We start from the raw sequence: 144179 nt of genomic DNA on the forward strand, positions 1-144179 counted from the left end.
CTGAAGCCTTAGTAATTTAGTTAGTTTAAATTCTCTGATGCCAAGGAACATTTGAATAATTGTATTGAACAAGTTTGCTTTCGATTTGAAGCTGTGACATCGATTGATTGTTTTGGTATTTAATTGGTTATTTAAAATTTGAAGTGTTAAATTTTAGGCCTTACATGATCCTAGGGTGCTGCTCTAGGGTTTGTGTGGCCGTATCATGTGCCCAACTCAGGTGCTGGGTTTGGGGCGTGACAGTAATCCACTCACATCTACTTCGAATCCTCTTGCAGATGCATATGGGATCAGATATCACAAGGATCTGTTGTTTGTTTCTACTTTGGCATGCCTTTTAATTAAGATTCCATCTTATCTATTCTTATCGTAGATGTTTGCGTGCAAATTGTCCGTGGAATCTACAATAAGAACCCAATAGTTGATGCTTAGAACTTTAGGGAGTCCTTGCATGAAACTCCATCTATATTTTAGAAAGGGCACATCATGTAACGGCAAGGAAGTAGACAAATCCCTTTGTGATGGTTAATTTGTCAGCCATGCATATGTTACATATTTAGGTACCTTGGCTTCTTTAGTTGATGCGATTGAATAGAACACATGGCCCATCCCATTCATTCAGCCACATGGAAAAGTACGCCTGAAATGGATGCCAAATTGGATTTTTGTGCGCCGTATGACCACCGTGGGGCGTGCCGCCACAGTGGGAAGGATTAAAGTAATTGCAACGGTCTCGCGTCAACCTTCCCGGACTTAACTCCGGATCGATATGAGCAGCATCTTTTACCCTGGCACAACACTGCGAGGTACCACGTACATTGCCTGGACCCTTCAGTGATTTCTTATCTATAAATTTTATATTTGGGAAGCAAAGAATAAACTAAATGTATATGTACGTGGCAGCATGGAGGCGGTTGTAACGTGTGTACGTGGTTTAGCTGCGCACGTGGAGACTCTCCCTTCACAAATTTACTTCCAAGATACTTCAATTTTTTTTTTTGGAAACATTCCAGGATACTTCAGTTGATTACTCTCCTGGCATCGTACCCTACCTAAAAGATTTATATTTCCATTGCACGGTAGGTTCAAGTGAGTGCATCAAAAATTTCTCCAACGAAACACTTGCCGAATTTAAAGAGAAATGCTGCAGGAGAGGTCAAATCATGCACGTGAATAGGGCACATGGTCCGTGTCAGCGGGACTGCTCGTTCCAATGGCAAGATATTCGTGAACGGTGCACCACATTTTGGAGTCTTCCAGACTGAATGGAACGTAAATAAAAGAAGTTACAAACGCTGCACTGCCGTTGCAAGAAAAGCAACAGAGGCTGCTAAACTTCAAACATCAAAACCAGATTGCGGTCCTACAGCCAGTAGTCCAAACATCAAAACCCCATAGCTGATCATAGTCATGCATCTTGAAAGCACGCCACAGTAGCATCATGGTGCAAAACGGTGTATCAACTCGTACTTGGGTCGCCAAACTGGAATAAAAGAAACATGCCTTGATGATGTTCATGATGCTATGCTCCTACTACTGCATACACACCACAGCATTCAAGTTGATTAATCCACTGGCCTCCATGCTACAGGAGATCAAACAATTTTTTCACGTTGTTCTGGCCTGGGATTTGGTCCTTCGTCGCCTTAAAAGGAAGTTTAACTCATGAGCATACAAAGAATAATGGTATCAGCATTAAAGAAGCTTATCGAAGACCTTGGTAAGCAATTTCACGGCTGGGTATATGCGACTATGGCGATGGCGAACAACCGAATACCCAGGCTTTTTTGTTTGGTTCACGTTCTTGTCTTTTGGCTAATTCCATGTTTGAGGGATAAGTTTTGTTACATGGCCACCTCATCTCCTCATCTCGAAAAGAGAATGAATCCAATCCTTACCAAGGCCAGACCCGCCTTTAGATGTAGAACAACCACCTTTCTTTCATCTTGGTCTTGTAAATAATCTATCTATAAATAAAACCTGGGTGGGCATTCAGACCCTCCCTTGACATCAAAAAACAAGAACTTATAAGTCATCAAGCTTGGACATCCCCATCAGCAGCCCCACCCACAGATATGTTTGTCCTTTGGGCCGGCTAATGGCCCACCGGTAGGTGCTAAATTCATGTCAAGGAGAAGCTACCACACAAGTGCTTGTACGTAGCACCAAGTGGAAACAAGCCCAAGTATGTTTGCAATCATACAAATATAGATGTGTTGCGGCCAATCGCCTCGTCGATGCTGGGAGACCCCAGAGGTGGAGCCTCCGGAAGATTCTGAAAGAGAGGACGGTGTGCGCGGCCGCTTCTCCTTCCTTGTCCGTTCCAACCGGGAAGGAGAGGGCCGCTGGGACCGTCGGTCGTCGCACCGTGGTCGTCCCTCCTCCTCTCCGTGGGAGCGCTGTTGGGAGCGCTCGCATGGAGGCGACAGGGGTCGGCGCGGCCGTCGGCGGCTGCTCCTGGAAGGCATAGGTCAGGCCGCCGGTTGCTGCTGGAGGCTTTTGACTGCGTCGGTCAGTACGGTCATCTGCCGTACGATGGCCGCGATCTGGGCCTCCGTGGTCACTGCAGGGCGCGGAGAGCTAGGCTCCGCCGCCGGTGGTGGCGGGGAGGCCTCTTCCCGGCGGGAAGAGTGCCTGGCCGACCCAGTGACTCTCGATCGTTGAGCTCTTGTCTTTGTCATACTGCCCCCCTTCCTGGCGCGCCAATCTGTTGCGGCCAATCGCCTCGTCGCCCGATCGCCGGGAAGCGTGCACCTGCAAAAGGAAGTCCGCGCTGACCGGAGGCGGCTCCGGCGGGGACCCTCCGACGGTCAAGTCAGAGAGGTGACTGGGCAACAGTGAAATGCAGACAGAGAGCTCTGAGAAAGAGAGAGAGAGAGAGAGAGAGAGGAGCGAGCCTGCGGACGTGGGAGAGACGGGCGGATCGATCCTTTGCACTGTTGCCTTCCCCGGTATATATAGTGGAGCTAGGTATGGCGCCGTCATTAATGGCGCGGACAAGTGAGGAACTGTCAACTCACTGTGGACTGTCAGAGTCGCCGTGGGGATGTCACATCGTCGCGGGGGCTGTCAAATCACCAAGGTTGACAATGCCTCTGGCAGGACAATGCCCCTGGCAGGACAATGCCCCAAAATGGCCGTGCCGCATATTGCTGTCAGAGCTGACAAGGCCTGGCGGCTGTACGGCGGTTGGAAGAGTCAGCCGACCCTAGGTCGGCAGCCAGCAGAGTGGCATCGAGTTCCTCCGGTCGGTCGGCGAGCTTTCCGTAAGTCGGCCATCAGGCTTCTGAGTCCAGTCGGTCGGGAGGAGATACGTCCGACATACCCTCGGTCGGCGATGGACCGTTAAATGGCCGGTAGTGGCGTCCGTCAGTCGGGCGCTCCCGGCCGTCGGTCGGAACGGCCGACTGACCGGACCGACCGACCGACGGCCGGGAGCGCCCGACTGACGGACGCCACTACCGGCCATTTAACGGTCCATCGCCGACCGAGGGTATGTCGGACGTATCTCCTCCCGACCGACTGGACTCAGAAGCCTGATGGCCGACTTACGGAAAGCTCGCCGACCGACCGGAGGAACCCGACGCCACTCTGCTGGCTGCCGACCTAGGGTCGGCTGACTCTTCCAACCGCCGTACAGCCGCCAGGCCTTGTCAGCTCTGACAGCAATATGCGGCACGGCCATTTTGGGGCATTGTCCTGCCAGGGGCATTGTCCTGCCAGAGGCATTGTCAACCTTGGTGATTTGACAGCCCCCGCGGCGATGTGACATCCCCACGGCGACTCTGACAGTCCACAGTGAGTTGACAGTTCCTCACTTGTCCGCGCCATTAATGACGGCGCCATACCTAGCTCCACTATATATACCGGGGAAGGCAACAGTGCAAAGGATCGATCCGCCCGTCTCTCCCATGTCCGCAGGCTCGCTCCTCTCTCCCTCTCTCTCTCTCTCTTTCTCAGAGCTCTCTGTCTGCATTTCACTGTTGCCCAGTCACCTCTCTGACTTGACCGTCGGAGGGTCCCCGCCGGAGCCGCCTCCGGTCAGCGCGGACTTCCTTTTGCAGGTGCACGCTTCCCGGCGATCGGACGACGAGGCGATTGGCCGCAACAAGATGCACTCCATCTGGATGCTTATCAAGCATCATCAAGACCATGTACACGTTCACCGAGTATCCTGCAACTTGAAATTGCAGTAAGCTAAGGTTTTGGTCTCAATGGGTAATTTGCGTGCCGAAGTCCAACGTCCGGGTGTTCGCAAAGGAGCATGGAGTGAAGAAGAGGACAGGCTTCTGAGGAAGTGCATTGAGAAATATGGAGAAGGGAAGTGGCGCCATGTTCCACAAATGGCAGGTAAGCGATTCCTTATAAGTAGCGGAGTCCTTTGTCGACATTCTTGAACTCATTGTGCTTTTGTGGATTTGAAGGCCTCAGAAGGTGCCGAAAGCGCTGCCGACTGCGTTGGTTGAACTATCTCCGCCGTAGGATCAACAGGGCGACATTTGCCGAGGAAGAAACAGATCTTATCGTTAAGCTTCATAAGCTCTTGGGCAACAGGTAACAACAGACCATGAAGATTGCCTTGGTTACAGTGACCATGTATTTGTTTTCTCTTGAGAGGTTCCAAAAGTTTCGCTTCTTTGACCTTGCTATTCCTTACCTGAATATATATATATATATATATATATATATATATATATATATATATATATAGTTTTGTACAGCTGTTAGCTCTTATAGTTGGCACCCCTCTCCTTAGAATTATTATTTCCGTGGGTATATAAAGTTCAAATCCTTGTACCGGTACATTACCATCATATTACTTCAACTGAAAAAAAAAACACTTATAAAATTATTGGAAAATATTGATGTGACAAGACAATTTATAAAGTTAACTACAATCAGATGAATAATAAGAATGAAAAAAATGTTAATAAAATATATCATTAATGAATACGAAATGCTTCATATCACTGGGCAATATAAAGTTCATGGAGCTAATGTGGCAAAAGAGCATTGGTTTGATTCAAAGGGCATGTTAATGCAGTACCATGTTGGATTGAGAAAAATTTTGTTCCATTGATAACAAAATTCTAGTGTTCTTCTTCATGAATGGAAGGGACCATCAACCACAAGAGAAGGGAAAAATGGAGTGAATACTATATGAATCCCTCCACCCACCAGAAGGGGGGGAGAGAGAGAGAGATGGATTACTATCTTATGGTATAAAAGTAACAAATATTATCCAAGCATAGTGAAATTATAAGAGCATAGTAACAGCCAGTGAGGTTTCAATCTGCATCATTCTAAGTCCCATTATTTTCCAAAGACAGAGAGAGTATTATTTAATGAAATTATAGTAGATCCATCAGAAATTTATAATGAATATAATATATAAGAATTTGCCAGTATAACTTTATTGTCATGATAATATTGTTCCTTTTTCTAGAAATATATGATATATGTAACTCATAAAGGTCCAAATTTTGCATGTTTGTAAAGGTGCACTGTAAGGGTAAAGATGGATAGGATATTATTTGTCTGAATCTATTTCCACAACCAAATCTACTTTGATATGGACGGAAACTAAATTTGCGCTGCTATTCATATCTACATTAATTTATATTTATCAAAAAAAAAAGAAAAGATGGTCCCGATGACAAATAGTGGATGGGTATTTGCAGGAATTTTCAAGATATGAAAGGAACCTTGATGAAGTACAAAATAGAGCATATTTCATCATATGCTGAGCGTAACTATCAAAGAATGTAAGCTCACGTTCCATGAGTCTTGTTTGCTTCATAGACCACAGTTAGAAATCCTTAAGTTCCAAACAAGTAGGCTGACAAAGCATGAATTCAGATTTAGACTTGAGCGCAAGACCTTTCTGTTGTTGAATAATTTTACTATATTCCTTTTGTAGCAGCATTTACGTCACCTTTTAAAAATGGAATCTATGTACACAGGAAGTCTTTTGGGCCAACAGAAAATAAGTGATAATATCAACACATTTTCAGTCTATTTTTTTCGTACGTACAATTGTATCTTTGATTCGCTAGATTTCATTCTTAAATCATTCCACTTCCTCCAAATGCGATGGGGGTATGCAACCACTATTTTCTAGCACTATTTGCTACGTAGATATGTTCGTGTAGTACCATACTTTTCTTGAATCTCGTGTCCTGGAAAGGACCCTTTCAATTTAATCATCACACTTGAACACAAACACTTCAACTAATGAGATCTAAATTCGGTAAATCAGGTGGTCGTTAATTGTGGGGAGGCTTCCAGGCAGGACAGCAAATGACATCAAGAACTACTGGAACACTCACCTGGGCAAGAAGGTAGAAGTTGAAAATAAGAAGGCGCAGCCCCGTGCTGATGCCCGAGTAATTAAGCCACGACCATGGAGAGTACCATTGCAGTGGATTTGGTCAAGGGATCAGCAATCATTTGGAAGCCAGCACCAGCAAAAAGAGCTTGGCATACCAGAACTACCGACAACCTTAGGAAATGATGAAGCTTGGCTGAATAGTATAATTAATGGAGATGGAGAAAACAGTGCAATGCCAGACATTGGAAATGTGAACACAATGAACCTGCAGAATGGATTTGGAATAGGAGAGCTTGAGGAAAATAGAGATGGCGCACTATTCATGGAAGGAGTCCTGGGAGGGACGACTTGCTTTGGACCGCTACCTCTCCGATCTAAATCATATTTTGCATTTAGCACATTACACTGCATAATTTAGATTATCTGATAATCTGAATTATCTATAATTTAGATAGATTATCAGTAATATTTATTACTGTATTCAGTACACAAAAATAATATTGTAGAAAAATTACTGAAAACTTTGACCGATATATTTGATATGATAATCAAGTAGTTACTGATAATCTAACATCAAATTTTTAAAATATTTTTAAATCAAATTATTAATTTAATATTTTTAAATTTTTTATTTAATTTTTTTAATAATAAAAATATTATATGAAAAAAATTATTATTATTAATACTTATTATTATTATTATAAAAATTATTATTTTTAATTTTTTTTTCCTTCCCCCGCACGCCACGCCCCGACCCCACTCCCCCCTGCCCCCTCCGACACTGCACCCCAGCCCTCCAACCACCCGCGCTGCCCTAGCCATCGCACCCCGGCCCCCGGACCGCCCGTCGCACTGCCACCCCTCCTCGGCCCCCCAACCGCCCGCGCTGCCCTAGCCACCGCATCCCGACCCCCCGACCGCCCGTCGCGCTGCTACCCCTCTTTGGCCCCTCGGCCTCCCAGCCACCTACACTGTCCTGGCCACTGCATCTTGGCCGCCCGTCGCACTGCCACCCCTCTCCGGCCCCTCAGCCGTCCATGCTGCCCTAGCCACTGCTCCCTACCCTCTAACCATTCGTCGCACTACCTTCAGTGAGGGTCACGAAGACAGCGTAGGAGGCTGCAGGGCCGTCAGAGGAGAAGTTGAGGGGGTTAGGGGGAGGCATGAGTGGCACCGTGCAGAGAAGGAAGGAAAGGAATGCCATTTCGTTAAAAAATTTTATTACATGATTACCTTTTGAAAAGTAATCTGGATAGCCACTTCTCTTCTTGATAATCCAGATTACCTCATAAAAGATAATCTAAATTATCAATCCAAAAAGCATATCAAATGCGGTAATCAACAAGATCTTTTTAAATTATCAGTAATCTAGATAGATGGTCAGTCATCAGATGTAATCTAATTTTATACATTAAATATAGATCAAAAATAGAGTTTTGAAAAATAATTAAATTAGTATCAGAAGATATGCAGTTATTGATTGCTTTTGTACTTTTTTTTGTTTTTGGTAAAAATTGTTTTTGTGCTTGCAACTTGAAGGAAGCATGCCTCCTCACTCGAAAGGTAGAGGTCTCACCTTATGTCCGTGTAAATTGTCGTGAAGCTCTTAAAAGAACTGGTATTGGTTTACTTAAGATCAAGAAGAAGGCTTGAATATAGCATAGGTATACGCAAGGGCAAGATTCTATTTACGCGTATTTCTGGAAAGGAAAGGAACCCATAAATTACAACTTCATACTAACAAAATCGAAACTTCAATGGGATACATATTATATATATATATATAATGTCAAAGTCAAATTTCTCCCTAGAAATTCTCCTATATATTATTGGACCATGTGCATTTGCACGTGCAGTGTTACTAAAATATGCCTGCAATTTGTTTTGATCTAGACATTTTTATTCTTTTTCCTTTTTTACAAAATGAAGTCAGTCCTACCCTATCATTTATGCTAATGATAAAGAGACCTATTAGTACAATAATGGAAGCATATCGAGCCCCTCAATTAGCCTCTCCTTGTCCTGTTTTTTAAGAAAAAAACAAAAAGATCTATTGCATATGATGCTTATCTGCTTAGCCTAAATGCAACACATCTACTTATACTTAGGTGGTATTTTATGATCCAAATGAGATCGCTACAAGTGATCTCAAACCGCTAGTAATCCTCATTTTAGGGTAATGTGATCCCCGATGATATAAGATCATCGCATTTGGCATGCTATATTTCAATGGTCAAAATTCTTTAGTTATCCATCAATAATCTGTTTGATAGATCATGAAAATTCAAGATCATTGATCATATAATACAAAATCTATCCCTTCCATATATGTTACAACTATTAAATAGGATTCTTAAATAAATCATTAAAAAAATACATATGGATGGCCAACAGAACCATACAATTTATATGCCAAATTGTTTGAATGGAATAATTATAATTTTGACAGCAAAATTATTAACCCTATAAAAATGTATGAATTGTTACTATAGGATTAATGATTTCATTTATACTTATATTAGATTATTATTTTAATAATTATATTTATTTTGATTAGAAAATATCTTGTGACAATTTCACTTAACAATTTTATAGGGAACAGATGATGAGAAAATTATAAGGAGATGAAGAGAGTGATTAACATACCGAACTCCTTAGAAAGATTCTCCTAGTTTTCGCTATGTCAATATCAACAAAGCTGGAGAAGATTGGTTCATAGACACGTGGCACTAAAGAAGACCTAAGTGTATAACAAAGGCCATTAGTAACATGGACTAATATTATATTAGCAATTACTTATTTATCAAATAGCAGTATATTTTACAACAAACGTGTAGGTATGTGCATGTCTCCTTGTTGAATATTTCGAAATGGCCCAAACCGGGGGCTCGTTGCCAGGGAGAATTGTCGCAGAGTCCCGTTAATGTCGAATGTCTTTGACAGGTGGACCTTCGCTATTGATGTTTCTGTGGCCTATTAGATAGAAATATCATGACCATTGTCGTAATAATAGCCTTTAGATGCTTCGTGGGTAGCTGCTCGAATGAGGATGCTTGTTTTTTTTTTTTTTTTTTAAAAAGAAAAAACTATCTTGGGTATTGTTAAAACTATTACCAAATTTACGGGGTGTTTGGTTCATAACCGAAATCGGAATGGCTTGAAATCAAAATCGGAAAGACCAAATCCTCCAAAGTGTTTGGTTTGTGATCAAAATCGAAATAAAAATTTAAATCCATAGAGAAGAATAAAGATTGAATTCTATATAGATTGAGCCACTCCTATTCCATCTTGAAATTGGAATCGAAATCGAAATAAAACTCCTCCTAACCAAACGGTTAGAATGAAAAACATCCATTCTGATTCCAGACCCCCACTCCCTCCAACCAAATACTTCCTAGAGAGTGTTTGGTTCGTAACCAAAATCGGAATGAAAATGAGAATCGGAATGGCTTGAAATCGAAATCGAATGGCCAAATTCTTCGAATCGTTTGGTTCGTAACCGAAATCGGAATCGAAATTGAAATAAAAATTTGAATTCATAGAAAAGATTAGAGATTGACTTCTATATAGATTGAGTCATTCCCATTCTATCTTGAAATTGAAATCGAAATAAAACTCCTCCCAACCATTTAGAGTCACCCATTCCGATTTCGATTCCAATTTCAGACCTCTACTTCCTCCAACTAAACACCCCCTTAGTTTAACAACAACCATTTGATCCGGTAATTAGTATTGGATGCTTCTATGTCAAACAAGCAAAGGAACCAATCCCATGAAATTCTTATAGGCCGTACGAGTTTGACCAGATGGTGGCCATCACCGCTCACAAGGGCCGACAGGAATTATACTCTACAAGAGAGAGAGACTTAATAGTTTTAATCCAAGGTAGATAAGTGGTGGAGAGAGAGAGAAAGAGAGAGAGAGAGAGGAAAACCGAAGGAGAAGAAGAGGCAACATGTTGGAAAAGGGAGGGAAGTGTCACCATTCATCTAGTTTTTGGGAGGCCAGAAGAAGTGATAGCCAGACCTCAACGAAAAGTCCATAATGGAAACTTGCAGGGTCCGGAGATGAGGGCACACCATATGAGAAGCATCCAGCACCCCATTCCTCAAACTCAACACAACCACCATCAGTATCCATGCCATCCCTTTTCAGGTATCAATTTGAATTTTGAAGATGAAGGATCTAAGGAAGAATTAATAGTGCAACGGAGAGATGAAGAAATGATGATCTCTAGAGAGCACGTAAAGAGAAGAAGAGAGAGAGAGAAGGCGAGGAAAAATATATTGTTGGTGAATTATAAACCAACGTATATGACATTGCAGTAGTTGCTATTGTTAGTTGCATTGGTTAGAACTTGAATTCCCATACAAGGATTTAGAGATTGAATGCTTTTGTATTTGCAAAATGGATGGAAGCTTTCTTTTTTATCACAAAGAAGAAAAGGTCTCAACAAAAATCCAGATATGCTTGCGCATAATCACAATATTTATTTCCTCGGATAGGCTTGACACGTATTGTACATTTTACTTGTATTAATGCACTTGTAGCATTTTCCAAAACCTAACCCAACATGGATGGACTTCCCCCCCCAAAAAAATAATAAAATAATAAAATAATAATAATAATAATAATAATAATAAAGAAAAAGGCTAGACTGATTATGCAAAAAAAGAAAGGATGTGCTTAATAAACCAGATGGCTCATATGCACCTTATATGAATATGTCTAACAAAATCAGAAAACAAAACATCTCTAAATTAAACAAAAACACTCTCATATGGCATTCATATAACACCATAATGATCAGCAACAAAAGAGTTTCCAATTAGCTGCACTATTTATTTTCCTATAGACATTATTAGTAATAAATAAGATGTGGTTCACCACTAGCTTCCAAATATCAAACAACAGTAGATGTTCAGTAGCAGATCTAGCCTGCTGTATAATAATATGAATGGCCTTTAGAGATAGAAATGAAAGAACCTACTTGACTCAGCAGTAATAGTAGCTTCTATCATAAAAAGGTCAACATCCATTCAAGTTATGGAAATGCAGATATAAGACAACCAATTCAAATTATTCTGTGTTGCCCTTTAGCCTGAAGTCAGATCTGGCTTCCCCAATTTATTATTTATGCTCAACCAATAAATTTTTCAGTTGTAGTTTACATATCTTGCGAATTAAGGAGCTCAACTGAGCTTGGCTAAGCCTATTTGTAGTGCCGGCCATCCCTGAGAGCTTTGTTGTAGGTTGGGGCCTTCAATCATCGGCCCAAAGCAATAGCATTTTCACCTCCTGCAATTGTGGGTAGCATTCCCACCAAATATAGCATGAAAATATCCTATAGACAAAATGATCTAGGATGCTGATTAGTACACATAAAAAGTTAATCAAGCCCATAAAATTCGGGGCTTGAACCTCATCACACAGGTACCCCTTCACGTATCTCATCAATTCCTTTCAGTTACATAACTTCCCTGCTGCGGCATGGTAGAACGAGCTACTCATGTACACAAAAGCAGCATATCACAATATTAAAATAAATAACTAATTCATATTTATAAATATTTTATGTTTATACAATTATATATCTATTTCTGTTAAATTATGCAATTATAGCAAAATACTATCCAAATTTATTAATTATTCACATGTTGAACAATAAATATTACTCCCATAAAAACATTACTAACCTTTTTGCTATGTTAACGATTCCTGTTCAATCAGATTATCTGATTAATGTGATTCAACTTCATAATTAATGGCATCTGAATTTCGCTTAACATAGGATAGAACTGGATTGGGTTTGAGTAAAACTGACAACCGAAGGCTCGACTGGGTTGGGTTAAAGTTGGAAGATACAAAGACTGTCTGGGTTCCGGATTTTACCTTCAATCACACGCAGACGCAGTCCATCTGAAGTGCAATCTTCTTCTTGCTCCTGTTAAGAGAACAAAAGGGAGTAAATGGCACAACCCAATTTAAAATCAATTGCCGGGCAGGTTTGCGTGGTGTCTGAGTCCTTTTTTCTTTTTTTTTTCTTCCTTTTCTGTTCTCGGATGGTGGACACCAACCCAGTGAATTTGACCACTTGTATGGCATGGAGCATTTCTCCCTGCTGCATCACTCGTAAACTAAAACCGTGTTTAGACGGCGAGAACCGTTATCCGCGACAGCCTATGGTCAGCGAAAGTTTCCCACTACTAAGACCTTTTAGAGGGAGCCGATTGGGCCCGCTTCCGTCCGTTCGTAAACTCTCTAGATAGAAAATTCCCACGGACCGCAACATTGCCACTGGAATAATCAAGAATTAAAAATAATAGCATTACTGTTGATCTAAAATCTAGGGCGGATAATACCAACCAGCTAAGGCTGCTTGGTATCCCTCTCAACTTAGAAGAGGTCCAATGTTTGAACCCTGATTGTGGCATCCACACCATGTATATATTTGTTTTAAAGAACAAAGCTAGTGGAACTTACATGTTTTTATTTTCCCATATGTTATTGCATGAGACCCAGAATTGGTCGCAGAAGTAATTTTATCTTAGCTTATTATGAAAATGCACTTTCAAAGCCTATTTGGCATTGAAGAAAAAATAAGTGGAGAACAAGAACAACTTGAACTAAGACATAATCATTGTTTGTTCATGTATGTGAAAATAAATTATTTACAATATATCTATTAACAAGTGACAAAATCTTAATGCCAAGACCTAGACTGGATTATATTGTTTGATGGGAGCATAGGATGCACAGGTTGCATGTAGTTGCACGACGAGAACCGCATTCATAGCAGGGAAGCATTAATCATAGAAAAATAATATAAGCAGCACAACATATCATAGACTCATCTCTCTCTCTCTCTCTCTCTCTCTCTCTCTCTCTCTGATAAGACCGAGGAATCATATTAGTCTAGTCTGAATACATTCAATAAAGTCGGAAAACAAAATATCTTCAGGCAGGGCTGAGTAGCCAATCCACAAATGATCTCCAGAATGTTGACAATGCGTTGTTTCAATACTTGGGGCCCAAGTTTGCATCAGGTAGTTTGCCTTTTCTAAGAGCCCCCATGTGGATCTTGTATGAACATCTTCACCCTCACCCTATCCTCATCCTAATAGGCCCACTCTAGATATTCTCATTGGAGAAATTCTTTGTACACCGCCCTCATTATAGAAAATCCAATATGAAGCGCACCGCTTCGTCTTATTAGGCCACATAGCTATCATTTTTCAACGCACATTTGATACTCATAATTCTATTTTTTCATTTAAAATTTTGGATGACAAAAATATCTTTTTTTTCGAAAAAAATTATGACATCCTGTACAGATATTATGACATTCTGGATTGAAATTATGACTTTTTGTACAGGATGTCATAAGTTTTTCACAGGATGTCATAAAGAAGAAAGGACATTTTCATCATTTAAAAAAATTAAATTCCAATCCAATCTATAGATTAGCCCCTTAAGACCTAAATCCCATCCAATCCATAGATTAGCCCCTTAAGACCTTACAAACCAAGACTTTAAGTCCGTAGGATCAAACCGGATCCTAGACCCAAACAGAATCCCGTGCAGCCTCTGTCCGATAACTGAGTCAGCTCACCTACGACTGAGTTGGCTCAAAATGACACTGAGTTGACTCACTAGCGTGCCGGCCTGAAACTCCCGAAATGCAGCTTTCTATCTGGTGCATCCTCTGAGACATAGTTAATCCAAACTGAGAATGGATTAACTCACCTGCAATTTAGTCGACTCAGTCTCAATCTGAGTTGACGAACCTGCAGAAACACTGCTACCTGCTGAAACTTCTGCTGGCTTGCTCCCTTGGCCTCTTTTCACCTATTCCTAAGACTTGAAAGCACCACACTTGAGCTCGCAATTTTCATCTTGGTGCTCCCAAGTCCTTGTGAACTCAGTCCTGTCCAGTAAACCCATCAGTCCCACATAATATCGAAAGCTATCTCGCGAAAGTACCTTCATAAGTGCATCAACTGGATTTTTCTTGGTGTGAACCTCACCATCTCCATCTCGCCATCCTCTACGAACTCTCTAATCCGATGGTATCTGATGTCGATGTGCTTCGTCCTTACATGATAAACAGAATTCTGTGCTAACAACAAAATACTCTGACTGTCACAATACATCCTGATTGCATCCTATGGGAAGCTCATCTCCAGTGCCAAACCCTTCAGCCATCGGACCTCCTTCACTGCCTCTATGATGCCAATATACTCCTCTTCGATGGTGGACAAGGCCGTAATGGGCTGTAAGCAAGATCTCCATAAGACAGGCCTTCGATATAGATTGAACATAAAATCTGTCATCGAATGCCGAATGTCCATATCTCCACCCAAATCTGTATCTACAAACCCCTCTATCTACCTCCGAGCCTCTTTGGACATGTCGGAGTATCCCTCAACACCTCCTCGTTAACCATAGCAGATGCCAACTCCAACTAAACCCGTCAAGTACCTGAAGATATCCTTCAGTGCTCGTCAGTGCTTCCTGCTAGACTGTGCCATAAATCTACTCATCTGACTCACCGCATAAGCTAAATCCGACCTACAATACACCATGGAGTACATAATGCTCCCCACACCAGAGGCATATGGAATTCTCTCCATCTCCTGAGCCTGTACTTCAGTCTGTGGCGACATGATTTTCGAGAGTCTGTAGTGCCTGACAAGTGGCAACTCCGTCAGTTTGGCATCCTTCGTCCCAAATCTCTCCAAGACCTTTTTGAAGCCTTTTTGAGATAAATGTAGCAGCCCCTTGATTCTATCTCTGATGATCTCCATACCTAGGATCTTCCTCGCAGGCCCCAAGTCTTTTATCTCAAACTCCTGAGAGAAAGCTGCCTTCAACTCCTGCACAACTTTCTTACTCTTGTATGCTATCAGCATATCATCTACATACATGAGTAAATACATCCTACATCCATCCTTCAGAGATCTAACATACACATATGGATCATAATCATATCTGTAAAGACCAATGCTCCTTATATAAATGTCAAATCGCTTGTACCACTGTTTCAAAGACTGCTTCAATCTGTACAGCGATTTCTTCAACAAACAAATATCTCCCTCTGACCCAGACTCTCTAAACCCCTGTGGCTGCTCCATATAAATGCTCTCCTCCAAATTTTCATAGAGAAACGCCGTCTTAACATCCATTTGCTCCAGCTCCAGATCCTGAGTAGCAACTATACTCAAAAGCATCTTGATGGATGTATGCCTGACAACTGAAGAAAAAAATCTCTAAATAATCAATACCTTCTCTCTGTATATATCCTTTGGCCACAAGCCTAGCCTTGTACCTCACTCCACCTTACTCTAAAGGTACCTCCTTTCTGGTGAAAATCCGTTTGGAGCCAATGGATCGAGCATCTTCCAGTAGATCCACCAACTGCCACGTCCGATCCTTTCTGAGAGACTCCATCTCCTCCATCATGACCTGCATCCATGACTCCTGATCCAAACTCTTCATGGCCTCCTCAAAGGTCTCTGGATCTCCATTGATAGTGATGAAGGCATAAGAAATGATCTCATCAATGCTATATCGCACCGGCTTATGAACAGTGCATTTCGACTTGTACAGTGCCACTCCTCTTGCGCTATCCTGCAATTCTGCTGCCTGTGGCTATCTCTACACCTCCTCCTGGACAGATTGCTCTCCTCGTCGATCCTCCACAGATGTGTAACCATGCCTGCCCGTCTCCACCTCAAACTGAACACGATCCGAGGTTGATATTGATGGCAAATCACCTGTATACGAGTTCTGCCCAATGCTGTCCTGTGCTGACTTTTCAACTTCAGCCGCACCTCCCGACTTTTTCAAGATGCTCTTTTCATCAAAAACCACAAACCAAGACCTTAAGTCCCTAGGATCAAACCTGATCCTAGATCCAAATAGAATCATTGTCATTGAAATTTTTCAATGACGAAAATGTCCTTCTCTCTTTATGACATCCTATGAAAAAACTATGACATCCTGTGCAGAAAGTCATAATATCGGCATAAAATATCATAATTTTTTTCGAAAAAAAAAAGATATTTCCGTCATCCAAAATTTCAAATCAAAAAGTAAAACTGCAGAAATTAAATGGATATTAAATATGCATTAGAAAGTAGTGGCTATGTAGTCCAATCAGATGAGGTGGTACACTCCTCGTCAGATTTTCTACACCGCAGACAGTGTGCCAAGAATTTCCCATTCTCATTGATATCTTGGGCCTCATCTGATCCAAGCTTAGCCTTATCACATAACTTTCTATACTATGGTGGAGGGTCTCTTATTTCCCCTACAAAACCAAACAAATCAAGGTCTTGATCATGGATCGAGGACCCGATCAGTACCATCATACTGAACATCTTGGTTCAGAATGGTGACTGCCTGGGTTTTGGAACAAGTACAGCACCCACCACCCTGAAACACATAGAACCAGACCACATCCTTGTTATCGGCTGGTATTGACTCGTACCAAGTGGGATGGGAAGCAGCATCAACCAGTCCATACCAGAAAGACATCCGTCCCTATAGGGGATGGAAGAAATAGAGGAAAAACGAAGGACAAAAAACAACAGCAAAGGGAGGGGGGGCGGGGAAAAGAACAAGTGGAAGAACAAAACTTAACGTAAACCTAGTTTATAACCTAAACAAACATAAAAGATCCTCAATAACTATAAAAGAAATCATAACGAAGAACAAAACAAAAGAATAGAAAAATTAAAAATACAGGTCCTAGTATGCATAGAGATGCCTACACATCCCAAGTACTGGTAGTCTGCTACGGTACCATTACAGTAATCTATCGACCCGGTTGGTGTTGATGGTACTCGGGAGAAAATCTCCAACTCCTTCCGCGAACTTCAAACAAACTTAGCTTAGGCCTTGCCCTCATCTTTTCTATGCTTATAAACAAATCTAAGCCCCTCCATTTGTTAAGGCCTCCTCTGTTCCTTCATTTTACATGCTCATACAGCTTAAGAAAGAAGTAAATACCACTAGTACTAGGGTCAGTAGAATTTAAAAGCATTAACGTGTCTGGTTGTTCATGAACATTTTTTGTTTAAAAAAAAAAAAATCATTGTGACAAAAGAAATGAATAATTTTCAATTTTAATAAAGATTAGAAAGCAAATACTTTCAGTTATTTCGGAACAGTGCTACCATCATGACAACGACAATGCTAGGATATCAACCAATTATCAGATAAAGAGTGGTACTACATAGAGTTTTCTAAACGCATAATATTCCAATTCAGCTGTACACTTATGCATTCAGACAGCATTGATTTCTGGTCAGGCCAGGGTCTAATTGAACCACTTGCAACCCAAACCAGACTAGTAAATGCGTGTGTATGTGGAACACTACTAATGAATAACTAATGCATATGCTTGGGCATATAAATGTCTTGCTAATTTGTATGAAAATATGGCTGTTATTCATGTGCTAAAAAACCAAGTACACATGCATATTCACATCTACATATATACCATGTCTATGTAGGTGCCTAAATGGATCATGATAATATGCATTTCATACAGAAAAGGTGAGCATATCTCAGTTTCAAATCATGCAAACCACTTTTCCTTGATCCCTTCGTACTAGCAAAAGTATATGCATGCAACTAAGAAATCAAACAAATGCATAAGTATTTCAAATAAGTGTCATGAAGGATTACATTAAATCCTAAAGCATTGAAGGAATATCAGAAGTACCATCAAGAATGTGATCGTGAGAGCAAATTTTACTGAAAAAAAAGAAACAGATCTAACAGAGTGGCAGTAGTTACTAGATGCATAAACAAGAGACCAAAAAGATACTCTACCCATAACCAATGATGAAGATCTCAATAGGTGACAACTGCCTCCCCACAAGCCACTGCACAATACAACAATCAAATTAGATCTTCAATTCAGACTCAGCATGCAATATATCAAAATCCATCACTTCCTCAACCCTATTTTATAAGTGGTTTACATAACTGTGAATGCATTGTAGTAAAAGAAAAAAAAAATTACTGCTTCCAAAAGGAGAAGGTTAAGAACCTACCTGAGCCCATACCAAGCTATTTGTCCAGCTGTCAGCTGAATAAATTTTTTTTGAGGTACATCTAACTGCAGGACTGCTACAGTTTGAATTATGGACAAACTATTAAGATGTATATTGCTTTCAATAGGAAAGCAGCACAAAAAATTAAACCTCTATCTGGTGGAACTCATTTAATTCAAGCAGTTACAAGAGATCCAAAAAAATAAGGTCACATAGCCTAGGAAACCTTAAACACATACAAGGATCCTTGTTTCTTAGAACTTAAGAGAGGGCAGATGTGTAAAAACTAAACAAGGGACGAATAGTAGCAGAGGGCAATATACAAGGAAAAGTAACACTTTTGAAATAAACAATCACTGTTCCACTGAGTGCTTCAACAAAAACCACAATATAGGAAAATTCATTGCAAAATGCTAAATGAGATTGAATATAAAATTAAAAAATCAAGGAGATCAGCTTAAGATCTGCTACTTACGTAGTAATCATCCACAAGGAATTTATCATGTGCGACCAACTAACAAAATTACAAAAAACACCGAGCCCAAAAAATTTTGCCATAATATAATTAATATAATAGAATAAACAATTAACACCTCCCATGCCAGTTCCAAGCTGGATGAGAGAAGTGGACGGTTGATATTAGGTTGACAGCCAATTGTATGTTAAAAAATATGAAATGGCTCCAAATTTGACACGCCTAATAAATACTAGGGCATTCCCTGTTATATGCGACACACGACAACCTGACTTGGTTGTGGTGAGAAGTGGACAAGGGTCGGCTTGATTGTTGCCCATAAACATAGTATCACAGCATAACCAAGTTGTAGGGACAAACCAATAAGGGTTATTTGGGGTGAGAGAGAATTATTCTAAACACATGCCCACACGGGTCCTCACACTTATGATTTAACAATTACAAATACATATTTTGAAAAGACAGATGAGCATTTAATAATCCTTAAGAGCAGATCAAATTTGTCATAAATAGATTACATTTTCATTAAGAGAAGAGAAAGATCAATATGTGAGAATTGTAAAGTGATACAAGTGAGAGAGTTTAGCCACACTATCAATTACTATTTTAGATGTGTATTGTGTATACTAAATGTGAGAAGAAAGGAAAAGAAACTAATAAACATCCAAAGATAAGATGGTAGGATTTAGAAGGGAAAATGTTATAACTTTTAGAAATTATTAGAAGAAAAAAATTGGAATTTAAGGATTGAAATGAACAAAATGAGACCAAATGACCAACTATATTAAGAGGGTAGCTAAGATATTTTACAAGAGACAAAGGAGAAGAAGTATATATAAAGAAACTAGATGGTGGAATATTGAGATACAAGAGACAATTATAACAAAACAAAAACAATGGCAAAAAAAAAGGGTCAAATATTTCATAAAACATAAGAAAGCTAGTAAAGATACAAAAATATAGCAAGGCTAAATATAAAGCAAATGATAATTTATATGATAGGTAGGATTCAAAAGAATGTGAGAATGAAAACTAAAGATTTTGATCAAGTTAAATGGAATAAAAGTGAGCATAATAGAATATTGATGAAAAATGAGAAAATTAAAGAAAGATAGAAGCAAAATTTTGAAAAAAAAAAATTAAATGAGGGTTCTACTAAAGAAATCTTTATTGAAAAAGTGCAATCACCCAGAAGTCAAAGACTCTATTCATACAATTCATAAAAGCAAAACAGACATAGCTTTGAAAAGAATGCAAAAAAGGTGAGGCATTAGTGGCAGATGAAATATCTATTTGAGGTTTGGAAGATTATAGGATATATTGGGTTAAATTGGCTTTCTAGTCTATTTAGTGAAATTATGAAAACTAAGAAAATGCTAGATGATTAAAGGAGAAATATTGTAGTACCTGTCTACAAGAATATAGATGTACAAAACTATTCTGATTACCATGAATTAAGCTTATGAGTCTCTCTATAAAATTATGAGAAAGGAATTGAACAAATAATAAGGCAAATAATAACTATTTCAGTTAACCAACTTGGATTTATGCCTGAAAGATCCCCAATGAAGGCTATCTTTTCACTTAGACAGTTAGTAGAAAACATATAAGAGAAAAGGAAAATCCATATAGTCTTCATTGGTTTAGAGAAAGCTTACAATAATGGTGCCAAGAAAAGTAATTTAGTGGGATTTAAAATGGAATGGTGTACAAAGGTATGTTGAAATAATTGGGGACATGTATATTAGGATAATAGCAAGTGTTAGAAGTTGCTATAGCACAACAAGTATTTATAGTCACAACAGATTTTTGCATCAAGGATCAGCACTAAGTCCATATCTTTATGTATTGATTACGAATCAACTTGCATCTAATTTCCAGAAAGATGTACCATTGTGTACGTTATTTGAACATGATACGTCATTTGCATAAAATATCAATAAAGATTGATGAAAAGGAGATACCATAGATGGACCGATTTCATTATTTAGATCTATTATATAATAATAGAACTAGAAATGATTGAATGAAATAGAGGTACGTAGCTGGAATATTATGTGATAGGTGCATCTTCGGGACATAAAGGAGCAAAGAAAATACATGAAAGCAAATTGAATGTGACAGAAATGAGAATGATAAGATGGTTGTGTAGTAAAAGTAGGAAGGATAGATTAAGAAATAAATAAATTAGAGGAGTTTTAGGAGCTACATAGATTAAAGACATGGTATGGACATGGACAATGACAATCTAAGAAGGCTCCTGTAAGGAGAGAGATTTTAATTTGTAGTGAAGGTTGTAAGAAAGGAAAATCAAGACCAAAATTTATATGGATAAAGGTTATGAGGAAGGATACAGAAAAACTTGGACTAACATCAGAGGTGACATTAACAAATGAGGATCCATAAAACTAATACCAAATATTTTGGAAAAGGCTAGACGATTATGATTATGGGTATGAGATTATCAAGCTATAATACAACTCAAAGTAAAATAACATAAAGAAATTCAAGAGGATGTGGACAATATATAAAGCAAATAATGTTTCAGAACTTAACCTTCAATTTTCCACAACATTAATCTCTTTTGCCTAGCCCCTTAGCTTTCAGAACTAAACCTTCAATCCTCCATAATCTCTTACATTCTTATCTTGTTCATTTTCCAATTGCTGTTTTCCACAAGTGATAGGTATAGGGACTTATCAGTCAGAAAGCAATAGTACAGGGGAAAGATAACAAAAGAAGAAAAATGAATATCCAAGGCTCGAACCCCACATGTGGATGTGAAGGTAGTTATCTTGGAATCTTCATATTCACAAAAAAGGCTTCACCAGCGCAGCTATGTATATGGGCATATAAGTATTTTGAACGTATGCTAGTAATCAAAGCTAGTGAGTTTGCATACGTTTATTGCAGAAAAATAATAATTAAATGATAAATTACATATGAACCTAGGAATATTTTACTATTGATTATGGCAGAAATGACATAGTTAACCATAAAAAGAAGCGAAAAGTCACATTAAAAAGTTAAAACCTAAGAACCTAAGTCAAGGACATTATTGTCTTATAACTAAATTTTCAGTTCCGCACAAGTAAATTCAATTCTTGTATATATTAAGTCTATTTAGTTAAAGATAGCAAAAATTTGACAAGATAGCAGACTCTGTCAGATTTGCTTTATAGAATACCTGGATAGTCTCTTTCTAAATTGGGACCTCATTCTGAAGTATCCTACAAAATCAGAGCACATAGGGGCATTGGTGCATGACCTATTCTAGATATAAGTAAAAGTCAGAAAGTAGCATAATGAAAGTTAATACTTAAGTACATCAGTTACAAGCAATTCATCGAGATTAAAATCACCCCAAATAGTTTCATTATATAATATATGACTTCCTCTGTGTGTGCAAATAATAATGACTTGTCTTCTAAACACTTGTTAACTTGCTAGAGATTGACTCCATAAATACTTCTAATCCTTTCAGGAGAAGACAAACTACCTGGTATTCTGGTTTGACTCATGAGTTTCTTTCTTTTGTTAAACTTGGTTCCAAATTCTCTATCCTTCCTAGTTCCTTTTAATCCTCGAGTCAATAAGAGGATCTCAATGCTCACGAGAAGATTCCCTGATGAACAAAATCATCAAATAACTTCCATAGTTATGGAAGAAAGGTCTTAATTCAATGCGCCATAATAAACTATTGTATGTTTAAGCATTTCACAGACAGCTACACAGTAAGGGTAGAATCATATCAGGATTTATCCATTTTATGCAACAGAGTAAATGAATGAACAGAACCATATCTTCTTTTATCATAGACAAGGTAGATGAAAATATATTACTGAATACCAAAGCTGCAATGTTGATACATGTCTTTGCTAATTAGAAAGCATTACATGTTTGTCCTTGCATAGATGAGCTTCTTGTCTCTTTCTATGGATATAAAATGAAATATTGAAATGAAACAATAAAAAAAATGGTTTTTTACTTACATAAAATTTCTTGGTTAGGATTTTTCTTATGAAATAGAACGAAATATGCTCAGATTTTTTTTTTGCCTATATGGAATATCAAAATAAAGTAGAATAACATGTTTAGATGGGTTTTTTCCTTTTCATAGATGGTTATAAAGTTATAAGAACTAAATAGAATGAAATATGCTTATACAGGACTTTTCTTTCAAATATAGATTATTAATGTGAAAGAGAAGAAAATATACTAAGAGACAAGTTAAATTAAATGCAAAAATTAGAGTATATATGAGAAAATTACAAAAAATAGAGGAAACTATAGGGGAATTATAAAAAGTTGAAAAAAGTGTAACACATTTAATAAATTAAGCTCCAATGATCATGATCCAAGATGATGAAAATAAAAATAGAAAGAGGTGAAATAAATTTTCTTATTTTTATTTTTAAATTTTTAAATTTTAAATATTCCTAACTTCTTTTAGCCAGATATCTAAAACCTCAATTGAAACTGGCAAAATTGCCCAAACAAAATTCTACCCAAGGGACCCAAACTGAACCACCATTTAAAACCTTGGTTGAGGAGATGACGTCTTATGCTTTTAGACTTCTAAGTTGAATAATAACTTATAATGCCACTAAAGAAACTCAAAACATTATTTATCATAATGTTTTGGAAATAACAGATGTTAGTTGGTGGAAGCATGTAAACATTCAAATACCTATAAAACATGGTAGCATGCCTTGCCAGAATGACACACACGGCAGCAATGCATATGTTTCTATATCCAAAAGCAATGAAAACAATTGTAGATTTAAACTTTTAATAAAAGAAAATATGTTCAAGCTGATTTCTAACTTCTGCAACATGTCAAGTAAAAGATTAATGCCTATAATAATATCATCGGTCATTGAGAAGTAAACAAACAGGTGCACACCTGCATACGAGTATTTAGATATACATATTGATATACATGTAAATAATCTATATATACACACATTATTTCGGATAAAATGCAATAATTCAGCACAGGCAAGGGCAGACTAAAGTTGCAACTTCAAATAAATCCCACCTTCCCAAATACCATTTTGTTACATGAGACAGCAGTGTTTACTGGGATAATGCAGATATGATCATATCATGCAACATATTCTAGTATTTGTCCATAATACAACTCCCCTAACCAGAACCTAGCTCCCCCCGCCCCCAAACAAAAGATAAAAATAATAAATAATAAAACTGCATGTTACCATGTTATATATGCTTCTTTTTTTTTTTTTTTTCATTCTGAGCACCCAAAATCTCATCCATTGGCCCCAAACCCAGCAATGCTCCATATTTTCACATCTAGTTACTCAAACCAAAAACCCTATGAGGTATGAGCATAAAAACCTCTATATCACAACATGCAGAACAAATAATATCATGTGCTTTAATAAGTGCAGAACTTTCAATAGTTCACTTAAATAATGTGTTTATGCATTTGAATATTAGATTTAATTTCATAAACCTCTCAAAATCCTCCCAAAGTCTACATCCCTTTTTTGACCAGCACTAAGAAAATCATTTAAGTGGCATCAAGATGTCAGATAGCTAAACAAAATGTCTCATTTGTTTAAAATTTTTAGTGCATATCATAACAAAAAATGAGCCAATGTTAATACTAAAATAAGGTAATCAGCGCAAATAGGATTTCCTTGTGTTGACGAGTTGCAATAAAAATAAACTCACACAAACTCATATTAGTGGATTATGTTATAAATTGGGGTCATTTCCATCCTTAGATACATGGTAACTTCGCAATCTAAAAAAAAAAAAAAAAACTGCAAATATATGTAGGCCATGCTAGGAATTGCTTTGAAGCTTTTGGAAGTAGAGCTTTCGAGAAGTAGAGCTTTCATAAAAAATTGTTTACTGTTTGGTACCATATTTATAAAATACTTTGAAACTATATATGTTTGATAATTAAAATAAGAAAGTGCTTTTAGTATGATAAAATGACGATAAAAGATATTACATATTATTGTATAGTAGAGAATAATACAATATAATATTATATATTAAAATATTACCATATTATATAATATTATTATCATATAATGTAATACATCTTAATAAAATAATAAAATATTATATTTTATATAATAATCTAATCTAATAATGGATTATAAAATAATAGATTAATTATATTATTGTTAAAATATTATTATATTTGATTGCATTATTATTATAATATAATAATACTATAACATATTATATTATATGTTTATAATATAAATATTATCATATTTTAAAATATTATTATATTGTATAATATTATTATCATATGATGTAATAATATAATATAATATAGTTTAATATAATATAATTATATAATATTATTATTAAATATTATTATATTAGATTATATTTTTATTATATAATAATACTATAATAGATTGTATTATATGTTTATAATATATCATAATATTAATTTATTATTATATTATATTTATAGTATAATAATAATGATATGATATGATATAAGACGTAATTATGAGATTTGTAGATGGGCATTTATGTCATTAAAAAAAATTATTTAAATCAAAACAGCTTCCCAATATTGGTCAAAAAGTATTTTTGGAGAAAAGCTCCAAAATGAAGCTTTTCTCAAATAGACCTTTTCGGCTTTCTAACAAAGCCAAAATGACTTTTCGATTATTTATCGAACACCATTGAATCATCAAAAAGTACTTTTGGAGAATCAGAAAGTGCTTTCTGACACTCCAAGCTTTGCCAAACAGGGCCATAATAAAATTTAACTATTATCAATATGCATGGTTAAATTTTGAGTAGAATTATAAGACTTTGGTATTAAGCCAAAGCATGGACCTTCACTATGAGATAATTCACCAAAGCAATTGAAAAAACAAACACAACACTATAGTGGTCAGAGACTAGTTAAACAAGAATAATAATCGTACAACACTATCAAATTAGAAATCTCATAATCAAGACACATACCAAGCTTCCTAACAATATAATAAGTAACACAAAGATAGTAAAATCTATTTGACTAACATTCCTCTCCCTTTTAAGCAACAATGGTACCTAAAGAAATCTGCCACAATTTACAGAAAAGAAACATCATAAAGGTAAGGATAGGTAGGTTCCACGAAAGTTTCTCCACAGTGTATCTGAAAAATCCTACCAAAAAAAGGACCCATAAGAAAACAAACATATAACTTTTTACCTTTGAAGAGAACTAAATTCAAGTATCAAACAAGGGGATAAAAGAGTTCCATATCCATTATTGCAAAGGCAAGGAACAAGGATACAATGCACTAGTTATGGAGAGGTGGAACATCAGCCAGCCATACAACTCGTAAAGTAAGAATTGTTAAACAGTTGAATTTCGGCTGACAAGTACTCACCTGTGCTTAATTTAGCCCTACTTTAATTAGTTGGTAGCTGAAAAATTATAGGTATCAAGCAAGCCAATGGCTGCATCATTAAGGGACAAAATACCTCAATTTAAGGAATCAGAGGTGTATGGCTTATTTTTCCAGCCAAACAGCAGAACCAATAGCCCTTTTACCCAAAGTACATGGAGGGAGAAAAGAAAGAGAGGGGGGGTGAGGAAGGAAGAAGTCAGCTGTCTTACTGGCTAAACCATTGGTCTCTTCATCTCTCCCTTCCTATTTGTTGATTTCATCTTAAATCTTCTATTGCAACCATTGGATTTTGGGAGAAGCACTAGCATCCAATGAAGTGTCTACTTCTTGATTCACATAATTAATTCAGCCTGAAGTTTGAGAATTTGCCTCTGGAAGGCGAGATCCCCAACCTAACCATGAATTGTGGACTTGCTGCTATATGACAAATTTAAACCTTAATCAGATCTGTAAATTATCATCGATCTACATCAGCTACACACCAAGGGGAAAAAGATAAGTAGAGAAGTAGACAAGGGACCAAGATTGGCGGAACCGGTACCGATGGCCGGATCGGCCGGCCGGCGGTACGGTACGGCACGCCTCTGTTCCATTCCGAACCGAGGCGAACCGACGAAGGAAAACACGGACGAACTGGGGAAGAAAAAGAGAGAGGGAGAGAAATAGAGTGAGAGAGGAAGGGAGGAAGAAAAAGAGGGAGGAGAATCTGCCGGAGGGGCCGTCGGAGGGCAATCGTGACCGTCGGACGGCGGAAAGAGCTCCCGCGGCTCCGCGCGGGGAACAGAGGCGATCCGCTCCTGTTTCTCGGGGCTTTTTTTTAAAAAAGCCTTTTCAAAGTGAAGTCGGCAAAATCCTTAGTGAAGCCGGCAAAATCCATGCCGACTTCACTTTGAAAAGGCTTTTTTAAAAAAAAGCCCCGAGAAACAGGGACGGATCGCCCCTGTTCCCCGCGCGGAGCCGCGGGAGCCCTTTCCGCCGTCCGACGGCCACGGGTGACCTCCGGCGGCCCCTCCGACGGATTTTCCTCCCTCTTTTTCTTCCTCCTTCCCTCTCTCTCTCTATTTCTCTCTCTTTCTCTCTTTTTCTTCCCCGGCACCAGCATGTGCCGTTTTGCATGTCGGAACCGTCTCGGTTCTCCGCCGGGACGGTTCGGCACGTCCCGTACCGGGTGGTTCGACCCGGTACGACATTCCTTGCAAGGGACCAAGCACTGTAATTCTGCACACCAAGGGGAAAAAGATAAGTAAAGAAGTATACAAGGGACCAAGCACTAAATTTTTTTTGCAAGGCTTTAGCGCAATCTCACTGATTGGGCCATAGAGTCCCAAGGCTTGGTTTGGAAGAAGTTCTAGACCAACTACGATCATCACAAACTTAATAAACTGATGTTCAGGGTACTGATTTTAATCAACTCTGCATTCAACTTTATGTGGATCTTGCATGTAGGATTCCTCTTTATATTGAAATTCTTATTTGGCATCAATATTGCATCAGAGCATGTAAATTTGGCATCAGGGCTCGTAGACCCAGAAGTTTCAAATAGAATATGATGATAAATTCATGGAAAAATGTTCCTTGATTTGTTTCTAACATGTGTCAGGAATGCAAAGTAGCTTTCACTAACTATCCACTACACGTCTCTAATTTAGCTCATGAAAAGCACATAACCTGAATCCTTTACCTATGCAAGGACTATTTGATTTTTTTTTTTCTTATTATTCTTTAATCCTCTCAACTTCTACCTTAAAATCCATATTAGAACAAAAATTAAAACTCGGTTTCCTTTATTAGGCCATCATTTAACAAATATTCATTGAATAGTTTGACTTATCTTCCAATATAAATTGTTATGACAGAGACTTCACCATCCACAAACTGCAATCATGCTTCGCATGACCTATCATCCTCCACTAGAAACCACTCTCAAGTCAAAATAGCAAAAGCAATTCTTTCCTACTGGTCTTTATTCTCCCAGTCACTTGGAGCAGTACTGATCAAGGCAGACTTCAAGTCGAAATTGGAGTGGTTACTAGAACCCCAACCACCTTGAAACAAACTCCTTTGACCAGTCAAAGGACACCATCATCTAAAATTGCTGAGAGCACCTTCCCCTCTACAGCCAACATCGAAGCTTATCTAAATGATACAGTGAATAGTTATAGAGTCTCAAAACAACTAGGAAGGATCAGGCTCAAAAAACTAGTAATAACATCTTCACTGCACCCATTCCTCAAGCAAGACTACCACACCTCTGAACAATTGTTACTGTAACAGAGATCTCAGCATAGGCAAATATACTTTGAAACGCCACCAGCCACTACTTAATATTGTTCTGCCCTTCCAGATAAGTATATTAGTAGTAAATACCTGTACAAAACAATGCAATCTCCAAGCCATATTTCCACAACAAAAACACAAAAAATAAGCTTAAAATGCTACATTTCTCCCATAGGACTGTCAGACATTTGAAATAAGCAACCTGAGGATTTAAACTTTGCCTCATTATTTGACTAACTTATGAATCATTTCCCAAACTTTACATGATTCACAAAGATAGCACTTGCTAATATTTTGGAAAACAAAATCACACCCACAAATTACTACATTCAGAATCAGGAAAAATAACACCTTTAAAAATACGATCAAAGGCAATTAAGTATCCATCCCAAGCATAAACCATAGAGGCTTTTTTAGAATGATATGTACAATAATTAGGTGGCTGAAGCTGACTTAAATCAATAAAAATACAAGCAAAGACAACATAGAGGATGTACCAGAATAAGGGAATCAAAGAACTAAGAAGATTACCACGGAAGAGTTGCAGAGACCGACAGATGAATAAACAATCAAAAGCCCAAGCATAGACAATGAAGAATACAAGCTCAGATCGCTTCCACGAGCTATTGCTTATCTCCTCTCTTCTACAACTGTTGTGACAAAGGATTGAAATGTTTCAAGCTCACATTAGTTTATCGACATATATTTTCCTGATGGTCCAAGAAAATAATATGATAACAATAATCCAATTTTCCAATGTAATTAAAATAATTTTATGTGAAAATTTAATCATTAGGCAGAACATGTTAGCCACTTAGCCAATCAAGGTTCAGAAAAATGGTTTTCAATTTTGGCCTGGCCAAGCTAGTTTGCTTGAGAATAATGAAAAATAAAATATCAAAAGAAAAGAGTGTTTTTAAAGAACAAGCAAAATTGATTAGGTATACTTTTATGGTAACTTGTATTATTTGTTTGTATGTTTGGGGCCTTTGGGTCAAGCATTTTGGAAATATCATGCCAGCAAAATAAGAAATATATATTTTTATGAAAAATGAGCAGATATGGTTAACATCATTTTAGAATACAAATTACCATTTTATTAATTGATGATAATCTAGGCAGGCCTATGTCAAACTTTTACTTTTCCTCGGAAACTCTTTAGAATCCAACACCTTCATACCTCCAAATCTCCCTATAAGTAACAAGAGTTCATTTTTAATATTAACAAATGCTGTTTGATTCATGGAGATGAAGATTTTGAGAAATATTGGCTCGAGTTGCCCATGCATACGCTATTTGACCCATATGTAAGTGTTGGCCAAGAATTTGAAAAAGAAACATGATTCAAATTAACTCTGACCAAAACAAGTTTCAATTGCTGATAGTGATGCTAACAAGTGTTGCCAAGATGGACATTTTTATTGACTTAAATTTAACACTCGGTCCTAAGATTACTTTGGGCCAAAAAATTGACCAGCTGGTCATCAATTTATAGTTGAGGCTATCAGCAAATATATTGTTAAATTACAATTTAAATGTTGAATTAAAATAATAATATATATAAATATTACCTCACAAAAAAAGAATATAGTAAAAAATGACAATCACTTTCACTTGGGCTTGAGTCAGGTAGATTTCAATATTAGGGTCAAGAGTCAACTTCAGGTCAAGCATCTTGACCTGAATTTTCACCAAGAAGGTTTAAAGTTAAATTTTAAACCCAGATGGGTTAATTCTAGGGAAAGAGAATGGGAAACAAGGATTCAACATCCTCCATCCACGACAGTCTCAAAATTCCAGCACACTATGCGTGTACAGCATGTGAACTCCCATTAGATCATCCATCTGATTCGATTTCCTGCATTAGAAATAAAAACCCTCCACTAATTGAGGGAAAATAAATAAAACCACACCTTAGATCATGTAATAAGTCCAAATTAACAATACATGCACGAGGGGAATGTTTCTCTGGCGTTATATACAAAGAATACCTTAATGATCAAACGCAGAAGCTTAAACATAGAATAAGAAGGCAGGAAGGGAATCAACATTCATCAAGGTTCAAGATTTATCAAGATTCCAGATTCAAGATTTTCAAGAAAGAGGGTGGGAATGTACCGGGAGGTTGTAGCGGTGGCACAAGGTGTCCGGTGGTAGATGTGCCCTCGCTGGGTTTGGAGGCTGCCGGAGATGCTGCATACTCCGCCGGGCACAGGGAGGCCAGCGGTGGGCGGCGATCAGGGGAGAACGGGTGGACGTGGACGGGCGGTGGAAGCCGGAGCGGATAAGCGGTGGCGGAGAGGAAGAAAGGAGGAGACAACGGGTGGAAGTAGCCGGGTTCGGTGAGCGGAGACGACGAAGGGAAAGATCAGAGAAGTGCGTCGCGCGGTGAGAGGGTCGGACGGGGGTTTTATATGGGAGTCCGCGATCTTGGACTTTATGAGATACCGGTCACCATGAAGCGTCAAACAAGACCTTGCTTGGACCCAAGCAACTGAGATCGTGCCATCGTGGGATGCCGTAATCCTCAAAAGAAAAAAAAATGGACGGCCGTGATTTCGTCGATCTCGATTAACATAGGATGGAATAGGGCTTTGAATTTTTTATAAATATAACGGCGAAGCACCGTAACTGTTATTTTTTGAACAGTATGAGAAGCATCCACGTAGCGTGGGTTCTTCGAACCGGCGCGCGAGAGCTACGCGTCGAGAGGTCACGTTGCATGCTCGACAGCGTCCACTTTGAACTTTTCACTGGAACAGAGGCTTCGGACCACATTGTTGTACGTACGCCCACGGTACATACCTATAGAAGCGCGTTTTATTTTAGGCCGGACCCAAGTTGAGGCAGACTGAACCGGCCACTTGGGCTGCTAAGTATTTGCCTGATAGGTGCGGCTGGGGAGAAAGACTCCTGATGGAAAGTATCTTCCTTCTCGCGTTCGATGAAGATTGAGAGTCTATGATTTGTCGGAGCTTTAGATCTCAGCTATCAATAGATCTTCTTCTAAACATATCAACCTAATTCCCAATTAAATCGCTGGTAAAATCCGTATGATTTTTTTGATTTTCTATCAAGTATTTCCAATAAGCCACCTTCCATTTGCACATGAAAAGTGAACCAAATACCTCATTAGAGATGACGTATGACTTTAAATCTTCTTTTTCTTTCTTTTTTTTTTTAGGTTCAATGTGATCATCGTCGTCTTGTTTGAAGTCAGTGGGTTGCCGAATTTTCATGATCAAGATCTTCCTTGTTCTTTTCTTCTTTCTTCTTCTATCAGATTGGCTGTCGTTGTTGAGGGTCGCTATTATTGCCATCTACCGCTAGGTTGTCATGACTGCAATTGCTGGAGATCACCATCGAGGGTCGCTGCTATGGGGATGGCCGGTCCAAAGCCCTTCCCCCAATTTTTTCATGAAGAAGAAAAAGAGAGAGAGGGAAAAAAAAAGAATATTTTGACTCTCTTTGTTTTCCACTTTCTTTCTCTCTCCTCTTTATCTATTTTTTTCTCTCCACTTTCTCTTTTTCTCTCTCTAGATATCCTGTGAATTAATGAAAGATCCAGATACTTAGATAAACCTAAATCAACTAATTGACCCTACAAGGGATACTAGACCTATTGTACTACAGCTATCTACTATAATTTTTTTACTGTCTATGATTTTTATATTCAAATTTGATTATATAGAGAAGTAACTGTAATAAGAATATATCGAGCAGAATATCTTATTTTTGAATTTGTAGATCGAGAAATAGATCGATATTTATTGTATTTGAGTCTAAGATTGACAAAGATAAAAAACATTCTATGTGATCACCTGTATGTATATATGTATATATATTTTTATATTATATATGATGGTTTTTGAATTTGTACCAAATGACTATTGTTTGTCATATGATTGCTGATACGAATATAGTAAATATATGATCTTTATTGCATTTATGTATCACATAATAATTGCTGAGAATGAGATGTCAACTATTTTGTATGATTTGATTATTATGTAAAAAATTTTGAACTAGCCATGATATGGATTATCAATCAGATTGAATCATGATGCTTTAGATTGCTAATCATGGATCAAATCATGACAACCTAATTTGGTACCATATGCCGAAGCATGGATACCTTAGTTTGCCACCAAGATCCAAAGCGCAGATATCTTGATTTACTACTACGAGCTGAAGTACGGATATTATGATTTGACAGTCATAGATTGAAGCATGATCATAGTTAGTCTAAAATCGAAAATATTTGTTCATGGGTTTAGATTTTGCTAATGAAACATGGATAATAATAGGTGTGGCAATTGGGTCAAATCGGATCGGATTGGATATCGGTCAAGTCAAAAAATTATCAACCCAAACATGATCTGTTTATTAAATAGATCAAAAATTCAAATCTGAACTCTGTCTGTTTATTAAACAGATAATCCGATCTAACCCGTTTAATCTGTTTATTAAACAAATTAAATTAGGTTAAATACGTTAAACAGGTTAAACAGGTTGGATTAAATGGATCAAAAATAAGTTAAGTAGGTTTTAAACAGATCAAACAGATTAAACAAATTAGATTAAATAGATCAGAAATAGGTTAAATAGATTAAATAGATTATCTGACTCAATTCAATCTAAATATTAAATGAATTAAATGGATTAAACAGGTCAGATATTTAAAATCCAAATCCGATCCAAATATTAAACGGATCGATCTATTTATGATCCAAGTCTGTTTAGTCTCAACCAAACATGTTTATGACTGATCGGGTTATATTTTGGCAGTCCTAGATAATAAGTTATATGAAACTGTTGATAATATTTGTGATAGATTTATGATGATACAAAATATATGTTATATACATATATAATGATTTAGGATATACTAGATGTTTAATATGAGATTTTATAATTTATGTTTTCATTTTGATATTATTAATTACTATTTTTGAATGATAATTGTTGTGGAGAGAGGTGGACTCTTTAGTCCCACATCAACTATTCAGTCAGGCACCTCACCTTATAAGACTTTGAAACCCTCCAGTCTCTTATGAGGTGCCTTTTGGCCCGCAAAGCGACCCATAAGGACAAAATCGTACGGGGATCCTACGGGGACGTTCAAAGTGGACAATACCTCACATACTGGGTGGGGCCATCTTACGTCCGACATGGGCTATGGGCGCATCTCGAGAGCCGATCCGACCTTATGAGCCTGGCTGACCGGACCGCAACACTAGTGGCCCATACAGGCCTCTCCATAACAGGTTCGGTCCTCTGACTGAGGGGACCACTGTTGCGGAGGGGGAGCGGACTCTTTAGTCCCACATCGGCTATTCAATCAGGCCACCTCACCTTATAAGGCTTCGAAACCCTCCAGCCCCTTGTGAGGTGCCTTTTGGCCTGCAAAGTGGCCCATGGGGACAAAACCGTGTAGGGATCCTATGGAGACATCCAAAGCATACAATACCTCATATGCTGGATGGGGCCACCTTTCGTCTGACACAGACTATGAATGCATCCCGAGAGTCGGTCTGACTTTAATGTATGGGGATTCTTACTCGACTATGAAGCTCATGCCATCTTTTTGTTTTTTTTCTTTCAAAATCATAGAATGCTTAGTATCGGATGGATCAAGCTTGGATTTTGAGTGTTGGAATTGTAGAATTAATTTTTTTGATACTAAATGGATACTTGAATTTTGTAAACTTTGATATTCGATAATGATGGATTTATTTAGTTAAATCTTATGATTAATATAATTATTCTAATATTATTTATAATTTTATAATTTTATAGATTTTATATAATCTCTATACCGCTTTAAGATTTATGTAGTCGTATTATATGATCAACCTAAGTGATGAGTTTGTCTTGTGGCAATACTTCAATCTTTTCTAATAAAATAATAGGTGGGTAAACCTCCCGTGTTTCTATAAAAAAAAGTCTCTAGTATTGCAATAGCCGAAAGCGGTTCCAAGAAAAATACGCAAAGAAGAAGAATCGCACTTTCATCGGAGAGAGGAGTAAATTTTCATTGCAATGGTGATTACACGTCACTATTGTAACAAAACCAATCAACAGTCAGGAAAGAGTGAAATACTGGAGGGTAGTATGGGGTATTATTCATGGAAATCGATGAAATATATGGCAATCAATAAAATGTAAAGGCTTTCATTGGTTTGTTACAAATTTGACATAGGGGTTGTTTGGCCAAGCTTTTGGGAGGAAAAAACTGCTTATTTTTCAAAAAAATACTTATTTTAAAAAAAATAGGATGTTTGGCCAAGGTTATTTTAAAAAATAATTTAGTTCTGAGTGGTAGCAGATGCATTTTTCTGCTATAAAGAGGAAGCAGAAAATTGGAGCTTCTTCTTGAAAACAGAAGTAGAAAATTAATTTTTTCAAAACAAAAATATCCTTACTCAAAATCATTATTTTCCATAACCACCCCTATTTATTTTCATGTATGAGTTATTCTCCTTCTTTTTTGGGATAAATTTTTCATATTTAGTGAATGATGTATTTTGATACGTGTATATTATCATATAAGAATTATATAAAATGTTTAATATGTATTATCTTTGATTCAATTATATTTATATTGATTAAAATTTTTAATATATTTTTTTTATTTTTTTTATTTTTTATATTTTAATTAAATAAAAATAAAAAATTTAATTAAAATTAACCATAATAAATATTTAAAATTATTTATCTATTTAAATAATATTAATTGTAAAGTAAATCTATACATATTCTTTTTGTAATTTGACAGTCAAATTTTTTTTTAAAAAAAAATTTGTCAAATACAAATTACTTCTCAAATATTGATAAAAATATTTATTAAATAATTTTATTAAATATAAATTATTTTTTTCTCACCGTATTTTTTTTTGAAATTTTATTTAAAAAATAGTCATCTCAAAATAAATTAATTTTTATAATTTGATCAAACATGTCGATAATATCATCATTGCAACGAATATTTTTTTTTTCGGAGAGAGAAAGGAGAGCGCTACTGTAGCTCTCCGTTTATACTCTTAGGATTTTCGCCTCCAGATGGTGAATTCATCTACTACTGTTTGGAAGGGAGAAATCAAAGCAACAGTTTCCTACATTCCAACACCGCCCGCCCCCGGCGCCCCCCCCCCCCAACCGGAACGAAGCTTGTCGTGTCGCACTCAAAAAAAAAAAAAGAAAAAAAACCATGCCTCCGGAGAGGACATGGTTGATCATTTCCGCTTTATTAGCTTTAAAATCAGGAAAAGGCTTAATTAAGGACCCTAGTTTTCAAAACATAGAAAAATCCCTGGACCCCCACAACTGGCTTGCAACGGACGTTATGTCAGCTATGGCGTGGATGGAATGCCCAAGGGCCAAGGCACTCCATATTCCATTCTGCGCGTGGTAAAGTAGCATTCGAGGCATGGAATCCAAGCAAAGCACCAATTAAGTTACAGAACTACGACAATCTACAACAATAAATGGCGCCTTCAAGTAAACTAGCGTATAATCATTTTTGAGACGAGATCAACTCATCACCTATTCTTGCTTCAGTTCTACTCGTGGGCATACATTTCAGATATCGATGTTCAGCTCAACGTCCTGATTGAGACGCTCTGACACCACTTTTTGGGCAAGGTGAGTTAGTTGCTCTCCACATATACATACATTACCCTCTTCGTTTACTAGAATATTTGGTCTCTTTATTTTGAATATATACAATTATCATTTTTTCAAGAGAATTATAGACAATTACCATCAAAACAAATTGACTATAGACAAACAGCGAAGCAATCGTTGATTTAAGAGCACACTAAATATCTCTCCCCTAGGAAAGACTTAATTATTTTTGAAACAAGGACCTCGTAATTTTGGGCGATTCTTTTACCACCAAAGAGTACGAACTCTATCTCCTTTTTTTTAGATTTTTGTTTCTTTGTTTTAGTGGATAAGCGACTTCATCTGATTTGTCATAGTGTGGTATGTTACACTAATGCTTTTTCTTCTTTCTTTTTATAAGAAAATTTATATTGGCTCCTCGCTTCCTTGCCTTTAAAATGTGTGGAGCGATGATAATCGCCGAGTTGATCGCTTAATCGCAGAGCAAGTTCTGTGAAGCTGTTTTCTGGATGTTTTCAGTCAAAAAAAAAAAAAAAGGAAGAAGCTGTTTTCTGGATGTAAATTCCGAGAAGTCATTTGAAGTTTCCACTACAAGGAAAGCCAGGCATAGGCCTTATATTTTCCTGATCTAAGCTCCGGCCCGCATAGGCCTTATATCAAACGCATTATTTAAGAAGTTTGAAAACTTTCATTAAAGTTTCAAGTCCTCCAGTGATAGGCGTCAATTCCTGCATCCTCCACTTTCCCCATTGTGGAGAGAGGGAGAAGCACCACAACTCAACGGCACCAAGTATGGATCTTGGACTGTACATGGCAGTGACACAGGGAAACGTTCGGGGTTTGAGAGAAATGGTCGAAAAGGACGAGAAGATTCTCCAGTCTTCAACTCCCCAAGGCAACACAGCACTCCATCTGGTAGCAAAATTAGGACGCAGAGATTTGGCCGCGGAGATCCTAGAGAAACGCAGTAGCCTCATCATCGTCGAAAACGCCGAGGGCGACACCCCCTTGCATATTGCAGCAAGGGCTGGGCACCTGGAAATCGTGTCGTTGCTGATCGATTATGCCTCCAAATGGCCAGCCGATATAAGGTTGGCATTGGAGCCATTAAGGTTGGCCAATGGAAGAGGTAACACCGCGTTGCATGAGGCAGTGAAGCACCGGAACATTGAGGTCGCGTTGAAGCTGTTGGGTGCTGATCCACCGGCTGGCCATATTCTCAACTCTATGAAGGAGTCGCCTCTCCACATTGCAGCGAGGGAGGGGTTGGTGAGCATTGTAAACGAGATTTTGCAGCAACCATGGGTAGAAACCATGGAGGAGATGGAGCTGGAGGCTGGGACGGGGTCACCTCTGCACCAGGCCGTGCTCGGTGGCCATGATAGTAAGTTCTTATTGCTTTGCTCCGAACACACACACATATATATATATATATCCTTCATTGACGCCTTCACCAACTACATAATTTTATGCATTCTGGGGTCTTTGGCCACATGTTTGATCGGTGGACTGTCCTTTTTACAACTAAACTACGTACATTAATTCCTGACAGGCATTGTGGAGACGTTGTTGAGCAAACGGAGCGACTTACTCGAAGTTACGGATAGCTACGGGGATAATGCTCTTCATTATGCTGCGCAAAAGGACAATGCCAAGATCGTAGAGATGCTGCTGAAGGAAAAACCTTCGCTCGTCTATGCCATAAACTCTATGAAGAGGTCTCCCCTGCACACAGCCGCCGACTATGGTTCTACTCACGCAATCAAAGAGCTGTTGAAATGTTGTCCGGTCACAATAGAGCAGGTTGATTCTGAGGGCATGAATGCTCTTCATGTTGCCGTCATGAGCGGAAGGTTCAACGCACTGAAGTGCCTATTGAAGACCATGGCGTTTGATGAGATAATCAACCAAGGTGACAAAGACGGGAACACTCCTCTTCATCTGGCTGCAAAGCATTCTAGGATACAGTCGTCTATCTTGCTCATGAAAGACAAAAGAGTGGATCCAAGCATCAAGAATAATGATGGACTCACTGCAAGAAATTTGGTTGAATCTCTGGAAAGGCTGGACACATATGAGGTAGGGATCCGAGGCCCAGACCCTTTTCTTTTGTGTGCGTGCGTGTGTGTGTTTGTGTGTGAAGTTTGAAAAAAAGGGTCCATTTCCAATTTGTCAATTTCTGCAATCAGATTATTATATTAAAAATATTAAATATTTTTTTAATAATCTTAATTAGATATCTCTTTTGAAAGGTTGAGCAAATGTTCTAACCTACAGGGGACTCCAAAAAATTAATCAAAAGATGAGATATTATTCATTTTAATCTATAGATCTCACGATTTTATCTTTTAAAATGTATCTTACGTGGAAAAAAAAATTTTCTCCTTATAAGCATGAGTCCTCATTGACTCACAATCGATATTGGACTATTGGTGTCCTTTATATTATTAGAACCACAACAGAATTCTCCAATCAAAGAGGACTCCGATATGTATATCTCCTCACCATTGTTATGGATAAGGACTTAGTCTGTGATGTAAAATATTATTCGCTCTGATCTATAGGCTTCACAATTTTATCTTTTAAAAGATGCCTCACGTGGAAAAGATTTTTTCCTCCTTATAAGCGTAAGTTCTCCCTTGACTCAGAACCAATATGGAACTATTGATACCCTCCATATTATTAGAATCACAATAAATATAATGATAGAAGAAAGATAATTATAAACTAATTATTGCCAGATCTCCAGCTTTACAATTTAGATTTTAGTTAAATTATTCTAAATGCAAAAACTTTAGCAACTACATTTAATACATGTGTATGCTGAATTAACCTAGCATGTTTGGCATCTGTAACGATAAGCTAACTAAAAGCAACATACCTTCACAAACTACCGTAAGTTAATTAAGATCACGTTTTGAGATGCGTTAAGATACCATATATGTTCATATCACGGGAACACAAGCATATATCCATGTCATAGCTAATCAAAAATATATTTTTTTCCTTTCTGTGAAATGCAAACCTATGGGTCAAATTGGATTCACCACATCATAATAGTAAATCCTTGAGAGTTCTAATTATAGAACATCTTTTACAATCCGTGTACATAGCCAATACTTTTTATTGTCATGCTACTTTAATCCACACCCAATTTACCGAGGACGATGTTTGAAAAAAAGAAAAAGGGAGACTTTTCTAGATTCTTCCATTGCCTATCAAAATTTATGATTTTCTTCAACTTGGACTGGGAAGAGTCCATTGCATATGAAGGCATAATGATCTGTACTTCTGCGATTCAGCAGCAAAGATTGCTGCGAACGCACTCCCCATTGAACTTGCACCCACTAAAGTTTTTTTTTTTTGGGCTGAAGGGAGGTGCGAAGACCACCCGGAATTTATTCAAACGATGAAAAGATACAGTGAATGTCAGAGTTGCTGCTAATAAGGCGACTTAGACATTGCACCGACTAAACATTAGACTACATATATTTTCATTTCATGTTTCCATAGTACTAAATTGTTGATATCATGGTAACCTTTTTAAGGAAAAAAAAAAAAAAAAAGAACTCAAAAAGATAATAGCCTAACTTTAATCAATACTGAACCGTTGCACTTCAACCAGTTGTACATTTGGAAGAAATTGAAGAAGCACGAAGCAAAAGTACACAAGAAACAATGGAATGACACCGTAAGCATGTCTCATCCCCTCAGAAAGAAGATGTCAAAGGCCGATGAGCACTACAAATTAAGTATAGAGACCTATACTTTGGTGGCCGCACTCATCGCAACTGTCACCTTCGCTGCCACCTTCACCATTCCGGGAGGTTTCCATCAAACATACGGTTTCGCCATACTTGGGAATCAGGCAGCCTTCAAGGTCTTCGTGATCTCCAACACTGTGGCCATGTGTAGCTCCATTGTGGTTGTGTTCTGCTTCATATGGGCATGGAAGGACCCAGTTCGGTTCAAACTCAATCAGCTGGCTTGGGGCCATAGGCTCACTGTGGTTGCATGCTTGGCGATGATCGTGACGTTGATGTCAGCAGTGTACCTGGTGGTCCATGAGGAGAGCCTTTGGTTGGCTATTGTGGTGATGTTCATTGGTTGCAGCGCTCCAATACTTGTTCTGGCCATACTGGGCAAAGATGTTCTCTTCATCCCACTGTGAGGAGATTTGATTGCTTTTGATGCAGGGGAGTTTGTAGAGATCATTGTATTGTAGTATTTTGATGGGAGCCTCATGAACTTGGGGTCGACGTTCCTTCCTGCCTGTTTTTGGGCTTGCTGGGCCTAGGGTTGCTCCCGTTCCTGTGATCTGTTGGACTGGTTCCGAGGCCCACTGTAGTTACAATTTTCTGTGAAAACATCGAGAGTGTCTTTTGTATGGTCATGAATCTATATATATAATTCTTTGTAACTTTATTTGTCCTTTGAAGGTTGTTTTTGAATCATACCCAGCCTACAATATGTATTTAAGCATCTAAACTGGTAGTAGTTGTTGAAAATTTGGATCATCTCTTTTATTTGATTGGGACCTTCATGATTTGGTGTCAGGTATCCACGCGTTTGTTGTAAATTCTGAATCAGAAATTTACCATTAGTGAGCATGCACGATGCATGGAAGAGTCTTTAATGTTATGATTTGTTGATTACGATTTTTTTGGGTTGTCAAATCTTTGACTCACCAAGACAATACTGCGCTCCTCGGATGGCTAGGCCACAAACATTTTGTCCAGGAAAATCCTCAAATCATGTGAAAACCTAACAAAAATGCGGTGGGGGAGACCCCATTGCAACATTGCGTCAAGGGCGGAGTACGTCGAGATAGTGAAGTTGCTGGCCGGTTATACCATGAATTGGCCAGCTGACTTCGAGATAGTGGTGCATATGACAAACCTCGAGAGGGAGACACCACTGCGCATTGCAGCGAGGGAGGGATTGGCGATTGTTTTTCGAAGGATTGTGAGAAGGAGATGGAGCCACCTCGACCTTGCACTGGACCGTGATCGGCGAGTCGGTCGTTGCAAATGATATATGTTGATACCAACTTGCTTCATAATGCTAATATCATGCATCCATGATCACATAGTTTTCATGCAGATGAACAAAAAAAAATGATTGTATGATCCTTCCATGTGCATCTGCCTTTTAGAGTTTGTTCGGATGAATAGACCAAAAATCCCATAAGATTCATGAGGTGAACTAGTTTAATTAGAAAAAAATGGCTTTGGACTAGCTTTATATTTCAAAAGAGAAATTCTTTGTGCACTGTGGGCGGTGCAAAACGCAGGCACCGTCCGTGGTGATTGGCTCACATGCGGGGCCGGCATACAGCGTGTGAAAAAAAAATTTTCTTTCGATCCCGTATGTGAACCAATCACTGTGGATGGTGCGTACAGTTCTGCACTGCCTGCGGTGCATAAAGAATTTCTCATTTCAAAATACCCACGAGCCTTTAGAGTAGGCCGGCCCGAATTCTATAAGGAGAAAAACAGGCTAAGGTGTTTGTTTCTCTCTATAGGATTTGGACCGGTCCATTCTAAAAACTTTAAGTTTAAGATATCTAATAATATAAGTTTAGTTTAGATTAATTTTTTCTAGCAGCTCAAATCATGAATCTTATAGAATTTGAAGCTCAATCATTCGAATAGATCTAAATCTTAATTTTTTTTATTTTTAATGAAATACATTAAATCCAATTCCACCATATCATATTTGATATGATGCAATAGATTTGGTAGAAAAAAAATTATACAAATTTATATTTTTTTTAAAAAAAAAATTAAGACATACATGCCAACATGAGTCAAAACATAGACCCCCCCCCCATACGTGTGCAACTTTTTTTTTTTTTTTTTTTTTGGGGGGGGGCAGGTTTGCAACTTATGAAGTGTATGAAATTTGATGCTAATAAATAATCACATTTTCTATTCATATTGGTCATCAGTCACATTTTTTGTTTCAATAGGTGGGAAAGTTAGATGTTAAAAAAAAACCTTCTAGAGTATTACCAACAAAAGAACCTTCTAGAAATTAGCTTGATTAAACTTGGTTTGGGTTTTTCTAATGTGTGTCAACTTTGAATTCAGACCTGATGTGATTGGGTTGGATTGGCTATAAGATTTGTTTTATAGATATATTGGGTTATGTGTGTGTGTGTGTGTGTGTTTGTGTGTACGGTCGACATCAAGTTATCAACCAATTGCAACCTTAGTGATTGACCGCTCCACTCCCGAAGGGAGGACATACGAAGAATAAGAAAAATGCAACGTTATTAATTGCAGCTGCAAACAGATACTTTATGCCACGAATTGGGGCAGCGATCCACCGTATTGCTTAAAAGATAAAAAATATATTTTTTATAAGCAGGAACAGCCGACCAACAAAAATTAAAAATTATTTAAATGATTAAATTAAAAATTTTATATAATATATAAATTAAATTAATATAACTAGTAAAATTATAAGATTATAAATTAGATTATAATTATATTCTTAAATATCTAAAAATAATTTTGAAATGGGCCAACAAAAATTAGCACATTTTTTTTTCTATGAGATTCAGAGCAGTCCCCTTCAAAATTATCTTGAGTATTTATACATATAAACCTAGCTTATCATGTCTGTGATTTTATTGATTGTACTGATTAAATCCATAAATTCTATAAAATTTTCAGTTCAATCATATAAATAAATTCTAAACATAAAAATAATTCTTACATAAAAAAAACATCAATTATCTGTTAATTTATTTTATAGATAAAAAATGTAATATTTAGATAATTTATATCTTCTTGCCCTCTCCCTTTCCCCTTTTCCGGTACTCAGTATTCGTTTATGCTCCCACAATTAACTCTGCCAGAGTAATAACTCAGAAATATGGATCACGAATGTTATAGAGCTGAAAGCAACACCCCAACTATTAAGCACCATGGATGTAGGATTTAAGATAGAAAGTGAAGAACAAAAGAGGCCCCCTTTTATATCCGGACATTGTTTGTTTTCAAACCGCCCACAGATTAAACTCTCGTTTATTGATTCTATTTTTTAATTGGATGCCAGCATGAGAAATGTTTTCCCCAGAAGCAACGTCAGACGCGGATTTCTTTGAAGAACAATCAAGAAGATTCGCCTCAAAGCAAATTGACATAAAATTGGGATTGGTGAACGCTCGAATGAACCGACGCTGAAGTACCGTTGAAGCCGACGAACCACCGTGGAACACCACGCTTAGCGCCCAAAAACTTTTGTTTACAATGGGGGCCACCATCAAGCACGTGGTTCTGCATCTACTGAAGGGGAATGAATGGTGTCAATTTTTATAAAAGGTTTTAGGTTAATTAAAATATATATATATATATATATATAGAAGGTTTCACAAGTTTTGTTAGGTATATGCAGGGATTCAAGCTAGGTTGCGGTTGATCCGAACCTGCCATTCTAAGACTACAAGCAAGTCGGGGATGAGGGATAGGCACAACCTAGTCAGATTCATATTTAATAAAATCAAAAAAAATTGAATTCAAACCCAGTCCAATTCTCTTTAGGTTGGATCGGATGAGATTTAACACTCATGTTCAATCCATCAGATTTTTCCTAGTCACATGGGGTCAAAAATAATCCAAACACAAATTATTTTAAACATATATATTGATTAGTTAATTATATTATGAATGTATTATGCAATACAATGATAGATAGTAACATGTAAACATTATCAAAAATATGTTTTGTATAAGATTTGATTGATAACATGATTATAATATAACAATATAAATTATTGACACTACATCATGAAGAGAAGGCTAATGTCTTATATCCAAAAAGAGTTTTGAGTATGGTTAGGAATTTAAGATCCAAATCTACTTTATATTGAGAATAGGTCATGCTCTTGAATCCGAGTCTAGTCCAAATAATTTTGATTTAGGTTGGACTGGAATAATTTTGGACTTGTTTCGGATAGGAAGGGGGTTATAATCCACTAGCAGTCGTATGCCCTCTCAATCTACTTCTTCAATAGGACTGGGTTGAGATTTTTTATAAACTTGAGCTGAACTACGGTTGACCTTTAACTCAATCCAAACTAAATCAATTTAATTTATAAATAAAAACTAGTAATTAATTTATATATTTATTTTCAATTCACATACTATATTATATATTTATATATATATATATATATATAATTAATTTAGTCTTGTCAAGTGATGCATGTGTATCATCGAAATTGGTGAACTGTTGAGGCCTTGATCTAACAAACATCAATCCAGCATATTCCAAACATTTTTCTTATCTTAAAAATTCCTATTCATTCTGCCGTCACTTGACTCAAGTGATACCATCCAGCCTAAACTAATTGACATAAATTTAGCTCAAGATGAAATTTGATTAGTGTTTGTTTTTCTTTGTTTTTTGTTTTTTTGTTTACAGGTTCGCGTTTGTTTTTAACCTGATCCAGATTACAATTGTTAGGGTCCTAAGAAAAAGAGACTCTTGTTTAATTTGAAGGACTGGACCCTGGTTAGTTCCAAATCCATCTTCTAGGTGGGTTTTGCATCGCTTTCAATTTTTTTTTTTTTTTCCTAAAACTATCATTCTAGTCAATTTTTTCTGGTCTTCCTAGCATTACAGCACAACAGGTAAAACGTTCTAGCTAAAGAAAACATTGCTAAGCATGACTTTTCATCAGTAATGCATTAAATAATGCTTTTGTTTTCGCAATAAGATAATTAATTAAAAATACACAAACATATTATTTCTGTCCAAAGAAAAAAAGAAAGACTAAGAAAATTATATGACTCGAATTATAGTCACTCAAATCAAGTCATCTTCTCAAGTTGGATCAGTCATAAATTGATAATTTGGGTTATTCAAAACTTGCACTTTGTAGCGAGGCCCCTTTGAGCCCGGGGCAAACAAGGCATTAGAAAGAGTCTTGGGGAATATAATGCTTAAAGGGACTCAGGCTGGTCGAGCTGCCGGGACTCGAGTTAAGAATTAATCCAGCTCGCACACCTGCCCCGAGGCTAACTGTAGATTGGCAATGAACTTGAGCCATCTGATATCTGCTGTGTGTGTATATATTATGGACTCGTTTGGTTGTTGGAAAGTGAAGGAAGAAAGATATAATTTCTAAGAAGCAGAAAGAGAGTTTTTGTTTGATTGAAATTTTAAAAAGAGAGAGTAGAAAAAGTTATTTTCATGAAAAGTTATTTTTTATATTTTATAAAAAATAAAAATTTGTAAGAAAGATGGATGTTGGCACTTTCCATAGGATGGGAAGTGATGGTATTTTTCTTTTCTAAAATATTCTTCTGAGATCAATGGTCAAGATTTTTCAAAATATCAATAGATGGTTAAGATAAAATATTGAATAGTGATATAATATTATATTAGTATTATCTTAATATTTATATGAATATAATATTAATATTATAATATTTATTATATTTTAATATTATTTTAATATTTACACTAATATAATATTTTTTATTAATATAATATTTATATTAATATATTGATATTTATATTAATACAATATTATATTTATATCTATATTAATAAATTTATTATATTAAATATGAATATTATATTAATATATTTGTATTATATTAATATAATAAATTATTATGATCTTATGTTATATTATAATATATCAATATTATATTTATATTAATATTAATATAATATTTATATTTATATAAAATTTAAGAAGAAAAATATATGATTTTATATCTACTAGAGATATAATAGATATTTTTTATAATTTTTTCTAACAAAATAGATGTTTAACCAAACATAAGTACCCTATAATAAGTCACTTTTTCGCGACAATCAAACATACTAAAATATTATTTTCAAAAAATATTTTTTTTTAAAAATAATTTTTTAAAAAATAATTTTTTTAAAAAAAATTCTTGCAAATCAAATAAATCCTATGTGTTAGCTTTCTCAAAGCATATAATAATGTCATGAGCTCGTATATCTGCGCAACGGATCTAAATATTTTTGGACCAAGCAGTTTCAGGCCATTTGGGGTTCAGGCACGACCCCAAAATTTTTTTTGGGTATTTTCTAGGCTGGGCTCGGGCAGGAGGATGTCCCAACCTAGGTGGCATGAACCAAAATTAGCCATAGCTTATTCGTGGTGATAGATCAGGCCAAGCGTCTAATATCTGTTCCGGAGATCCACTAATGACCCCAGCAGGATGGTCCATTTTTATATCCTCTCATAGCTCATGGAAAATAAATTCAACATTAAAAGAATTAGTTGATAGAATGATCTGCACCGATATGCTAAATTCTAGCTCAATCACAAAATAGCAAGCGATTACTTGGATCGAACATCTATGACAAAAAGGAATGTTGTAAATGAAGTGTATTCAACCATAATGCAACCAAAACCGTGCTCCAGCCAACTTTTCTAATTTCATGAAGAAAACCCTTAGTCCAGTGGATATATCAGCATAGCCATATTTGTATCTATTTATGTTTGACAAATATAGACATGGATATGCATTTTAACCAGATGTAAAAACTTACATTCATATCTATTTAAATGGAAACAAATACATATTGGATAATAAAAATATGGATATCAACACAACGATAAGATGGATAGTTAAAATTTTATGATCTTAAATCAAAGATATCATCAAATGGAACATAAATTAAACTAGTAACAAGTTTACATATTTATTTATTCTCTTAAAAATTCATGAATGCGACTAAATAGGATCACAGGTAGATACAGATATTCAAGTATGAATAAGATAATTGTTTATCCATATTTGCATTTGTTTTTGTTTAAGAACGTAGATATGAATACATATATTAATAAGATACTCAAATTTATATCCATATTCAGATTGATCCACATGAATTTTAATCAATCTATTTTTATCACTACTTTCATCGTAACTTTTGTAATCATATATCTCTACTAGAATTTTTTTAAGCTAATGGCTACTTATGCCACCTATCGCAGAACACTAGATTTCATAATTTTACTGAAGTATATTAACCGTTTTTTGTTCCAATCCTCGGAGTTGAGAACCAAAAACAAGCAAACTTTCTAAAAATGAGCACGATCTCCTCACTATTTGTTTTGCATCTTTCTAGTTGAATCATAAAACAATCAGAAACCTCACAGACCCGATGTTGTAGATTCATCGGCATCCCAATTTGCTATTTATCTTGTAACGGAGATAGTATCAAAATTGACCAAAGTAGTTCGCAATTGAGTTCAGGCATAAAGTATATTATTTATGATTGAAAACATGCTAAAAATGACCTAATTAAATAAAATAAAGCCATCATATCATATAATCCAATCATAAACCCTTTCTAAAAATTTAAAAAAGCTAATGTTAAAAATAATATTATCCTTTAGAATATAGAATATAAAAACCAGATTAAACAGTAGCACAGTATATATTGTACGATATGATATAGCCATTCCTACCATCCTAATTTGAAAGCTAGATCATAAACCTGCAACGGTGTGTAGATTCAGCAACCAGACTAATACTTCTAGGCCTAAATATACTTCCTTTTTAGACGTTGGACAAGTGAAATCATCAGTCCCGAATCTTTACAAGCGCACAGCAATCCGAATATGCCAATAATGGCACTAATCAGTAGTCAGATATGGCTTCGGACGCCACCCCACATATGTGCCATCTCACCGTGCCACCAATCATCTTAGTTACAGTATATAAATTCTCAACATAAAGAACACAAAATTTTTGACATTATGATTTGGAGTAGTGATGGGCCGGAAACAAGTGTTGACGAGCATTAATTCCAACAACTTGGCGAAGATCAGAAGGAGAGGGCGACGAGGATGGCCTGGCGGCAGCGGGCCTGGGCCTGGTCGAGTCGCTGGGCGAGCGTCTCTTCCTTGAAGGCCGCCTTCACCATCTCCAGGTCCATCTCCATGAGCTTGAGCACCCGGTAGAGCTCCGTCACCAGCCGCTCCTCCACCTCGCCGCCGGCCACCAGTACCTCCGCCTCCTCCCGCGCCCGCTCCGCCACGATCCCCCCAACCTTTGCCAGCATCTCCGCCGACCCGTACTGCCGCCGACCCATCAGTCCCTCCAATTTCTCCAAAAAATCCGCGATCATCCAGCCCTTGGGCTTCTCCGTTTTGATCTCCTTCGTCCGCTTCCACCCGATCTCGAAGTTGGGCGGTTCCGGCCGCTCGATCTTCGCCGCCCGGCGCCCGTCCCGGAGGATCGCCGACTTCACCCGTTTCTCGACCTCGAAGGAAGTGGTGGCGGCCGCGGGCGGTGGCTCGGGGATCGAGTCGTTCTCTTCTAGAGTGGGGTTAGGGTTACCGCTGGGATTTGAATTGGAAGAGCAGCGAGGGATGGCGACAGTGGCGGGAGATTTTTGGCGGGAGGGGAGGGAATGGAAAGGGCGGGGGTTTGGGAGGGGGAGGAAGCGAAGCGCGGAAGCCATGGCTGGGGATTAGAGGGAGCGGTTGAGTGGAGAACTGGAGTCTGGAGATAAGGCGGGGTTGCGATAATTTTCTTTTTATTTTTGGAGAAAAAAATTCCAGTTGTAGTTACCGAAGGTGAAGCTAAGCGTATTGCTCTTGGCAGCAAATTGGCAACTAGTTGCAGCTGGGTGATTTTCCCCTGACAGTGATTTCGATAATTCCTTCGAACGATCTAGTTTTAGATTTTCGTCTCAATGGGAGCAGTACATGATTCGGATTTTTCTTTCGTCTAAAAGCACTTGGTATAGTTTCTTATCCGTACACAACTCCCAGGCTGATAAGGTGGTTAATATTTGACCCTCAATAGCACTTTTCTTGCATAGCCTGTTATTATTGTGTACACGACTTTTTTGCTGGGGATATGCGCCATTGTTACTTGTTCCTTTGATATGTAGCACTTTGGCCATGCACGCAAGGTCGCAAGCCCACAAAGTACACAGTGAACCCAACATGCTAGCATGTATGAGCTGCCAGAGTGTGGCAGTTTTATTCTATAGTTTCCTCATGAGTACACAATTCCATGAGGTATATGCTGAAGATATTACTCGACCATTTGCACTATCTTTAATTAAATGCAGGAGAACTGATTTTGGGCCAAGAGACACCCTTTGGCTTTTAAGTTATTCATATGCAAGATATCAAGTATTCCATAATTCTCCTCACCAAACCAAAAAAAAAAAAAAGTATGCCCCCCGTTCCATATTTTTATTTATTGAATAGATTTGTTGATGAATTCTTATTCGAGAACTTGATTCTGTATCAAAACAAGTAGGTTTGACTATTGGAATGGGGGAATCAATATGGTTGGAGATAAATCATCCAATACATACCTACCCAAATAAACTTTAGATGGGACTTCCACAACAAAACACTTTACATGGGGTTGGTCAATACATGATAGATGAACATCAACCACCAAACAATTCCAAAATCACTCTCCATTGCAAATGCTAAGCATAAATGCCAACTTGAAGGTCAAAGCATTTGTGTACTGATTTTATATCAATCTCGAAGATGTTGCGGGATATTTTATTTTTTAATTTTTTTTTGGATATATTTATTTAAGATTGGTGTGAACAACCTATTTTAGTGGCGCCAAAAACACAGTGTCTTAATCTAATGGTCAAAAAAGAAAGGTAAAGCCATCTTTTGCAGAATAGAGGGCAAATTCATATGATTATTGTAACACATAGAAGTTACGTCCAGGTTTAGAGGATATTTGGTTGGAAAGAGTGGAGGTCTGAAATTAAAATCGGAATGGATGACTCCCATTTCAATTGTTTTGTTGGAAGGAATTCCATTCCAATTTCGATTCCAAGGTGAAATGAAAATGTCTTAATTTATATAGAACTCAATCTTTATTCTTCTCTATGAATTCAAATTTCTATTCAAATTTCGATTTCGATTTCGATTCTGATCACGAATCAAACGTTTCAGAGGATTTGACCATTTCGATTCCGATTCCAAGTCATTCTGATTCTCATTTTCATTTCAATTTCGATTACGAATCAAACATCTCCTTAAACTATCTTTATTGGCTTTAAATTCTCATCTGGATTAGAAAATTCCTATGGTGTTCGATTTGACCCTCTTCCATCCTCGTAGGCCGGAGAACTCATCGTATAGACTGGATTCCCTTAAACAAGGGGTGCATGTGCTTAAGGGTTAGGCCTAACTTAAGATTTATTTTTGGATGACAAAAATGACACGGGATTCTGACCTTTATAGCAAACTTTACGGATATAATTTTTGATATATGATGTTTTAAAGTGGGACCCAAATATGCACCCATTGATTAAAGTGAGAAAGGAAAAATGTCATTGTCAGCCCCCTTTCTATTCTTCCACTCTTCAATTATTTCATGGGACAACCCACCCTTTTATGGTTTCGCGGCCTACCCTCAAGGACTAGTTCTCATTGTTTTATTGATCATATAGGTGCCGCCAAAACATACCGTAAAAAGTTGGCAGCTGGAAATTTATGCTTCCCCCTTTGTGCCCACAGAGAGGAAAGTCTCTAAAGAAGCACATGAACTGACATAATAATAGAGGTTGGTACGGGTGAGATGGAAACCTGCAATTTTGCGGACACACTCTACCTGTTAACGACAGAGAGCCCAAGACGGCCATAATCCGCGCTCCCGCATAGAGTAAAGATTCTTCTCATTGAGATAACTATAGTTATTGTCATACAAGTAAATAGTAACAAACCCAAAAATGAAGAGATGTTCATTGAGACTTTTCAAAAAAGATACGTTCGTTGAGGCTAGGGATGACAACGGGCTCCAATTTTATTTTTTTGATTAGCCAAAATATCTCTTTCTAAAAATGGGTAGAATTAAGTTAAATAGGTTAAAGCAGATTTTAAACAAATTAGATTATAAATAAATTGAATGAGTTGGATTAAATATATTTAGATGAGTTTGGTTAGTGTTAAATAGGTTAAAGCAGGTCTCAGGCAGATTGATTAATAAAAGCAAGCTAAAATAGTTAAACAGGTGAGAGATTCAAATCTGAATCAATTTCATAAACAGGTCCAGATAGATTGACTGATAAGCTCGGTCTGTTTACACCAAACCTTGAACCCTTTTTTTTTTTTTTTTGGAGATCTCAACCAATTTCAAACAAATAAGTTGCAAAGTGGATCATAAATTTGCATCCCTAATTCCGGCATAAGATCTTCCATCATTTAAATGGATTTCTGCAAGCACACTCATCTCTGGAGGATCCGTCTCCCTACTCTCCTTACTTTGAGGGTGTTGATATGGACGGGCTAAAGTGGGCCAAGATTTGCATATATGGCTTCCTCTCCCCGTCATGCCGATGCGTCATTTGTTTTTGGGTCCTTCAAGTTGATTCCTTCCAAAAATAGCACAAGAGACCAAATGGAGTGCTTGCTACCACGGAACTATCAACGACCCTAAATGGTTGAAAGAAAAGAAATCCAAGGTACACAAATTCCAGCCACTTCGTAAGCACTATAATTAATTTAACGGCACTCTCGAGCATGGTTACCATATTTGATGGCATGTTGTGAGAATGCCTTCATCTAGATTATCCTACGGTTGACACTTGGTCAATGTCTTGTTTTTTTTTTTTTTAAGTCTACGTGCCAAAGTCTAGGCTTCCACTGTGATCGGTATGGAGCTTTAAATCTCGGCCTGATGCAGGATCAAAACCAACCTTCTAAACCCGTGAGTCATTTTGGATTGATCATTGAAGCTCGGGTATGGCCCATTAATATCTGGTATGTTTGATGAACCAAAATTTTAATATGAAAATATGATAGGTAGTGGTTTTTGTTCCAACTTCAAGTCCTTCAATGAAATTTGTAACATCTTAGCAAAAATAAAATAAAATAAAATAAAATAAAATGAGTTAGAAATATTTATCCTCATCAAGATTATTGGTAGAGGAGTAAAAGAACAAGAAAGACTTGGTCTGACTCTAAAAGATCCTGATCCACGCCGGGCACACCCTTCTCCTCCTTCGGGAGCGGCTAGGGTTTCAAAAGAGGGTCAAGAGTCGGCTAGGATTTCGGAGAGGAAGACAAAAAGAAACAGGAGAAGCGACAGGATCCAAAGGATTCCAAACTCTTTTATTCTATCGGGTTCGGGTTATGGATTTAGCCATCAAACCCAACAACCTGCTTCGACAAGCCTAAAAAATATCCTCTTGAATTTCATTTCACATTTCATTTAGAAACATTTACATTTCATTTTACATTTGTATTTCATCCCTGAAAAATGCCATTTCTATTTAATTAGAGTTACATTTCATTTCGAAAATATTGTATTTACATTACTTGTAACTACATATAAAAAGAATCGGAAACAGAGATTCAAGAGATGCAAAGAAAAATATTCAGATTCTCTCCAAAACTTTTTTTTCTCCAATCTGAACTCCCTTCCCAATCTGACCTCTCCTTTTCCTGTTAATCTCCTCCTTCATCTCAATTCTATCTTCAAATTTACACATACATCTCACTGAATTCCTCTAGGAAAGTCAGGATATTACAAAATTTGGTATCAGAGCTCAGATCTGAACCTTGGACCTGTGGCAAGACGACCTGAAAACAGTAGTGAAGCTTGCTTGATACTGTAATCGGCCATCTGTGGTGCTGCACAGTCCAAGTTAGAGATCGGCAGCAGAATTTTCATTCAATCAAGTAAGACACTCAACATCAGGTAACACTCTCAAAATTGATTAGATCTATTTTCAGAATAGATTGTGATGAATGTATTAGGGTCTACAAGAGTGATTATTGTTTCAATAAGTTAGGAACAGCAATCTGACCTCATGAAATCATCATTGGTCACTCTGAATTGAATTGCTGTAGTTAGGATTTATAAAAATTTTTAATCTCTGTCAAACAGTTTCAAAACAGATTTTAAAATTTTTTTTTGAAGTGTAGTAAAAAATGGTAGAATGAATCAGATTAAAAGATATCTGTGAAAACCTACGAGCACTGGAAGAAAGAATGCAAACATTTACCACAGACTGCCACAACCATATTGAGAATAGATTACAACAAATATCTGAGGAATACAATACAAAGTTGGGTGTGTTTGCAAGATAGTTAGATAAAATACAGATTGAGGAAAGACAGAGATATGAAGCTTTACAAATTAAAGTTGCAAGGAGGTATGAAATTATGGTGCAGGAACAAAATCGCAGGCATGAGCAGTTGCTGAAGCTAATTTTGCCGCAACCATCAGTTTTTCAACCCACTCCTTCATTCACTGCAAACAACAATCCATCAGCCCTAAGATATGGAAGAACAAACAGTTCGGAGCCACCTGACTATAGCTCATCAGCAGTAGTAGCTAAAATTAGAGGTAAAGAAATACTACCCACACCTTATCAACCATTGGATAGGATGGGTGATATTCAAAATAGGACCCCACTTCACCTACCTTATCCAAAGTTGGAATTTCCTACCTTTAATGGTGAAGAACCCAGAGAATGGAGCAGTAAGAGTAAACAATATTTTAAAATATATCAGATTCCAGTAGTTCAGTGGGTGAAAATTGCTACAATGTATTTCATAGGAAAGGCACATAGATAGAAGGAAGAGTACTTAATTGATAAACCAAATTTGGTTGGAAAGAATTGGTGGAAGCAGTGAACAGAAGATTTGATAGTGAAAAAATGAAACAGTTGATCAAAAAATTTAATAAATTGGTGCAGATAAGTACTATGGAGAAGTATCGAGAAAAGTTTGAGGATATGAGAGCTAAGATGATATAATATAATCCAGTATTAACCGAAAGGTATTTTATAGAAAGCTATATCAGTGAGTTGAAGGAAGAATTGATACTCTATATTGATTTATCTCATCCTACAACTTTAGAAGAGGTGTACAAACAAGCTAAGTTATATGAACAGGCTTTGTTAATGATGTGAAAAAGGAACAAAATGATTTACAAAATACCCACAACTAAGGCAGCAGAATATTTTCACACTAAACTAGCAGTACAGAAGGAAAACACAAAATCTCAAACCTTCAGAAATCAGAAATTATTTCAGAAGGATAATAAACAATAGTGGGAACAAAGAAGAGTAGCTGGCTTGTGCTTCAAATATGGAGAAAAATATCATCCGGAGCATCAGTGTTCACTGAAGATGAATCAATCTGTTAATACCACAATAGAAGCGATGAAATATTTGATGAACAGCTATTGCAAGAAGAGGAGGAAGAAAAGATAGAGGAAGAGACCATGACAGAAGAAAAAAAAGATAAAGACATAGAAATAGCTGCATATGCCTTAATGGGACAAAACCAAAATGAAACTATTAAGATTCAAGGAGAAGCTGGTCATAAAATTCTAGTCATTCTAATTGACACAGGAAGTACTCACAGCTTTATTGATTACCAAGTGGCTAATGAAGTGAAGGCTACAATTACTGCAGCAAATCTATTAGTGGTAACAGTGGCAAATGGACACAAAGTGTTGAGTAAGCTCAAATATGTCAATTTTAAATAGACTATGCAGGGAGAACAGTATCAGACAGATTTAAGGGTGATTAGATTAGATGGATCTAGCATAATTCTGAGAATTGATTGGCTAAGAACCTATGGTAAAATAGCCTTCGATTATTTGGATAATGCTGTTATTTTTATTAAAGAAGGAAAACATATGACATTGAAAGGTATTACAGAAGGATCTAAATTAAAGACTACTAAGGCCAAACTTCAAATGATCATTGCTATACAGTGGTACAGATCTGGACTTAAAGGAGACTGTTGTGTAGTTGGACAACTGAAAAATTTTGATTGAAAAAGAACAGAGGCAGAGATACCTGATTTAGTCAATAAAGTATTAAAATAGTACATTGATGTGTTTCAAGAGCCTAAAAGATTGCCACCCAGTAGGCCACAAGATCACAAAATACCTTTGTTATCGGGCACTAATCCAGTTAATATCAGACCATACAGATATACATATGAACAGAAAAATGAGATTGAAAGACAAATATAGAAAATGCTTAAAACTACTATTATTCAGCCTAGTACCAGTCCACATGCTTCACCTATATTATTGGTAAAGAAAAAAGATAACAGCTAGAGATTTTGTGTGGATTATAAGCAACTCAATAAGGTAACAGTGAAGGATAATATTCTATACCTTTAATTGATGATCTTTTGGATGAACTTGAAGGATCTTAATATTTCTCTAAAATAGATTTGAGATCAGGTTACCATCAAATCAGAATGAACCCAGAAGATGTATATAAGACAGCTTTTGGAACTCACATGGGCCATTATGAATTTTTAATGATGCCCTTCGGATTAACTAATGCACCAGCCACATTTCAAGCTACCATGAATGAGGTGTTCTCTCCTTATCTTAGAAAGTTTGTGCTAGTATTTTTTGATGATATTCTGGTATACAGCAAAACCTTAGAGGAGCATGTGGAACATCTCATTGAAGTATTGACTATATTAAGAAAGAATCAGTTATATGCAAAAAGATCTAAATATTTTTTTGGACAGCAACAAGTGGAATATCTGGGGCATATAATTTTCAAAGAAGGTGTAGCAATTGACCCTGAGAAGGTGATAGCCATGCAAAGGTGGCCTAAACCATCTACATTGAAAGATTTAAGAGAATTTTTGGGGCTCATAGGATACTATAGAAGGTTTATAAAAGGATATGGATCTATTAGCAAACCTTTAACAGAGCTACTTAAAAAAGATAATTTTTATTGGGATGAAACCACACAAAAGGCATTTGCAAAGTTAAAAGAGGTAATGTCTATGGCACCAGTTCTAGCTATGCCGAATTATTTCTTACCTTTCACTTTGGAGGTAGATGCCAGTGGATATTGAATTGGAGTAGTCCTCACACAACAAGAAAGACCTGTAGCTTACCTCAGTAAAGGACTAAGTGAGAGGAACAGAGCACTTTCTACCTATGAAAAAGAATTCATAACTATTTTGCTGGTTGTAGAAAAATGGAAGCACTACATTAGTTCCCGACCTTTCATCATTAAAACAGATTATCAAAGTTTAAAATACTTATTAGAACAGAAAGTAACTACTGCAGCACAGCAAAAAGATATGATAAAGCTTATGGGGTTGGATTATGTGATACAATATAAGAAGGGAAAAAAAAATTTAGCTGCAGATGTATTATCGAGATGGAGAATTGAAGAAAAAAGGATGCAAGCTATTACAGCAGTGGTACCTACATAGAGTTTGAAAATAGTTAACAGTTATGAAGGAGATCAACAAACTCAGCAAATTATAGCAGAAGTACTCATAGAACCAGAATCACATACTAAATATATTTATAAATAAAGAGTGCTTAAGTACAAAGGGAGAATTTACATTGGGAAAACAGGGGAGTTGAGACAGAAGCTCCTAGAACTTATGCATGCTTCAGCTTTAGGAGGGCACTCAGGAATGAACCATAGAATTAAGCAATTATTTTATTGGCCAGAAATGAAACAGCAAGTGGAGAAACTAGTAAAAGAATATAAAATTTGTATTAAAAATAAAATTGATGGAACTCCATATGCAGGGCTACTACAACCTCTGTAAATTCCCACACAAGTCTGGCAAGAAATCAGTATGGATTTTATTGAGTCATTACTAAAATTAGAAAGTAAAGATACTATATTAGTAGTGGTGGATCAGTTAACTAAATATTCACATTTTATTCCTTTGACTCATCCCTATACAGCACAGAATGTAACAAGATCATTCTTAGACACAGTATACAAGTTACATGGGATGCCACAAAGTATTATATCAGTCAGAGATAAGATCTTCATCAGTCAGATATGGCAACACTTATTCAAATTAATGAGGGTCAAGCTACATCTAAATACTGCCTATCACCCATAGATTGATGGACAAACAGAGAGAGTAAACCGATTCTTAGAAATATATTTAAGATGCATATGCTTTCACAGTCCTCATAGATGGCTTAAGTGGCTATCCCTGATTAAGTGGTGGTATAATACCAACTATCACCCTCCCTAGGGATGACACCTTATCAAGCTCTGTATGGACATCCATCTCCTATATATCGATAGTCAACATGGACATGCAACAGTAAGGTACAGTGGCAGATTGGAATAGAGAAAAAACTAAGATGATACAGATCTTAAGAGACAGACTTAAAGAAGCATAAAATCGCATGAAACAGAATGCAGATAAGAGAAGAATAGACAAAGAATATCAAGTAGGAAAAATTATATATCTCAAACTCCAACTCTACCGGCAGACTACAGTAGTCATGCGCAAAAATTTGAAACTTACCTCACAGTATTATGGACCATTCAAAATACTAAAAAAAATTGGTCTTGTGGCTTATGAGCTTAATCTGCCCGAGGGATTCAAAATACACCCTGTATTTTATGTATCTCTACTCAAATGGGGAATTCAGAAATCTGAGCAAGCAACACCAACAGTACTTCTCACAGGAGAAGAAGGACAACTGTTAGTCCAACCAGAAAAAAATTTTAGACAGAAAAATGATCCACAAGGGAAACAGAGCAGGTACCAAAGTACTGATCAAATGGAGCAATCTCGGTGAAGAAGAAGCTACATGGGAAGACTACTGGTCACTCAAGAACCAGTTCCCTCAGTTTGATCCTTGAGGACAAGGATCCTCTGAAGAAGAGGGGAATGTAACATCTTAGCAAAAATAAAATAAAATAAAATAAAATAAAATAAAATGAGTTAGAAATACTCATTCTCATCAGGATTGCTGGTAGAGGAGCAAAAGAACCAGAAAGACTTGGTCTGACTCTAGGAGATCCCGATCCACGCCGGATACACCCTTCTCCTTCCTCGGGAGCATCTAGGGTTTCAAAAGAGGGTCAAGAGTCGGCTAGGGTTTCGGAGAGGAAGACAAAAAGAAACAGGAGAAGCGACAGGATCCAGAGTATTCCGAACCCTTTTATTTTGTCAGGTTTAGGTTATGGATTCAGCCATCAAACCGAACAATCCGCTCCGACAAGCCTCAAAAATATTTTTACGAATTTCATTTCACATTTCATTTAGGAACATTTGCATTTCATTTCATATTTGTATTTCATTTCTGAAAAATACCATCTCCATTTAATTAGAGTTGTATTTTATTTTGAAAACATTGCATTTACATTACCTGTAACTATATATAAAAGGGAGCTGTAACAGAGATTCAAGGGATGCAAAGAAAAATATTCAAATTTCCTTTAAAACTTTTTTTTTCTTCGATCTGAACTCCTTTTCCAATCTGATCTCTCCTTTCCCCATTAATCTCCTCCTTCATCTTAATTCTATCTTCCAATTTACACATACATCTCACTGAATTTTTCTGGGAAAACCGGGATATTATAAAATTTTAGAGTAATCTCAGTATTTGAACCCTAGACACCCCCTGGAGAGCAAGGCGAGGAGTGATGTGCTACTCAACTATGCCAAAAGTTGCTATAAATCCTTGACTGAAATTATCTCCACTACCCCTTGCACAATCCAAAGCCCATATATTATTGCACATATGATAGTCTCTAGCAATCCATGCCCTTGCTTTTTGGGTCGTGCTTGTCAAGGGCTTCGTGGCTTCACTGACAGGACAGGACCTCTGCTTCCTGTTTACAAACCAATGAACTATATTGCTGTGGGTTGGAGGTCTGTTGTGGGCTGCCTTGGATGAACTTGGGTCAAGCTCTAATGAAAAGTGGAACAAGCTCTGAATGAGAATGTATGAGGTTCGATACGTCCATCATTGGATGATTTGATTGCATCCATAATGTTGGATAACTAGTTTGCCAAAACATTGTTGGATCAAGGCCGTTCGTTTCAAAATATGTTTAATTTATTCCATTATGACCTTCATCTTTGCCATTAATGGATCTCAAGGAAGCTATATAGTGTGCTGTTATGTGTTATAGTTGTAGTAGAAAATAAACTTCGTGACATGGCACAATCATAATCATCCAGCTCAGGATCTATGCGGTGATCTAGACATATTTGCAGATTCTCCAAGGCATTTTGGTTGGAGATCTCTAATCAACCTGAAAGCTAAGATCAGCAAATCAACTGACCTCCAAACCTAAAGCTGACGATCAGCCATCTTGAGCTGAGTAGAATCTTCTCATAACAGAGGTAGCTCAACTTTTTTGCCTAAATGAGCATGAGATTCTAGCAATTCCATCATATGCCAAATGATTACAGCATGCCTTTAGATTGTTACACCATATCAGCAGAGTATCACAATATGACCCTGAATTTTTTAGGACAATTCACAAGAAATTCGAGACCTTGGCTATAAATAAGTCTACAGATCTTTTATGAAATATACTACTAAATATTCAACTATTGAATGGTTCTATCGCTCAACTATTTTTTTCTTCTCATCTCCAGTGAAAAAAATTCTCTCACTTAACTATTAAAGAGTCTGGCAGGAGTCAATTCAGCGGGTTCTTTGATCTCCTCCTATCATCTTATAAATCCATGGAAGTGACGATTGTTGTTCCGAAATCCAAAGCAGTGGAAAAGATTGAGTATAAGGTCATATACAAGCCCTTCACTTAAAATCTTCATAAAGGTACCGTTGAACATTATTAGCAAACATGCAAACCTGCCCACGATCCCACAAAAGAGCGCCAAAGGAAAGGTAGATTGCCTTCATCAGATCACAGGAAATCATGGCTACAGAATGAGGTCATGCGGTCCATTTGTAAGAGGGTGTCATCATACCCAAAAAGTCAAGTGTCCAAGAATCGCCAAATGCATCTCCATCCATCCATATACCCGTGGTCTCACTGATACACTACTTCTCCCTCCCTCTTCTCTGACCTTGACACCGCATACATAAATGAAATGTCCGCACAGAAACTTCCAAGCGACACTGTCTTCCCTCCCTCCATGCGGACATATCTTCACCTGATAAACTTTGTGCGGCCCCTGCACATACCCAACAATCCTCCCTCCATACCAGCCTCACCTTTTTTTTTCTTTTGGCAGAAACCAGCCTCACCCTTTGATCACCGTGAGCAATTAATCCTACAGACTAGATTATCCACCCAAGTACGCTGCGTCGGATGCTTCGCTGGAGAAGTGAAACGTTGACGCCTCGGACTCCTCTCTTCCTTCGACCGTCCATTTTCAGCTCCCATAGAAATGATTATGCGAACGTACGATTTACCGTTAGATCATCTACGTAATCCAAGAAAGCTTGACCTCTATTTTGTTCTCCCGCATAAGAAGTAACGTACAATCATCCCTAACATGGTTTGCTCTACGCCGCTCCATCCTTAATTGTTGTTAGACCGGGGACACGAGCCCAACCATTTACTTCTTCTAACGTTAATCCACCCCACCAACCAGACGCGACGGTTCGCTAATTTGTCCTTGTGCACGGCTAGGTTTACTTAAAAGGCTTCCGGAGGGATAACGTAAGCCTCCCTTTTCTCTTCGGCTCCCTCTTTAAAACTCGAACTTACCGGTTTTTTACCGTCCGTCAAAACCCTTGACTTGGGGAAGAAGAGGAGGACAAAATAATCGTATAATTATATTTTAATATTTATTATTTAGGTATTAACCCTTTCTTCTCCTAACTTAATCTCCTTTTGTCTTCTTATCTTCTATTTTATTTTCTTTTTTCTTTTCGCCTTTTCTTTAACTCTAATCCAGCAGGGGAGGTGAAACCGTGAAAGATAAAAAAGGAAACAAGAAGGCGAGGAAAAGAACAGAAAACAAAGCGAGAGAGACGTAAACGGCGAGTCATCATTTCATTATCTGATCACAAGCGATTCCTCTCCCCCTTCCCCCATCTCGCTCTTCTCTTCTCGAATAAAAAATTCTCGCCTTTCCCCCATTCCGCCTGTTTTCCGACGACCGGAGGCGCAAGAATTGATCTTTGTTCTCCCTTTCTTTGGGTTTTCGATCGAATTTGTTGGGCACCGTCCAGAAGCTTCGAATTTTACACGCAGAATTCCTTTCTGGTGTCGGAATCTGTTTTGGATTGAAAGATTTTATTTTGGTTTTGATCCGGCGTTGTTTCTGGGGTTTTGGGAAGGGATTTCGAGGGGCGGGCTTGTGATGGAGAAGTTGGTCACCTAGAGGAAGGATTTGGGCTGTTTTTGTTTGATAAGTTCGAAAGAAACAGCCTGGGGTTATGATCGGAGGCCACCGGATCGGAGAAGCTAGGGTTCTTGGTCTAGTTCTTGGGTTCTTTCTCTCGGCTTTTTGGAGGGGTTCGGGGGTGGGGGATGAGGAACGATGTGCAGAGGCCTCAGGGAGGTGCCGTGCCGAGGAACGGGCGGAGCAACAACGGCTTCTTCTCGCTCCGCTCCTTGTCGAACTATATAAGGATCGTGTCCTCGGGCGCCTCGACGGTTGCATCCACCGTCCGATCGGCCGGCGCGTCCGTTGCGTCCTCGATTGCGGACCGCGATGATGATGCAGGACGTGATCAGGTACTCATGGCGGTCCCTTCTCCTCTTTAAAGAATTTGATCTTTTGCTTCTTTGATGGACACCGCTGAAATTTAACTGAAATTTAAAGTTTCCCCTTTTCTCTACCTGTAGCTTTATTGCATATTGAATGAGTTTCCAGAAAAGAGTCATCTTGATCGCATACTTTATTGTGTATGTGATTATTGAAGTAGAAATTATTACTGGAATGATTTAAGTATGCCTTTTTTAAGGGGCTCAGTTGTTCAAATATGAGGAATTGATGACTGCATGCATGAGCCAGGTTTTTATTGTATAGTAGCTAGATTAAATTTTGATGATTGGATAAATATCTACATCTTTTTCTTGGAAAATGATAAACTTTTGGCCAGACATTGTATCTTCTGAGCGTTTTGCGGATAGCACAGGTTCTTTCTCATGTCTATTTGGCAACTTCGAATTTAGAATTTTTTCTGATGTCCTTGCTCTACGTGGTTATGTCGATTCTCATGCTTGTCGTCGCATCTAGTTGTCGTGACATGGAATTTCGTAACGATAGTTGATTTCTTGCTGTTACAGAAGCACATGCAGCAACAAGACTTCTTTATGAAAATTTTTCGAAGAATAAATACAATGCAGTGGATAAGAAATTTAACTTTTTCAGGATCATGAGCTGCAAAAATCTAAATAACTCATGAAGCTCTTTTATTTATCTTTTGATAGAATATTCTTTTAGCTTTTAAAAATACCATTTTGTGATGGTTTTCTTTTCGTTTTGATGTGATAACTTATTTCTGCATACTTGCTTAGCTTTGTAGTTCAGGTTTAGTAAACCATCTGAAGCTTTTTCTTGTAGTTTCTTCAATGTATGTCTTGAACTAATACCCTATATTTGAGAGGTACAACACTAGTTCATCCATATTTTCATTCACAATTTTTGTCATTGGTGAAAAGGTGCACTGGGCTGGATTCGACAAATTAGAATGCGAGAGTGATGTCCTGCGGCAGGTTCTGTTGCTGGCTTATAAGTCTGGTTTTCAGGTTTGGGATGTTGAGCAGGCAGATGATGTAAGGCAGCTAGTTTCCAGACATGATGGGCCTGTTTCATTTCTGCAAATGCTAAAGAAGTCAATTTCAACAAAGGGCTCTGAAGATAAATTTGCAGATGTGCGTCCATTGCTGGTTGTTGCTGGAGATGGATCATTTTCTGGAAGTGGAAATAATCTTGATGGGTTTGGCTCCTCTTTGAATGGAAGTCCTGGTGGTTGTCAGGAGCTGGGAAATGAGTATCCATTACCAACATTTGTCCACTTTTATTCATTAAGGACACATGATTATGTGCATGTCTTGAAGTTCAGGACAGCTGTTTACTCAGTAAGGTGCAGTCCTCGAGTTGTTGCTGTTTTGCAAGCCTCCCAGGTATGCATGACACTTTACATGAACTTCCTTTTTCTACATAGTTACGTATGCAAAAATTGCATTAAGAAAAGAAACTGTGTTACAGATACATTGTTTTGATGCTGCAACTCTGGAGAGAGAATATACAATTCTTACTTATCCTATAGTTTCTGGGATTCCTGGCTCTGGAGGCATAGGGTATGGACCACTTGCTGTGGGTTCTAGGTGGCTGGCCTATAGTGGAAGTCCAGTTGCAGTTTCAAATACCGGCCGTGTCAGTCCACAACATTTGAGTCCTGGTACGGCTATGTCAACATCTCCTGCAAATGGGAGTCTGGTGGCACACTATGCAAAAGAATCAAGTAAGCAACTTGCTGCTAGCATAGTGACACTTGGAGATATGGGATATAAGAAGCTATCCAAGTACTGCTCGGAACTTCTGCCTGATAGCAATGGTTCTGTTAAACATGGGAGCTCTGGCCCAAAAATTAATGGTGCCATTAACGGGCATTTGCTGGACATAAAAAGTGCTGGAATGGTATGCAATTCTCCACCGATGTTTCTGAGTCTTGATACCTGAGATTCTTTTCTATTTCTTGTTTCCCCCAAGTTCAGTTAAGGGATTAAAAATTAACTATGTTGGACTTGCTATATTCCTCGTGTCCTTGAACAGAAGATTTACCATCTAACATATACAATCATGAACTCTCTTCTGACAGTTTAAGAAAAACATGTATTATGTCTTTTTATATAGTCACTGTTCTGAATTTTGATGGTTGGATTTACTTAACATTTGCAGGTCATTGTTAGAGATATTGTTTCTAAGTCAGTTGTGGTTCAGTTTAGAGCACATGGAAGTCCTATTTCTGCATTATGCTTTGATCCTAGTGGCACATTATTAGTGACAGCTTCCATTCATGGTCACAACATTAATGTTTTCCGCATAATGCCTTCTCTACATGGAAGTTCATCAGCATCTGATGCAAATGGGACATACATTCATCTTTACAGGTTGCAACGTGGCATCACAAATGCGGTAGATAATACGTACAATTTGTTTTGCATTTTCCTTGAAATGCATCTGCTGACTTCTAACTAGAAATTTTTGTTGCATACATCAGGTTATACAAGACATAAGTTTTAGTGATGACAGCCAATGGATAATGATCAGTTCCTCAAGAGGAACCAGTCATTTATTTGCATTATCTCCTTTTGAAGGGACTGGAAACCTTCAGTCCACCGAGAGCAATATGATGAGTATCAGTTGCGGAACTGATCTAACAACTAAGGCATCAGTTCGCTGGCATCATGGATCTTCTTTAATGAAGCTTAATCAGCAGAGTCTTTTTCCATCTGGTCCTCCAATCACGTTATCAGTTGTAAGCAGAATAAGGAATGGGAGTAATGGATGGAAAGGTGCCGTCACTGGTGCTGCTGCAGCTGCCACAGGCAGGATCAGTCCCCTTTCTGGGGCTATTGCTTCAGTTTTTCATAATTGCAAGGGTTGTGGTCCATATCCTGATAACAGTTCATCAAGGACAAAATATTACTTGCTTGTTTTCTCACCTTCTGGCTCTATCATACAGTATGTGCTGCGTCACTGCAATGGAGAGGATTCTGGCATTGATCTATCAGTGTTAAGCACTGTTTCTTATGAACCATCACCAGAAACTGATGCGAGGTTAGTTGTCGAGGCACTTCAGAAATGGGATGTTTGTCACAAGCGAAACAGAAGAGATCGCGGTGACTATGTTGATATATATGGTGATCATGGAAATGGAGAAAACACTAAACTTTTCCAGAAAGGGACAAAGAAAGGAACCAGTATCTATCCTGCTGATAGTGCTACAGACATGAAAGTAAAACTCAGTGCAGAAGAAAATTATCACTTGTATATATCTGAGGTTGAGTTGCAGATGCATGCTGACCGTATTCCATTATGGGCGAAGTCTGAGGTACTTGCACATATTCTTTGTTGTAACATGCTTTGTTCTTTTGATTGATTTTGATCTTTATATAAGAATCTATGTTTCCATTGTTTCACTGGTTTAATTTTACTTTCCAGATATGCTTTCAAGTAATGACGGATGAAAATATCAAAGCAGACAATAGTAATACATCATCTGGAGAAATTGAGATAGAAAGGATTCCAACCCGCACAATCGAAGCTAGGTCAAAAGATCTTATACCAGTGTTTGACTATATCCGAACACCCAGATTCCAGCAATCAAGGTGCATTATGACCCCATATATGTGCATGTCATGAATTGCATTTGATGCTCTCTTATATTTATCTGTATTGCCATTTATGATTTTTTGCACCACAGTGTTTAGATGAAAATGTATGTTTGGAAGACCCATATTTGAATATAAGTATTGAGAAATGTTTATAACACATTCTATTTTGGAGACTGGTCTTGGATGTGTCTCAACTGCATTGTAGAATCTCTGTAACTATTTGCAAAAACCAATTTTATGATATGTTTATGTTATTTGTAATTTATACATGACGAATTCTTGTGTCTTTTGAACCTATAAGTTGCTATGTTTTTCTAGCGAAGGAGATTGGGAAGAAGATTGGTATGTTTCTCTGGTGGAGGAGACTGTTAAAGAGAGAAGTTTACCATGGTATCAGAAAATCTGTTGGCAACTTGGAAACCTACATTAGTTTGTGGTTCAAGCTTCCACAGTTAAGAAGCTACCCTCCAAAGTCTGCTGAGACTTTGAGGAATTTAGAGGGAAACACACAGTTTAACACTATAGCTAGTGCATTATCTGCAAGCAGTGAAATGTAAGTGAAAGCCAAGTTTTGAACATAATGCCAACATTAGTGCCTCATGACTCTCTCTTTCTCTCTCTCTCTCACAGAGTAAAGGGGATAATTTGGCTTGTGATAGTTTTCAAGTAGATTCATAAGACCATGTGCTTGATTGCATACTAACTTGACACGTTAGCAAAAGCTTGAACTATTCTCTGGATGGAGTTATCCTCCTTCTTACGAGTCCTGACTTGTTCACAGTTAACTTGAGGAGCACATAGTAGTTAAGCTGCAATCATGCAGTAACCTTTAACAGGTAGCAGTATCCAGATATATTATATTACAATTGGTTATAGAACTTGTGTTTATGCATGTGAGTATGTGCTCATGTGCATCTGTTGTTTTCAATTGTCACACAAATACCTCATTTTGACTGTTCTTTAATTTTTCTTCTCTTTTTTTAGTTCCCATGGTTTTTCATAGGAACTTTTTCCCCTCTATTAACTAGGCAATTAGTCAACACTTCTAATCCCAAGGTCAAATATATATCAGACGGCTTCTGTCAGTGGAGATTGAAACCTGAGAAATATCATGGTTTTCATTTGCTTTCATTGTAAAAGTACTTTTTTTTCTTTGAATTTTCTTTGTTATTATGTTTAGGCAAGTTAATTTAGTGCAATCATCATTTCATTGTTTTCCTTAGATATGATTTAAATTTTAGGGATTTGAGAATTATTTGCACAACTCTCAAGTCACTTCACCATTGATTATGTGGTTTGCACCCCTTCATTCTCTCAAGATGTTGAACTGTGGAATATGTGGCTTGCATCTGTTGTTTGTTCATGTTTTTGTTTGATATTATTGTTCTGTAGCTGTTCTTTTTTCGTGAAGTTAATGCTCAGTATGAATTGGCCACCAAAGCAGAAAAATAGCATGGTGAAAATAAATAGAATGATTCTGGAGTGGTTAAAAATTGTGAGTAGTGGTTATCGCTGCTAAAGTAGTCATGGGCGATGATGTCTGAGAGTAACTTGGATAAGCCTTTTTTTTTTTTCCTGCTATTTTGAAGTTTTGGACTTTGCCTATACATGAAAGTGGACCAAAGGCTTCCTAATCCATTTCAAGTGGACAGGTTTTACTTTGCCATTACTTTCTACTATATGTAGCAGCAACGCATTGGGTCATCTCCAGGAACAATGTGATTATAGACGTGGTTTTTTGATGGAGATAATTAAGGTTTGCAACCACCTGGATATTGAGAAAGTGGTAGTATAATTTCTATTTTGCTTCTTGAAGGAGGAAATATCTCCACATGTTATTTGGAGGAAATGAACCCGAAGGCCCAACTTCATTTGAGTCCATATGTTACAGTTTTGCTGGTAGCTTCTTCAGGGATCTTGGACCTACTAACATCGGTGGGGTGGGTAGATGATGTTGGGTAACATTATGGACATGTTCTTATTTGAGTTTAGCAAAGGTATGTTGAACCGGTACCGTCGGCTGTATTGGCCGGCCGGCGGTACGGTTTGGTACAGTTTCGTACCGTACCGAACCGACGAAGGCAAGCGGATCCGAACTGGAAGAAAAAAAGAGAGAAAGAGAGAGAAAGAGGAAGAAAGAAAAAGAGGGAGGGGAAGGAGCCGGCGGGGCCGTCGGACGGCCTCCGACTGGCCGCCGTGGTCGCCGGAGGGTGCAGTCCACGCGCGCGGCGCCGCGGGCGTGAAACAGGGGCGTCGCCCTTGTTTCGCAAATTTTTTAAAAAAACCTAGTTTTAAGTGAAGCCGGCAAATAGTTTGCCGGCTTCACGATTTTTGTATTTTCTTTTAAAAATCTCTTAAGTCGGCAACTAGGTTGCCAACTTCATAAGTTTAAAAAAAAAAAAAAATCGAAACAGATGGTCGTCTGTTTCGAAAAAGAAGAAGGCAGCTCCGCCCGCTCGACCATCCTCAGACCATCGGCGTCGGCTCGCCGGCCACCGGGGCCCTCGCGACGGAGGCGCCGTCCGTCCGGTAGGTCCCTCGCCCCCTTTCTGAGCGCTCTCTCTTTTTCTCGCTCTCTTGAAAGTTCTATCGGGCGATACGGGGCTCGGAAGCCCTTCAGCGGCCGCAGCCGGCCACCTCCGGCCTCCGGCGGCTCCCACCTCCCTCCCTTTCCTCTTCTCTTTCTCGCTGGTCCGGTACGATACGGGGTGTACCGGTCGGTTCGGCACGGTATGAAAAATCTTGGAGTTTAGTAAGCATGTCTCTAGATGGTTCTCTCTTTATTTGATGAAATAGAGATACTAAATGGTGCTATCATTCAATGTTTTAAATTCGATGGGGCAGGATGTCATGAATTAGATGCCTTACTGTCCTGTCTTGATTGAGCATCTTGTTAGGTGCCCTCTGAGTCTCCCTTACCCCTTCTTCTTTCCTTTATTTTTTTCTTTGTTTTTTTTTCTTCCTTCTTTCCTTCCTTTCCATCCTTTTCTTCTTCCTTCATTTCCTTTCTTCTCTTCTTTTTCTTTCTTTTCCATTTTCTCCCTTCCTTTCTTTCTTCTCTTTTTCTTATTTTTCTTTCTTTTTTTTCTTATTTTTTCCTTTCTTTTCTTCTTCCTTCCTTTCTTTTATTTTTTTACTTTCTTTCATTTTCTTTTTTTTTTCCTTTTTCTCTTTCTTCTTCTTTCTCTGCATGAATGAGTTTCGAAGCCCCACCCAGTCCTAGTCTTTTTATCTTAAAGGAAAAATGTTGGAATGGCCGGGAACTCCCATTTTGCAAGGACTTAAAACCTTGCCAGCATTCTCTTTCTCTCTCTCTCTCTGTGTGGCGTGCGCGCATGCACGTGCATCTTTTTCTCCTGTAACACTTTCGATTATCTGGTGGGCTGACTTGTTGCAGTAAGTGGCTAATTTGTTTTTAATCTTCGTTCTATTGTGCAAATTGTCCTTGTACTTTTTATGTTACATGTAACCATATGGAAAGACATCTTAAGAAACCCAGCCTTAGCCTCTGAATGTACTTTTATAGATATTGTAGTTCCATCCAGGATGGCAATATCTCAAATCTCATTCTCATGATTTGTTGTCTAACTGAAATGTCGGTTTTCTTTCATCCTCCATGGAGTTAACGGGAATGAATACTAAATCATCTTTTTATGGCATTTGGTGTGATTGTCAGGTTGCACCTTTGAAGTTACTATTTTCAGTTATGACTTATGAGGCTCTCGTTGACTTCCTAGCAGCTCTGCCAAATGTTAACTTTTCTCTTCTGATGTATGCATGTATTATCATGTGGAGTTTTTTTTGTTTTTGGCTTCTGCTCTAAAATTTGCTTTCTGTCATAAGCGTTGTCCGGATCTTTGTTTCATTTTTCTGAGTAAGCCTTCATGTTTACATCTTGAAACCCTTTCTAATTCTTGCATCTATATTCTTAGCTACAAACTTCTATTCTGCTACTTAGAATTTTATCCCTTGTCCTTGATTTATGGCAAATGCTTTTGAAATGAACAGAAATGGCCCACTTCTGCGTCAAAAATCTGGACTGTCAGAAGGAAGGCTCTCAAGCAGAAGCAGCTGTAGTTCGCTAGAGTGCATGTCTGAAAATGCTGCATTGACTGAGCTTCCAAATGGCACTGATGAGAATGGTTGGAGTCGATCCTCAGCAGAAGCTAATGAGGGCTTTGTAAATAACCATATGGATAGCCCAGTCTTGAAAAGTCATCTCGAGTTTGTAAATGACAGTGAGGGCCTGAACATGGAGGCCCAGCTCGAGTCTGTAAATAACAAAGAGAACTTGAAGACAGAGACTCAATTCAGTGATTATGATAATGACTTTGTCTAAGGTAAATATTTTGACTGTCTTAGCGTTTTCTGACTTGAAGTATTTAAGTTGCCTGTGGTAGCTTGATTTAGCTAAACATTGGAAGTGAAGAGCATGGAGTTACCATTTGATGTTCAAATTGATGTCAACTTTTAACGTATTATTAAGATTTTTTTTCTTGGTACTCTCTCTCTATATCCATGTCACACACACACACACACAAGCACACACACACACACACACACACATTTGTATATATGTATGTATATGTATATATGTCATATATATGTGTCTATATGTATATACACCATCAAGTCAAAAGCTTCATGGGCTATATTTAACTTGCATGTGATGTGATAACTATCATTCTTGTTCTAGACTTAAGATTAGCTGCTGGTCTAATGAATTCTTAGGTGATATTTCATTGCAAAGTTTTGCCTAACTAGCGCAGTGTTGATTCCCTTGTGCAGGGGTAGGTGAGATCATTGCCTGGCATTGCCATTATAGCCTTCACTTTGCTTTTATTTTACCTTCTTGATTTGTTCTAGTAATGGCCTGCACATACTTCATACCCTTATGGACATGCCAAGATGACTATCATCATGAACAGTCACTCTTGTTATTTAGTGTTTTTGGCCAAACCATTATGTCCTCATTCTTTTATACATGCGTACATACGTATATAAATGCATACATGCATGCATTCATGCATGAATACATACATGCATACATACATATATGAATATGCATGCATACATATATATATTTATAATCACATATGTATGCATATATATGTATATTTATAATCAAGATTTTGAGTCCTCGCACCATTTGTAAGTTTTACTCCTTCCAACATCATAGGAGTCTTTGTGCCTGAACTTTGATCTGGCAAACTTTGAAATTCAGATTTTAGTTGCCATTTTCCTGAGGTGATCCCATTGATCGTTTATTCTGTGTGTCAGAGTTCATACATATTTTGGTTGTACCAGGCTCCTTGATGGACCTTGAAGAAACACTTCTCCCCTTGGTTGACTTGTTTCTCTTAGGGTTTGTGGGGTATTGCTTAAAAAAATGGTATTTTTGTGACTTTTTTTTTAAAAAAAGATGCACCTTTTAAAAATCCAGCATTTGGTAACTTCATCTAAATAATGCTTTTACATGAGGAAAAGGCCAGACAAAATGCATTTAGGCTAGAAAGCCTGGCTTCTAGCTTCTCCTCAAAGGAGAAGCAACATCAAACACACTGTATATTCTTTTTGTTGGTCCTTTGTGTCTGACTTGAGGGATAATGCTTTCATTTTCATTGGACCCAGAAAAAGTATAAACTAAGCATAAGCTTGCTTCCTGTTCCAAGTGTTGAAACACATGTTTTACAGTAATTAGATGCTCCTCTCTGCACTCAAGAAATGGTATCAGTTCTGTTTTTCCTCTTTTCCTGAGATGGATGCCTATGTTCAAACTCGAAACTTTTGTCTGTTTCTGCAAGAGATTGCTGCTCTTAACTTGCTCTGGGTTACCAAAATAATATTCCTACTTCACATTGATCTCTATATAATGATCTTTAATACAATTATACCAGCTCATGTGCATTATCAACGTGCACATTGCTGTCTTTATAATGATCTTTAATACAACTATACCAGCCCATGTGGAATATCGATGTGCATTTTGGTGATTGCATGATTCTTTTGGGGGAACATCAGTTGTCTCAAATTGTAGTGCCTCTCTATATTGTAAATGTTCTAATTCGCATAGCATCTTTATTCTGTGTTGTGTTCAACAGGTCACTGGTTTCAGAGGCTTATGGAACGCTTAGATCTTTCTCAGGTGTGTAGCAGCTATTCTTTTATTCTACCCCGGGATATTAACTTGTGTTTATATACATATATACCTGTGGCAATGTAAAGCAAAGTGAGAGGGGTTCCTGTGAAGTGGAAGCATTTGATGTTGTGAAGTTGGAATTCCATTTCTCCGCGCATTTGTAAATAACAAAATTTCTTGATTACATTTCCAATAAGCATCTGTAATGTGTAAATATTGACAATGGATGGAACTATCGTTTTAGTACCTATAGGAATATAGACTAATGCATATCGTGATCTAAGTGCCTTTACCTAAGTTTTTTCCCCCTTTTTCTTTGGTCTTAGATTTCTGAGGTAAAGGAGTTGATTGTTAAGGGTCTTCCGGTGCTTGTCATCATTATGCAGTTTGTCCGTGATTTTTATCCAAGATTTTGGTCACCTTGTTATGTCATATCCATGATAATTTGATTGGGTTGCAGCGCCATCACGCGTAACCGGTAACAAAAACAGATTTTGGCAGCAGCATGGGGGCCAGTGGCCTTGGGCTGTAGAGGGGGATTTTATTTTATTTTATTTTAATTCTCCCGAGCATTGGAAATGGTTGGCGCTTGAATTATAATTGCTTGGGAGAAGACTTGAAGTTGGAGCCTCCAATTTTCTCTGGTTTTAAATGGAGTGATATAATCACAATGACAACCCTCAGTTCATGGCACATTTTAATTGAGAAATTGAAAGATTGCTTTATTGTATTACAGCGTAAACCGTTAAAAAGATCTGTGTATGACGGCATCAGCTTGCCCTAAATACAAGAAGGTCGATCGTGTTTCGTACCATTTGAGTCTGAACGTTCTAGACAAGCCCCTGGAGTACCAAAGCTGGCTCAACCAATGGTTCGGATTGGAAAGGAATAGGAGGTGGTTGTCATTGATAAAAATTGGAGAATAATATGTATGCGGTTGCAACATCTCAAAGGTGAATTGGTGGTGGAATCCTTTTTCCAGCAAGATGGGTGGTAACTTTAGTTGTGGAGAATGAATTCAGATCCTTGCAGAGTGAATTATCTTCCGGTCACCGAGTGAGGTTTTTTTTCTAGAAGAAAAAAGAATCGAATAAATAGATGCTGAAGAGGAGAAATGCTGAATGCCGATAAGGTTTCCCTCCTCGACCTTGTCACCCGTGCCCAAATCTGTCTCTTCTTCGTCTCACCAGTCTACCCGACGTCGTCGCCCTTCCGCCCTCCAAACCCGGCAAAGAGTACAGCATGCTCGGCGAAAGCGATGAGCTCGGAAGCAATGCAATGTGGAAGCATCAGGAAGGTCGTCCTACCCTTGCCGAGTTGGCATTTTGTTGATGCGGCGGTGGCTCGTGGGCGAAGACAGTGACATCAAATTCTACAGGGACGTTCCGCGGCATCGTAGGATATTCGGGAAAGCTTGTGATGTATCAGAAGTTGGACTAATCGGGAAGCCTTCTGACCCACTGATTATTACCAAACTATCATACAAATTGGGTTTCACAAACATGCATCTACTCAGCCACCTAACCTAGGACTCCTGTCCAACTATCCAAGCCCAAGAGAGAATTTACTACTAGAGTGCTGCTTCCCAGCACCGCTCAATTTCTTCACCAGATGAGGTTCGGGTTCCATGAACTACCAACCAATTAACGCATGGTGGAGACCAAAATGAGGAATGGGGAGATGCTGTAAAGTTTTTCGTCCTTTTTTTTTGGGGGTGGGGTAGGGGGGGGCGCGGGGGAGGGGGGTAATGCAGCCTATGTATGGACGTCATCTAGATATCTAACCAGCTACATTGTTGATTTTTTTTTTTCCTGAATATGAGGCAACTCAAAAGAGAGGAAGAAGCTTACTATTGTGGTGAAGCATTTACTGCAACAATGTTCCCGTCATAAATCCATCTGACGGTGACCTTTGATTAGAGAAAAGCTTTTATTTTTAAAAAGGTTGTTTTATTATTTCGTACAACTCGGAAAGCAAGATCTCCACAGCTTAGGATATACACGGCTTAGGTTGTTTTGTTTTTAAAATGGTTGTTTTGTCCTGTTCCTCTTTACATGCACCAAGAATCTTGCGGTGGGCTTTCTCACGTGTTCGCTTCTAAGGATGATAATGGGTAGAATTTGGATCGGATAGTATACTATCCATCTTCAAATCCGAACTTAATATCCTATATCCAAACCCTATCCGATACCCAATCGGATAAAAAAAGAGATACCCATCCCCATACTCAACGGGTTCAGGGATATCCGTGGATAACCCATTTTCCCATACCCAATCCATACTCACCCCATACCCAATCCATACCCATCCATTTTATATCCAAAAAAAAAGTAAAATAATTTTATGCATATTATCAATCAAAAATAGAATTACCAATTATATATATATACATACATACATACGCACATACACACTTCTAACACACATACATGTATACATATATGCATGCATACATATACATACATACATATATATAATTATATATATATATATATAAAGAGAGAGAGATCATATATATATATATATATATATATGTGTATATGTGTGTGTATATATGTATATATAGGTATATATATATATATGTATGTATATATATATATGTATATATATATATATATATATGTATATATATGTATATATATATATATATATATATATATATATATATATATATATATATATATATATATATGTATATATTTGGATATGTATATATATATATATGTGTATATATATATATATATTTGAATATGGGTTTGGATATTATCCATGTTCATAGGTTCGGTTCGAATTCGGATAGAAAATAGTACTATCTATATTCTATCCATATCTGTATTATAATTTTTAAATTTTATTTAAATTTATATTTAAATTCAGTTAAATTTTATTTTTTTAGTTTGATCGGATTCAAATAAAATATATATCCATCGGGTGGGATTAATTTTACCATCCCTGTCCGCTTCTTTGACTCGTTCCCAGACCCTGCCTCCCGTCCTCCCGTGCTACCCTCTCTCTCTCTCTCTCGCTTCCCGTTTCTGGGGTTTGCCGCTTGGCGAAATCCCCAGCCTGACATGCCCGATTCGTCGTTCCCTGGGTCCATTTGACACGGTGGCGACAGCGGCGGTGCCTCCGCCTTCCACCATGGCGGCGTCGACTGCCCCCGTGGTGGACTCGAGAAGGGACGAGCTCGTCGATCTGATTCAGAGGTTCGTGGAATCGCTCGCCGAGGTGTCCGAACGCCTCCCCTTCCATATTGATCGCCAGGTTCTTGGTCCCTGATGTGTCCCTCTTTTTTTTTTTTCCAATTTGCGTTCTTGGGTCGGTATGATCTCCGTAGTCGGGTGTGTTCTTGTTTGATTGCTTGGGAAGCTTGTTATTCCTTTGCTTGGGGATTGTGGATTGGACTCATTGATTATTTATGATTTGTGCTTGAATTATGACTGTTTCTTGAAACTAGATGCTCTTGACCTGACTTTCTTGTTGATGATAGCTGCGGATAATGTTAGGCGTCCAGACTGGAGATGATTGGTAAAGATGGAGATGCCTTGGTTTAGCATATTATATCAAATGATACATGGAATATGTGTTCTTGATAGGCGGCGGTTGACTTTTTTCCATGGACTTCTACGCGACTTCTACGCTTTGTATTTATTAGAAAGATTGTGTAACATGTTAGTTAAATTATTATGTTTATGTCTTCATGACTCGGATGAAGTAATGAGGAGAGTGGTTAATTTTGATGGATTTGTTCTAAATTTTTCTTTAATGATTGTACGAGCATTTGGTAGGTATAATGCTCTGTTTGATCTCTGTTTGGGATTGAAGAAATGCAAAATGCCTTTTTTTTTTTTTGTGAATTTCAGATATATTGATATTTTTCAAATGTGTGCTGAATTAGTTTTACCACAGAAAAAGACCGATTTGCTCATTGTGTTGCACATAAACATGTCTCTCATTGAACTAATGTTATTGTCCGGGGAAGGTTAATTAGTTGGAAGAGTGTAATTATTTGTTGTTCATTACTTGTCTCAGAAGTTTTGTTCTACCAGGACTCTTGCTGCTCTTGTCATTGCAATTGTCTTTGCTTGGAAGCTTTTGAGATCTCCTTCCAACCATCAAAGAAGGCGACGCAAATGGCCAGGACCATTGCCTGCTCATGCTAATGCAAGCTCACGTACGAACATGATGGTGCAATCTTCTGAAGTTTGTACATCTTCTGGGGACTTAAAAGTGAAAGATGTAGTTGGTGAATTTTTCCAGCCAACGAAGGTACTATTGTTCACTTTTTCTCCTTAAAACTATAACACTTAAATTGATCGACTTAGAAATGGGTTCTTCCTCCTCCATTTTGCAGCCGACCCTCAGTCAATCAGTAAGGCAAAAACTAGGTGAGGGAAGGAAGGTAATTTAATTTTTTTTCTCTCAGCCCCATCTCTCTCTCTCTCTCTCTCTCTCTCTTCTCTCTCTCTCACCTAATAAAATCACATGCATGTGAAAACACATCCACGTGCTGACCCAAAAATTCAAAATTAAGACCTACATATGTACCATTTAATTAATGACATTTCTCAGAATTACTAAGATCTTGATCGGGGTCCTTTTATTTTGTCAAATGAAGCTTGCTTTAGTGTCATGTTAGAAGGTCTACATAAAATTGTGTTTGCAATGAGATTTAAGGATTATTATCTATCTATTATAATCATTGGCAGCATTCTTTTGTCATATGCAGAAGACATAAGGTTTTCATTATGTATCTTTCTTTGCCATTTTCTAATCGATGTTCGTAAATTGGCTAAATCTATACAGATGACTTTGAGTTTGATCTTGACAGATTGAGTCTAAGCACACTGTATATGAAAACGACCATTGATCCAAGATTTACTTTATGCAAATACAGGGTTTCGACTTTCTGTTGATTTTTGAAGGTTTTTGAGAAAAAAAATTGACTATTAAGCAAACAACTAGTTTACCGGCACAGTTTGACCATGCTCTCCCTTTACATGTAAACATTCTGTATTTACGGGGCTGTGTTTCTTTTAAGATTTTAAAATGAAGGTAAGGTCTCACATGCATGAGAGAAAGAAATCAAGCTAGTTGTTGGTGGTGTAAGTAGTAGGTTCAACACAAAGAAATTAAGAAATCATAATGTCTATTTCTTAATTATAAGAGCTAATCCAATAACTATCAGCGCAGCTTGTTGGCACCCCTCTCCTAAGGCCTTGCCCTTGGAGGAGGTCTACAGTTCAACCCTATTGGTGGCATGTTACCAGTATTTTGCTCAAAAGAAATTCAAAGAGCTAAACAAAGGTTTTTAAGCTACATTTAAAGAAAGAATTGTTCTATTATACAATAACATTTGTTTCTGAAGGATGATGATCTACAATTAGACCAACATTGTCATCCATTGATATCCATTAGTCATTTTGCTAGCATATAGGATTTAATTTCCTTATGCAGGAGCATTTGTTCTCCAATAATAACTGCATCCAATCTGCTAATGCATAAAGACTTGAATGATGACCACGGAAATTCCTATTTGTAATGAATCTGACCAGGGTTATTTTAGCTTGACCATTACTAATAACCTCTCTAATTCTTATATTGGATACCCATGTTTGCTTCTTTGATTCTAAATCAAGTATCCTAATTTTGTCTAGATGTATTATTTGCAGCGTCAGGCATAACAGTACATTTGAGTTAATCCCTAGGTGCAATGGAACTTCAAGATTGTTTTTCTCTAGTCTTGTACCTTAAATGAAAAATCATCTTGTGAAGCTATTAGGGCAATTTGTATTCAAACAGAAATCCACCCAACTTGGCTCTGATTAAACCCTTTACCTATTGGCAATTTCAGACCAAACTTTGTTGTTCTAATATTTTGGGTCTGGGTCTTGCAAAATTGAACTCAATTTGGTTCCAATGGTTCAAATGGTAATTGTGGTCCGTCAATTTGTTATCTGCATGACAGTTAAAATGGATTTTCTTTTCTTGAATGCAACAACAGAATTTTAAGTACACAATTTTGCTGCACAATCCTAAAGTTAGGCTTGTTAGAAATACATCTGAGGTTGCTCATGCTGAACTCATCTCAGCTAATTTGCTATCCAAGCCTTAAGGGATTACATTTGGATGCCAAACATGTTGACATGCCATGTACTTGCTTCCTTTATGGCTGAAAATGGATCAGATATCAGTATGTCCATATCTATATTTGTTTTATTTGACGAATATGGATACGGATATTAGTTGGATGCAAAAAATTATATTCATAATTGTTTTAAGTGGATACGGATACAAATTGAATACTTGAAGTATGGATACAAATGCAGATATAAGTAGGATAATTAAATCTTATGAGCACATAATCAAAGATATTACTAAGTGGATATTAAATAAAATTAGTAGTATGTTAATGTGGTTATATATTTTATGTAAAAGTTCTCGAGTGATATATAAATTTAAATAGGATTATAAATAAAATCGAATATTTGGATACAGATCGGATAGTTGTCTGTCTATATCTATATCCATTTTTTTTTATAGATATAGATACGGATATGGATATTAGTCAGATGCTTAAATTTGTATCTATATCCGGATAGATTCGGATACAAAAACGGATTTGAATGAATATTATCCAGTTCACTTTCACCTCTAGCTTCCTTATCTAGTCATTTTCCTAAGGCCACTTTATTCCTTTCACTGGAACAACTATATATAAACAATTTGAAGAAACAAGAATCATGGCCTTGTTAAAGTATCAGCATTGAAATTACATAATATTCCATGCAATTGGTGAGAGGTATAAGAAGGAACTCAGTGCCCTTACAATTTGATACATACATTCCAAACTACTTGTTCAACTTGTAATAATTATCTATCTGCTAATTCTAAATTCCCTTTGACAATCGATAGTTGATCATACCAAATTAAATATGCAGATACACAATTCAATGGTTTAAAGCTACTTTGGAAAAATAAATCCTTATGGTAGTAAAAAGAAAAACTAGTTGTAGAAATTCTATGCTAAAAGGAAACAAACTTCTTAGTATCAACTCGATCTACACCAATTATGGCTCCCTGTTGGTATTAAAAATGTGAGGACAGATAATACCACTCTGATTCTACTTTTAAACATTGATCAGGCTTCTGATTATGCAATATTAACCCTCGTGCTTTTCATTTCCATCTTACGGTACAAAATTTTGATTCCCATGCACTGGAAGGATGATTAACATTATTATTAGGCCAATTGGAGCTTTTTGGGCATTACCAATGAGGCTTTAATCACCACAGATCATCAAATATTGGGAAGCAGGGTTGCTAACCTGGGTTGCAATTATTTGTTCTTCTAGCTATGAACAGAACATTGCCAGTCTAAGCCCAAAGCTCAGATGGAAAAGGTGGAAAATTGATGTTAGTTTGAGGGCTAGTTCTGAAAGGAAGATTAGACTATCCAACAAATCCAAATATTAGATGCATTAAAGAAAACCTTGGTTTAATGCCGGAATTTGCCCTTAACAGGAATCTTTGGCAAATAAAGATTCATAAAGCAAATGCTGGGAATAAGGCTTGATGACTATAGTTATGCTTATGGTAATATAGGTGTCACAAGAATAAGTGAGACAATTTAGCTATGTGACAAAAATGATTTATAAAAGTCAAAATGGACCAGGAGTTAGAATTTTTTAATCATGTAGGCAATTAGATTGCCTTTTTCCCAATGAGACAAATTCCCAAGATTCAACAGTAACACATGGATCTCTTACAGTTATATTGTCATTTTATGTTTCTTGTTTTTTCTTTTGCATTGTGTTAAAGACATTTCACATTTGCGTCATTCATTGTTCAAATCGAAGTTATAATCCTTGGACACAGTTCAGTTGCTTTGCAAGTAGGGTTAATATGATCATGAAGTTTGAAATGTAATATGACATGCATTTTTTTCCTCTAATTGGAGAGAAGGTAAAGGTTCTGAAAATTGGATTGTCATCTAAGAATGAGAATCCATTCTTTTACCTTTTATGTAGAGAATGATTCTGATTGCACTATATTGAACCATGTCCACTACAATTTGATGCTATGGAATGCATTTGATGCATAAATATCTGATAGTTCTTTAAGCTTTATTAATTTCCAACTCATAGACAAAGCTGGTCGTGTTAAAAGGTAATTTTTCTTTATTGATCCTCATAATTCCACTATGGTACCTATCTTTTTATTAGCAACAAATAGATGGTTCATGTATCAGTCTTGGCCATGTCACAGATTTCTTGATGACACCAACAATGGCATCTGAATTATTTTAGCTATTGGAAAATCTCTCTTTTTAGCTTTATGGTGCAACTTGGAAAGTTCTTACAGTATTATGTGTCAGAGATTCAGTTTCTCTTTTTACTATAAGGCAACCTAATATTTCCTCAATAACCTTGTTTGCTTGATCACTTCTAGAGTTGTCTGCAGCCCTATACCTTCTCCAAATAGTTAGAAATATAATGTGCATTTGATTTCTTTATTTGTCATTTTTGGAGCTCACTATTTTTAGTAGTAGTCTGACCAAAAACTAACATAAGGATCACTGAATTTTCAATTAGCTTAAGTTTGATGAATGGAGTTTGTATCATTGGTAAAATTAGTATATATGGGATATCATCATCTTCTCAGCTCTCAGAATTTGTTGATGTTAGGTCACATGCCGCTTGCTGGGTGTAATTCTTGAGGAGACTAGTCCAGAGGAACTCCAGGTGGTTAAGGAACAACTGTTTGTTTCTATTTCATCATAGATTGAAAAAAAATTAATGATGTTTCCTTGTGGACAGAAGCATGCAACTGTTAGGTCTTCTGTGCTAGAAGTACTGTTAGAGATCACAAAATACTGTGATCTTTATCTCATGGAAAGGATTCTTGATGATGAAAGTGAGGTGTGTGCATTTTATTTACATTCTTCTATATTTAAAGATTCAAAATATGTTTATAAAAATTCTTCATTTTGTGCAGAACAATATTCTTTTTGCAAATTTTAGTGCTTCTAGATGTGTGCCCTAAGTATGAATGGAATAATTTAAGAAGTTATAGTTGTCATTGAAAATTATATGCTACCCTTTTGGTCATGCACATTAGACTTTGTAAAATAACCATAAATGCCTACCAGTAAAAATGTTGGTTTTGTTCTTCACATGATACAATGGTGCAGGAAAGGGTACTGTCAGCTTTGAAGGATGCTGGAGTATTCATGTCTGGTGGTCTGATGAGTGATAAGGTACGATATCTTTTCTAGTTAATGGTGTTGCTAATAGAAACTCTTTTTTTTTTTAATTTTTTTTATTGAAGTGGAATTATGGGCGTATTAGTTTCTTCTATATTATGATTCTTTTAATGCACTATTTTATCTTTTTAGTTATAGCTCTTTGTATCATCTTTATAAATGGCTAAATGTTATGATTGGATTGTCTTATGGAATATGTCTTGTTACCTTCTTTTAGGTGTTGATCTATCTTGTGCATTTATATCCAAAGCTGGCATATCTTCTCTTTTAGCATGCAGTTATTTCTAGAGTCATACATATTCTTCTTAAGTTTGATTTAAAAAACATATCAAGAGTGAGGTTGCTGAGTAGTCTTCTGTTGCTATAGCATAAATATTTAGTATACTTGAGCAACACCATAGTTGTTGCCTTGTATATATCATGCACGTAAATGTAAGTTTGCATGCTCGTAGTTGATGCAGATCACAGAATTCGTTGTTCTAAAAGTTAACATATGCATTTAGATGGATGAAATTACACTTTTAGAAAACTAACATTGTTTCCAAGGTTTCCAGTATCGGTAACAAGTGTACATGTACCTTACGTGTATGGTATGGACCGATATGGTAAACATCTTATTGGTATATGGTACACTTCTTGGTGCCAGCATAGCAAGATGGACGCGAAATACCATGTGTTGCAATGGTACAGCATGGGGGGCATTGTGGTATAGGTTCCGATTGGTGCAATTGATATGGCTGTTAGGGACCAGAGCAATGCTTAGATCCTTTATTAAATCTTTCTTTGCATTGCTGAAGATTTTAACATGTCAATGCCATCAATATTTGCATCAAATACAGTTTTAACCTGATTCTACAAAGATCTTGATTTGAGCCAAGGAAAATCTTGGATTTGATCCCTTAATTTAAAATTACCTGACCAACTTAGCATCTTGTAATTCCAGAACTTGTTACCAATTTAAAGAGATTCGGATATATATCTTGAATCCACATGTATAGACGCTGAGCATTTACTTCTTTGCTTTAACTATATAAATGCTTCACATCATATGAAACCATAAGTCGAGGGAATAGGAAGAATAACATGGAGTGATCTGACTTTAAATAAGGCACCTATAATATGCTTCAACCTTGCAACTGCTAGAAATTGTACCAGGGAATATGTCTGTGCTTTTCTGAGGTACAAAATAATGATCATGGTATGTGAGCAGCCAGGGAGCTGCAGAGGAAGGTGGGAAAGGCATATGATGGCAGTGGGAAGAAGTGGAAGAGGGGAAAGAGAGTCCGCAGGGGAGAGGAAAGGAGGGGTAAAAACCTGGAGTTTGTAGTTGCCTCTCATGTTTGTGGGTTCCTGCTGCCTAACATCTGTTGCTGAAGAGCACCTGTTGTTGTTGTGACTGAAAACCAGTCACCATTTGTTTGCCATAGAAGACCACTCACCTTGTTGCGGGCTCTCAGCCTATCAAGATGTTAGAGTTAGGTGGTCATTGTTGAAGATTTATTATCTATACTAGTACTGGATCGTTGCCATATGACCATTGAAGGCAGAGTCTGTACTTAAAAGTTGTTTGAGTCATATCATAACCATAATCACGTAGTGTTTTCTCATCCATTTAGTAGCTTGGCTTCATGAATCCTTTTTTCTCCATCAAGGCTGCTGCTGATGTTATTGCAGCTAAATTATAGCGTCAAGCATGTTGTTGAAGTGAATACATGCGCATTCCCTTGTTTTAATTCCTTGTGCCACTTTCGAATACAAGCAGCCTAAAATTTTTATTTATTCCATTGAGTCACTCCAGGCTTCTAGCCCAACAGTGCATAATCTTATTCTATATAAGTTCTTGTTACATTTATATTAATTTCCTCATGTTTTATTCTTTAGTCTTACTAATTTTCTCTTTAAGTTAAGTTAGTTTGAAAATGATAAAAGGGTAATAGCATGGACCAAAAAATTGGGCAATATTTGTGTTGTTTCCCTGTACTTTCCTTGCTGGTTCATGGGAAAGACTGGACTGTAGATGCCCATAACTGGTAACCCAGTCTGCTGATTGTGGATGTACCCTGGTCTGTATTCCATCAATTCAAGCTGTTTGCTGCTTTAAAACTTGTTAAGTCTTAGATCTTATTCTTTGTATATTAAAATAGTTCTTTTAAGCAACATGTATTTTTTTTTTTCAATCTTTTGTTTTAGCATTGAAGAAAAAACAGGAGAGAGGAGGGATGGGTGAAGAATTTAGAAAAAAAGGATTTTATTTAAGTCAATATATGCTTTTTCTACACTAGTGCAATTTAAAAAAAAAAAGAAAAAGATTTTCATGTCTAACACCTTTACATGCATAACCATAATGAAACCAACTCACTGGACTTGCCATATTCATGAGGACAGTATTGTTGATTGCTAGATATATTTTTTTAAAAAAAAATTCATATATTTCCTACTGTTTTTCTTATATATTTTCTGACACTTCTTGTTTTCTTAGTCTCTTTGGCATTTTATTATTTCTTATTGATTGTTAATTGCTAATGTATTGAAAGTCAGTTAATAGAGTTGCTGCTTGATGGTATTGATCAGTTTTATTTCGATACCACGTACAGATCATGGCCAAAACAGCCATTATCAGTTTTATAACCCCTGAACTGTGTGGCCCTTATGTTTCTAATACTGGCAGATTGCTGTTTAGTGTGTTTCTGCTATTAAGTAAATATTTGCTATTATTTGATGCTCCCATAATATCTAATAAGGCTCTCTCATACTATGTGGGTTTCATATGGACCTGCTATTTGAAATCTTGGTTGTATCTGCTGCTGCTAATTAGATGTCAGATCCACAGGTTCTCTTTTGCAGCACTGAGAATGGGCGCTCATCTTTTGTGCGACAACTAGAATCTGATTGGCATATTGATTCAAATCCTGAGGTCATATTGCACTTGGCTGTAAGTGACTCGTGTAACAATTTAAGCCTCCAGAGTGTGGATGTGTTCCTTTCTCAAATACCTGCACAGGCTTGTTCAGTATTGAATGAAAATATTGAATTTCATTAGTTATGTGGATACATGTGCAATATGGCACAAGTTTTGCTTCTTTCTGAAAAATCAAGTATAAATTATGAAAACAATTACATAAATTTACTTATGCTGCTTGTTTAGAAAAAGTTACTTGGAATTTTGACTGTCAATGAGACACTAAATCTGGAAGAATGGAACTAGAATCCCTGCCATCACGATGCACCTACAAACCATTGGGCTATGTTGTTTTGTGCTCCTTTAAATATGTGCTTGTGCAACTTGAGTATTTTTTGCATTGGCTGGTAATATTAAGTTTTCTTTGCTTTTGTGATTTTAGAGGTTCATCAACTATGAACTGTATATTTCGCCAAACCGGCCTGAATGTACAACTTCAAATGGTTTCACCTCGACAAGCTTGGAGCAGTTCTTTGGTGTTTCATCTTGAGGATAATGTGTAAGTTTTGATTAATTTTGTGCCATCCACTTATAGATCTCTGTCGTCTTCTCATGCCCTTTTAAAGCATCACTGCCTACAAAATATATCCTTGCATCCTGACCAACTGATACGATCGCGATGCTGTCGTTAGGACACCGTGATTATCAATCAAATTTCGATTTCAATAAAAATTAAAAACATGTAGAAAGTAGTGAGTCGGGTCGAATCCACAGAGAAGGTAGGATTTTGACTTGAAATCTTTGATTTTACAAAAAAAAATAAAATTTTGAAAAAAATAATTTAAGTTGGAAAATAAAAATTAAAAGTGTGAAAAATAAATCGAGTACTAAGATCTACTAATTAGATCCTAGCATCTACTTGCAATAAAAATAAATAACAGAAATTTAAAAAATATAAAATAAATCGGATACTAAGATCTACTAACTAGATCCTAGCATCTACTTGCGAAAAATAAAAGATAGGAATTTAAAGTGCAAGAAAATAAATTTTGTATTAATTAAAATTAAAATTCAAGTACAAAAAATTTAAAAAGAACAATAAAATAAAATAAAACTGTAACAAGAATTTGAAGTTGATCAGCCAAGTCTCGTCGGGAAGATGGTTAATGATCTCTCCGTCTTCCATCGTACTCCGTAGAGCGAACCGGCTTTTCTCTTTTTTTTTTGGATCCCTAAAGCTATTTAATTTTTTTTCTATTTTTTTTACACTTTCTACTCAATTTTTCTACTCCTAAAGCTTATTCCCGGATTTTCTATTTATAGATGAATTTTTCATAATTTTTTGATAGGAAAAGGAGTCCTAAAATCCTTAGAAATCATATTAATCCTCTTAGGAATATTCCTGGCCGTCGGATGGAGCTTGAACCGCCTAGATATGCCCAAAATCCATAGTTTTAATCCTTATCAAAGTCGGATCGAACTACAGCCGTCCGATCGCACCTAGGATTGGTTCTGGACCGTCAGATCACGTTGATAATCTCTCATTCTTAGTCGGGAGGGTCCTCATTCGTCGGATCTCATGATGGATTCATTTTCGGCCGTTCGATCGCACAAAAACCTCTCTTTATAAACCGGTAATGGATGCTGACCGTCGGATCTGGGTCAGGATGAATTTCAGCCGTTGGACCGTGCAAAATAGCTTCCGCTGCCCGTAGACCGTGCTTGTGGACCGCATAGCACTTTCGGTGGACCATGCCCGGGCTCTGTGGACCGAGCGGTCGGTCCACCGTACACTGAAGGCTATTTTTTTATTTTTTAGGGTATTTTGGCTCCATTTTGGCTCCGATTTTCATCTAAAAAATTAAAAAAAATATGCATTAAATTTTTTAAAAATTTTTCTTCATTTTGGTACTTAAATTGCTCAATTAAATTAACATTTATTTTTTTTATAAATATATCTAATTTTATATTTTTTTCAAAATCATTTATTTTTTAAGAAAATTCAATAAATTTATTAAATTATGATTTTTAAGCAGATGTTAGCACCATAAATTATCAAAAATATCTTCAATAAATGTAAAAATATACCACTTATCACACTTCCCAACTTGAAATTTGCTCGTCTTCGAGTAAAGAAAGAATTTAGAATCAAGTACTGTTTAACTTAAAATCTCAAATTTCATCAAATAATTTTCTAAAGGACCATTGATATTCAGTAGAGCGTAAGGTATGTCATTGGGATATTAATACTAGTCAATATGAGAGTTAAACTAAGAACACTAAATCTTTTCTGAACTTTTTCAAATTATCGCTACCTTTATTTTCAAATCATTTACCTTCACATGGACAAGTATATTGTTACTTCCATCCTTCATTTATTGATAAATTTTTTATTTAAAATATTGTACTGCTATTGAATATCTTAACCCCTTAAGCTTTCTGTTTGACCCATGTAGCAAGTTTTCAATCAATGACTCTCAAATCAGATGATTTTAGGGCACTAGGTATAAAATACCCCTCGAACCTACTTGCTCGAATCAAACAGACTACGAGTTAAAATTAGCTTTACAACAAAGCTTCTTTATCCTTTATACTTTTTGACGCGAAACTCAATACTTGCTTAGGCAAAGAGGTCCGGTTACTCAGCATGAAATACTTGAATTTTTTTTTTTAAATATATGAAGAAATGTATAATTACTTTACACAAGCTCATAAGACATAAACTCTTCTTTGATGCTGGTAGAAAAATTTAGAAATGCTCAAAGAAAACTATTTAAGTTCTAAACTTAACTCTTTATTAAGTTTTCTTAATACTTGATCCCTCAATATCTCATAAACTCTCTGATCTGTACATCAATTTTCTTTTAAAAATACTTGGTTTAATTCGATTCTTAAGTGTAATCAGATGCTTAAATACTAAATACTAACTTATTTGAGGACTTAAAAAAAATTTATATTCTCCTCCCAACTTAATCAACATTGTCCTCAATGGAGTAGAAAAAATGAAGGGTGCATGTAAAGAGAAAAAAAAAGAGAGATATCACCTGATCCATAAGTCTTTTCAAAACTGATTCTCTCCCCTAACTTAGCCAAGATTATTTTCAGATCCCTACAAAAGACACAAAGCCAGACTCGATTATCCTAAATAAAATGCAAAAGAAAGCAAAGACAAAAAATTAAAAATTAAAAATTAGGTTGCCTCCCAATAAGCGCTAAGTTTACCATCTTCAGTCAGACCATGTTGATTCTCTCACCTATCCCGTGTTAAATATTGGATTGACAAACTCCAACGGTTTTGAATTGCCAATCTCAGAAGAATGATCTAAAATAAATTTTAATATTTTATTACCAATCTTTAGAAAGTAGTTCACATCTCTGTTCTTAATTTTAGAAAGATAGTTCACAAATCCATTCACAGACCCTTGTTTATCGAGAATTTCTTATATTTGTTTTTCTAAAATGCTCATGAATTGAGTTTTTAGGTTAGGAGTTGAGTTTGAAGTAATGGGCGCTGAAAGGATGTCTTTTGATTTTAAACATGTGTTCTCAAGTGTGATCAAAGATAATTTTAATTCTGAAGAAAATGATAATTCTAAAGTGAAAGAATTGTTTTTTAAGGCTGAAGAAAATGGGACTCTTGATGGATATATCTTGGGTAACTCATCCGCTCTCTTCTCAGTATCAGTTTTGGGCTCAGATTCTTCTATTGGGTTAGCCTCAGTACTAATCTCTTTTTCTAAATTTTTATTTGGGCTAGCATCAATACTAGCTTCTCTCACCTGATCTTGGTATGGGTCCTTAAAATCCTATCATTTTTAAGTTCAGTAATTGCTTTGGCATTTTCAAATTGAGGATTCTTAGATGGGACATTGGATTGATGACTAGGTCCAGATGGTTGAGTGGATAGGTTGTTCCTAGGATTTGGTACTGGTTGGCTTGGGAGTTGACCTGGTTCTCTCCTCATGGTAGACTCAGCTAATTGTCCTATTTGTGCTTCTAACCTAGCGATAGATTGTTGTTGGGTCATGATCAATTGTTGTAGTTGGTTTAATCTATCATCAGTTAGATTAGTCTGTTGAGGAGGTGGGTATGGTGGCTGATTTTGATATGATGGCTGGATAGATTGACTGGGCAGACCTCTATTGTAAGCATAATTCTGGTATGAAGGCCTACTTTGAAAGTTTTGCAAAGGAAGAATTTGGGTCTGAGCTTGAGTCTGTTGGGGTCTCCAAAAAAAATTAGGATGGTTCCTCCAGCCTGAATTATATGTGTTAGAGAATGGATCATCGACAGGTTTGGAGTAACCTTGGACAGCTTGAACTTGTTCTTGAATGTAAGGTGAAAACTGTGCAGTCGTGGGATATTCGTTCACATGATGGGCCGGGCTAGCACAGATAGAACAAATTTTCTGATAATTAGGTGGTGGTGTGTATTGTGCAGGAGATTGTTGACCTAATGCTAGGAACTGATCAAATTTCTGGGCAAGAAGGTCGACTTTATCTAATCTTTGGACTATTAGGTTCAGATTGGCCTTAGGACTAGAGTCTGTTTGCTTGATCTTAAAAATTTTTGTCCGCTTTTGGTGAGGGATTGATCTTTCGTAGGAGGATAATGAAGCATGATTGATTGAATTTTCACTCAAAGTTTCAAATAAAATATAGGCTTCATCCTCACTTTTACTCATGAATGCACCCCCACAAGATGCATCTATCATTTGCCTGTATTAGTCATCTAAATTCTCATAAAAATCTTGAACAATTTGCCATTTAGATAGACCATGGTGTGGGCATTTTCTAAGAAGTTCCTTAAGTCTCTCCCATGATTCATGAATTTGTTCTCCTGGAGGCTGAGCAAATCCAATGATGGCTCGCCTCATGATGTTGGTTCGACCTATAGGATAGAATTTTTTAAGAAACTCGTGCTGCATTTTAGCCCAAGTTTGGATTGGTCTTCCTATTGTGCCAAGCCAGTACTTGGCTTTGTCTTTAAGTGAGAAGGGGAATAAGATCAATCTAAGTGCATCATCAGTAAAATTTTGAATTTTCACCGTGAAACAAATTTCTAAGAACTCATCCAGATGCTTGTAAGGATCTTCATTTCCCATAGAAAGACGGAAGCATCTGGATTGTGGTTGACTTGATCTCATAGTGGCTTGCAGAGATATCAGGTAAGTGGATACAAGTCAATGGGTTATAGATGGAAGAAATAAAATATTTCTTCATCTGCTTAGGTGGTTCTCTAGGATCTCCAGCCATCTGATTTTCAGGTTTAATATGAATCAACCGTTCAATCTCAGGATTGGGTTCAACTAGGTCAGGATAGAGAGATCTTCTACCTTGCATATACCAGTGCAAACCCTAATGTATGATTCAAGTTTTATTTTTGTTTTATTTTATTTTTTAAGAGAAAAAGGAGAGAGAAAAAAGAAAGAGCCCTAGACCTAGATACGTAAGGTGGGAAGAATTAGTTGTGGTTTAGTGTTAATTACAATCAAGTTAGCAAACAATTAAACTTAGACACCTATGGGTTTCTTAGACTTAACAGTTCGATGTAGAGTGGCCTAGTCTAGATACAAATTGGGTTTGTTCTCACTTCCTTCAACTAGCCAGGTAAGAGATGGGATCGTGGGATTCCCTCTGTTGCTTGTCTTAGACACTAATTGAATTGGCCAGATAAGCTAATGAAATCAATTAAATAACTACAAATCCACTTAGGCTGAGCCTTTATAACCTCTAGCCTTAGACACCAGTTTCAAGAGTGAGTCCGGACTTACTTTACACTTGACCACAATACTCAGAACTAAACTCGATTAATACTAGGGGCCAATGTCTACTTGATTTTAGTTAGGCTAGGGTTAATGTGGGATGCTGATTGGTTGTTTTTGGGCCAAAAGAGGGTGATGAAATTCCCACCTTATCTTGTTATGGTTGTTGTCCTTAAATTGATTTGAGATGAATATGCACAACCAATTTCAAACAAGGGGTCTATGCAACTAAATTAGATGCATGAAACTAATAAAACTTGAAAGCTTATCTTGTCTCCAGCGATCACCAAAAATAAATCTACAATGATGAATGCTCCTAAAAATTAAGTTTCTACTCTTGTCATGCAATTTTTATTAGGTTTATGTGGATGAATTTTAGGTTAATTAAAAAAAATAGTAATTAATACTAAAAAAAATAGTTAAGACTAGGGTTAGGATTGATCTCACCAACTTGGAAGCTTTTTATCTTTTTTTTTTGAATTTTTGAATTTTTTTCTGCAAAAAGATAAAAAAAAGTTAGTAAGCAATAGTCACAAGAAAATCAAAGAAATCAAATATTAAAATTGGTGCCTTCCCCGGCAACGGCGCCAAAAATTGATACGATCGCGATGCTGTCGTTAGGACACCGTAATTATCAATCAAATTTCAACTTCAATAAAAATTAAAAATATGTAGAAAGTAGTGAGTTGGGTCGAATCCACAGAGAAGGCAGGATTTTGACTTGAAATCTTTGATTTTACAAAAAAAAATAAAATTTTGGAGAAAGTAATTTAAGTCGGAAAACAAAAATTAAAAGTGCGAAAAATAAATCAGATACTAAGATCTACTAACTAGATCCTAGCATCTACTTGCAATAAAAATAAATAATAAAAATTTAAAAAATATAAAATAAATCGGGTACTAAGATCTACTAACTAGATTCTAGCATTTACTTACGAAAAATAAAAGACAGAAATTTAAAGTGCAAGAAAATAAATTTTGTATTAATTGAAATTGAAATTTAAGTACAAAAAATTTAAAAAGAACAATAAAATAAAATAAAATTGTAACAAGAATCTGAAGTTGATCAGCCAAACCTTGTTGGGAAGATGGTTGATGACCTCTCCGTCTTTCATCGTACTCCGTAGAGCGAACCGGCTTTTCTCCTTTTTTTTGGATCCCTAAAGTTTTTTAATTTTTTCTCTATTTTTTTTACACTTTCTACTCAATTTTTCTACTCCCAAAGCTTATTCCCAGACCCCCTATTTATAGATGAATTTTTCATAATTTTTTGATAGGAAAAGGAGTTCTAAAATCCTTAGAAATCATATTAATTTTCTTAGGAATATTCCTGGCCGTCGGATGGAGCTTGAACCGTCCAGATCTGCCCAAAATCTATTGTTTTAATCCTTATCAAAGTCGGATCGAACCACAGCCGTCCGATCGCGCCTGAGATTGGTTTTGGACCGTCGGATCGCGTTGAGAATCTCTTATTCTCAGTCGAGAGCGTCCTCAGCCATCGGATCTCATGATGGATTCATTTTTGGCTGTCCGATCGCGCAAAAACCTCTCTTTATAAACCAGCAATGGATGCTGACTGTCGGATCTGGGTCGGGATGAATTTCAGCTGTTGGATCGGGCAAAATAGCTTCCACTGCTCGTAGACCGCGCCTGTGGACTGCATAACACTTTCGATGGACCACCCCCTGGCTCTGTGGACCGAGCGGCAGGTCCACCGTATATCGAAGGCTATTTTCTTTGTTTTTTAGGGTATTTTAGCTCTATTTTTGCTCCGATTTTCATCTGAAAAATTGAAAAAAAAATATGCATTAAATTTATCAAAAATTTTTCTTCATTTTGATGCTTAAATTGCTCAATTAAATTAACATCTATTTTTTTATAAATATATCTAATTTTATATTTTTTTCAAAATCATTTATTTTTAAAAAAAATTAATAAATTTATGAAATTAAGATTTTTAAGAAGATGTTAACATCATAAATTATCAAAAATATATTCAATAAATATAAAAATATACCATTTATCACCATTCAACTGGATGAAGCTTGCAGGTGCCCTCCTATTTATCAAATTTGTATGTCAAGTGCTCAAAATCTTTTAACTTACGGCTCTATCGTCTAAATCCTGTGTTGGTTTTTGCACCCCAAACAGCTAATATGACACCTTGCTTTAGAGGTTCTGATTTCCCTGACTTTTCTTGTCAGGATTATTTTAGATGACTCAAGCACGTTGCATCCGGCTGATGGTTTCCTTGTGCAGATTTAAAACCCATTGATCTCCAGTCCTTTCGAGGAATGTTTGCAGAGAGCTACAATTTGTAGCTTAAAACTTGTTCAAAGAGCTCATTTTTCTATTGTAGAAACATATGCAACAAAATTACTAGAAGGGCACAAGGCCTACGATACGTGACTTTCCTTGAGGGCATTAATTTACATGTGATGAAGGCATTGAGCCGACCTGTGCTGTATCATATGCCGTGGTGTGTATTACTTTGTTGTAAGATCCAGTGCGATCTATTCAGGTTTTTGCTTTTGCTTCATCTTTGATAAATCATTTGGTTTGTTTGATTTTGTCAGATTTGGTTGAATTTCTTTGGACAAAAAATCTCTTACAAAAAATTCCAGCCATGGTGAGACACCAGTAGGTGGTGATTACTGATGCCTCACCATAGCAGGAACCGGAACTTTTTGTAAGAGATTTTTTGTCCAAAGAAATTCAAATGACACAGAATTATTTCCCTTTCTCGTTTACTTTATCTAGTTAATATTTCATTGAACATTAATTTACTGATAGTCGTGTTTCATGCAATATGGTGAAAACAGTTTTTTGCTTCAATTAATTTGGGACCACTTCAACATTCTACATATATGAATTGGTTATGCTTTGTGCAGAATGCATGGTGGATCATCTAAGTTAGTCTACTTGTTCATTGCTTTTTAGACCTTCTAAAATTTTGTTTTCAGACACTTTGGATGGTGGTGTGGGTCATATTAAATCTATTGCCATATATTTTGATAATAAAAAGGGTGGATGAGTCTTTTGGGTGTGGGTGGGTAGTTTTTTTGGGGGGGGGGGGGGGGGGGGGTGTGTTTAGATATACACAGCCTTATCGTGTGTGTGGAGAGACTGTTTTTATTTTTCGAACTTGTGACATGCAGATCACGATGGAGTGATTTTACTGTTGCATGAAAGCTTGCCTTTGAGGATTGAGAAAAAGCCCTGAGGTTGTACTAAGGAGGTCAAAGCCGTTATTAACAAGTTGGCTTTGGGCTCAGGCTTGCTTTCCTGAAGAAGTTCGATTCAGGCTCAAACCAGGTTTTGCTAAGACCCTATTAGCAGCAGTATTCAAGCTAGGATTTCCAGACATCAGCTTGACTACTACTTACCATGTTTCTCAGAGTAATTTCGGGTGGACTGCATTTGAAATTTTATTTTTCAGTGCCATGTTCTACGTAGCTATGTTTGCTGCATTATGCTTTTTTCTTCTTGCATTGAAAACTCTCTTTACATTTAGTTCTAATAGTTAATGTAAATGAACCACAAATTGATGCGAAAATATCATGCTCTGATACCAAAATAAAGTGGACATTGGGTTTAAAAGAAGAGAGAGGAAGAAAGAAATGTGAAAAACTACCTTCAAAGCTTCGAGTTTTTATGGAACCAAATGTTTGCTTATCCATATGTGGACCTTCCAGTAAGATCTTGAGAGAACCTCCCTCTGTCCATCACCAACCATGCAATAGTTATTAGCTAATTCAGAAGTGGTCGACAAACTGCAGGACTTAAAAAATATAAAGAATATCATGTCATGCATGTTGCCCTTTTGAAACTGTTTTTTTTTTTTTTGAAAGAGCCGCCCACTTGAAACTGTTTTAGTGAAAGCCGGACCATCATGCTTCCTGTCCATCAACTCTTGACTACTCATCCAAATTTAGACCTTAACTTCGAACTTTCACAAAGGGGTTTGATTTCTGTAATCATTGGTGCATTGTTGTTCGGTGACATCGATCTTGGCTATTTATTTATTAGGTATATTATTTGGTCAAGATAATACTTGAGGAAGAAAGTCCAAAATAAGCAAAACCATTGACCACTTAAGTTATGAACAACTTCTTCGTAACAGCTAAAAGAGATGATTCGGGCAACTCCACCAATCTTACCAAATACATTTCTTATAGTTCATTTGATATTTCATTTTGATATGAATAATATGAAGAAGAACCGAGTATACTTCTGTTGCGTCCTTAGCGCTGCTTTGACTCAGTTGGCATTCGGTAGTGAAACATGAGGGGGTTGAGATATTTCCTGCTCCTAATAAAAAATAAGCAGAATATCTTGGCAAGCTGGAATTAAGGTATCTTGAGATTTTGGCTACATATAAACTTCTAATTAATTGCAACTAAAGGAATCTCGTCAATGAATAGAAAATTTGGAAGAATTTCTTCATTTGCAAAATGATACAGGTGTAGTTCCTTGACGAACTCAAAGGGTCTTTAAACTCTTGTATGACTTCGAAAAGCACATCATTTGTGCACAAATCATTAGTACTCTTTCAATACCGAAGCTGTCTATGATTTTGGTCTTGCCTTCTGAGACACGAGGTTTCCTCTTTGACAAAACAATCATTTGGCTCCTAATGCCAGGGGACGACTTCTATTCACTGTTATATAATTGTTTTCAACCATGATTATTGCTCTTGATCACATTCGCATGGCAAAAAAAATGCATATTTAATTTTGTACCGGTACAAGTTGGAAATAATTTCCTGACCTTGTTGGACCACGGATGGAAGGTGCCAGCTTAGCAAGCTGGAAAAATCTCGTGGTGGTTTGCATTAGAGACCCGAATTCAAGCCCCTCCTTCATCAGAGTTGGCATGGGGTCAATCTCCCATGCGCGTAGTTTGGATTGACTAGTTGCTTGCAATGTGATTCACTTGGGTGCAAGTGGTGTTTCCTGCACATGACCTCCTTCATTGTTCATCGTTCATACCAAGTTGGCAGATCGGAAATTGGTCTTTATGAATCAAGGTATGATCTTGATCAGTTCTTGTTATGTTGCAAAGTTTGGATTCGCCACTGTTAACAAATCGCTTGGCCAACGCTGCTTCATGTTTGATATGTTCCTCACTTACGAAAATGTAGTTTTTTGGTTGGCTTACTGATGTTTCTGTCATGTTTTACATGTCGATCTAATTTTAAGCTGACAACTTATGTCTACTTTATATCCATTTTCCTGCCCCCATTAGGTCCAGTCTAGAGTCTAGAGGTGAACGGACCGGGTTGGACAAAAAAACTAGTACCTTCTCGTTGGGGTGTCCCTGTCTTTGTTGAGGGGTGCTCTTTGGTCACTTTTCCTCTACTTTATTTGAAGGCAAAGGAACCAACTCAAACTTACATTTCAAAACGCAGACAGCAGCTTCCCATCTATTCTAATTTTATTAACATATGCCTCTCTCCTATATCTGAAAATTATGGCAAAAGACTGAGAAGAACTAACAGATTGCTCATCAGAAGATCCGAAGTTTTCTAAGAAAAATTTCTCACCAAACCACTCTCCAGAGTACCTGAATCTTGAGTCTCTTTCTCAAACAACCCCCCTCCGAATCCCCCTTACCTCTGTTCCCTCCAACAACACAAGCATTAGCCCAAGTGCAAAGGTAAGTTAGGTGGTGGACAGCAACCTCGGCACCAGAGCAGGGCTCCTTTTACAATCTCCGGAGCCATCCCCTCTTCTTCTACCTTATGGGTCTCTGCAAGGGAATCCAGGTCCTCTGTGGAGACTCTGAGTCAGGGTGATTGGTTTTGGCCTCCTCGTGCTCCCTACTTTGGAGTTGCAATGCAGCTTCAGATATCGCCAAGTATGAGACATGTCACAGTGTTCCCAGGGAAAGGGGTGAGGGATTTCATCAAAGTTAAGGTCACGTCGAGGAAGCTTTCTTATAAGGTGGTGTTCTACTCGCTGCTCTTTGTCACATTCTTGCTCCGATTTGTGTTCGTGTTGACGGCGATAGATACAATCGAGGGAGAGACCGAGTGCTCTTCTTTAGGTATGGGCTCCTCGTGAATTCTTTTTTCTATGAATTATATGTGCATGCATCAAGTTTTCAAAGAGAGATCAAGGTTTCCATGACGAGTTTGCCAACCTACATTCCCCAATTTAATTTTTTGAGTGAAATTCTGAGTTACTGTATTTATACTTGTAGTAAAAAACTATTTGTGTTACATGGAACAAGTCCATGCGATTGAACCTGCAGTAGGCTTCTTGCACATGAACTCTTGATAAACTTTGGGATGCATCTTTTTTTTTTTTTGAGAAATATAAACTTTGAATACATTGAAACCCTCTATGTTATTTAACCAAAAGTGACATTTTTGCGTATAAACTTTGAACTAGTTCAAGATTACATACATAATCCCACTTAATAAATACTGAAATAAATATATAATTCCCAAGATTTAGAATAAGTTTTGATCTCTTTACATGACTGATAAGAATTGAGCCAGTGGCTAGAAACTAAAACCGTCAATTAGATATGCTTTTAAGAAGGTGCACTCGAGTAGTTGTATCAAAAAATATGTGGTGGTGAATCCTGATATGTCCATGGTCTATGGAAGATTTATTGGATTTGAAGGAGGCTAACTTCCATTCCGTACCCCTTTGCGCTTCAATTATGGCCCTTTTTTTATCTTTATTTTTTGGCGTACGTCATGCCTCTTTCTACCAACAGTAACAATGATTGTAATAATCAAATTTTCCTTCCATAGTCTTGACCTGATCAATGAATATGCAGTACATGTTCCCAAAATCAGTTAATTAGAAATCTTAAAAGAAAAAATGGAGATTTTATCTAGACTCAAGACTATTTGATGAAATCCCTTTAATAGCTTGCTGACTGACTTCCTACATGGTTGGTCTAATCCCAAAAGGAAAAGAAAGTGAACAAAATTGATGTGAAATAAAATGCCTACTTGAAGGGGTTAGGGATGATAATATCATGATTTTGTATCCCGTTACCTTGCACTTTTAACTGGTGCAACAGCCTTGCCTAAGACAGCGATAGCGGATCGTCATGTCCAAAGTTTAAGCAAACATTTAACCTGTGATATAAATTATTTGGTGATCACCAAAAAATTGACTATTGAAGTCTGCGGGCCTGTCACGAGATGAATCGAATGGCATAAGATTTGAAAATCTTTTTGAATCAACACAGATCCAACAGTCGTTAGCAAAGCTAATGCTTAAATGTGCATAAAGTTATTTCAGGTTTAAGGTCTTTATCTCAGTTTGGTGAGTACCTAAAAACATTGGCGTTCAAAATAATTCCGCAAGCGAATTCTCAAAAAAAAAAAAAAAAAAAAAAATCCACAAATGGGGTAGCTTATCAGCATTTCTCTTTTTCTGTTTTTTTTTTTGTATCTTGGACCAGAAGAGACCTCATGTGCTGCACTGCTAGTTAGGTATAACTCATAATGTAAGTTTGGTTAATAGACAGGTTCTTTTCCCCTTGCAACCAATTAAATTGACACTTTTTAAAAGTTTGAGGCTACATTTTCCTTGCTAAACTAGATAATCACATATTTTAGAAAAAAAATTCTCCATTCTTTACCAAGAATAAGATTTAATCTCTTTATTTTCTTTTTTAAAAGACAATATTCTATCCTATCTTTGTCTCATGTCAAGTGGCCATCTAACGTGTTTTATTTGTTTGCTTTGGATGTCAGGATGTGTAGGGAAAAAGCTAGGGCCAAGAATTTGGGGAAGAAGGCTCGAATCAACGGTAACCAATCATCAAAACTTAGGCATCAAAATTTACTCTCTTAAGATAAGCTTTTTTTTTTATTTTTTTTCTTTTTTCGCTGAGCAGACTAGCTTCTTTTAACATGAAAACTCAAAAAAAGCTATTAATTGTCGCAGAAGGTTCCCGAAGAAATATATCGTGTACTCGAAGAAGGAGAGATTGAGGAACCTGAGCCAGGATCTGATATTCCACAAACACTAGAAGACTTCGTTGCAGAGATGAAGAACAACATATCGGATGCCAAAACCTTTGCCTTAAGGCTCAAAGCCATGGTTCCAACCCAACCCAAACCTAACGCTTAATTCAAAAATATAGGAAAAAAATAATAATGTTGACCGTTGGGCACTGCAGATATCGCTACTAGAACGGAGGACGAGGACGGCCAAGATCCAGGAGTATCTCTACCGCCACGTGGCATCCGCCAGCATTCCCAAGCAGCTCCACTGCCTGGCCCTGAGGCTGGCCCAGGAGCACTCCACCAATTCCGGCGCCCGCCTCCAGCTCCCGGCCCCGGCGCGGGTCCCGGCACTTGTCGACCCATCCCTCCACCACTTCGTCCTCGCCTCCGACAACGTTCTCGCCGCTGCCGTCGTGGCCGCGTCCCTCGTCGCCAATTCTCTCCAACCGAGCTCGATCGTGCTCCACGTCATCACCGACCGCAAGACGTACGCGCCCATGCAGGCTTGGTTTTCGCTGCACCCATTGGAACCGGCGGTCATCGAGGTGAAGGGGCTGCACCATTTTGAGTGGTTCACGAGGGGGAGGGTCCCCGTGATGGAGGCCATGGAGAAGGACAGGGCGGCACGGTCGCAGTTCCGAGGAGGCTCATCGGCGATCATCGCCGATGCGAGCGAGAAACCTGTCGTGGTGGCGGCCAAGCTGCAGGCTTTGAGTCCAAAGTATCAGTCGGTCATGAACCATATTCGCATCCATTTGCCCGAGGTCAGTAAGAAGCAGCAAGTTTTACTTACATACTTCCAGCACTTGGTTGCAAACCTCATGAGTTAAAAGTGATTTAGGACTGGATAGGGCCAAACAAAAACCGTAGCCCGTCTTAGATGGAAGAGGGCCAATTTAGCCCATGGGTCCTAATTATGACAACAATGTACAGAAGTCATGGGCTTCAGGACCTAAACAATGTCAAATCTCAGAGATTATTCTTTCAACATCAAAGCATGCTTGAGAATTCCGCATCAAAAAATGGTTAGAAATGAGGCTTCTGAATACAAAGTAGTTTCGCTTTGCATAGTAATATCCAGATAATGAGATCTTGCCTACTGATTAGGCATATACAAGTGTTCAGGGCCTAAGAATATCTTTGGTGGTGTTCGAATTGTTGGTCCGAAAGTTGTAGTAGGTCAACTTTCTTATTCCTTCTATTGGTAATATTTCATCGTTTGGTGGAAGGGCTGGTGGTCTTACCATCATTTTACTTAAAAACAAAATTAAAATTGGTAAGGGAAGTTAAGCAAAGTAAATCACTTTCCCAATTGGATGTAAAGCTTTGGATGTGACACCTATGACACAGTCAACCTTAAACAAAAATCACACGATAAACCTGTTGGAAAAAAAATTTTATGTTTTACATGGAACGTGCTCCCTTTTGCCAAGGGGACCCCAAGCATCTGTTAAAGAACATGGGTTATTAGATCATAGTTTGATGGTTAAGAGTTGATTAATGTTTGTTCCCATACACAGCCTATCCTCTTCCAAACTGGTTTTGGATAAAATTTATACCAAAAGTCAGTTATCACATCCTTATAATTAAAATGAGGATGACTAATCACATAGAAGTTTTTATAAAAATATGATTTGCAATTTGATGGTTCCACTTCTTTGATTTATGATGTGTAAATATTAGATGTTTTCTTGAACATTGCAGTTGTTTCCGAGCCTCAATAAGGTTGTCTTTCTCGATGATGATGTTGTCATCCAAGCTGATCTTTCCCCTCTTTGGGACATAGATCTGCAAGGCAAAGTAAATGGTGCAGTTGAAACATGCAGAGGAGCCGATAAGTTTGTGATGTCAAAGAAATTCAAGAACTACTTAAACTTCTCCCACCCTTTAATTTCCAAAAGTTTTGATCCTAATGAGTGTGCTTGGGCATATGGCATGAATATCTTCGACCTTGACGCATGGAGGAAGACAAACATTAGTCTAACTTACCACCACTGGCTTCAAAAGGTAATTACAGCTTATAAGCAGCTTCTTCTTCAAAATTTTCTTTTCCTAGCTGCATCTTTATCTCTAATTAATCTCTCTTTCTCTCTTTTAGAACTTAAAGTCAGACTTAAGTCTATGGCAGTTAGGAACTCTACCGCCTGGTTTAATAGCATTTCATGGCCATGTTCATATCATTGATCCCTATTGGCACATGTTGGGGCTTGGATACCAAGAAAACACCACCATAGCAGATGTAGAAAAGGCAGCGGTCATCCACTTCAATGGCAGAGCTAAACCTTGGTTGGATATAGCATTTCCTCAACTCCGGCCTCTCTGGACGAAGTATTTGAATTTTTCAGACAAGTTCATTAGAGGTTGCAATATCAGAGCATAATAAGATGGATATGTGAGAGAAAGGGAGCGCCAATCAATACAATGACAGGAAGGAAACGACCATGGTGAAAAGCTGAAATATGGATACAAGAAAGACAAAAGATATCAAGAAGGCTTGAGGTCATGGAGTGAGATTATGGAAGATTTATATAGAGGAGTAGGAGGTCCTAGCTTTGTGATGATTCAGCACTGAAGCAACTTCTTACATCCTTCTGTTTTTGCTCAAGGACAGATTTAGTTTTTCTTGGACGAACCTGTACATCAATGGATGCAATCATATTTTCCAAACAAGAACGTTCAAAAAATCAATAAAATTATGTTATTATCATTTCATTGATGAACCCAATGTATTATAAAAGAAGCTCAGAATTTCTACTTAGAATGTAAATCTTTTAAACAAAAACAATATCATATGGCAGTGGCATTTCTTATTTCCTAAATCTTATTTATTAAATATCAAACAAAAATATTTACTTAACTTTGGGATAAGCTCCAATAGGTTGTGCTTGTTTATTTTCAGTTGCTCAAGTATTTGGTAGGATGCAGTTTACCTAGCATTTGCTGACTAGTATTCTGAAGTCTGAAAATTTTGCCTTAACAACCCCCAAAGTAAATTGCTGAGTTTAAGACTCGCTGTCAAGTACAAAAGCTTGGTCCTTTTTTCAGGAAGTCCAATTATGTCACCAGGCAGTAATCCTTGTAAAACTTGTCGAACTAATACAATTTCAGATATATAAGATAAGTTTCTTATCAAGTGCATCAAGTGAGAGCCACAAATTTCTAACATTATTTTCACAACAGACTGTAAAACTTAAAACATTGCTTTGTAAATCATTGTTTCATTCATTTATGAAATCAGACAAATACAGAACACAAGAAAACAGATGCCCAAGCATAGAGAACCTATTAGACAGCCCCTAAATAGAAATTGGGATATATGGCATTATTCTATATACAATTTGCTAAACCTCAGAGTAATATAATGTATGTGCTGGACCAAAAATCTTATCTGTTATCCAGCTACTCATACGACTGTGTTGGCTAAAAGAGATGCTTTTGGTATCGATGACAGTTGGACATGCAGAGTTATGAAATCTGAAACTAATACACTCAGTTCCTCATTGATGATTTCCTTCTGACCAAGTTTTGGAGGTGTGACTAATATCATGGACTCTATGGCACCATCCTTTTCTAGAAAAATCTAAACAATATCATCTCCCTTTTGACTCTTTAAAATGGCTCATGTTGATCACCTTGAGTTGGTAAAAAGCCAAATCTAATGGCTCTTGCACATCCTCTATCATATCTAATTGGGATCTCAGTACTAATGGAAGCTGCAAAACAAATGATATGGTTGAAGGAAGACTTTAAAAGAAAACAGGAATCAGATGACAATGACCAATGACACAAGATCACATAGTGCAAGGAGACGGACTTGAATAAAGAGCTTCTCAAGAAATGGGGAAGGACAGAGATGAAAGAAGCCATGCATGCATGCAAGATCTTCAACTGCTCAGAGTTCATAAGGAGCTGCAATTCCTTAAGGTTTGGCATTGAAACTTGTAGATATTTCGCACCAGCCTCTTCATATAGAATTCAAAATTAGCAACCACAAGTTCTCAACTAATACAGAATTGTTTGTTAAAACATTGAAGCATATCAAAAAATCAAATGCTCTCAGACAGATACTTCTACGTGAACTACTTTTGATCTCCAAGTTACGTTTTGAAATAAGCATCAGGAAAAGGCCTTGGGCATAAGATATATTGGTGCTGATAGCACAACCTACCAGTTTGGAATTCAGTGCAAACAATTGTGTATTAGAGGTCAGATTAGAAAGCCAGTAAGTGGTCAAATGATTAGATCTCTAAGGAACTCAACAGAAACGGTTTAATGTCTTCCGTTTTTGTAGCATTACATGGGGATAATCATTCTCCAGAGTCTTTAAAGCCTCATCTGAATTTCCACAACCATTTCTTCAGAAAAGCAATAATTCCATCTTCTGAATTGTTCTTGTACTAATCACACTCTCATCTATTCTCTTGCGAAACCATCTATAATTAAACAGCTGGAATTTTTGTTCCTTCGATTATGCCCTCTTTCACCATAATGTGCAAAATTGTAAAATTTTGATGCATGTCTCCAAGATCCAGATTTTAGCAAGGGTTTCTCCTGTCTCAACTGGATTACAATGGTTCTTAAGCAAAGATCATGACTTTAGATAAAAATTAATGGTAACAGCGATGAACTAAAATTAAGATTAGCCGTTCCCTCAAAAAAAAAGATTAGCTGGGAAGAGGAGAAGAAGGAACCAAAACTCACAACATAAACCACTATTGATCTACGAACTAATATGACCTATGACAACAGCTAGAAGGAAGCAGAGGTCACAAGATAGCACCCAGCTCGAACCCTAAACCCTAGCACTTATCTCAGATATCAAAGAGGGAAGATTTATAACCAATTCCAACCCCAACACATTACTCCCACAAGTTCACCACCATTTTAGCCATAAAAAAAGAGAGGATAAGATATGTGGGAGAAGACAAACATCGGACGTCCCGTCGTTGGATGAGACGGAGGGGATGCCGCACCGTGGCGCGGAGGCATCCGGCGTCGGGTTCGGGCTCTCTGGGTTTGGGTAGAGCAGGGAAAACAACAATGTCGCCACCGTCGCCGTCGCCATCGCCATCGCCGTCGCGGTCGCCGTCGCCGTCGCGGGAGTACAAGGACGAGCTGCGGTGAGGGGCGAGGGACCTAACTATAATCGTAACTAAAAAAGAGGATTTGTATTAATTTCTATTTTGGGTTCTATTTGAGGTTTGAACTACTCCCGGCAAGCTGCTTGCTGAGATCAGTTCAAATATTCGTCCAAGATGACCAGAAGTGAAAGGAAAAGTCAGTGAGATGGACTGAAATATCATTTAACATAAGGACTTACATATAATTATTTATTGAGCAGTACTTGAATTGGTCTCGTCACGGCGCGTGCCGGGACTAGTTCAAACGTTACTTGAGAAAATTAGCACCAAAGTCCTTTCCTTTTCAGACATTTATACTTGGAATGCCGAAATGCAGAATAATGCTGGAAGGCCGTCTATGTTGCACATCCTAGTAACATAGGATTTCTATCACACAGTGCCGAGATCTGGATACTTACAGATGAGGAGCTTTCTCAAGTACCCTTGAGTTTTTTAGACTCAAATTAATGAAATTATGAACTTAGATTACAATTATCAGTTCATAAAATTTGATTCTTCACTTGAATATATAAGATCATTTTATTTGCTATCACGATGAAAACATTTAGCATACTGCTTTTACACATAGTTATCCACTTAGATATAATGAGTAGAACATACTTCAGACATGCTATTTGATAGCTTATGATGCATTCAGTAACAACTAACATATATTCAGAACTCCTCTCAATTGCTAAAAGTCTGTAAAGTATTCTGTATGCTTTGGAGCTAAAGCCTTATCATCCTCCAAATACTCACATAACACTATATTGGCTCTAGATGTCTTTGGCAGCAATGACAGCTGCCCACGTAGAACCATCAAGTCTACGTTGTCTTGAGATATGGCTTCTGATGCTGAATTATATTGCTCATGATTGATGCTTTCCTTCAGATCAGCCTTTGGAGGGGCGACTAATACCATGGTCTCTAGAACAACAGCCCTCTCCAGTAGAAATCTCACCAATCTCATTTCACTCATACCCCCTTTAAAGTTGCTTAGTTTGATTGCCTTGAGATGGTTAAAAGTAATATCTGATGGCTCCGGCACAGATCTTATCTCTTGTGGATCTTCAGGTCCTTTGGGGAGCTGCAAAGATGAATAAGATGGTGAGGACTGTAAGATGGTAACTGTACAATGCTAAGAGGGAACTTACTTGAATGAAGAGTTTCTCAATGAACGGAGTTTGGCATAGCCGGAAAAATCCATAGATGTACGCAAGCTCTTCGCTCCTGAACAAATCTATCAGCAGCTGCAACTCTCGTAGGTTTGGTAAAAGGACAGGGAGGTCTTCGGGTAGAAATTCTTCATATATGGTGAAACGCTGTTGGAAGAGAGAACCAATATAGAATCAACATCAAATCAGAGAATGAAAGCAACTAATATTTCTTTGTTTGTGGTGAAATGCTGTTGGAACACACAACTAATGAAGATTCAACATCAAATAACACTAGAACCTTATCAAAATAAAATTAGGTTCATCACCAAACAAAAATAAAAAATTAGGTTCATAAGAAAATTACCATTAGTGTTGCTGTGCAAACAGTAAGAATCTTGACGTGTGAGAGATCAAATAACAACTTTATGTAGTCATGTTCAGGTTCTGTTCTTTCCATATCGATTGAACTGATGAAGGCGTCCTCCAGAGATGGGATGTTAAGGGATGAATCTCCAAAGATATGTTCCCCATAGTAAATGAAAGATCGAAGCCTGGGAGCGCGGACCTCCATTTCCCATGCATCCCAGCATTGTATCACAGTTAACCTCTGAATTTGGATGTCTTCACCTGAGACCTTGATCGAGTTGAGATTCTGGCAGCTTTTGAGACTCAAGCTGTCCAGGAGAGGGCAATTGGCTACCATGAAATGGAGCATATCATCAGCAATGCTTACATATGAAAGGGACAGTGACTGGAGGCCATTAAAACCACTGAAATCCGGAGGTGGACAGAAGTCACAGTGGCTCAAACTTAGATTGGTAAGCGATTTGCATTTAAAAAGACAATCTGGCAATTTAAGGGGGTGACCACCATTGGTTAATTCACCAGTCAAGGGGTCAGATCCCATGGATAAGTCCAGCTCTAGTTCTTCAACTCCCTTTGCCACTGCAAATGCTATCCAGTTCTCAATATCAGGTAGAAACATATCGAGTGGGCAGAAGAAGAGACGGAACCTATTGAGCTTTTTGCCTTTATGGTTTTGAAGAACATGGTTGACGGACGCCACAAATTCTTCTGGAGTTCTGCTGCTTGACAATTCTGGGCCAAAGTCGATGTTTGTGGCAGAGATCCAAAGAGACTGGAAGGATTGAAGAATAGGATCTGGCAAGGTGCTAGTCATGTTGTCACTTCCCCTTGATGGTCTCTCTGTATCCAGTAAGTAGTGGTTGCTTTTGTTATGCGATGCTAGCTTCTATATATATAGACTCGGATGATGACTTTGGGGCAAAGATTAACCTTTTAAGAAGATGCTGTTCTTCTTTCTTTCATAGGAAGATTGTCTTTCTTTCATAGGAAGATTGGGCTCAAAAGAAGAAAAGTAAGGGACTTGAAGACGTCTTTATGCTTTATAACCTTCTGCTCAATTCCAGGGTCTTGGTCTACGCTATAATATTCTCTGTGCTTGGTCCATATATATTAGTTAATTCATTGGAAAAAGAGAGGGTGGATATGGGCACATTTCTTGTCCCAGAAGGTATGGTTGGACTCCTAACAACCTTGCAAGAGAAGCTAGCAACGTGAACTCAGTGGAGTCATTCCAGCCCAAATATGCTGCACTTAGACAATAGCCTAATGTCATGGGTCATGTTGATGTGATTCTGTGAACCTGAAATTTGAAAATAATTTATAATACAAAAAGAGAAAGTAGAAAAAGGTAAAGTTTACTTAACAAAAATTTTCCGCCAGATACTCATAAGCTCACCGTTTTTTTATTTATAAACTGGCTAAACCCGATTGTTCATATGGTATCCACTAAGACCATGGTACCAATATTCAATTAAAGTATCAGCCAACCGGTCTTAGCTTAGTTGGTTGGCGTCTGATTTTTTTTTTTTTTAAATAAAAAAAATCCTTGAAGTATTTCTGTTCAAAAGAAGTACTCAATTTCTTTATTTTTTTCTTCTTTGAAAGAATTTATGGGAAACTCTCACCTAAAATTACAGAAAATTCCTTTAAAAACTCAGAATATTCCATGGTTGAATAATCCTCCATAGTATTCCATCGTACTTTAATTATTGAAAAATTATATGATTACTTATTCAAGGAAGAGTCATGCATTAAACATCAGTGACTATATACTTTTCTCCAAGAAAAATCATTACCACTCAAACTAACCCGCAATTGCATTTTCAATGATGAACCAGGATAAAAAGAGAGTTTTTTTGGATAAAGTCATATGATGGGTATGCCATGATTGGTGGTGGGGGGGCGGAATAGAAACAGAGGAAGGCTAACGGTTTTCAATTTCGGATTTCACTAAAAAAAGGAAAACAATAGTTTTCATGAAAAGTGGTAACTGAAAAGTGGAGGTGATGCTAAGGCTACTGGCGATCCAGCTTGGGCCAGCCCATCAACAGCCCAACAAAATAAATAAATAAATAAAAGAAGGACCCGCAAGTTCAGACAGCGTTTCACGTTTCAATTTGACAGGTAACTTTGGTCCGCCCCAAAACAGCAAGAACCAGGCCCATCCCTTCTTCGACCTCCTACTGGTGTCAAATCTTGATTTTTCACGTGAAATAAAAAACAACAACCGATCGGCTGTAAACGGCGGCAGGTCCTCTCTTCGACCGCCCACCGATCTCGTTCTCTGCTACCTACGGCCACCAATCTTCTCCTCTACTGCCTTCACGCACCTCCTCTCCTCTGCTCCTCTTCTCACCCACTCATCGCTCACCGCTCTTACCCTCAGTCACTTGTCGCCATTCATCTCTCCAATGGGATGAAAGCAGCAACAGTACCCAATGGCAATGGTAGAAGTTGTTGGTGACTTGGTAGTGACAGGCCCGAGGGGGATGGCTGGTGAATGCTCGAGCAGGGGTCAAAGTGATATGAATATTATCTGTTAGATCCATTTTCGTATCTAATAGATAAAAATTTGATGATCCAACTAATATCCGTATCTGCATCCATATTTATCAAAGAAAAATAGATATTGATATAGATAGACAACTATCCGATCTGTATCCAAATATTCAAATTTATATGTAATCCTACATAATTTTATATAATACTAATTATTTTTAAAAAATATATATAACCATATAAACATATTGTTAACTTGATTTATAATCTATTTAGTAATATCTTTGATTTTGTAGCCATAAAATTTTATTATTTAAGTTATATTCGTAATTATATTCATACTTCTAATATCTGAATTATATCCATATCTATTTAAAAGAAATATGAATATAAATTTAAGCATCCAAATAATATCCGTATCTATATTTACACTTGATAGACAAAACAAATATGGATATAGATACACTAGTTTCTGATCTGTATCCGATCTGATTTCAACCCTACTCGTGGGGATAAAATGGAGAGGGGAAGCTTCAAATTGCTATGGTGGTCTAAGCTTGGGCCAACCCATTTAAGGCCCAGAAGTAACGAGGACCTAATATTCAAGGTCCAGCCTCAAACCCATCATCCCATTGGGTGGCCCGCCAATCTCAAGTCCGGCCCACCCTATTAATAGTCCTACTCTGTGAGAGAAAGAGATAAAAGAGTGCTGCTCTTGCAATGATTCGTAAGGTGCTTTTAATCTCCTGAGAGCCCCCACTTTCGAACTTCGTCAAGATCCCTTTGATGGTAGTGTCAGGAGGGATAGAGGTGGTGCGGGCTATGTGATCCAGAGCTCTGAGGGTAGGCTGCTAGCAGCTGGAGGGTCCCCTCTATTTAAGCCATTAGTTTTTGGCACGGAGCGTCGCGCCGTTTGGATGGGTATCACCTACGCATAACTGAAGATGCGTGTTGAGAGGATCGTTGTGGAGGGTGACTCTGCTACTGCTATTGTCTGGATCTGAGATGTTGTGGAGTCATTCACAATTCACTCATTGATTCATGACATCCCGAAATCTCTTCGATACTTCTCTGTGATGACTGTTTGGCATGTCTATCGAAAGATGAGTAGCGTCACAAATTATGTTGTATCTTTTATTATCGATCATTCTAGTGAATGATCCTGATATTAAAATTAGGAGTGTCTTAAAATTCTATCTGATATTTTGTACTTTAACCTCTTACGCTGTACTCACACGAAAGTAGCGTGAACATCCGTTTAAAAGAAGAAGAATAAGGGAGAGAGAGTTTGTCTACGGTCTCTCTAATAACGGATATGACATCCCGGTAGCGTACATGGAAGCATCCTAGGCATCAGCCATCAGGTGGGATCCACTTGGCAGCGATTTTTTGCAGACCTAATCTACGAATATTCCGCCTTTTGGAAGGCATTCTATCTAACATGTCTCTCATAATAAGTGGTCCAAGGGCATTTGGACTCACCGAGCCCCTATGGACCATCATGCACATTTGTGGATGTTGTTACTTTGGCTCTCCGTTTCTCTTCTGGATACAAACATAACATGCCATTTCACTTGACTCCTTGATGCTAGAAAGTAAGGTTCATGACTTTCACGATAGGAAACTCGAAGGAACAGTATATTTTGAGAATAACCACAAGTGCGTGCTGCTCCATCATCCTTCCGATCGACACTAGCTTGGCTTTCCTCTCTGCAATATGCTGATGCGTTTAGCGTTTACCGGCAAACAAATTGCCATGCTAGGTCAAGCCGATGGAGACAGGCATACATGGGGTTGCTTCATCTGGTGTTCAAGCATTTGTCAGTTTTACTAAATGTTTGGTTGTGTTCATAAGAGAGGATGGGCGAGATTGGAAGAATGGATAGTCCTCATCTATCAGTTGTTCAAAGTATCTCATGAAAGATCGATATTAAAAATAAGGGATCGTCTATCTATTCTAGTCCATCAATTTGTATCCTCCAAAATTGGAAGGATGCAAAGAATGATGGATGGAGTATATGAGGAGTGAGTTTTTATGATGACAAAATTATCCAACCATTAATTTTTTGATATAATCCTAATACTACTTTTCTTTTTCATTCATTTTATTTATATATGTTATTTTATTTATTCTGTTAACCTTATATTTATTAAATTTTAGAATAAATTATAAAAATCCCATTAAGGCCTATGCTTATTACACTTATACCTAATAGTTTGAAAAATCTACACTTATGCCTAGTTGCATTAGCGATGTTTATAATATATAAAAAGTCAAAATTACCATTCTACCTCCTATACAATATCCTACCATTCTCTCCTCGATGGCAACCCCACCAACTGCGCCCTACAATGGGATGGGAAAGAAGGAAGAAGAAGAGGTGGAGGAAGAGGAGAATGAGCTCAAGATGTGGGAGGAAGAGAAGGGAGTTGGTCCTAGTGGAGTCTTGGAGAGGGTGACCAAGATGGAGAACCTGGTGGGCAAGGTGTTCGGCGTTGTTTAGCAGTGAAGAGGGCCTATGCTTGCCTCTAGGATGCCCACCGCCTATGGGACACACCCACTATCTCTAGGTCTTCGAGAGCCCACCTTAATGCCATCGTGACCCCACCGACTGCGCCCTCCCCAGTGGTGATTGTGCTGCCCACTCCACTCTTACCCTTGCCACTCATCGACACCAACCCCTCTCCATCCTCATTGACACCTGGTACTCCTCGAGCAAGTTTCTCCCCAATGGCACCCTCCTTCAGAGTGGTGACGACCTTGATGGCTTCTGCAAGCTCCACACCATCTCTCTTTGCTCTCCCAACGACTGCAGCCCTTGAGCTCCCCTCATCCCTCCTCACTATTGGCCGTTGGTATGCGACCCATCAGATCCTCCCCATGGTTCTGTCGTCATCGTTGGTGGCTGTGCCACCTCCTCCATCGAGTTCTATCTGTCGGACCATCTCCTCCGCTCCTTTCCTTTTCTCACCGCAGCTTAAGACCCCCATATGGACAACCTCTACCCCTTTGTCCACCTCCTCCTCAACGGCCACTTTTTCATCTTTGCTAATGCCGGCTTCATCCTCTATGATTCGGACTCCAATGACATCCTTCTCGAGTATCTCTTCCTCGACAATGGGCCCCACAACTTCCCTCCATCGGCTCCACCACCATACTCCCCCTCGACCCGACGAACTGCTATGCTAGGGCTGAGGTCATGGTTTGTGTGGGTCCCAATATGGGGCTTTATCCAATGGGACATCGACATGCCAGTTAGGGTTATCTATGTCCAACAGGTTGGCGACAATCTTTTCTTATCCTTTGTTCAAGGTTATTTTGGTTATTTAAAAAATTTATTATGATATGACAATTAGATCCAAATTAATATTAACGGACTATCTAACGACATGTGTTATACTGTAGAGTTGAATAAAACGTGAAGGATGTAAATTTAGGTTTTGAAAACTATTAGATGTAATTATAATTTTGACCTAATCTTGAAAGATTTTTGTAATTTATAATAAATTTTGTCACTAATTAATTTTATTTTAGTACATGATTTCCATAATCACAAGTAAATAATTAGATTTGTCTTCAACTTTTTATTTATATTCACTATTTTAACTAAATATTTATATAAATTAATTAACTATTTAAATTAAATTATAAGTTAATGTAACACTCCGGCCCATTTGGACCCTGGATCAAGCCCAAAAACCCAAAGCCCATACAAAAAAAAAAACAGAACGGAAAGAGGACTCCCGATGGGAGTCTTCTTCTCCGATGAATCTCGAACGGAGAAGAGTTCTGGGATCCTTAAAACTCTAGGACCCTCTATAAATAAAACTCCCCTCTCCCTCACGAGCCTCCATCAGCGACCGTTGAGCCCGATTCCTCTCTTTTTCTCCGTGGAAGCCGCGGCAGTCTCTTCTCATGTTCATCGAAAATTGAAGGTCGAAGAGGCCACCGGAGCTCAGGTAAGGCTCTAAATTTTCTTCCTCTTCCTCTTTCCTTTCTCTCCATGGCTTTAGACCCTCACCGGTCGTTGGGATCGTCGAAAAATCCATGAACAAGGTGAACCCATGTTTTGCTCTGTTCGAACAATCCATCTTCCTCTCTTTTTCGGCCACCGACATCGTCATTTGTGGCGTCTCATCCGTAGGATAGGACCCTCATCCCTTTATCCCTCTTCCTTGAAGGTCTTGGCCGCTGGTGACCGATCAATGATCGAAAAATAAAAGAAAAGGGGCGGATCCCCTATTTTTCAAGTCTTTTAAATCTCCTACTGGTCGAACCTCATCGCCGGCCATCCTTTGCTCCACCGCCGCCTCCACCTGCTGTCGGACCTCTGACGAAGCCGTCGCCCTTGTCGGAGCCAAGCTGGAGCCCTCGTCTGTCCCCTGTTTCGGCCCAAGGGAGGCCGTGGGAAGAAAAGGAAAAAAAGAAAGAAGAAGAAAGAAGAAGAAAGAAGGAAAAGAAAAAGAAAAAAAAAGAGAGAAAAAAAAAGAGAAAGAGAAAAATAAAAATAGAAAAAAGAGAGAGAAATTTTCTCTCTCGTCTCCCTCTTTTCTCTCTCTTTTCTCTCTCTTCTCTCTACATTCTCTCTCTACATTTTCTTTCTCTAGACCTTTCTCTTTCTTTATGGATTTTATCTCTCTAGTATCTTTCTCTCTCTGATTTCATCACGAATCCTAGGATAAAATTGATATGAAAATATGATGATCTGAGATTGCTCCAAAATTCATGCAGTAGATTAGATTTCGATCTGATCTTTATTCAAAGTTGATAACATCAATCATGGTTAATCCATATTGAGTCATCCTGATATGATCTTTGATGATCTCGATCATGATTGCCTCGTTTGAAGGATACAAAAATTTTCTCTCTTTATTTTCTCTCTCTAAAATTTTCTCTCTCTTCATGGACTTTCTCTCTCTAAAAGTTTTATGAATCAGTGGAAGATCTAGATACTTAGACAAATCCTAATTTTGGTTAATCCTGAGAGAGGTCCTAGATTTGTGTTATTAGGATTGATTATCGGATAATTTTCTCCATATATGATTTTTATATTTGATTAAGATTATGAAGAGATGATTGTTTGCATATGATATCGAATGAAATATTTTGTTAAAAAAATTTATAAATCAAAGAAGAACATTGATTTCTGTGCTTGAATCAGTCACCGATAAAGGTAAGAATTTCTGTACATGATCATCATTATATATGTTATTTTACCGTTGGTTTTATCTTATTGATTTTATATCGTTGGATTTGAGATCGATGAATTTGTTATATCTGAGACACTGCTATTTATTTATGCGATTTTGAGCATGAGTATGTTATATCAATACATATGTATCAGTGATTGATGGCATGATTATATGGGTATGATATATTTATTATACTGCAAAATTTGAATTGATTAATAAAGTCAAATATTATAATTTCATGAAAATGAAAAGAAAGAGAAATATGGTTTGGACTGACCTTGTCATGTAGAATAGCCTGCCAGGAGCTTATGCTTGGGACAGCCCCCACATGCTTATGTATGGAAGAATCTGATCCGAGAAAGATCATGAATGATTTGATCTGAGAAAGATCATGGCCACTTTGATCCGAGGAAGATCATGAATATTTCGATCCGAAGAAGATCACAGAAATCGATCTGAATAAAAGATCGTCGCATGATCCGGGTAGTCTAAAGCCAAAGCCAAAAAGAAAAAGATTAAAGATGATGTGATAATAGAAGAAAATAGAAAGATAAGACATGAAACAATCGTTGAATAAAATTATTTCACTTATTAACATATGATAATGCATCTCTTTTGATAAAACAGATAATCTATAAATATTTGCAGTATTCTGGACAGTGAACATCGACTTTTATGTATTATTGCTTATCTTTATTTTCAAATTATATTATTATATTGGTGTGATATGAAAATTCTTACTGGACTATAAAGCTCACACCCCTTCATCTTTCTTTTCTTCTCAGAGTTACAAGATGTCCATGGTTGGCTATGGTATGGATTTGTGAGTGAGCGGATACATAGATAGAGTACCGTTGATACCTGATTAGAGGATTGAAGGAATGTTAATTATCATTATGCAAGTTTTATGAATTTTTATTGAAATTAAATATTATGGTTGATAAGGTTATAATGATTTAATTTGGCCTTGCATATTTTTTAGGGCTTGCTCTAAAGAGTGTGCGGCCATCACGTATCTGATCCGGATGTTAGGTTCGGGGCATGATGAAGTGGTTTCAGAGCTTAGGTTTAAGATCACCAGAGATTATGAAGAGATATTAAAACTTTATGTAAGATCAATAGGATGTGACAAAGTAGTATCAGAGCTCAGATTATGATCATTAAGGATTATAATATAAGTGATTTAAATATTATAGAGTAATAACATAATTTAGGTTATGATCATTGGGGATTATGATATAAGTGATTAGGATTTGATAAAATGATATTAGAGCTTAAGTTTAAGTCACTAAGGATTATGAAGTGATATCAAAGCTTTATGCATGATCAATAGGATGTGACAGAGTGATATCAGAGAATATGATAGAACAGTACTAGAGCTCAGGTTTAAGGTCACTAGAGATTGTCATATAAGTGATATCAAAATTTTGAGATTTAAATCAATAGAGTATGATTGATAATATCAGAGTTTAAGATTATGATCATTAAAGGTATGATAGAATGATATTAGAGTTTAAGTTATGATCACTAGAAAATATGATTTAAGTGGTATTTGAGTTTAAGATTATAATTATTAAGAATTGTAATTTTAGTAATATCTGAACTAGGTTATAATCATGAGGAATATGATAGATATAAAAGAGAAGATTCAATATTTAGATTTTGAATCAATAGATATTAAGATGAAATTTATGCATAAGTGGCATATGATATCTATAATAGAATTGACAAGTTATATCTTAGATTTTAATTAGTAGGGTGGTCTGAATATAAGAAGAGTTGATCCTGGAAGAAAGCGGGAGGTATTGATATGTTATGTTGAGTATACTCGATAATTTTAGAATGCTAAACTTATATGGATGAAAATCATGATATTTTTTTTGATTTTGATGTTAATTATCTGAGCATTATAAATTTTAAATTTATCAGAAGGAAGTTAGGATATGGTCTAAGAAGAAATTTCATCATATGAGAGAGAAATATTTTTGAGCATTGAACCTATGAGAGGATCATATATGAAACTCAATCTTAGATAGAAAAAAAATATATACTTGAATTTTATTATGAGAATATGAGATATATATTTTGGTGAAATCTTTAGTGACTCAAAATATCATATTTTGAATATGATTCCTTGATCTTTCAAGTGCATTGAATTTCAAGTCAAAAGTTTATTTTTCTAAATGGATCAAAAGTATTTTGATATTGTTATTAAATTAAAGAAAAAAATTTATTTTGTCAGAGTATGATATACAGGTTATGATGAAATCTTTAATAATTCATATTACTATCTGTGGATTAGTTTTTTTTTATTTTTCTTGTGATTGTTGAAGATGATGAAGTGTATTAATTATTCAAGTCAAAGTTTAATTTTTTTTTAAATTGAACTAAGATATCTTGCTAGTGTTAAATTTTGAATGACTTATACAAGGGACAAGATTTTGTATGAATTTATTGATTAATATTAAGGGTTGTGATGAAGGGAGCTCTATAAGAAATAATCAAGTTGATTCTACTTAAGGATGTTGGCTTGAGTTCTTCTAGTTTGTCAAGTTAGAATTAATTCTTTTAAAAAGGAAGATTGATTTAAAAATTATCTAAATGATTGTAAGGTAAATCTAAGGTTAACTCCAATTAATTCTAGACATGTTGGATTCTTGAAGAGTGATGAAACTTATGCAATGATTTCAAACATAGGAAGTGGATCAAGATTTAATTTTTATATGCTATACCCAAAGGTAGTAAAGATAAAGAAACTTAAAATTTTACTCTAGGCCTTTTATAAAATTTAAAGGTTGGATCTATCCTAGATTGATCTAACATATAAGGATATTTTTATCTTTGATAGACTTATATAATTTGATAAATTAAGATCAGAGTGCGCAGCAAAAATGTGATGGATTAAATTGATTAGAAATATTAATCTTTTAAATCAAAAGATATTATGATGAAATATATTAGTTGCAAATAAGGAAGGATTTTATTGATAATGAAAGGATGCTATAAATTTTGATCTAATCTGATCATAGCCGGATAATTTTTGTTAGTAGGTTGCTTCATTGTAGAAAATACCAAGAAATTCTAGATATCTCAAATTTAATTAACAGCTTGATAGTTCTGATATTAGTTCAAACTTAGAATGTCCTGACATAGATCTTATATTTTTTTAAAAATTTAATATTATTACTTGGACTGATATAGAAGATTGAGGTTTTCTTAAGATGAGAGTCTACATATAAAATTTATTGGAAGGTCAAGAGAAGAAAAAAATCGATGATTATGAAGAGTGCCCGATGTTTGACCTTTATTTATTTTTCTATCATAGGCAGTCTGAGATAATTATGAATTACGAGTGAAATATGTTAGACAAATAATGGTGGTATATTAATACAAGTCCAAAATGTTACAGTTCTTCAAAAAGTTGAGAAATCAATAAGAAGGGATGAGTTTGAGATTTTAAATAATTTTTGTTATAACAAGATCATGAGAAATAAAAGATATAATGCATGTATATATATATTTTTAGAATACATCTCAAATAACGTAACTTAATTTCGAGGACGAAATTATTTGAAGGAGGGAGAATGTAACACCTTGGTCCATTTGGACCTTGGATCAAGCCCAAAAACTCAAAGTCCATACAAAAAAAATAGAATGGGAAGAGGACTCCTGATGGGAGTCTTCTTCTCTGATGAATCTCGGACGGAGAAGAGTTCTGGGATCCTTAAAACTCTAGGACCCTCTATAAATAAGACTCCCCTCTCCTTCACGAGCCTCCACCGGCGACCGTTGAGCCCGATTCCTCTCCTTTTCTCTGTGGAAGCCACGGTAGTCTCTTCTCGTGTTCATCGAAAATCGAAGGTCGAAGAGGCCACCGGAGCTCAGGTAAGGCTCCAAATTTTCTTCCTCTTCCTCTTTTCTTTCTCCCCATGGTTTTAGACCCTCATCGACCGTCGGGATCGTCGGAAAATCCATGAACAAGGTGAAACCCTATTTTGCTCTGTTTGAACGACCCATCTTCCTCTCTTTTTCGGCCACCGACATCATCGTTTGCGGTGTCTCACCCCTAGGATAGGACCCTCATCCCTTTATCCCTCTTCTTTGAAGGTCTTGACCGTCGGTGACCGACCAATGATCGAAAAATTAAAGAAAAGGGGTGGATCCCCTGTTTTTCAAATCTTTTAAATCTCCTGCTGGCCGAACCTCATCGCCGGCCATCCTTTGCTCCACCACCGCCTCCACCTGCTGTCGGACCTCCGACGAAGCCATCGCCCTCGTCGGAGCCAAGCTGGAGCCCTCGTCCGTCCCCTGTTTCGGCCCAAGGGAGGCCGTGGGAAGAAAAGAAAAAAAAGAAAGAAGAAGAAAGAAGAAGAAAGAAGGAAAAAAAAAGAAAAGAAAAAGAGAAAAAGAAAAAGAAAAAGAGAAAGAGAAAAATAAAAATAGAAAAAAAAAAAGAGAGAGAAATTTTCTCTCTCTCATCTCCCTCCTTTCTCTCTCTTTCCTCTCTCCTCTCTCTAGATTCTCTCTCTATATTTTCTCTCTCTAGATTCTCTCTCTATATTTTCTCTCTCTAGATTCTCTCTCTAGACCTTTCTCTCTCTTTATGGATTTTATCTCTCTAGTGTCTTTCTCTCTCTGATTTCATCACGAATCCTAGGATAAAATTGATATGAAAATATGATGACCTGAGATTGCTTCGAAATTCATACAGTAGATTAGATTTCGATCTGATCTTTATTCGAAGTTGATAACATCAATCATGATTAATCCATATTGAGTTATCCTGATATGATCTTTGATGATCTCGATCATGATTGCCTCGTCTGAAGGATACAAAAATTTTTTCTCTGTACTTTCTCTCTCTAAAATTTTTTCTCTCTTCATGGACTTTCTCTCTCTAAAAATCTTATGGATTAGTGGAGGATCTAGATACTTAGACAAATCCTAATTTTGGTTAATCCTGAGAGAGGTCCTAGATTTGTGTTATTAAGATTGATTATCAGATAATTTTCTCCATATATGATTTTTATATTTAATTAGGGTTATGAAGAGATGATTGTCTGCATATAATATCGAATGGAATATTTTGTTAAAGAAATTCATAAATCAAAGAAGAACATTGATTTCTGTGCTTGGATCAGTCACTGATAAAGGCAAGAATCCCTGTACATGATCATCATTATATATATTATTTTACCGTTGGTTTTATCTTATTGATTTTGCATCGTTGGATTTGAGATCGATGAATTTATTATATCTGAGATACTGTTATTTATTTATGTGATTTTGAGCATGAGTATGTTATATCAATACATATGTATCAGTGATTGATGGCATGATTATATGTGTATGACATATTTATTACACTGCAAAATTTGAATTGATTAATGAAGTCAAATATTATAATTTTATAAAAATAAAAAGAAAAAAAAATATGATTTGGACTGGCCTTATCATGTGGAATAGCCTGCCAGGAGCTTATGCCTGGAACAGCCCCCACAGGCTTATGTGTGAAAGAATCTGATCCGAGAAAGATCATGAATGATTTGATCCGAAAAAGATCATGGCCACTTTGATCTGAGAAAGATCATGAATATTTCGATCCGAGGAAGATCACAGAAATCGATCCGAATAAAAGATCGTCGCATGATCCTGGTAGTCCAAAGCCAAAGCCAAAAAGAAAAGGATTAAAGACGATGTGATAATAGAAGAAAATAGAAAGATAAGACATGAAACAATCGTTGAATAAAATTATTTCACTTATTAACATATGATAATGCATCTCTTTTGATAAAACAGATAATCTATAAATGTTTGCAGTATTCTGGACAGTGAACATTGACTTTTATGTATTATTGCTTATCTTTATTTTTAAATTATATTATTATATTGGTGTGATATAGGAATTCTTACTGGGCTGTAAAGCTCACACCCTTTCATCTTTCTTTTCTTCTCAGAGTTACAAGATGTCCATGGTTGGCTATGGTATGGATTTGTGAGTGAGCGGATGTATAGATAGAGTATCGTTGATACCTGATTAGAGGATTGAAGGAATGTTAATTGTAATTATACAAGTTTTATGAATTATTATTAAAATTAAATATTATGATTGATAAGGTTGTAATGATTTAATTTGGTTTTGCATATTCTTTAGGGCTTGCTCTAAGGAGTTTGCGGCCATCACGTATCCGATCCGGATATTGGATTCGGGGCGTGACAGTTAATTAATTATTTATGTAAATAATATATATAAATAAATTAGTTCATATATAATTAATTTATAAAATTATTTAGCTAATGAAATTACTTCAAAAATTAAATATTTGTATAATTTTTTATATATTTATATATTATAAATACTATAAGTTTAGATATTATTATACTTTTAGTATAAATAAATATAATGAATTGATAATATTAATATTTTTATCAAAGAATAATTTAATAAAAAGATATCATGTAAATATCATCTATTCTCTTTTTCATTATTTTTATATTAAATAAAAAAATTATTTTCATCTATTTTTTTATATTTTATTAAACACACCAAAGGATAGATGGAATGCTCATCCATCCTTTTTCTCGTCCATCGTTACTTTCCTATTCATTCTATTTCCAATTCATCCTTCCAACCAAATGAAGAGTTAGTGATTTATTAACAAGCAATTTATGATTGGTTCTCGTGGCCCTCCTTTCTTTCTCAACAGTTACCACGCGATTGGACAAATTGCACCTATCATTAATTATGGAACACCGATATTTTGAGCTGGAAAGTGAGCAACAGATATTTTGAGCACCATCACAAGTGTGTGCCACTCCATTATCCTTTGGAGAATCTAGCAGCTTGGCTTTCCTCTCTCCAATGTGCTGATGCATTTAATGTTTATTAGTAGGCAAGTTGCTGTACTATATATTTGATTGGAGTCGTAAAAAAAAAAAAATAAAAAATAAAAAAAATGAATAATCCTCATCCACCATTTAATCTAAAATATCTTAGAAAGAATAGATGAAAATAAAGGACCACCTATCCATCCTAGATCATCAATTTATATCCTCTTAAATTGAGAAAATGCAAGAAAGGATGGATAAAGCATATGCGGGATATTTGTTTCTATCTTGATAAAATTATCTCTTATTAATTTTTTGATACAATTCTAATACTTTTTCATTTTTTCATTCATTTTATATACATATATTATTTTATCTATACTACTAAATTTTATTATTAATTATTTTTATTTCAATACATAATTTTCATAATCATAAGTAAATAATTAGAATAATCTTTTTTTTCAATTTATACTCACTTATTTTTTAAGTTAATTATTTATTAAAAAAATAAATGATCATTTAAATTAACTTATAAGTTAATTATATTATATATAATCAATATATAGAACTAAATTAATTCATATATAATTAATTTTACTTTATAAAATTATTTACTCAATAAAATTTAATTAAAAATAAATATTTATATAAATATTTATATAATTTTAAATTATAAATATTATAAAATAATAATAATAATATTTTTTATTAAATAATAATTTAGTAAAATATCATACAAATGTCATCCATCTTCTACTTCATTTCTTTGTGCCAAATAAGAAAAAAAATTATTTTTTTTTATCCTTCTATATTTTATTAAATATATAAAAAAATTATCATCAAAAAAAATATATAAAAAAAATTGGATAGAAGGCTTGTCATCTATTCTTTCTTTCCTCTCTGTTCTTTCTCCAATCTATACGTCAAACCAAATAGAGGGTTAGTATCCTATGACCAAGCGATATTCGATTGGCTATCATGGTTCGCCTTTCTTTCTCAATGGCTAGCGCGAGGTTGGACATACGGCACCTATCATTAATTATGGACCGCCCGTCAACATTGATTAACAGCCCTTATGTGGCATCTCAAAAATTCAAAATCCCCTGACCTTTGGAAATTGTTAGTTGGTCCGCCCATCAACATTGACCAACGTGTTTGACGTGACGTCCCAAAGGCTAGAGAACCCTTCCACTCTCAAAAGGCTAAAGACCCCTTCCCTGAAGTGGAAAATCTCGTCCAATTAATAATTTTTTTATTTTTTATTTATCTTTTATTCAATTAATAATTTTTTTTATTTTATTATGATGAGTATAATAAAAAAAATTATTATCTACGTTACATGCATTAATTGTTGGGAATAGTGTTCCAAAGCCAATCGTCAGCCTGTTGATGATTGTGCTCATTTTTGTATATATACATGAATTATGAATTAATAAAATTTATTTTAATATTTTTCATCACAAAAATGTTTCATCTTCTAATGAACTCCTATGTTGTGGTAAAGTCCTTAGGACTATTTAGACTCGACAAAGGAGAATTTGTCGTTTAGTTTTTAAATCTGTTTACGACCAAATGATACGTTGTTACCAAGGACGACAATGTTTATCAAGCATAGGTCGTTGTGTGCCATATAGGTTGGTTGTCCTCTTAACCAATGAGTGTGGAGACACTGGTATGGCATACAGGTGAGATGTAAGGACACATCTGCACTGAACGTGACCGACTCCAGAGCTATTTCTGCTGTCAAGATTTGCTCCGATGGAATATGGGTATAAATGTCCCTCCGACCTGAGACCGCTACGGTGACTTGCAAGCAACTCACTGCACTTAGGCACTGGACTACCTGAATTTCTAATTCAGTGACGGAAGGCTGCTGGGTTTAGTCAAGTACTTGACTTGTCGGTGCGTGTGTCAAGATAGGATTGACCACTCCAGTTTAGGAGCTGTGTACAGTCGTGTTTCAATTTAGCAAAACCTTGGCCAGGGTAGTCTTTGTGAGGAGTCACAGGACTGTTTGAGTTGAGCACGATTCGGATGATCTAATCAGGGTTGACAGTTTAACCCTGAGTCGTCCAGAACACAGAGGTCAAAAGGATGAATTATACAGTAACCATATTCACATAGGATCTGAGTGTTGCGATTATGACCATTCGACCTTTCCGATCGTCGGGTACCATTGCTAGATGGTCACTTCGATTAGTATAGGAATTGGTTCCTGTGTTACCGGCTTAGGTTCGAACCTGCGGGGTCACACACATTAGAGGTTCCTATCTGATCTGATGGCTGATGAAGAGTCCTAATGCTCGTGGACTATGAGTCCTGCGTATCTGGGACTCTGTGATCGAGAATCAGGATTCTCTGATCACGAGTCTCACACATTTTGGGTACCGGGGTCAAGAGTCCCACTGGTTTGGGACTCTTCGATCAGGGTTACATATCGATGAATTCTGATGTCCGATTACCCATCAGATTTGGACTCAATATTTATGAGAGGTTTAATTAGTAATTTGATCGCTAATTAACTCAATTTAATTGAGTAATTAATTTTGGATCAAGTCCAATTGAATTGGATTCAGTTGGGTTTGACCCGATTAGGTTAAGAGTTGACCTAATCATCGAGATGGTTTGATCCCTGATTTGATCAGGGGTTGGACTTAATCAATTCCTGATTTGATTAGAATTTTATTGAGCCTAATTAAGCCTAATTTAGTTGGATTTAAATTAGTCTAATTGGGCATAACTTATTTGGTTCAATTAGGTTGGTTTAAATAATGAAACTACCTTGACCCATTTTCCCTGCGCTACCTCACTTCCACTGCGCCCATTTGAATTCACGAGAAGGAAGTTCTCATGAATTTTTTCTCATGTAAAGCCCTTCTCACGTCCTACTTTAATGCATCAAATGAGTGGATAAGGATGATTGGTTGGCCATTCAAATTCAAAACAAAGTTTGAATTTGAATGAGCAACCAATCTTAGCATCTTGACCTTATCCTCTTTTAATGTCCTATTTATTACACGAAAAAATGTTTTTCATGAAATCACTCATGCACAAATTAAGCCACGCCCTCCTCTTCTCACGCCCTTAGTGGATAGGGATAAATTAGTTTCCATTTGAATTCAAAATTTGATTTGAATTCAAATGTGCAATTACTCATCTTTATCCTCTCACGTGGATAAGACTTTGGTTGTTGTTTTAAAAGGAGGAGAAGAGTGGGGTGTGTGAAATAAAAATTTTGGAGAGAAAATCTGGGCATGAGAAATCTTTGTGTGCAAGGTGAAGGTCTATATCCTTCCGAGAGAAAAAGAAAGAAAAGAAAGAAAAAGTGTGCGCAGGGTTTCAGTGAGTTCTTCAGGGTTTCAGCCTGGAGTTCGGGAAGTGAGAAGGTGAGCTATGAGTGTCGTGAGCCCACCAAATTTTAGAGAGATCTTCAACATCCTCTCAAGCATGTCTGCTGACGATCTGGAGCATCCAAAGAATCAGCAGACATCGATCGAAGGAGTTCGATCAGCATTGACCGTCGAAAGGGCTCTACAATGAGCTAGCACTCGTGAGGAGTCGATCAATCCGGAAGCTTCGTGTGGACGATCCGCAGAGGTCAGACATACTGTGTGACTACATCACGATGATTAGACTCTCTCGATGATGATCAGATTGCGGCGATCTACTACCCGCACAAGGTATTGTGTTCTGAACATATTACAGTAAAGTATTTACTGTTCAAATTCGAATTTCAAATTTAAATGCATGCATGCTATATATCATATTTAGATCCTAGTAAAGGATAAATTTTTATTAATTAATTAGATTAATTAATAATTTTTACTGTAAAATAGTGATTTTGAAAAAATTTTAAAATTATTATTTTACCCCTGCACTGAATTTTCTCCATAAATGGTATCAGAGCGGGTTCTTAGATATGATATATATATTTGCATGTGTAGATTAAGTTGTAATCTAAAAGTTTAAATTTGAAATATGAAATTCAAAATTTAAAATTTGAATTTTAAAATTTAAAATTCAAAATTCAAAATTCAAAAAAATTTGAAATTCAAAAAATTTGAAATTTATTTGAAATTTGAAATTCAAAATTTAAAATTTAAAATTTGAAATTTGAAATTTGAAATTTAAATTTTGAAATTGGTATATTTAGATATACTTGATCCAAGTAGTAAGTAATTGAATTGGGTTGGTTGCCATGACCGTCCGATCATAGGAGAAAAGTAGGGTTTAAAGGCCCTCTCTTCCCATTCGATGGGATCTCCTATGGCTGTAGGGGTGCCGATGCAATTATATCCCTTGCAGATGAAGTAGCGAAAGGAATATTCATGATTTATTTTGATTGAGTTATTTTCTATTATGTAATTAGCAATAGGATTGCTATTTATGAAATGTGCTGATATATTTGTGTAATAAGTCAACATATTTGGTGAACAGAAAATAAAATCTTTCAAATTTGAAAATTATTTTCGAAATACCAAACCCTGACCCATTAGCCCAAATACTTAATTAAAAGAATTAAGTGTTGTCTAGTAGGTCTAGAATTATGAATTAAGACCTAAGACAATTGCATAAACTTGTGGGTCAATGGGTTAGATGGATTAGGTCCATAATTGGGTTAGACCTAAGGTTAGCTTAAAGAAATGGACTAAATTAGAGTAATTGGTCAAATCTAATCAAAAGTTGAATTAGATTAGGTCAAGGATACTCTAGACTCAACTCCAATAGTTGTAGTTGAATGGGTCCATGTCCTAGGCCAAGATGGACTTAATTAATGGCTACACGGTGGAACCCTATTTACTAAGTTGATCAAATTAAAACTAATGAACCGGTTGGTGTCTAAGGTAAGTTTGGCAGTTTGACCAGTGGTTTTTAAGCGGGAGCTACTCGCAGTGATTCGATCTCTGACGAGTTAATGACTTATCCCCACCACTGGTCTCACTTACCTTGCCAACCTGGTGAATTAGGTTTTGATTAGATCACTTGGTGATTAGGGCTCACCCATGTCATTAGGTAAATCAGTTTGACTGATTTAGGTGCTCCTAATGTCAGCTTTAAGTAAATTCTTTTTAATCTGACTTGGTGAAGTCAGTGGAAGGATTGAAATTGACTGGATATTTTCTTCTCATCTATTCTTTAATAAAATTCTCAAAAAAAAAATTATTAAATTCTTAAAATGATTAAGTTATATTGATAACTAAGTCATAGGCTCCCATTAAGTGAGTGATAATGAGTCCATTAGTTTAATAATCATTGGAGGTCCAAAGGCTTGGTGCTTATTGACTAATGAAATTATCATTCATAGTATGATAATTTGATTTGAGTCTTTCTGATAGTGGTTAGGTTGGCCGATCAAAGTCGGACTTGATCATTTATTAGTCTGATTCACCAAATCAAATCATGTTAATGGTTAGACCTAACCAGATTTTTTCAGTGGAGGCCAAAGCCTACTGATTAGGTTCTGGGGCAAAATTAATTACTAGAAGTTGTTTAGAGAAATAACTGGTTATGAACCTACCCATAGATGCACATGGGTTGACCAACCAAAGTTGGGCTCGTGTGTAGTCTGTGTGGATTTTAGTACCCACTAAGGAATTAAAGTAATTTCTCGAATTGGAGGTTGAGGCTACCAATTCGTAAAAATACTGAGAGAAATTTTAGACTAAAGTCCAAGTCTTTAGTATTAATAATTTATGTACTAATATAGGTCTGATTTTTCTTTATGCAGTTATGGCCACTACCCTGTCGCTCCGGTCATTATTAGATAATGACAAGCTCATGGGACCTAATTTCGATAGCTAGTATCAAAAATTAAAAATCATCCTTGAGCATCAGCAGATCCTTTATGTAGTAACGGATCCGGCACTTGAGGAGCCAACCCTGAACGCTGGAGGGACGGTCCGAGACACTTACCAGAAGTGGCTCAACGACCGCACCACCGTCCGATGCATAATGCTGGCGGTAATGAATGATGAGTTCAGCCGCAGGTTCGAGAACGTTCAGCCACAGGAGATGCTTCAAATGTTGAACGACTCTTTTGGCACACCTGATGACGTTGAAAGATACAAAACTAGTTGTGCCATTTTCAATGCTCGGATGAGGGATGGAGCCTCAGTTACTGATCATGTACTGTACATGATCGAAATGATTGAGCGCCTAAGTAAACTGGGTTTTCTCCTGCACGAGCAGCTCGGTAAGGATGCGATCCTTAATTCTCTGCCCAAGTCCTTCCTTCCCTTCCTTACTCATTTTTGAATGACAAAGCCTGCAGTGAACTACCACGGCTTGTTGGGGTTGCTGCAGAACTTTGAGAAGGATCACCAACTCCATAAGGAGTCGGTGAATGTTGTGGGAGGGTCTTCTTCTGATTGTTGACCCTTTAAGAAAGGGAAGAAGAACAAGAAGAAGAAGAATAAGAAGGTGCAGCTGCATGCTGGAACGTCTGCACAGGGTCAGATCAAGAAGCGCAAGCCCGATCAGAGCCAGGCGGAGTGCTTCTTTTGCAAGAAGCAGGGGCACTGGAAGAGGAACTGTCCTCTATACATTGCCTCACTGGACCCGAACAGGCCAAAGAAGAAGCAAGGTACTTATATGATAACACCTTGCAACTTTTTCATTTGTGATACTACTGTCTGGATATTGGATACCGGAAGCCCTTATCATATTTGCAATTCGATGCAGGGTCTGCAGGTCAGTAGGAGATTTGATGAAGGTGAGAGGTTCCTGAACGTTGGAGATGGAAGCAAAGTTCCAGTTCTAGCATTAGGAATCATGAACCTTGTAATCAATTCTCAAAATGTAATTCTGAGTGAATATCACTATTGTCCAAGCTTTTTATTAAATATTATTTCTGTAGGCCTTTTGGCCATGTACGGTTATCAATTTTTAATAAAAGAAAATGTTTGCAATATCATTTTGAATGGTGTTACAATGTTTGTTGGACAACTTAATAATAAAATTTACTTTCTATCACAACCTGTTAATGTGGTTCAAACTTTCGATAAATGCCCTAGAATAGATAATATGTCAGAAGTCTACCTTTGGCACTGTAGGCTAGGTCATATCAATAAGAACAGGATAAACAGGTTGGCTCAAGAAAAGATTCTTGAAGTAGGTGATTGTGAATCACCTTCAACCTATGAGTCTTGTCTTCTTGGTAAAATGATCAAGTCACCTTTTACTGAAAAAGGTGAGCGAGCCAGTGAACTTTTGGCTCTGATACATTCTGATGTATGTGGATCCATGAGCTCAAGTGCAAGAAGTGGATATTTCTACTTCATAACCTTCACAGACGACCTATCGAGATATGGGTATGTCTATTTAATGAAGCATAAGTCGGAGTCATTTGAAATGTTCAAACTATTCTGAAATGATGTAGAAAAATAAACTGAAAAGTGTATTAAAACTCTTCGATATGATCGAGGAGGTGAATACCTTTCCAATGAGTTTCTGATATATCTTGGGAAGAATGGGATTCTCTCTTAATAGACTATTCCTGGAACACCACAGCATAATGGTATATCTGAAAGGAGGAATCGGACCTTGTTGGACATGGTTCGATCCATGATGGGGTTTGCTGGTCTGCCGATCTCCCTCTGAGGATATGCGCTCGAATCGGCTTGTTACCTTCTAAATAGAGTTTCGAGTAAGTTTGTAACCAAAATACCATATGAGATATGGATAGGACGTAAGCCAGTATTCTCGCACCTTAGGATTTAGGGGTGTCCGACTTATGTTAAACATTTAATTACGGATAAGCTAGGACCTAGGTCTGACAAGTGTAATTTTATAGGATATCCAAAAGAGACCAAAGGGTATTATTTCTACCTGGCTGATGAGCAAAAGGTGTTTGTTAGCCTTAAGGCAATTTTTTTGAAAAAAGAGTTCATTGGTGAAGGGACTGTTGTCTCTAAGGTCTAACTTGACGAAGTTCGACAGGTGGAAAAACTGACACAAGTTGCTGAACCTGAATCGGATTTGATTAGATCAGATCCGGAGCCCATTGTTCAAGCACCCATAAGGCGATCTGGTAGAGTACCACATCAATCAGACAGATACTATAGTTTCTTGATCTGGGATGACGATCCTATCGAACTTGATGAAAATGATGAGGATCTGATCACCTACATGGATGCAATGCAGAGATCCGACTCTGAGAAATGGCTAGAGGCCATGAAATCTGAAATGGAGTCCATGAAGGTCAACGATGTGTGGACATTGGTTGACCTATCTGAAGGAGTAAAACCCATAGGGTGTAAGTGGGTCTTCAAGAGGAAGAGGAGCGCAGACGGAAAGGTAGAAACCTATAAAGCCCATCTGGTTGCCAAGGGATATCGTCAATGTTATGGTATAGACTATGACGAGACGTTTTCTCCTGTGGCAATGCTCAAATCCATTTGGATTATGCTTGCGATAGCTGCCCATCTGGACTATGAAATCTGGCAGATGGATGTGAAGACAGCTTTCCTAAACGGAGAGCTGGATGAAGAGGTGTATATGATACAACCTGAAGGATTCACATCCACTGATGAGTCTAAGGTGTGCAGACTACAGAGGTCCATTTATGAACTTAAGCAGGCATCTCGGAGTTGGAACATACGTTTTGATAGGACGATCAAGACGTATGGCTTCGTTAAGAACGGAGAAGAGCCCTGCATTTATAAGTGAGCTAATAGTCCAGTAGTGGGATTTCTTGTATTGTATGTGGATGATATTCTCTTAATCGAGAATAATGTCCCTGCATTACAGGGAATAAAGATTTGACTGTCGTCATAGTTCTCCATGAAGGATTTGGGAGAAGCTTCCTACATCCTAGGGATGAGGATCTATAGGGATAGATCTAAAAGGTTGCTTGATTTATCCCAGTCTACATATATGGATACTATGCTGAAGAGGTTCAGCATGGAGAATTCTAAGAAAGGCTATCTACCGATAGGCCATGAAATTTCTCTCTCGAAGAGGGATTGTTCGACAACACCTCAAGAGAGAGAGCATATGGATAGGATTTCATATGCTTCGGTAGTGAGATCTATCATGTACGCCATGATATGTACACGATTAGATGTGGCATACTCACTAGAGGTAGTAAGTAGACACCAATCTGATCCAGGGGAGAATCACTGGAAGGTTGTTAAAACCATCCTGAAGTATTTAAGAAATACTAAGGATCAGTGGCTTGTTTATGGTGAATCGGATTTGAGACTTATAGGGTTTACAGACTCTAGTTTTCAGTCTGATCATGATGACAGTAAAAGTATGTCGGGATTTATTTTTACCCTTAATGGTGGAGCTATTTGCTGGAAGAGTTTCAAGCAACACACAGTGGCTGATTCAGTTTGCGAGGCGGAGTATGTCGCTGCATCAGATACTGCCAAAGAAGCGGTGTGACTGAGAAAATTCATCATCGAGCTCGGAGTAGCACCCTCCGTTGTTGGTCCAGTTCTGCTCTACTGTGACAGCTCTGGAGCCATTGCTCAGGCGAAGGAACCCAAGGCACACCAACAGACGAAGCATATTCTGCGCCGCTACTATCTCATCCGAGAAATTGTGGATCGAGGTGACGTCGACCTTCAGAAGATCGACGGGAAGGAGAACCTGGTCGACCCATTCACTAAAGCCATTGTGGTGAAGAAGTTCGACGACTACAAGTCGAAGATGGGTATTAGATACTGTACCGATTGGCTTTAGGTCAAGTGGGAGATTGTTGGGAATAGTGTCTCAAAGTCAATCGTCAGCCTGTTGATGGTTGTGCTTATTTTTGTATATGTACATGAATTATGAATTAATAAAAATTATTTTGATATTTTTCATCACAAAATATTTCATCTTCTAATGAACTCCTATGTTGTGGTGAAGTCTTTAGGACTATTTAGACTCGACAAAGGAGGATTTATCGTTTAGTCCTTAAATCTGTTCGCGATCAAATGATACGTTGTTACCAAGGACGACAACGTTTATCAAGCATAGGTCGTTGTGTGCCATATAGGTTGGTTGTCCTCTTAACCAATGAGTGTGGAGACACTGGTATGGCATACAGGTGAGATGTAAGGGTACATCTGCACTGAACGTGACCGACTTCGGAGCTATTTCTGCTGTCAAGATTTGCTCTGATAGAATATGGGTATAAATGTCCCTCTGATTTGAGACCGCCACGGTGACTTGCAAGCAACTCACTGCACTTAGGCACTGGACTACCTGAATTTCTAATTCAATGACAAAAGGCTGCTGGGTGTAGTCAAGTACTTGACTTGTCGGTGCGTGTGTCAAGATGGGATTGGCCACTCCAGTTTAGGAGCTGTGTACAGTCGTGTTTCAATTTAGCAAAACCTTGGCCAGGGTAGTCTTTGTGAGGAGTCACAGGACTGTTTGAGTTGAGCACGATTCGGATGATCTAATCAGGGTTGACAGTTTAACCCTGAGTCGTCCAGAACACAGAGGTCAAAAGGATGAATTATACAGTAACCATATTCACGTAGGTTCTGAGTGTTGCGATTGTGACTATTCGACGTATCCGATTGTCGGGTACCATTGCTAGATGGTCACTTCGATTAGTACAGAAATTGATTCCTGTGCTATCGACTTAGGTTCGAACCTGCGGGGTCACACACATTAGAGGTTCCTATCTGATCTGATGGCTGATGAAGAGTCCTAATGCTCGTGGACTATGAGTCCTACGTGTCTGAAACTCTGTGATCGAGAATCAGGATTTTTTGATCACGAGTTCCACATATTTTGGGTACCGGGGTCAAGATTCCCACTGGTTTGGGACTCTTCGATCAGGGTTACATATCGATGAATTCTGATGCCCGATTGCCCATCGGATTTGGACTCAATATTTATGAGAGGTTTGATTAGTGATTTGATCACTAATTAACTCAATTTGATTGAGTAATTAATTTTGGATCAAGTCCAATTACATTAGATTTAGTTGGGTTTGACCCGATTAGGTTAAGAGTTGACCTAATCGTCGAGATGGTTTGGTCCCTGATTTGATCAGGAGTTGGGCTTAATCAATTTCTGATTTGATTAGGATTTTATTGAGCTTAATTAAGCCTAATTTAGTTGAGTTTGAATTAGTCTAATTGGGCCTAATTTATTTGGTTCAAATAGGTTGGTTTAAATAATGAAACCACCTTGACCCATTCTCCCTGCGCTACCTCACTTCCACTGTGCCCATTTGAATTCACGAGAAGGAAGTTCTCATGAATTTTTCCTACCGCAAAGCCCTCCTCATGCCCTACTTTAATGCGCCAAATGAGTGGATAAGAATGATTGGTTGGCCATTCAAATTCAAAACAAAGTTTGAATTTGAATGAGCAACCAATCTTAGCGCCTTGACCTTATCCTCTTTTAACGTCCTATTTATTGCACGAGAAAATATTTCTCATGAAATCACTCATGCACAAATTAAGCCACGCCCTCCTCTTTTCACGCCCTTAGTGGATAGGGATAAATTAGTTTCCATTTGAATTCAAAATTTGATTTGAATTCAAATGTGCAATTACTCATTTTTATCCTCTCACGTGGATAAGACCTTGGTTGTTGTTTTAAAAGGAGGAGAAGAGTGGGGTGTGTGAAAGAAAAATTTTGGAGAGAAAATCTAGACGTGAGGAATCCTTGTGTGTAAGGTGAAGGTCTATATCCTTCCGAAAGAAAAAGAAAGAAAAGAAAGAAAAAGTGTCGCAGGGTTTCAGTGAGTTCTTCAGGATTTCGGCCTGGAGTTCGGGAAGTGAGAAGGTGAGCTACGAGTGTCGCGAGCCTACCAAATTTCAGGGAGATCTTCAACATCCTCTCAAGCACGTCTGCTGACGATCCAGAGCGTCCGAAGAATCGACAGACATCGATCGTCGAAAGGGCTCTACAACGAGCTAGCACTCGTGAGGAGTTGATCAGTCCGGGAGCTTCGTATGGACAATCCGCAGAGGCCAGACACATTGTGTGGCTGCATCGCGACGATCAGACTCTTCCGACGGTGATCAGATTGCGGCGATCTACTATCCGCACAAAGGTATTGTGTTCTGAACACATTACAGTAAAGTGTTTACTGTTCAAATTCGAATTTCAAATTTAAATGCATGCATGCTATATATCATATTTAGATCCTAGTGTAGGGTAAATTTTTATTAATTAATTAGATTAATTAATAATTTTTACTGTAAAATAATGATTTTGAAAAATTTTTAAAATTATCATTTTACCCCTGCACTGAATTTTCTTCACATTAATATAGTTATGCACGCACCCAATCATTATCATTGATTCTTATGACGATAGATCAAGATGCGTGCTCCATACATGAAGCTCATAAAAGCTGATTGTCGTTATTAGCTGTGCACACAATCACATGATGTATGCAATGGAGGCAATAATTTCTTTATAAGGGTGTTGTATGGGTCTATGTTGACGGCTTATATCTGGGATCCTGTAGTCATTAGAGATCTTTGAATTTTCAAGGCTACCTTCCCACCCTTGGGGTGAGGGATGGCTGGTGCTTTTGGAAGAGCGGTGCGAGATCCTATAGGAACTGATCTCTCTTTCTCTCTCTCTTCTTTCTTTCTTTCTTTCTTTCTTTTTTTTTTTTTTAATAATTTTTTAATATTGTTTGACGTATCAGCAATGCATGACCCCAAGGACTGCCCTGTTCTTGCCAGAGCGAGACCGAAAAGTGGCATGTCTCAGTCGGGATACTCTCTATCTGCCGATTGAATTAGAGAGGCCCAGTCCAAGCCATTTGTGCATCAAACGATGGCCTGTGATTTGGCATGTGGCTTTGTGTGTTAGCTTTATGTAACATATAGACCTTAACCAATCCAGGGTTATCTTATGATAAACAATAGTCTGTGAGTGCAAGCTAGACATATCAAGTTCCACGATGGATTGGAGAGAATCCAAGCTCCTGCCTCATACATGGATAGCCTCTCAGAACGGATGCGGGAGAACTAAAAAGGAGAGAATAGAAGCCAAAGTGACAAGTTAAGATTTAACACAGACAACTTGATTTAAAAACTCTAGAAATCAAGCATGTTTAAGTTCTGTTATCTCCAATTTTGTATCATAATTACACTAGTCCCAAGTTATCATAAACTATGGATTCTTACTACTGTAAAATGAACCGAAAAAAACATCCATTTTACAGTAACAATGTACCACCGAGCTGGCACACCGGATTACGGTCTACTTTCCCGTGCACCAGTTGTATTGGTGGTCCCCATTATGAAATGGACAACCTAACAGCCGTCCATCTTCCGGCTACCCCCATCCTCCTAGCCTTGCAATTGAACGCCCCACTCCAGGGTGCCTTCCGTGGAATGCCATTTACTTTCTGCAGTTCGGACGCAATAACTCTCTCTCCGACCTTACACAACGAGTCTCCAAACTCACCACAGCCATAGTATCAAATACCGCCATGTTTTCATCTCTCCTCTCCTCCTCTCCTCTCTTCCTCCTGTCCCTTCTCCTCTTCCTTGCCCCTCCTACCGCCGCCGATCTCCTCTACCCAGATTGCGGCACCACTGGCAACTATACCACCAACAACACCTATGATTTCAACCTCCGCCTCCTCCTCTCCAACCTCACCACCCGTACCTTCCTTGCAGGTGGCTATTCGAATGCCACCATCGGTCAGAGCCCTGACCAAATCTTTGGTCTCGCCCTATGCCGTGGCGATGTCAACACCTCCTCATGCCGCTCCTGCCTGAACACCGCCTCCGTCGACATCCTCCGGCTTTGTCCCAACTACAAAGCCGCCGTCATCTGGTACGATCTCTGCCGCCTTCGCTACGCCAACCAGGACTTCCTCTCGATGACCGACAACAATCCGCAGCTCTTCCTGAAGGGCGTCGATGGCATACCGGACGGCGACCTGTTTGACGAGCTGGTGCAGAAGCTTGTGAAAGCTGTAACCGACTGGGCGGCATTCAACTCGACAAGGAAGTTTGCCACTGGAGAGGTGAACTTCACGACGGCCTTTCCGAAGATATATGGGCTGGCGCAGTGCACTTGGGACTTGAAAGGGTTCCAGTGCCAGCAGTGCCTCCAGTGGTTCTTCGGCCAGATCCCGTCGTGGTTCGAGGGGGAACGGGGGGGCACAATGCTCGGGGTGAGGTGCTATTTGAGGTATAATGTATCCAAGTTCTACCAGGAAGCATCGATTCTAAGGCTTGCATCGCAGTTGGTGAACGCAACGGCACCAGCTGCGCCACATACCCCAGATAGAGAAGAAGGTAAGGGAAACAACATCAGTATTGCTAGTATATCTAACCAGTTTGGTAACTCTGCACTTCTTACTGTTGTGAGAACAACAGCATGCATGGTAGCCGTTTGCAATTTCCCTTTATGAGCCACGGCCCAACCTAGTCGTACCCTAACAGCCATGATTCGGCATCTTTCTTCTCACAACATCTGTACGACAAATGAAGATTCCGTTCGGCACCTCTACCAATACCTATAACTATTACTCCTAACGCTGTGCTCGAGTTTACCCTTTGATCATATAAGTGCCCCCTGAGTTCGTGCCTCTCGCGCTGGCGTTTCGTCGAGCATCTGGCATGCGCGAAGCGGAGCTGCCTTGGTTAAAGACCAAAGAAAGCCTGGACTCGAGGAGATCAAGGATGGAGCCCTCCACTTAACCTTTTAGTGACCGCCATGTGTTTCTGTTTATTATAACTAAAAAGAATATATATATTTTTTATAACACTGAAAAAGATAAAATCTTACAACCAATATTTTGCTTTTTAAAGAAACACAAGAAGCAATTTTTTGGAGAACTAAAACAAAACATTTCGTTCTTTTTTTTTCCCTTCCCGAGGAAAGAAAAAGAAAACAAAATATAGTATCTTCAAAAATACCTTACAGAATTTATTATTCTTTTTTTCTTCAACATTGTTCCTACGGTATCATCGTTATGCAATATATGAATGGTTCTGATCATAGAATTGGATCTGTGCAATTGACAGTCATGATTGTAGGACCGGACCTCTCTAGTTCTGCCCGGAATACGACAGATCTTCAATTTGAAGTTCTCCACTAATGTCAATTTCCATGTCCATATGGTACTAATGGACTCATAATGCAATAAAAATGCTTTCATGCAATATATTTGTCTTAAATGAATCAGGTCATGTTTTGATATCATAGATGCATCATGTCGACATGAAAATCAAATGAAGATGGTAATTTATGGATGCAGGGAACAAGAAGAGTATGACAGGTTTTGTTCTTCCAATCATCATGCCTCTAGTGATTGCATTCATGCTTATCTGCACCATCTGTATTTGCTTCTGGAGGAGGAGGAAATCAAAAATAAAATTACCAGGTAAGTAACCCATGAACTAAATGCTTCAACTGTTACTTCAAAAAATCCAGCCCTTCCATTTATATCATGGCTAGAGCTTTAAAGAGGTCTATGTTACACCCCCCACAAACAAAATTAAAGCAGAGGTCTAGGTGTGTTGGGCTTTTCAAAAAAAGGGTCATAAGCAGAAATTCTAGGTTTTCTTAAGAAAGAAGATTATCTTAGTTGACATTATTGACTATCGAGGTATGACTATATATTTACTTGGAGCTGTTGTTAACTTACCACTAGAATGCAAAAGCTTAAGCTATAATTTTTAACTAATCCACCGGACTGGGAAAGCTTAAGCTGCCCGGAGCATGCACATGAAGATATAATCAAGTCACAAACAACTAAAGATAGCTAGTCAAGAAAACTCAAGTAATAACTAGGAATGAGTCAAAAATAAAAAGGACAAATAACATAGGTTCTCCTAAAGAAAAACTTTTGGCTAAAGCTATAATAAGATCCACGTCTTCTAGGGTTTTCAAGAAAAAGGTCATAAAATGAAATCTTAGACTTTTCTAAAGAAAAAAAAAATCCTAGGTGATGTTAACAACAATGGAGGCATAAATTTATTGAGAACAAATTTAAAGTTATCGCTACTACATTCTAAAAGCTTAAACTGCAATTATTTTTATGAGAATCAATATGGATATGTATTTAGTCCTACATCAGTTATTCGCTGGAAAGATTCTGATTATTTATACAGGGCCAAAAAAATCAAATAACATCTTCTGACTAGTCTTTTTGGTTGAGGTCCTAGATTATTACAGTTTTATTGCCAAGACTCTAAAAGTTTAAGTTATGCAGATTATACATACGAAGACATAAACGAGTCATAAATGATTGAAGGCAACAAGTCAAGAAAGACAAAAGAAAAATAGCTAAATTAAGAAGCCATGAACTCAAGCTGTGAACACTTGTTAAGTAACCACTAGATACCCCAAAGCTTTAGTAATTAGTGAGGGAGTTGACATCATATATCATGTCGTTTTTGGGTATGAACATTATGGAGGCGTTTGGTTCATAATCGGAATCAAAATGGCTTGGAATCGAAATTGGAATGGCCAAATCCCCCGAAGCGTTTGGTTCGTGACCGAAATTGAAATGAAAAATTGAATCCATAGAGGAGAGTAGGGATTGAGTTCTATATAGATTGATCCATTCCCATTCCACCTCGGAATCGGAATGGGACTCTTCCCAATTAAACGATTGGAATGGGAGTCACTCATTCCGATTTCGATTCCAGACCCCCACTCCCTCCAACCAAACACCCCCTATATGTCAGATCTTAACTGCATCATGCATTATTTGATTATTGATTTTAATTGGCCTGTTAAGGTACATCAATTGGTCCACTAGTCACCTCTGGGAAGAGGAATAATCTATGTTCCCATCTTAATGTACGGGCAGAGTCAATGAAATGAAAATACTAAAGGAATTATTCTTCCAATCGTTCATCTTGTCATCCTTTGCTAATGTTCAGCAGGGAATCCATTAATTAAATTTTGTGCTCTTTGATGTACAGGCAGAGTCAATGAAATAAAAATGCTAAAAGAATTATTCTTCCAATCGAGTTCATCTTGTCATCCTTTTGCTAATGTTCCGCAGGGAATCCATTAATTAAATTTTGTTCTCTTTCAATAGATGAGTCTATCCCGGAGGAGATCACAAGTGTGAAGTCACTGTTGATTGACCTATCAATACTACGAGTTGCAACAGCAAACTTCTCTGATGTGAATGAACTTGGACAAGGTGGCTTCGGTACAGTGTACCAGGTATCATGGTAGTCTACTAAGTGAAGAGCATATGCTGTTTTTCCAATTTACTCTTAAATTCTTCAAAACGAACATTTGTTCTACCTGATCTTCATTTTTCTTATGATCCAAAATTCCAAATCAATTTCAGTTGTATTTATTTTGTCTTGATAAGGGAATATTACCTGATGGACGACAAATAGCAGTGAAGAGATTGACAATTAGTTCGAGGCAAGGACTAGAAGAAATGAAAAATGAGCTAGCTTTGCTTGCTAAGCTCCAGCACAGAAATCTTGTGAGACTTTTGGGAGTTTGCCTAGAAGAACAAGAGAAGCTGCTGGTCTATGAATATGTGCCCAACAGAAGCTTGGACACATTTTTATTTGGTACTTCTTCCACACATATCATTTTACTCTTATGAGAATTTGCACTGTGAACACAGTATGCTCAGCTTGCTATTACAGTCTCTTCCTGTCCTCTTTCTGGTAACTCTGGAAACTTGCATTTCAAACGGAATCTTTGTTGTGTGGCATAAAGTAACGAGTTTCTGGTCATCTCTACATTCAAGTTCTATTAGGCTTATTGCAATTGATACTACAATAGTAATTAACTGTCACCACTGTGTCTAAATAGATCCTATAAAGAGCAAATGTCTACGTTGGGGGAGAAGGTACAAGATCATTGAAGGAATTGCTCGGGCCCTACAATACCTGCATGAAGACTCTCAGCTAAAAATCGTACATCGGGATTTAAAAGCCAGCAACATCCTATTAGGTGCAGACATGAACCCAAAAATTTCAGACTTCGGTTTGGCTAGGCTCTTTGGTGGTGACCAAACAGAGGGGACCACCAGCAAAGTTGTCGGAACACTGTAAGTATAAATTTTGAATAATCCACCTATTCCAATGATAGATTATGGGAAATTTTCAAACTCCATTCATTTCATTGCAGTGGATATATTTCACCGGAGTATGCCATGCGTGGGCATTTTTCGACCAAGTCAGATGTTTACAGCTTTGGTGTTCTAGTTTTAGAGATTGTAACAGGAAGAAATAACAGTGATCCCTCTGAAGACCTTCTGAGCTATGTGAGCTTTTTTCTTTCTTTAACTACAAGTAGATAGAGCGCAATTTCCCTTTTTTCCGTCCCTCACCACAAAAGGAACCATTAATAGATACATGACATTGTTCCATTCTGGATTATTTACTAAGTAAATTCATTCAATGCAGACCTGGGACAAGTGGAGCGAAGGAAGAAGTTTGGAGATATTGGACCCAGCTTTAGGCCACCATTGCCAAGGAAGTGAGGTTTTAAAATGCATTCAGATTGGACTCTTGTGTGTTCAGGATAATCCATCTGATAGGCCAAACATGTCTACGGTTGTTCTGATGCTCAACAGCAACACTGTGTCCCATAAAGCTCCTTCCAAACCTGCATTATGCACTAGAAAGAGTAGAGGCGCATATGACCACAATTTGAGCAGGCCGATTCCAATGTCACCAAATGAGATGTCAATCACAGAACTTGAACCAAGATAGATTTAAGAAGATAAGGGAGATAACTTTTCCCTTTTTTCTCCTTTTTCAAGGAGACAAGAATGCAAGGAGAAGGTAGTTGATTAATATCTTGAAAACCTAGTATTTCTTCGAAACACTGAAGACTTTGCACGATGGATGTAACACTTGTATTGTTGCTCGAATATTTTTAAGCATTGGGAAACCAATTTGTATGTTAACGTCTTTCCATTCTCTTGTAAGTTAAACTTATTGCTTTCTTTCCGTCTTAAGAATGTTCGCTTCTGTTTAATCTCGAAAAATATAAATGTTTACTTCTGTTCAGGATACAAGTAGTAAAAACTTCACTTTTTGAGGAAATAGAATTAAGAATATCTTGGGGAATACATGCTTGGTATGCTATTGTGTCACTTAAATCGAGCAGCATTATATTAATATATATTCCATCAGCTTAGTTGTCTAGAAAGCGGACTAGACCACGCAGTGATCTGACCAGCAAAGGGACGTGCACGGTAGGTCCACAACTCAGCTGACAATTTGTATGGGTTGATGCAGCACTGGCCGTTGGATCAATCTAATATGATCCTTTAAGACATGCGGATGCTCAAGATATGAATTGATGGCAACATGAGAAAGATTTACATCCCCTATCTCTCCATGCTGCTACCTCCTTGCATCACCACTAATACTGGTGCTACACCTCCCTCGGTGTCTCCAATCCCACTAGTACCTCTACCAACTCCATCATCCTGACCAACGCCAACACTACCGACACATTTATTATGAAGATTTCTATGGGTAGATCATGCACGGAATATAATCTTTGTGATTAAAATTTATGATATTTATGATTGAAGCTGAATGAATTTGAACACGTAACGGCAAAAATTTAAATTGGGGGAGGATGGGGAGCACGTGAGAATCCATACAATATATATTTAATTTACATCAATTATATATTAAGTAAATTTTAGATATTTATATATATTAAAAAAATAAAATAATATTTACAAACTAATTTTTTTAAATGAGATCCTAGATTGTTATACATGGTGCTATGAAAATAGATAGAATACATAAAAAAAATATGCATCACCAATGTGAGCTTCAGCATCGCCATTCGCTTATGGTAGTAGTTGCTACCATGGTGAGCTAAACCACTTCCGTCCAGCGTCCACTGCATTCAGACATAGTCTGAGATTCTAGATATCAGAATTCGTGGATTATTTGCAAAATCCTTCACACCTTCAAGTTTTAGGAAAGTCTATGCGCCGACAAATTGATGGATAGCCACAAAAAACTCATCTCCATCCTCCCTTCACCGATGCTCATCCGTTCTTGAATCATGTTGCAACCTGACAGTATCTGCTTTTTCTGCATTTCCATCAGTGAACAACATTTATTTTATTAATAAATTTGGGGTAAGTGCCTTGCATCCTCCGTTGCCGGTAAAAAAAAAAAAAAAACAACAAAAGCATTCATGGATTATTCTACGCGGGACCACTGGGCTCGTTTGTTTTCTCTGATATAGACCACTGGGATCCATTGGCTGCGGTGCTGTTGGTTTTCTAGATCCGTCTTTTCAGCGGTCCCAGTCCTTGTTCCAGAGTTTGGACGTAGTGCGTCGTTTATCAGAAAATATCGGTGGTGCGCCTATGTTGACTGGAAATTTCTCCTCCAAAGACTTCAGTCTCCTTTTCTTCCGCAAGCTGGCAGCAAGCGCTTCGATGTGCTAAACAAGAGATAACACGAGGACACAGTATAAGATAAGGTAACATGATTGGTGCGACAAATAATGAAAACCAGATGATTGAGACGCAGCTGATCCGATTGGGTTCGTTTATGCAGAGATTAAACAATTATATCAATTTCAAAGCCTTCTATTAAGGAAGTTCGTATGAACGTATATTTAATTCTATATTAATTATTGACTAAAAAAAATTTAAATATTTATACAGACCAAAGAACTTAATTAATACATTTTGACTAGTTTTTTTTTTTTTTTTTAGGATGAGATTATGGGTTGTTACACCTATTATATTAAATGCTAATAATAATTAGAATTTAATTAACTTATGGTCATTCATATAATTGTTAGTTTACAATCATATCTATTACAATGAATTGATATTGGTGATTAAACATTTTTTTTTATGGTGCTAGAGGCCAGATTAATTTGTTTGATTTTGAAAGTCACCCAATCAGATTTCTGATAATCAATTATATATAAAATTTTTCCTAAGCATTGATAAGGAAGAATAAATATCATTGGCTACTAGGGAGGAATTCAGTGAAGTGAATAATACTTTCTGAGGAGGAGAAGAGTCAACCTCACTATAATTATCTACAACCTGACTGCTGGGGATGTATTGTTTAGGAATTGGACTTGGCATTTCTCATTGCCAAGCAATGAGGTGTGGCCCCCTTCTCCATATAATGGAAAACACTTTCTGAGAGCTTGATTTCTTGAAATCGAGGTTTTTGATATATATAATAAGTACACTATATTTGTTTTTTTTGGGTAAAGTCACTATTTTTGTTTAAAGTTTCCTCTCCCAGCCAAAAAAGGCAAGATGGCACCAATGGTAAAAAACAAACCATCCAGATATATTTTACCCGCAGGGTATTTTTTTAGTTATACTTACATACGTTCCTTTCACATTCCAAAATCTAGGATATATAACCAGGTATTGGCTAGCATCACTTTCATTTTCTCTATTTTCAGAAGTAAAAAATAAAAAATTATTTTCACTTCTTCTAAATTTTAAAAATATAAATGTTTAGATATGATCAATTATTTTTAAAAATCTAAATATGATGATGATAATGGAGATGACGGATTGAGTGATAGAGGCTATGATATAGTAGAAGTGGCGATAACGGTTGTTGCGATGTTGGTAATAAAGATATCTGAAATGTGGTGGAAGCAATGATGATAATGGTGGTAGCATGATGAAGGTAGTGGTGATAGCACGGGCTATGTAATAGAGGTGACAATAATAATGGCAACTATGGTGGTGTGATGGGGCAGTAGTGGTAATGATGGTGGCATTGGTGTTGGCCATGTGGTGGAGGAGGTGATGCTATTGTGACATGGCAATGGTGGTGATAGGGTTGTCAACAATATGGTGGAGGCGATGATGACTATGATGGTGATAAATATTGTTAGAAATGATAGATGTTGCGACTATATTGGTGGTTGAGACCATATTAGTATTGAGAGAGGTGGACTTAGTGACGGTGATGGAAAAATATGAGTTTTTTTTTTTTGAAAGTACTAAAAGTAAGTATCTCTTTTCTACATTTCTAGACGTAATGAAAGTAATTTTTGAAAAATAAATTTAAAAATATTTACATCAAACATATTTTTAATTGATTTATGTGGTTTTGTTTTTAAAAATAGAATAATTAAAAAGGTCAATGCCAAGAAATTTGGATGCTCAATGATCTACCATTCATCCCTATTGGAATGAGAAATTATATCCTACACCCCATGTACCAGCTCAATGGTACATCAAGCCAATATATTTCAGCCATGTGGCCATCTAAGCATAACACCCTCCTTCCTTCACCACCTTCCCCTAGCCCCAACATCCCCTACCTCCTCTCAAAATCCTAACCCTTCCTCTCTCCTCCCCTCCCTCTTTCACGGATTTAGGTTGTATCTTTTGCTTGAAAGAATGATTGATCTTCTTTCACAATCTCAGCTATTGGATCGTGTTTTGCACATCTTTCAAAGCATGATGAATCTCTTTCTTTTATTTATAGCACAGATCACGAAGCTTATGTCATGCTTTGAAAGGTATGTAACGTGTGTCTAATGGTTGAGGTTACGAAAAAAAATCATAGATTCTTTTGTTCGAAAGATACAACTTAAACCCCACTTCTACCTCCTTCCTGCAAAGTTGGTCTTCATCACCCTCATCTTCCTCCTTTGCTTCTATCCATCTGCTACTATAGTGTTGGTGCCTCCATCCTTATCAATCTCACCACTGTCCTAGTGTGAAACCTGGCTCATCTAGATTAGTTTTGAATTGAAGTTGGCAAACTCATTACTAACTTTAATTCGTAATTTTGAAAAAAAAAATAAAATCGAAATAGGGGAGATCTCGATCCCCATCACCTAGTATTAAGGCCGCCCAATTATGGTAGGTGTGGATTCTTTAGGCCGGTGTAAATGGCCGATGGCTATTAGGGGCTGGTGCAACCAACGAATGGTCAACGTTAGACTAGTCTTATCCTTTCCATGGCCATCTTCGATTTAAACCCCTCCACTTGTGGTTGAGCCATCACCAAGCCTCTTCCTCCTCTCCAATAGCTGGCAAGCCACTTTAACCAAAGCCCAAATGCTCGAAAACCTCCTCTCTCTATATTCCACCAATACTATATTTTTAGCTCAGTTTTGTGCCCTTGAACCATCGGAAAACTACTACCATAGACCAAGACCCACCATCCCCAATGATCGCCAATGAGTAAAACTTCCCTCTTTCATTCTTCCTAGATCCAAACTCTACTTTTTGATTATTCTAAGCCCTTTTGAACTATGTTTTCTACTTCTTTTGGCCTTCTTTTGGGCCGCCACATCGGCACCGTCATTTCCAACAGACCCAGCCATGCTCACCATGCCATCACCATCCCAGCCCAACTCTTCTTCTTCTTCTCTCCCCTCGCCCCCCCTCCCCCCCATTCTCTACCTTCTTTTCTTTCCCATCTATTTTTCCTATGTTATTCATTGGATAGTTATTTAATCAATTAATTTATGTAATATTATTTCTCTCTCTCCATGTTTGATCTATGCATAAGATATTACGATCATATCCTTGCACCAATTTAGTCCAGACTTATTCTCTCTCTATTTCTATATTTATCAATTCATCTAGATCAAGCTTAATCTTCATTAATTAGGTTAATTTTTCTTTAATTTGAGAATTAAATTTAAATTTGGTCAGGTGGAAATGCAGATCCAGATATCGAGAAAAAGTGATTGCGACCAATTCCTCTACATATAGGTAACCATGTAATCTATTGAAATACTTGTTTAGATAATTATTGGATTCAAGGGTTGGTCAAGACCCTTGGATTTTAGGTCCAATTCAATTGTTTGGACTAGAATATGCTATGAGAAGCTAAATAGAATGTTTAATTATTTTAAGTTTTGGTTAATACTCCTAGTTGGTAAAGTATCACAAAAATCTAAGATAAGAATTTGTAAGTTATTTCTATCCCTAATGTATTTTTATCATGGATGAGTTTAATTTTTATATTTTTCTATTGTTATAGCATTTTGTTTAAATCAATTATCATATATGCTCTATATGAAAATGATTCATGAAATATTCGATCGAATATGCATATTTTAGTGAAAAATAAATTATATTTCTTTATATTAAAATGTGTTGTGTGCTGGTTCACTACTCTTTAGTCCAACTTTGATTATACGGATTCATGATCTAGTTTCCTTCGGACCTCTAATAGGACGATCATTGATGCACACTGATGGATGGTATGTTACAGTGAGATGCTAGTTTTTCTTTTGGACCCAGCCAAGTGAGACTAATCGCTGGCATGTGCTGGTGAGAGCATATTCTTCTATGTGATATTAAAGCTAGTTTTTCTTCTGGACCTTCAATAGGATGATTATTGGTGCATGATCAGTGGATAGTATATTGTAGTCAGGATCTAGTCTCTTTCGAGGCTAGTCAAGGGTCGACCATTGCCATAGTTAGAGGACTAGGAGAATGAGAGTGGAAGATCAATTTTTGGATGATTGAAAAATTTATTTCAAGTAAAATGTATATTTCGAATCTATATTAATTGATATGGCATGTGTTGGGTATAAAATACCCTCAGCCGAAGTTCTCAGCGGGATTAACCCTTGCGAGTCTCCTCCGACTCAGGCTGCAAGAAAGACTCCACCCGGACTCCTACGGGAGTCGGGCTCCGTCCACAACTCCAACTGCTGGTAAGCGCCGCCTGGACTCCTACGGGAGCCGGACTCCATCCCCAACTTCAACTGCAAGGAAGACTCCGCCCGGACTCCTACGGGAGCCGGGCTCCGTCCCCAACTTCAACTGCAAGGAAGACTCCGCCCGGACTCCTACGGGAGCCGGGCTCTGTCCACAACTCCAACTGCTGGTAAGCTCTTATTTTTACCTAGAAACTCTGCTAAAATTTTTATTCGAGCACTCCATTCTTGTTGAGGCAAAGAACTGACTTGAGCGTCGGAGGGTCTTGCCGGAGCAACCCCACCTCCGGTTTAGACTTCTTTTGCAGGTCCCGACGGCGACCACGACTCTAGCTTCTCCGGCGTAAGCAGATTTTTGCACCAACAGGATTGACGCTAGAGGAAGGGGCTGTGTCTTCACAGTATCCTTGTTCTTAAAGGAGCGCTCAACGGGACCGCCCTCGGACATCTTTTCCGGCATCCCCTCCTCCTTCCTCCACTTGGTCTTTGCTCGATGCCTCCCCGCAAGGCATCCACACGACGATCCACGATCTCCGCGGCCAGATCTCAGGCTCCAGCCTCACCTCCTGTTTCCCAACCTCCTCCTCCTCCTCCGACGACGGCGGTCGGTGCGGAGCAGTTTGATCTGCTAGCGCAGCAGGTCAGAGGCCTCACTGAAGCTGTGCAGGCCATGCAGCAGCAGCAGCCGCAGGCATCAGTGCGTCTGGAAAGAGTGTCACCGAAACACCAGAATCCGACGGTGGGGCGGGCCACTTGGGCCAGCCGTCCCGTCTTTCCTAGGAAAATGAACCCAAGGGTGGAGAGCCCTCAATCGGATCACGACTCCACCCCTGGAAGATCCCTGCCCCCATTCTGCCAGAGGACCCTCGAGACCCGAAGTCGAGAGGATTTCCTGGATTGGAGACTCCAAGAGATGAACCGGCGGATCAAAGAACTCCGCCACGCTCCCCCCGCTTATGGTGAGGATATTTGCACTGACCCTCCCTTTTCTCAAATGATCATGCAGGAATCGATCCCGCCAAACTTCAAGCTCCCCCAGTTTGAAAGCTACGACGGGACTTCGGACCCGATTGATCATCTGGAAGCCTTTCGGATGATGATGCTGCTTCATGGCGCTCCCGACGCCATTCTATGCCGAGCCTTTTCATCCACCTTGAAGGGAGGGCGAGAAACTGGTACTCGACGCT

General features: G+C 37.5%; 8 protein-coding genes and 1 long non-coding RNA gene across 19 annotated transcripts; 6 read left to right on the forward strand and 3 right to left on the reverse strand.

The window, feature by feature from the left end:
* Window positions 1-4214: 4214 nt before the first annotated feature.
* LOC105052798 (transcription factor MYB114-like) lies at window positions 4215-7984 on the forward strand. Its single transcript, XM_073251212.1, has 4 exons — window positions 4215-4350; window positions 4425-4554; window positions 6260-6386; window positions 7871-7984. Exons 1-4 carry the CDS (start codon window positions 4215-4217, stop codon window positions 7982-7984), a joined length of 507 nt encoding a protein of 168 aa, XP_073107313.1.
* Window positions 7985-11333: 3349 nt separating this feature from the next.
* Window positions 11334-31023, reverse strand: LOC105052181 (uncharacterized). 4 transcript variants are annotated; one of them, XR_012138845.1, is made up of 5 exons: window positions 30670-31023; window positions 29083-29201; window positions 22371-22496; window positions 12224-18225; window positions 11334-11834 (listed from the first exon to the last, which is right to left on the reverse strand). It is a non-coding gene; the product is annotated as an uncharacterized lncRNA (long non-coding RNA). The 4 variants fall into 4 exon arrangements; XR_012138846.1 differs by having other exon boundaries at window positions 11335-11629; window positions 30670-31022; XR_003801941.2 differs by lacking the exon at window positions 11334-11834 and having other exon boundaries at window positions 11855-18225; window positions 30670-31018.
* Window positions 31024-36061: 5038 nt separating this feature from the next.
* LOC105052813 (uncharacterized) lies at window positions 36062-40712 on the forward strand. 2 transcript variants are annotated; one of them, XM_029264410.2, is made up of 4 exons: window positions 36062-36195; window positions 36890-37561; window positions 37730-38256; window positions 39803-40712. In XM_029264410.2, the coding sequence occupies exons 2-4, from the start codon at window positions 36970-36972 to the stop codon at window positions 40346-40348; spliced, it is 1665 nt and encodes a 554-aa protein (XP_029120243.1). In that variant the 5' UTR covers window positions 36062-36195; window positions 36890-36969; the 3' UTR covers window positions 40349-40712. The 2 variants fall into 2 exon arrangements, with proteins under 2 accessions (XP_029120243.1, XP_073107452.1); XM_073251351.1 differs by having other exon boundaries at window positions 36083-36195; window positions 36578-37561.
* Window positions 40713-47710: 6998 nt separating this feature from the next.
* On the reverse strand, window positions 47711-48679 carry LOC105052188 (protein CHLORORESPIRATORY REDUCTION 41, chloroplastic). The gene has a single exon (XM_010932931.4). It carries the CDS (start codon window positions 48640-48642, stop codon window positions 48004-48006), a length of 639 nt encoding a protein of 212 aa, XP_010931233.1. The 5' UTR covers window positions 48643-48679; the 3' UTR covers window positions 47711-48003.
* A 12311-nt stretch (window positions 48680-60990) lies between these two features.
* On the forward strand, window positions 60991-71596 carry LOC105052197 (autophagy-related protein 18f). The gene is made up of 8 exons (XM_010932936.4): window positions 60991-61599; window positions 62530-62994; window positions 63080-63511; window positions 63773-64009; window positions 64095-64928; window positions 65039-65205; window positions 69220-69551; window positions 71313-71596. The coding sequence occupies exons 1-7, from the start codon at window positions 61393-61395 to the stop codon at window positions 69548-69550; spliced, it is 2673 nt and encodes an 890-aa protein (XP_010931238.1). The 5' UTR covers window positions 60991-61392; the 3' UTR covers window position 69551; window positions 71313-71596.
* Window positions 71597-74309: 2713 nt separating this feature from the next.
* On the forward strand, window positions 74310-92731 carry LOC105052207 (peroxisome biogenesis protein 22). 6 transcript variants are annotated; one of them, XM_029266867.2, is made up of 9 exons: window positions 74310-74614; window positions 75383-75619; window positions 75705-75752; window positions 80038-80094; window positions 80170-80271; window positions 80544-80609; window positions 83446-83547; window positions 83957-84073; window positions 92437-92731. In XM_029266867.2, the coding sequence occupies exons 1-8, from the start codon at window positions 74492-74494 to the stop codon at window positions 84062-84064; spliced, it is 843 nt and encodes a 280-aa protein (XP_029122700.1). In that variant the 5' UTR covers window positions 74310-74491; the 3' UTR covers window positions 84065-84073; window positions 92437-92731. The 6 variants fall into 6 exon arrangements, with proteins under 6 accessions (XP_029122700.1, XP_010931248.1, XP_029122699.1 ...); XM_010932946.3 differs by lacking the exon at window positions 92437-92731 and adding an exon at window positions 91483-91777; XM_029266866.2 differs by lacking the exon at window positions 92437-92731 and adding an exon at window positions 91494-91777.
* Window positions 92732-94692: 1961 nt separating this feature from the next.
* LOC105052229 (probable galacturonosyltransferase 12) lies at window positions 94693-99972 on the forward strand. Its single transcript, XM_010932974.3, has 6 exons — window positions 94693-95326; window positions 97002-97057; window positions 97195-97350; window positions 97430-98020; window positions 98961-99263; window positions 99355-99972. The coding sequence occupies exons 1-6, from the start codon at window positions 95116-95118 to the stop codon at window positions 99634-99636; spliced, it is 1599 nt and encodes a 532-aa protein (XP_010931276.1). The 5' UTR covers window positions 94693-95115; the 3' UTR covers window positions 99637-99972.
* A 2938-nt stretch (window positions 99973-102910) lies between these two features.
* Window positions 102911-104891, reverse strand: LOC105052822 (F-box/FBD/LRR-repeat protein At1g13570). Its single transcript, XM_010933761.4, has 3 exons — window positions 103898-104891; window positions 103531-103698; window positions 102911-103463 (listed from the first exon to the last, which is right to left on the reverse strand). Exons 1-3 carry the CDS (start codon window positions 104711-104713, stop codon window positions 103071-103073), a joined length of 1377 nt encoding a protein of 458 aa, XP_010932063.1. The 5' UTR covers window positions 104714-104891; the 3' UTR covers window positions 102911-103070.
* Window positions 104892-131701: 26810 nt separating this feature from the next.
* Window positions 131702-137248, forward strand: LOC105052236 (cysteine-rich receptor-like protein kinase 6). 2 transcript variants are annotated; one of them, XM_010932988.4, is made up of 7 exons: window positions 131703-132644; window positions 133610-133735; window positions 135404-135534; window positions 135689-135899; window positions 136147-136384; window positions 136465-136600; window positions 136743-137248. In XM_010932988.4, the coding sequence occupies exons 1-7, from the start codon at window positions 131828-131830 to the stop codon at window positions 137049-137051; spliced, it is 1968 nt and encodes a 655-aa protein (XP_010931290.1). In that variant the 5' UTR covers window positions 131703-131827; the 3' UTR covers window positions 137052-137248. The 2 variants fall into 2 exon arrangements, with proteins under 2 accessions (XP_010931294.1, XP_010931290.1); XM_010932992.4 differs by lacking the exon at window positions 133610-133735 and having other exon boundaries at window positions 131702-132644.
* Window positions 137249-144179: the final 6931 nt, after the last annotated feature.

This window comes from Elaeis guineensis, chromosome 2 (assembly GCF_000442705.2).
Source record: "Elaeis guineensis isolate ETL-2024a chromosome 2, EG11, whole genome shotgun sequence".
In the NCBI taxonomy this organism is placed as follows: domain Eukaryota; kingdom Viridiplantae; phylum Streptophyta; class Magnoliopsida; order Arecales; family Arecaceae; genus Elaeis; species Elaeis guineensis.

Excerpts from the sequence above, each read along its gene's own strand:
- LOC105052798 (XM_073251212.1), top strand. The coding sequence starts at position 4,215 with ATGGGTAATTTGCGTGCCGAAGTCCAACGTCCGGGTGTTCGCAAAGGA. Across the intron at positions 4,351-4,424 it reads CCATGTTCCACAAATGGCAG|GCCTCAGAAGGTGCCGAAAG; the intron begins GTAAGCGATTCC and ends GTGGATTTGAAG. Across the intron at positions 6,387-7,870 it reads AGCCCCGTGCTGATGCCCGA|GAAGCATGCCTCCTCACTCG; the intron begins GTAATTAAGCCA and ends TGCAACTTGAAG.
- LOC105052813 (XM_029264410.2), top strand. The coding sequence starts at position 36,970 with ATGGATCTTGGACTGTACATGGCAGTGACACAGGGAAACGTTCGGGGT. Across the intron at positions 37,562-37,729 it reads CGTGCTCGGTGGCCATGATA|GCATTGTGGAGACGTTGTTG; the intron begins GTAAGTTCTTAT and ends AATTCCTGACAG. Across the intron at positions 38,257-39,802 it reads AAAGGCTGGACACATATGAG|TTGTACATTTGGAAGAAATT; the intron begins GTAGGGATCCGA and ends CACTTCAACCAG.
- LOC105052188 (XM_010932931.4), bottom strand. The coding sequence starts at position 48,642 with ATGGCTTCCGCGCTTCGCTTCCTCCCCCTCCCAAACCCCCGCCCTTTC.
- LOC105052197 (XM_010932936.4), top strand. The coding sequence starts at position 61,393 with ATGAGGAACGATGTGCAGAGGCCTCAGGGAGGTGCCGTGCCGAGGAAC. Across the intron at positions 61,600-62,529 it reads ATGATGCAGGACGTGATCAG|GTGCACTGGGCTGGATTCGA; the intron begins GTACTCATGGCG and ends ATTGGTGAAAAG. Across the intron at positions 64,010-64,094 it reads AACGTGGCATCACAAATGCG|GTTATACAAGACATAAGTTT; the intron begins GTAGATAATACG and ends TGCATACATCAG.
- LOC105052207 (XM_029266867.2), top strand. The coding sequence starts at position 74,492 with ATGGCGGCGTCGACTGCCCCCGTGGTGGACTCGAGAAGGGACGAGCTC. Across the intron at positions 75,620-75,704 it reads AATTTTTCCAGCCAACGAAG|CCGACCCTCAGTCAATCAGT; the intron begins GTACTATTGTTC and ends TCCATTTTGCAG. Across the intron at positions 75,753-80,037 it reads AACTAGGTGAGGGAAGGAAG|GTCACATGCCGCTTGCTGGG; the intron begins GTAATTTAATTT and ends TGTTGATGTTAG.
- LOC105052229 (XM_010932974.3), top strand. The coding sequence starts at position 95,116 with ATGCAGCTTCAGATATCGCCAAGTATGAGACATGTCACAGTGTTCCCA. Across the intron at positions 98,021-98,960 it reads TTCGCATCCATTTGCCCGAG|TTGTTTCCGAGCCTCAATAA; the intron begins GTCAGTAAGAAG and ends TGAACATTGCAG. Across the intron at positions 99,264-99,354 it reads ACCACCACTGGCTTCAAAAG|AACTTAAAGTCAGACTTAAG; the intron begins GTAATTACAGCT and ends TCTCTCTTTTAG.
- LOC105052822 (XM_010933761.4), bottom strand. The coding sequence starts at position 104,713 with ATGACTAGCACCTTGCCAGATCCTATTCTTCAATCCTTCCAGTCTCTT. Across the intron at positions 103,699-103,897 it reads TTTGCACAGCAACACTAATG|CGTTTCACCATATATGAAGA; the intron begins GTAATTTTCTTA and ends CTCTTCCAACAG. Across the intron at positions 103,464-103,530 it reads TTGAGAAACTCTTCATTCAA|CTCCCCAAAGGACCTGAAGA; the intron begins GTAAGTTCCCTC and ends TCATCTTTGCAG.
- LOC105052236 (XM_010932988.4), top strand. The coding sequence starts at position 131,828 with ATGTTTTCATCTCTCCTCTCCTCCTCTCCTCTCTTCCTCCTGTCCCTT. Across the intron at positions 136,385-136,464 it reads AGCAAAGTTGTCGGAACACT|TGGATATATTTCACCGGAGT; the intron begins GTAAGTATAAAT and ends ATTTCATTGCAG. Across the intron at positions 136,601-136,742 it reads CTGAAGACCTTCTGAGCTAT|ACCTGGGACAAGTGGAGCGA; the intron begins GTGAGCTTTTTT and ends CATTCAATGCAG.